The sequence below is a fragment of the Xiphias gladius genome, chromosome 22 (assembly GCF_016859285.1).
Source record: "Xiphias gladius isolate SHS-SW01 ecotype Sanya breed wild chromosome 22, ASM1685928v1, whole genome shotgun sequence".
Taxonomy (NCBI): domain Eukaryota; kingdom Metazoa; phylum Chordata; class Actinopteri; order Istiophoriformes; family Xiphiidae; genus Xiphias; species Xiphias gladius.
This window is the reverse complement of record NC_053421.1, coordinates 13,727,726-13,871,904: the sequence shown is the minus strand read 5'-3', so window position 1 is coordinate 13,871,904 and position 144,179 is coordinate 13,727,726. Positions and strand designations below refer to the sequence as shown.

Below are 144,179 nucleotides of genomic sequence, written 5' to 3'. Positions count from 1 at the left end.
TCCCAAAACTGAGCTTTGATTGTTGCAGTCTTTTCATATTCATCTTTGTCAGCAAAGAAAATAGACACAGGGTCAGTTGATATTTATATGCAAATGTACCAGCCTCGGCTCAGAAAACCTTATAATGAAAATAAAAATGTATAGGGGTACCTCATTTTAAAATGCCTTTCAATCCTTTACACTAACTGAATTGAATGAAAAGCATTTTAACTTTAGCTGAGAGTTTATCAGTCTGACATTGGATGGATGGATTTAATGTTAGTTAGGTAGCTAGTTAATTCACTCCAGTGAAACTAACCAGCCGGCATCATGATGGGCGGCCACTGTTAAATGTAGCGTGACCGCACAGGAGCTATTCGTCAGATGATGTGTGGGGATGAATGGCACTGAACCACAAGAAGTCCGCTAGTAAAATTCTCTAGTTACCTGTGTCTCACGTCGGAGGATTCAGCTGCCTGTCCGGTTTGTTGACATAATCAAAGAACCACCATGTTGAGTAAAGATTTTGTAGTAACGACAAGAGAAAGACACTGATAGAGGTGGAAGTTAGACAGAAAGAAAATTAGAAAGTAGTTAGCTATGAGTTGGCACTGACGTCTGTCAAGAGATATACTGCTGTGTTAGAGTAATGTCATTGGCAATTCTAAAAAAAAAAAAAAACCCCTTCCAATTAGGTTGGATTATCTGACTGAATATTTCATGGTAGCATAAATTCAGCAAAGACTAGACATTTTTGTGAGGACAAAAAATACTGTTATTCATAATGAATAACATGTCCACATACTTACAGAAATAACACCAGTATATTCTGGGGTTAAACTGAATTGTCAGGTTCTTTGACTGCTGTTACATCAGCATCTCTCCTTGCCTTTGCCAGGCAGAGGCTGGCCAGGCAGACAGAGAAATAAAGGTAGAAAATGAGCTAGCTGTGAATGTGGTGAGACTCCACAGCAGCAGGGATCCAGGATGCCTTTGGTTCCTTGTAAAATCCCCGTATACTTCCTCTTCTCTCTACTTTTTAGTGTCACACAAACGGAGCACCTCTGCATGACCATGCTGTATTTCCTGTTTTCCTTCAGGCCAAGTGTCTGGTTGAAGAACCTTCATGTTGGTCATCAGTTGGTTGCCGACTCCATGTGAGGAGCGTTCTTGTGTGCTGACATGAGAGGAAGTTGTTGGAGCCATTCTGCATTTCAAATTTCCGGCCATTCTGCGAAAGAACTGTCCTGCATTGATCTTCTCCACCTTTTGATTATCATGTAGGGCTACATTCTTGAAAGATTTCTCTGTCAGAACTTGAAGAACAGTTTTTTTGTAGGGGTTAAAACAATGGCCTCCAAGACCCGAATCTGTTGAGCCAAAAGCTAGTCTGCTTCAGGCAAGGTCCTGCCTCTTTTTTGGAGCATCCTTGACAGATCACTGAGTTCTGTTAGGGCATCATACATAACTCCAAGATTAAAAACAAAGGGAACAGATGTGAGAGCATCATGAAGTCCCTTGTATTTTGCTCTCTCTCTTGATTCCCTGATAACATCATTGGCAGCACTAGAAAAGTAAACCTGAGGCACGCTGTAACTCTCCCAAACAGCTCTGACAGTTCTCTCACTTAAAGCCACCCAGCAGACTGACAAAACATGTCCTATGATAAGAAGACGCTGCCCGACAATCTTGTCCTCCTTGAGAACATCCCCAACGTCCAATTCTTGATCTAGCATTGTAGCAAAAGGCTGTAGCAACCCCTGCTCATCTGCCAAGCATTACTGATACTCCATCACATCCAAAGGCCACAATACACTCAACCAAAAAGTGGGCATCAAAGCCATATTTGTGAAGACATGCCAGCAATGTGTATTTGATATCATTTGCTGTGGTCCCATCCAATGCGAGCAGCTAAAAAAATAGTGTGTCTGGCTCTGTGTCGGCAATAGCTGCCCGCAAACAGACCAGCAACACAGACTCGTGGTGGATTTGTCAATCAACCCACACAAATTTTGTCTGTTTTTGATTATGTCATCGACCATTTGTTTCTTCATCTCTGTTGCAGTATGGTTGATGATATCAGCACACGTCTTGTCTGATTGCAAAACTTGGCCCATGTTCCCTCCATTTAACTTTTGCATGCTCACATCAGTTGGCATATCTGTAAATAGACACCCATGCTTACCGATTTTGTATGCTGTTCGGAACACTCAGCTAATTGTATCATGTTCAACCCCATGCAGGTTTTGAATTTTCTCGGGAATTTCATTGTGTGATGCCATCTTTTCATCTCTGCTGCTTTTAAGTGGGATCTGGAATCTCTGTTTTCCTTGATTTTCTTAAACAATGTTATTGTTATAAACATGTTATTGTATCTAGACTTGACAATACCGATAGCAGAAATTAAACACCCACTCCACTGAGTTGACAGCTGCAGTCCCTGCTCTTTCTGAGCAGAAAGTTATGTAACTTTAGCTACTTACTTTGCACCCAAGTTCTTTTGGGAGAAAAATACATGATTTGATCATTTGACCAACAGTCGGACCATTCTTCTTGACAGGCATTATTGTTAACGTTGTAGTTGGCTGTGGTAGCAGTGGTGGTAGCTGCAGGTGTTTTTGCTGATGCTAATGTCACATCAAATGACTTTTCACTGCTAGGAGGGGTGCTTAGAGCTTGCTCCCCCCGGCTTGCATTTAGTACTAATTGTATAGGATTTGACTTGGCCAACATTACTGTAAGGTTAATGTAACATTACTTAGACTAGCTGCCGACAGAGAACAGCAGGCAGGCGACAACGGGAAAAGGTGAGCATCACGTAGTACCAACTGGGTAATGCACTTTATTTATGAATTGCCCAGAGAACCTACATCACTTCAGCACTTCTACATTTTACCCCAAAGAGTTAAATGTGGAAGTCCTGGTACTGCACACTGGTGAATACCAACCTGATTTTAGCACTGGTCCGAAGGTAAAAAAAAAACTAAATTAAAACAAAAAACACCCTCTCCAGACTCTAAAGACTCCAGTCACTGCTCCTGGCTAAGAAATGCCTTCTGTAAAACCATACTTGATGTTTTTAAACTTGAATCTTTGTGAATATATAAACAAACAAATTATAATGTGTTAACTGTATTCAATTGTTAGCTTTAAAGGTGTTGGAAGGCAAATTCTTAAATCTTTTGACAGAGGCAGGCTAGCTGTTTCCCTCTGCTTCCAGTCTTTATGCTAAGCTAAATTAACAGTCTCCTGGTTCCACCTACATATCTACTGTAAAGACACAAGAGTGGTATCAGTCTACTTACCTAACCCTCAAAAAAAAGCTAATAAGCATATTTCCCATTTTGTTCTTGTTGTCACAGTAATATGATACTTAGTTTGATGAGTATTGAGAGTAATGAGTTTACATGTTGTATCATCTGTGCATTGCAGGAATTACTTTTGTCCCTTGCTACCAAATCAGGATGGAAATCATACAAAGTCACAAACATTCCTTTTACCTTTTCTGAGACTCTGTACAAATCTTTATAGAATTATCCTCAATCATTTTGTCTTCAAATGTTACCATGAAATTCATAAAAGAAATTAAGCCAAACACGTACAGGAACCAATGTTTTATTACAATCCTCCATATACGTCTCGCTGTATACCTTTCTTTACTGTAAAGTGTAAAAGCAGAAGCTGTCTAAGTGGCATGAAAATGAGGTTTCATTATGTGGTTAGTCATTTGTTCTTGTTACTCACGGTCTGACCACTGGTGGGCTGCATAGCTGCTGGCTCAATGAAAAGCCCAATCACACCAGAACCAAATGAGGTCAAGTTCAATACGATACAAGCATGCAAGATTGGTCTATGCCAGAGTCGTACAGATGGTCCACTGTCTTAAACACTCACTGTCAATCATACATTCCTCATAACTGTTCATTCATGCTCCACTCTCACCCTCCAACACACCCACACACACACACACACACACACACACACACACACACACACACACACATTTATCTCAAGGCACCACAACAGTGTGAATATTTCCTATTGGCAGGAAAGTGTGAACATTTCCTATTGGGAGGATGCATCCTGGTAGCAAAAAGACCCCACAGACATTTATGTGTCACATATCATTAGAGCAATGTGGTGTAAACTAGTGGCTTTATGGTGCATGTATTCCAGTCCTGTTATCCATTGACAGCCTTTGTTTTACACTGGAAGGCATAACAGACTGACCAGTAAGCATGTTAAAATGCACGTCGTGAAGCTTTTCAACAGAATAAATCAGGGTTTTTTAGAAGCCAAATCTGTGCAGTGACAGAAAAATGTCAGGATCTGCAAACAAACGTGAGTCTGAGAGCAGTGTTATCAGTTTAAGTACATGGATATTGTTGCATTTCTTTGAGGCATTTCTCCAACTAATGGCATCTATTGAAAGCAAGCATATGGGCAGTGAATTAAATAGAAAATAAATCTTTGTATTATCATATTTGTATTAGTATGTCACATTTCATTTCAAAATGAAATGAAACTGACGTCTAAAATTCCACAGATGCCAACATCCATAAAAGGTGACAAAGGTATTGTTTTGTTTTGTGTTTGTTTTTGTTTTTTCAAATTCTATGTGTAGATGTAGACAGTGTGATGCTAGTTCTTTAGTAGTTCCTCCGATGAGGACGGCAGGGGGCTTGGTGGAATTTGTTGGCAGATAGGTAAAAAAAAAATGTAAACTACATTAAAAGCCTGAATCTCCAGCAACTCTGGCGAGTTTGGAATTTTCAAATCCCCATAGCTGAAAATAAAGCCTTGCCAGATGGGACTGAGAAAATGAATTATCCTTCCTTCCTATTTGTGGCACTGTTTTCCATCCTGAAGCACGGTAGGTATCAGGTATTAAAGTGAGTTTACAGAGCTAGAGAGAAGCAGTGCTCTGCTGTCTCTGCTGACACTCAAGCACATATTGCCCTGTAGAAAGAGGAAAGACGACCTCAGCACTCACAACTACTTACTCATTACGTGAATTGTGATTGTGGGGCTCGGCTAATACAAGATTCAAACTCTGATCACAGCAATACAAAACCCTCGTAAGGGTTATTTGCTTCAGTAACCAAAAACACAGTAAACAGATATCTCCTACACTAAAACCACATTTAAGGTACAAATGTGTCTTATGATCATGGGTTTTTATTTCTCATGATTTCCATATTTTACTTTATTTTCACTGTATCAGGAAACCTCCTCTCTGACTCTGTCCAATCTACCTCTGCTGCTTCCTTTATACGAGATATTAGGGATGCTCAACTATGTTCAGTGCATTAGCAGTCATGGCTTGCCTCCACCTGTGAACTGTTTTTCATGCTTGTTAAGCAAGCACACACACACACACACACACACACACACACACACACACACACACGCACACACACACACACACACACACACACACACACACACACACACACACGCACACACACACAAAAACACACACAGACAGACATTATCATCATCATCAGCAACACGGAAGCTGTGGAGTTGTCTGATTCCTCCGCTAGAGGCCAGTGCAGTGGGAACTATAAATAGGCAGTTTGGCTGCTACCAAATGGATCTCTAGTGAATGAAATGGAAAGTTTGAGGTTCCTGCCTCACTCACACATACCTGAAGTGATTTGGAACAATGCTTACTCTTTTCACTGAGGCACAGTGAGCTGAGTCCCAAATAAGAGCTAAACTTTGTTTCACAAACCTACTTTCTGAGAGTGAACATTTTTCAGTTCAGCTATTTCTGTTCTGTTTTTTTTTTTTACAACTACTATTCAGTTCTAGGGAACATGAGTTACTGCCTACACTTCAAGGAAAATTAAACATAGCCTGGAATTAGAAATAGGAGGAGGAAACTGTTTCAAACCCTTCCTTTCAGCTTGAACTTAGATTTAATAATTTACTATGTGAATTTGTCTATAATACGGTGGAAGTTTTTATCTTTTTAACTTGAGTATGTTGTTGTTTCTTATTCTAAGTTTCTGAACAAAAAGATTTTAAATCAGCATTTGCAGTGGAGAACAAAACAGAATGGAGTAGCTATAAATATTTATCCAGTGCATATTGAACACATTCACAGTTATCATTTGGCCCACTCATTGTAATCTTTGGCTCTTCTTTTGTTGGAAAATTTAAGGATTTCATCTTTGTTGCCATCTCCTTTTTTATTCCATCAGCCTGCTTTGTTATTTGTTCCATCTGTTGAAGAATTTTGCACAGAGCCAACTTTTTAATTCTGCTTTATTTCAAATTTAAATATTTATTATCATTGTACTGAGTCACTGTCCTTTTGGTGTACTGATCAAAGTCATCTGCTCAGTCTTTTATTTCTCTTGATCATGAGTCTCTTTTTTAACTTTTTTTAAAAAATAATGAATTATTATTTTGTATTAATTGTATTAATTAGCCATTCTACACTTTGTTTCTGGTCCCTGCTGACATGGGTGTTTATGTTTTTAAGTCTGGCGGCTCAAATCAGAACATCAAACTCATTCAAAATAAAAACACTGTGGATGAGATACACACTTATTGCCAAAAAGTTGCTGGAAAAAAAGTCCTCAAAATAACTCAATAATTAGAGATTCTCTCTCTTTCTTCACCAGCTACTACTACCATCCAGATGCCCCTGAACATGCACCCTCTTCACAGTTGTGGAGTTTGGGGCAAAAAAGTGGATGAGTGTGGCTGGACTGTACAGCTCTGAGGGGTGAAAGTGGAGGTAAGATGCACGATATTGCTAGAAAATGGTGAAAAATATGAGCTCTGTCAACCTTTTACAAATGATTATGGTCAAGTCTGTGACTGCAAGCATTGCCCAATTACACAAAAAAAAACTTACATCACAGTTGGTTATTCATACAATATAAAAATGATAAAACAAATGTCAGAGAAATTAAGGTAAGTAAAAGAATTTTGCATTTTGCATCTTTATATTACAGTAAGAGGTTTGATATGGTGCTGATGTCATCATCATAACCAGTTATCTTTTCCAAAATCCCTCCATCCAGGTGGTGATATAAACATGTTCTTCCTGTGGCACAGATAGCAATCTTTCCACCAACTCAAAGCACTTACATCACAAAGTCATTATTCATCATTATATTAAATTTTATCTGTACTTATGACATTAACCGTGTAGCTTTGCACATCAAAATATAGCCTGTACACTGATTATATACTGCTGCAGAAGTGAGATGAAGCTTAATGGAAAGTGTGAAAAAAAAGAGTTTCTAATGGACTGTTCTTTTTTTTTTTGTTCTTTTTTGTCACATTCCCGGATCTCTTTTGCAAGGCAGATGGACACAATTGAGCAGAAACTCTGTAAGGATTGGTTAGGGCTTCACTGCTCTAACCTTTAGGCAAATGTCAAGATTATTCACAGATGGAATCCCAGCTGAATAAATGAGTTAGGAAGATATATTTCCCTAGCCTAAAACCTGTGGAAGGCAAATAAAAATAATGTTGTAGATGGGCTAATGACAGCACTGCCCTGTCAAAGCTTCAGTCAGACATTTGTATTTCATGAGACTTGGAACCTATTGAAATATTATATTATTTAAAGGTCATGAGCTGCATCAACCTACTCTCAAAAGTTAGCAATGAAAACTCTATTTTCATGGTAGTTGTGATTTTTGAAAGTGAGTCTTCTAACAAGACTAAGATTGTATACTGCCACACTAGTAGCTCTGTGAGCCTTGTTAGGTACAGGGGTTCTTTGAGCTACATAAATGCTGATGCTAGCATGGCACAGTGTTGCCAACTATTTTCAACTGAGACTAGTTAAATCCTGCTCGAAAAGTCGCTAGATGTTGCTAGATTATGCCACAAACTAATTTGCACATCCATTACATCACCGCATAACTATTAACATATCACAACATCTCTTCAATATGCATTAAAATCTACCTCTAATTTCAAAAAAGGTTTATGAGGTTGTATAGAATTGAGCTAACATGAAAATAGAGGATCTAGACACTGGAATAAACTCTCTCTTGTCAAATAGCCCTTTAATAGTCAGATTACATCATTTAGGACAAAAACAAAGGAGAAGTTCCCAGGACAAACAAGGGGGATCAGTGACTGGTCGTTAGGTACGCACATTCACAGCTCATTGGTTTCTGTGTGGCTGATTGATTGACCTAAAATGCTGCTTTTCTGAAATAAAAAAAAAGTTGCTAAACTGCTATATTGCTTATCATGTTCACCATCTAAGTTTAGTGTGTTCACATGTGAACATTTACTAATTAGCACTGAACACAACGTACAGCTGAGGTTGATGGGAATGACATTAGCTGTGCAGGTATTTTGTCTTAAGACAAAGTAATTCCAATTTGGATCTGATGACATAAATGAAACGTTAAGGGATCACCGAAGTCATTAGGATTTATCCTCAGGGGACCATGACTGTCTGTTCAAAAGTCCATGGAAATCCATTGATCATTGTTGAGATATTTCATTCTGGACCAATTGATAGTTCCTATAGTTCCCATTCCTATAGCCTCGCCACTGGGATGGCTAAAAATGGACTCTTACAAAAAAGCAAAAAAGAAAAATCACTGCAGAAACTTTCACTCTGTGAATCGAAATTTGAACAAAGGGTTGACCACGAAATAAAGTAACTCTTGAGTTTCATTTCAGTTCTCTTTCGCTCTACTATTCGGTCAGCTGCTTCAGTCATCATAATGCTGTTTCAACTCTATTAGTGGTTATGTGCAAACCTACTGGGTGCATACTAGATAACCCAACTCGATCAGCAATCAAAAGTAAATATTTTCATCTGTTGCTCTGCCCTGGAAGGGTTTGAATTCACTGAAGTCATCCACATGTTTGTAGTCTCAAGTGGTATAGATGTGTATGAGCATTTTGATTTCTGAGGCCTGATTCTGAAGGGGATATGTGGACATATTTTATCTGCTAGGTGTTAACTGGTACTGCCGATAACACAGGAAGCACATTTGAGCATTTTCACATCACTGACATGAATCCCCAAGGGATTTCACTTTCATCATGAGTAGCTGTGCTGTCTCAGCCTCTCTCCAAATAAAGTGTACTGAGGGGGGGGGGGCTGAAACCCATATTAAAAGGCCCAGAACCTTTTGTTTTTCTGGTGAACAGATTTAGCTGTATTTAAATTCCTTTCATACACAGTGTAAAACGAGAACACCTACCCTGCTTTAATGTCTCAATGCCCTTAATCAGGCATTGCAACATTTCTACAGAACATTTCAGCCCACACTTGGTCAAATTGAGACTGAATATCCTTTAGTAATAGCAATAAATAATGACCTTACCACCCACTGACCATTACCACCAATCCACCAACACTCCATACAGAACTGACAGTGGGTCTACATTTATCAGAAGGAAAGTGCAAGTGCACCAAGTATTCAGAAAGCACTGTCTGAAGAAACCGTCAAGCGTCAATTTTCCTATCCCCTCTGTCCTTTTGGTTGAGCTTGATTGACACTGCAGCACACCATTCCCTCTTAATCCTATGCATTTTTAAAGACGTAGTGGGACACTTGCTGGGAACTCATTTCCAATGACTCTATCCATATTGTAATACGGCAGAGATAGTGCTGGCGTGGCGCTTTGTACTGATTAAAGGCGGAGGTCTCTGAATTGTGATTCATTACAAAACCCAGCAAAGCAAAACAGAGAACTTAAACACCCTCTTGTGTTGAGAAATTTGAGGGGATATTACATTATACACACACATATGCATAAACATATATATATATAAACATACATACATATATATATATATAGACACACACATATGCATATACATACATACATATGTATATATATATATATATATATAAATACATATATATATATATATATATATATATATACATACATTTATATATATATATATACATACATTTATATATATATATATATACATACATTTATATATATATATACACATACATATGTTTATATAAACGTATGTATGTGTATATATATATATATATATACATTATATATAAATGTATGTATGTGTATATATATATATATATATATATGTATGTATGTGTATGTGTGTATGTATACTCCATGTGTATACTCCATCCCTACCTATATTTGTTCTTTTAAAAAAATGGACATCTATACACACTGGTACTCACTTGTACACTATTAGACCTTAGATTCAAGTTCTTAGATTTAGCATTATGCAGCTCCTTTGCCAATATCAACTGCATATTTCAGTGCACAATAATCCAGGGAGAGGCAAAGACTGTTTGCGGGCTATGCTTAATATTTTAACACCTCTGCATATTGTTCTTGCACCAAAATTGTTGTTCGTTCCTACAATGCCTGTAGCAGCTTCAGCTTTCAAATTGTTCCTCCTGTTGAGAGGAGTGGGTTCCATGGAATAATTTACATATGGCAATCACTGAATTATTAAAAACCATGTCAGTGGAGATGCCATAAATACACACAAGAAGACAATGCACTTGGACAGAGTAACTCAGCACTTGCAGCTTAAAAACTCTGATCATTATCCGGAAAACCCACACTGCTGCTGCCTCTGAGAGATGTTTGTTTTTGAGTTTGTGATGCTCAGCGCTGCTGCATAATCTGGTTAGACGCTAAATCTATAAAAATAATTTTAAAAATCTATTAAGAAACCTACAAAAGGAAAGGCTTAAAGCAGTAAAAATACCATGTCCATACATTTATTGTGACTGTACTTAGCCATTAGTAGTATTGAGAGACAGATTATATAGTGACTTGATTAGCCCTAGCCATCTTCCCATTATAACGAAACTTTTGGCTTATTTCATATGTTAAATCTTGGGCAAGAGGGTACAACTGCCAAAAGGTCAAGTCACCAATTATTCGCATCAACATGGCCTCTCAGTGCTGTGATTAGTATCCACCAACTCCCTCACACTTTCACATACATGCCAACACACACAAATACATACTCAAATTTGTGAGAGATCAAGTGAGGCCTATGATGAGGGGAATCAAAACAGTGTGCATATGCCAGAAAACAACCCAAACACTGATGCAAAACAACAAAGCCTTTCTAAGGGTCCCTCTATCTTCATTTGGCTGACAGGCGAGTCTGAGTGTGTGACAGGCTCAGATGAAAAGTGTATCTGGGTGATCTTTCTAATGAGAGAAGGGAGTGGTCGTTAGAGCTTTAAGCTTAGGGCTCATAGCAAAGGCAACATAAAGAATTTGCAGTCCTAATGTTAAATAATGGCAGACTGAAGTAAAACAAATGGATATTACTGTCCTTGCTGATACAGTAGGGTCAGGAGGTGTACAACCTATGGACATGTTGGTTGGGGAAGCTTTTGAGAAGGGGCATATTATTGCACACAGCCCAGGCCTTCTGTACACGAACCATCCTGAAGAATTGCTTTTTCAGTTGAACAAGTTTTTTTGTTGTTTCCAGAAAAGGAGCTGTTAGCATATTCATTGTTGCAGCATTGTTAAAGCAAAAGCATTGTGCTGTCGGTGTATATAGTATGCCCTATATTGGGCTGTTAACCAACCCAATGTGTTGCCCCAGGACATGCTTGATAACAACTGTAGGAATAATGTAGAAAAAAATTGCATGGAAAGACTGTTTGACTGCAAACAGAAAAACAGATCCCTGCAGGCAGTGTCCCTCCATATCTCTCTCTCTCTATTGCTCCTGCACTTCCTTTCCTACCCTCCCCCTGCCCCATTTCGGTTTCTCTCTCTCCCCCTCTCTTTCTCTCGGCATATTTATGTATGGTCATAGACAGTTTCATATCACTTGTGTACCCACAGCTGTGTGGGTGTCTGCATGTGTTTGTTTGGTTCTTTGTGCTATTTCCTCATGTCAAAATCAAAGAAACTCAGACTCAACAAATCCTGTGACAGCTGAGCCGTGTTTTAACAGTTTCACTACTGCAAAATCACAGAGTGACCCACGCTTTAGGAAGTATTACATGCTTTTGTGGTTAGTAAAACAAATTACTGCACTATTAGCTTGGATGAAAACCTCATTTACTTTCTGACTCATGTAAGCTATATTTTTGCATAACCTTATCACAGCACTACATTTGAGCTGTTTCACTTTAATGCAGCCACTTATGTTATTTTTTCAGATAAACACTGTCTTGGGTTAAAAATCCAACTAATATTCAACATTAATCTCATTGGACAATCTGCTTATAATAATGCTGTTGTAGCAGAATCTATGGACATAATTCACTATAATGAGTGGTTTGGTGTATGTTCTACGCATGCAGTTATACTGTGTGCCTTTCTGTGTTAGGTAGACACAGTCTCTTTAAAAAAGATTGCTTTCTGGGTTAGAGGAGCTGTACATTTGTTATTGTTTTGGGAAGTGCCATCTTTTCTCACTGGCTGAGTGTGCTGAAAATAAATGACAGACAGATTTATGTAGTCAGCGAGAGAAATTGCCTGTCTCTACTTTCCTACAATTTCTACACTGGTGACCCCAATGTTTGCCTGCTGGACATCTCAAGAAACAGCTCTTCACGAATATGACAACTGATGCAGTTTCTTTCAAGCTGCCAGAGTTCTTGGAATCGTCAGCCTCGGTTTGGTTTGCCCACACAGAAAGTCTGGGCCACAGAAATACTATTATGTGGTTTTAGCCCTTGGGAGTTCAACAGCAACCAGGCTGTTGAGCCTCCTGAAAAAATCCTCCACAACAGGATAAATACGAAATACTCAAGACTGACCTGCTGAAAACTTTTGAACTTTCTGACGCTGAGAACACCAGCTGGATCTTCTCTTTACAAGACTTGGATCTCTTGGGAGAGCACAAGCCCGACTTCCTCTTCATCAACTGTTTCTGTGACAGCTGCCTTCTCAGGTACAGAACGCTTTGGCCAACACTACTATCACTGACTGCTGTGGCCCCAAGGAGGCCTAAGGCCCAAGCCTTTTCACCACTGCCTGGAGACACAACAGTTGCTGCAGCAGCAGCAGCTCATCAATGGCAGCGGGAACCTGGCCTGTGTTTTTACCACGCAAAGTTTGGACTCAAAGCCAAGTGGTGCCGATCTACATTCAGTTTCAGTGTGGCGGGAAATGCCAAAGCTCCCGCTCATGGTGGCCATGAGAGTTGGCAGAGCAGGCAGGCTGCTGTTCATCCAATACACCCTCTCCGGACGGCGGTTCGTGTGCTACACAGGCACGCAGACGAGCATTCTGCCTAAATTGAAAGTGGATATCCTGGCCAACAGACACAGTCTGATTGATGCAGTTCAAAATTGTGGAACACTTCAGCGTCATTTGCCAGTCCAGCAGCCCATGGGCTTCACCCCTCTACACTGCTTGAAGCCTGGCCGCGGATGGCACCTGGTGGCACCTGGTGGCAGATGATACCCAAATCAAAGATGCAATGATGCTGGACCGCTACTCAGTCCTGCACGTCCGGGACTTTTCTGCCTACCTACCTATCCAAGGCTCCAATCTCCATCACCACAGATGCCTTGCACGAGCAGTTGATGAGCGGTGCCTAGCAGCTGCTCACTTCCTTCAGCCGACAGTTAGGCCCAGGCGAAAGGAAGTACAGCACCTTTTTTTTGGAGCTCCTCAGCCTCCACCTTGCAATTTGACACTTCTGTTCACTGCTGGAGACCCGCCAGTACACAGATTTATGGACCACAAGCCACTGACGTTCACCATGGCCAGGGTGGCCAAGCCACAGTCCACCCGCCAGCAGAGACAGGGCCATCGCAAGGGCTGTCCATCGGAGACTTGACTACACCCAAATGGTAGCTGACCAGGGCCGCCGACCCAGCCGTGCAGGCTTTCAGGACAGCTGTTACAGGGCTGCAGTTAGTGGCAACACTGAAGTGGCTTTTAACGACACTTGCACCATACTCCTTTGTGATGTATCCACAGGTCAGCCCTGGCCCATCATTCCCACTGAATGGAGACAGCATGTTTTCAATCATGAGCAAAAATCCATCTCAAAGACTGGTGGCGTTCAAGTTTCGTCTGGCACAGGCTCAAAAAAGACGTGAGAGACTGTCCTAACACCTGCGTGCAAGCGCTCTAAGGTGCACCACCACACCAAAGCTCCCCCACTGCAGTTCCTAGTGCCTAAAAGGAGATTCAACCAGGTGAATGTGGATCAGGTGGGCCCCTAACCCCTCCCACAGTTTCAGTTACCTTTTCAACATGGTGGACTGGACCACTTAACAGCTGTAAGCCGTCCCACTGTAGCTGACGTAGTCCACCGAGGTAGCTGTTCATCGGGACCCGAGCATCCCATCAGACTTCTCCTCTGACCAGGGCTCACAGTTTCCATCTGAGCCATGGTACCCTTTCACAGAGAGCCTTCCGCACCACCTTGTAACACCTTCAGGCCAATGGGCTGTTAGCAGTTTCATCACCATATTAAGGCTACTCTCTGGGCCAGCCTGAAGGACAGCAGCTGGATCAACAGTCTCCCATGGGTTATGCTGGGCCTCAGGACCAACCCTAATGAGAAATTCCAGTCGTTGTCTGAGCTGGTTTACTGCCAACGGCTCCCTGGTCTGCAATCCATCAATGGACCACGTTCCTGGATAATGCCAGAGATTTTGCACTGGTCCCCACTTTGCAGCATGTCCTTCCACAGTCTCCTGTTCCCACAGGGCTGCAGTCAGCAGAATATGTTTTTGTCCACCATGACGGCCACCATAGATACATGCAACTTCCCTACAATGGACTGTTACATATCCTGGAGACCAGGGACAAGCCCTTTGTTGTGGATGTTGGTGGCAAGTGGAGCACATTTCCATGGATGCCTTAAAATGGCTAATGGATTTGGGCCAACCTGTTGGACCCCGTTTTTGTTCAGCGGAGTCGTTATAGCCAGCCCGTCCTCCCTCCTCTGATTTTTCTATTATGCTGAATTCTTGGGGGAAGTAGTGTACGTATCGGACTTTATGGACATAATTCACCATAATCCGTAGTTAGGTGTATGCTCTACACATGCAGTTGTACTGTGTGCCTTTTTGTGCTGGGTAGACACGGTCTCTTTAAGAAAGATTGCTTTCTGGGTTAGAGGAGTTCTACAATTGTTATTGTTTTGGATAGTGCCATCTTTTCTTGCTGGCTGTGCATGCTGAAAATAAATGACACACATGTTCATGTAGTCAATCAGATAAATTATCTGTTTCTACTTTCCTACAATTTCTACACTGTACTGTATCTAATGTATTTCCAACTTGAGATAGATCAGACTGGGAACAAATATTTTGTCCTTTTGGATTTTAGAATAAGCTTTAAATTAATAAAAGGGGTCTGGAAGACGTCAAACAATATGGTATCGTCTGTATAAAAGTGGACACTACACTATACAGTCGAAAAATACATTTTATTTTTGTATACAGTGGGCCTAATATTGAACTTTGTGGGACACTTTCATCAACGGTCTGGTGACTTGATTAGAAACCAGTTAGAACGCTGTATCAAAATCATCAAAACCAACCAGCTTACTTAACAAAATATAACAAACAGCAGTATTCAAAGCCTAGAAAGTGTTACTTTTTATCAACCACTTAAGAGGGACTTTATTCTAGTGTCTACTGTATGGTGATGATCTCCCAAGCAGCCGATGAAAAGTTCATTTGAATGTAATTACTTTCAACACCCACTGTTTAACAATAGGCATTCGTCACAATGACACTTGATTAATTTGTCATAGTTCTGTTTTCTGGCCTTGTTTCAGTGACGTCCTCAACATTAATATTCACTTGACAAGTGGCTGAACACTGGTTCCACAGCATCTCCCAGTGGGAGGCCACAAGTCAATACAAGGGGTGTGAATAACAATAACTCCTCTGTCCTTTACATTGGGCGAAAACCAAACAACACTGTGTGATGGAGGGGTTTGTAATGCCTGCTGTCATGCTCAAGGGCATTCAGAAAGATCTCTGGGTCAGCAAAATGTTAACTGTCAGAAAGAAAGTAAAGCTTTATCTGTTCATATTTGTGCATGCAGCCAGGAATTTCTGTACTTGTTTGGTTATTTTTCTAAACAAAATTCTTACCTGTATAACTTAAATTTACACAGAGATTAGGCCAGGTATATACTTCCATATGTCCTTAAAAGACTTTTATTTGTCTGTTTGGTACTCAAACCAGTATGATGTGTGAAACCTGGAAACAGGGTGGAAACATACTTATATACTCATAATCATCACCTCATTCAGAAAAAACATACACAATTAAAGGATCAGTGCTGCAACCCTTGATAAAAACCTTGCCACTACACTAAGCAATATTGAGACCTGAATGAGACAGACAAAAGTGTCCTGAAGGATTTAGTTGCCATCATCAAGTGAGCTCCTTTATTCCAGCCAAGTCTACCTCAAGGTGTGTGAGAAAATAATCATGGATAAGAAAAGTGGCTCAGTATTCTCTCCTTTTGTTCTGTTAGGGCTTGAATAACGGCCCAGGCACCTCTGGAGAATTTCCCGTAATAAATATTGCCATCTTCCCAAAGAATAAGTTATGCATTAACTTCATTTTGACTGAGAAGTCTTTAAATTGATTCCAAGGCTCACTTTGCATTTGTTGCCCTCAGTTAAGAAGTTTGATTTGAGCCTGAGTTCGAGTTAAAATTTAGGGCATATTAGCATTGTATGAGCCTGTTGCTGCAAAATAGATAATTCAAGAAGCCTTATGTATGCAGTTTATACAGTGACACATGCTTTTGCACTCATCAGAACTGTTTATGTGGAAAAATAGGCATTCATCACATAAATATCAATATAAAACCTGATTTAATGGCAAATTGTGGGTAATTCTTCCCAATGGATAAAAAAATGTTCAACAAAGCTGTAATAACAAGGAGAGAAAGAGCAGCCAGGAGAAATCAAGAAGTCTTGTGGATCTTGGGTTAAAGTAATTCCTTCCCTTTTGCTTTGTCCATTCCCTCCACAGAAGACCCCATGAGCTCAGCCTCTATTCTCCAGACGGTAAAGTGTCTCTCATTGCTTCTCACTAAGGAAAGGAAAAGAGAATAGGTCCTTTTGCCTTCATTAATCTGCTGAGTGGCATCTCCTTCCTGCCCCAGTTTAAAGCAGACAGAGCACAGATCGATTTAATGCGAAGTTAAATGATGCTGAGGCCGCAGTAGCAATCAGTGTAGAGCACTGATGTCTGCAGAGGCAGCCCAGGCTCAGCGTTAAAGAGCAGCCATTAGCCCCCTTTTTAATGAAGCACATCTCATAATGATATCTATTCTTTTCTCTTTACCTCCAATGAGAAGAAAGGAACTGGCTCATAAAGCTGCCATTCTCGGGTGTCAATAGCTGCTCAGGGATAGTTCAGCAATGGAAACCAAAGCCACTAAGGAGCATGCTGGTGCTTAAGATCCAGATGGCAAAAGCCCAGAGTGCATTATTCGCACAATGTGAGTTTAAACATCACAACTAAAATAAACTGATAATAGTAAATTAACAGTTTTTGGGGTTTTTTTTTGGTCAAACCAGGCCATATCTTCAGACTGAATAAAGCCTATTTATATCACAAATCCTTTGTGTGTCACTCCCACAGAATTGGCCAATAGGTGGTTCATTTAACACCAGTATTTATCTGAAGTGCTGTGGCTGTATGAGTTCAGTTGTTAAGGAAGGATTGTCTCCTAGAAAACATGTTAATTTGCAACAAACAGTATGTTTTCAAAGAAATGAAATGCCGCCCAGCTTCCATTTAAAAGGGCATGTCACTTAAAAGAGCTGTATAATGTCTGCTGTGGCTCAAGAAGGGGCTTTCAAAATGTAATGTCAACTGGGTTATCTCGACTCGAGAAAACAGACATTTAGGTGGCAAGAGGGGGCTAGTGAAAGAGGCACAATGCTCCTGAGTTGCATTATGGGAAATGTAGGATCCAAGATTTCTGGAGCTTGACCCAAATTAGAGACTAAAATTCTTGTAATTCTCTTGTAAGTCCCCAAACATTGTAGAAGTGTAATATTAAATCCCTGGAGTAAACCGTGAAGATCTAAAGTCATGTCAAAGGTCACTGGGCTCCACGTATAAAGTATCACATTACTGGCGTTCCATGTAGTTCAAGCCTGCCTGTTATATGTGAATGCTTACGGATATTTGACTTTCAGGATTTTTCTATACAATCATCTGAGCCTTCTATGCAGCCTCCATCTATGATAATTTAGTAATTTTGAAATTTACACTGCATTCTCTTTTTTCCAACTATTTAACATTGATCCAATGTTCCTTTAAAACGATACCTTCACAGGGACCAATTAACATATGAGGAAGCACGCAGTAAACCAAAACCTTTCACTGAACTCACTAGATTTGAACAACTTTTGATACCAGCATTCAAAGCTCGCCCAAAGACTCCTTTAGAATATTTTTAAAAGGTTCAGATTGCCCTAAACATTAAAAACACATTAGGCTACACATAATTTATAGTCGATAAGTTCTCAAGGAAAGGTCTTTGAGAAAGAGAAAAGAATGATAAACTCAGACACTTGAATGTGCAAGGCACAATGTAGAGTATATCCAGAGACAGACATCACTATTTCATGAGCACAGGTCTTTGCATTCAAGATCTGGAGAAAAGAGTGAGGAGCTGAAAGAGAGGGAGATGGAGAAAGGAGAAGAATCAAACCAAATGTGACCTCCTTGTCATAAGAGGTGCATTACTTTTGAAGCACTTATATATAATGAGAGCTACTGCACTAACCTTTAGAGAGACAAGCATGACAATAGATGACGCAAAGTCACCTCTTTTTTTGAGTCGGGTGTTTAACTTTGCTGGCGAAGTAAGGAATTTTTTTCATACTTCCAGACAGTGACTTTTTTTAAGAAATCACTCTGAAATGGACTGTTCAGCTATATTGTTCAGCTGCTGAGTTCCCAGTTTCGAGACAGCAAAGGCAGAACTGTGGCCTATTATTTGGGTTATCCCTTATGCAATGTAAAACAGGCAGTATGACACAAAATTTGTTGAGTGTACAGAGGGGTGGGCTCACTGGCAAAGCACTCCACCACACACTTTTTTTGTCAAAGTCAAAGAGAATGTGGTGGAATTGATTTTTTTCTTTCTTTTTTAATCTGTTTTTGGGTATTTTGTATGCAATGTGCGCACTTAGCAACAGAAAAAGGGAGCTGTGTTTGTGTTGTTGAGGAGCTCATACACCACATCTAAGGGGAGAAAACCCTCAGCTCCTGCTCCTGAGTTCACAAGAAACCAACTACCCAACTCTGTTTCTGGCCCACTAGCTCCCCCTGCTGCTATATAAAAAAAGAGAAATCAAAACAAAGAGACTTTACATTTACTCTGCAACTCCACACCTCTTCACATCAATCTATATCTCACCAAAGAATCCCTCTGGTGTGCAAGCTATCTCAGCAGGTGATATTACTCAGCCATGATTTGGAGAACAGCAAGATATACATATTTTTTCCTCATGTGGTGCTATGGTAAAATCACTACTAGGAGAAGTTATGTCTCCACTGACATGTAATATTCATCAAAACGTTCAGAAGAGGATTCCCTAGCTCACGAGTCATTAAAATCTGAATAAAATATAAATGACCCTGGTTCATTTGTCGGGTTTTAGTGTCTCACTCACAAGTATGAAAATGTTTGATAACCATCTACACTGGCAGTCAGGGATACTACAGGAATACAGATTATCTAGACGGCACATTATGTCCTGTGAACCTCGCCACCTTAAAATTTAAGAAATGCTATTAAAACCATGGTGATGAAAAATGGAAGAGGACGATCTGAAATATGGTCTATTGTAGATGCCTGTGACCTTGAAAGATAAGAAGCTTGATAGGCTTATTGATTAGCAAGTCTCTGCAGACTAAGGAATATCAAATAAGAACCACTATGACCATTGGGAGGATCTGTCTCTGACTCAAACAATAGAAAATGAATATTAATTTTTTTTTTTTTTCCTATGCAAGAACTCTTCCACTAAGAAATTCACACCTAGTATGAGTCCCGTTAGTGACAGCTGAGTTCTCTCCATCCTGTGTTTTTCTGCAGGCTCCAGCTGCCCACTAAAATGCAAAGAGCCACAGGGAGAGAGACAGAAAGAGAGCGAGAGAGAGAGAGAGAGAGAGAGAGAGAGGGAGGCTTAATCTGAATGTCTCTCTCTAAACTGGAATTATCAACTCTCTCTTTAATCTTTGAGGTATGAAACATTTAAATTCCATAAGAGCCGCCTACTACGGTAGATTGTACTTTACCCGCCTACTGGAATGCCAGCCTTGTGCATAGCATATTTGGCCATACAGTAGTGTGCAGCACACACAGTATAAGACATTGTTTAGTGTGTGGGAGCTCATTTTGGCAGTGTTTGACAGTTAAGCTTTTGTTTCTGTGAGCTTTATGTTTGTAAGTGTTAGTGCTAAGGCAAAGCTCCTCAGAAACAAGGCGAGGGAGCAAGAGGAGGACGTTAAGCATGACAGGGGAAAGTCATGATATAAGGTCTGTAATGGTTCATGCGGTTGATAATAGTCTCCAACTGTAAGTGCTGTTGCTTATGAATCCGCTGTTATTCCAATGTTAATGAAAGAAACATGAGTAACAATGCTGTCAGCTCATACAGAGCGGGAGCGGAGCAGAACTAAAAATAAAGAGCTAATATTGAGCACTGAAAGGATATAATTTCATATACATGAAAATACATGTATCCCTGCACACAAAGTCTGGGTAAACATGATGGTCCAATAAAGAAGTAGTATCATCTCAGAGCATCCAAAGCCTGTTTTTGTACCGGCCCCTCCCTCTAATAAACTATGACAGCTGGTTTAGGCCCTCAGTTGTTCCAGGGCAAAACAGTTTTAATCTAGTTTAGGGGCCATAATGAAATGTGCTGTTCATAAGGCCTGTAACCATATTAGGAGGAGGGAAACTTGATATTGAGGTGGCCTCCATGGCAACAGTGCCAGGGACTGTGAGTCCAATGTTTGGAGGATTTTGAAACAGATTCGTTGGGCTTGAGGGGAGATGACAATGTGGAGGGGCGGGGAATGCTGAAGGAGTTGCATTTGCACCGTGAAAATCCCTTTGGAAATAAAATCTAAATTCCTTCTGATCTTTTGGCTTTACCACACATGATCCTTGCTGTGTAGAGTCAGTGGTATCATATTAGACCTCAGATGAGTGTTTTATATTGTAGAAATACACAATATACATTAATAAATTTAGGATTTTAAAAAGATGATGAGTTGCCCAATCCAGAACAACACAGAGTGAAAATGTCAAAGCAGTGAAATTATTTGTAGACTCTTTATTTTCTCCTTCCCTTTGCCCTTGACTGAGTATCCTGTCACTTTCATAGTAATATGCCCTATCCTTGTTCACCACACTTAGGAGATGAAGGGTTGTCTCAATGTCCTGGATAAGTGTGGAAGGTCTAAAATGAATACTCCCTGTGACATTACTGAAAGAGAACTGATCCCAGCCACAGGTATCAGACTTTTAGAAAAACAACATCTCTGAGACAGGCATAACAATTACAAAATGGAGATATAATAAACTCAAACCACCCCGGTCAATCCTAACAACACAGGGGAAGACAGCCCTGCTTGCATTTGATAGAGACCCAAAAATCACCATCCTGATTTTAGACAAGGAGAAAAGAACAGCAATGATAAACATAAGACTAATGCAATAAGGTAAATTATCATCTAAATGGGGAAAGTACATAAAAAATCCTACAAAGAGATCCTACCAGTGCTACAGAGAAAGATTATCAATCATTCACAACCACTACAGAAAATAAAATTAATCAGTTTTAACATTTCATCAAAGAAAATACATTGCTTTTGGAAAATTTACAAAATAAGGCTTTGCCTCAACCAGTTGCCTGTGGTATTCATTCCACTATAGCTATGCCAAATACTGCATCTGTCCATAGTCCTAAAAGCTGTAGCTGCCACAACATAGAAAATTCTGTGGATTTTGTCCTCAATGTCTGGGAAATTAAACTGGGAGCAGACGAGGCAATAGTGTCATAAAATGACACACTGCTCTTTAAATGCATTTCAACAACAACAACAACAACAGCAACAAAAAGCAGTGGAAATGGTGACAGTTACAACATGACCAAACTCTGAATAACAATAGTACAACTCGAACATGGTAAATGCCGCACATTTTTTGAACACCACTTACTGAAAATACAGAAGTACCTCTACGGGCTCAGCACACAGGACCTAAGAAGTGAAAAGAAAGTCTTTGGATACATACAAGTGTGGGAAACTCCAAGTTACTGGTTCAGTTATGTGGATGGCACTTGGGTTCAAAACATCAAAATCTACGAATTGGTGGTACCACAAACCACATCAACACGGGGGATGAAGACAGCAATTGCAAAAAGGAGGATCTGCATAACAACAGGTTGGCCTTCGTGGACAGGACCATCTCCATGAAAGAAGGGGGAGCCTTGACGGTGAGGTGTACAGAAAACCAACCTACACAGACCAGAACCTCCTGTTTGATTCTCCCCTTCCGTTTGAGCATAAATGGCCCGGAGAGCGACCCTTGCACCACTGAGCATAGCAAATAACAAATACTGAGGTTAACATGAGGGAAGAGAGACACTTCCAACAGGCTTTGAGAGCCTGCAGTTACCCTGTTTAAGACAGCATACCTAATCATTAGGGGATCAACAGATACGAAGGTGTGCAGTGACCTGCGTTTTGCGGAGGGTTGTCTGGATTTATACAGAAGAGCCAACACATCAGGTCAGGATGCGTCTATTGTTTTTCCAACCCAGTTTAGACGAAATCATGGCCACAGGTTTTTCGCGTGTGATTTAACGCTATACAGAGACATGTCATTTAACAGGGTATTGTTTAGGCTTTTCACTTATCCTGTGGAAAATCTCAATATCTACTGGTGAGATACATATACATGGTTCACAGACAACAAATCCTTATGACTTTGATCATTCCGACTTTTCTGCTTTTTTTTCTTACAACCAAACATCTATAAACTAATGACATTCAGCCTCAGCTGTACTTCTTGTTTAGTGCTAATTAGCAAATGTTAGCATGCTAACACCCAAAACTAATGCTGTGTTCTTATTGAGTTATCGTATTTCTGTGTACTGGACATGAAAATAGCATTCACCTCAGGTTGTAATTACAATAGGGAAACTAAGATTTCTCTGAAAGCTCCAATACACCTGTCTTGGCACTCAAAAATATAAAGGTTCTAGATAACCAAACTAATATGGATGCCCCACATCAGCTAAAGACTGTAAATCAATGTAATTAAACCCAAATGTAATGAATATGCTGTTATACTGTCAATGCATAGTATTTTAATCCTCACGACACACTCTGTAATCATATAATCGTCTTGATGACATGAATGCTAACAGGTTATTAACACTAAAGTTTCCCATCTCTACCATCTGTATGAAGTGCACGTTAGCCCAAGAACATGGTAATTATTATATCTGCTAAAAATGTGCGTATGTTAGCATGCTGGTGTTAGCATTTTCAGTGGCTCACAGCACTGCTGTGTTAGTACATCCTCGCAGAGCCACTAGCACTGATGTAAACTTAGTTTTGTGTAGGCTATCAGCGACTTACAAACTATTTTGACTGCCTTTCTCAAATGGACTCACACAAATTTAAACGGTTTATTCCTATAGAGATTATCTAAAAGAAAATCATACCCACTTAGGATGCTAGTCAGGTAGAGCCTTTTTAGTTTCATTAAGATAGGCTATTATGTAATTTTCTTATTCTTGTCGTAGACAACTCATGACTCTAAGGGCTGAGATCAATCCATCTGGGTACAACAGTTTATAAAGGTTCTCCATATCCATTCAAGTCTTCAGTTTCCCAATTTTTCAAGTCCCTCTGAGATTCTTTCGGCAAAGAACTTTTTTTTCCCACTTTTAACATCACATTTTCTGCTCGTCTAGTAACAAAATGAGTTATCTATATAACTGCACATTCAAACAAATTAAGAAAAGTCCTAACTCTATCTGCAGACCTTTGCAATAATCGACATATAATTACAAATGTAATTCAATTATTTATTGTCAATTTTGGCTCCCACAAGTCCGTTGTAATACTTGGATGAATAAGATGGATCTTTAAACCCAAATGACAATGAAAACAGATTCTTGCCTTTGGCTTAATCTGGTTGTTCCATTTCCTGCAATAGAAAAACTGCTTGATAAATAATAAAACTGTTGCTTGTCACCTTTTCTTCACCTGTCCACCATCTAACCTGCAGTATTTTGAGATTCTTCTATTAAAAAAAGTCACAACAAAGTCATGTCTCTTGGAAAAAAAAATCATCAATATGAAGTCAGGCTTCCATAACGTTGCAGAGAATAGATGAAAGAGACAGTAGTTCAATTTTGGCTAAAGTCTTGTTTCTGGGACTATTAAATGGCATTGACACAGCTCAGACGTAGATCTGTAGTTATGTAAGCTTGCCTGACACTTCAACTTCACGTCACGTTGTCTTGGCAACTTGCCCGGAAACAACAGTACATCACCATGTAGCTGCGGAAAGATAATTCTACCACAAATTCAGGCTTATCACAGTCGATAAGACTCTTATGATAGAAAATACAGATACTGATATATAACATTATACTTATGGGTCACAAAGAATGGGCCGAGCAGGGAGGTGACAGGCACACTGCAAATGGTGACGATAAACTCAATCCTTGTCTGTGTGTATGCGCGTTAAAACATGTGGTAGAAGATGTACAAACACAGGAACACACACACGCAATCTGATAAATATGTATGCAGAGTGAACAAGCAATTCCTCCGTGACCTAACCTTTAATTTTTCCTGTTTGTCTGTGTTCACAACAAGTTCACAGGTAGCTGTTCAAAACTCTCTGTGCAGGAAGTTACTAAGGGCACAGTAGTGATGATCTGATCTACTACATGTTAATACTGCCCCCCTCCTCCTCATCATCTCTGACGCCTCCCCCCACATCCTCTTCAGTACCCACCTGAGTCTCGTTCATGAAAGAAAATCAAGTGTCATCATCCACAACTTGCTTTGGCTCTGCTCCTCTGGGTCCTCTGCTCCGTGACTGTCGCTGTGGAGATACGCAACAGCTCAAGTACGCACTACCTGTTTGGCTGGTGTTATATCGGTCCATGGAGGATCAGGATTGAGCCACATTTGCATTTAAATTTTATATTCCGCACCATAGCTTCCACATTTTTTAACTACTTTGTGCTTGTTTAATGGTCCTTGGTGAAATGAATGTGCAAGTTTATAATAAACAAAGGATTTCATTATGCAAATACAGACTCGAGTCAGACCCCACACTTATAAAAATGTTTGTGTGAATGTTTGCTGATATACAATCTATCGACTTGTGGATTTCCACATGAAGCAAGACTCACTGAGAAGGAATACCTATGAGTATTATAGGATTACCTACAGTCAAATCTGGATACGATACAGATGCTGCAGCACATGCAGTTCTTTCAAATCTACATTTACTCTTAGACATGCAAATCTTCTGTGCTTATGCAAGACTCTCATTACCTAGTACTGGGTTAAATGCACATGTGAGTGTATGGTAAAAAAAAAAAAGGAAACTGTCTGATCTTTTAAGTAAAATTTAAATTGCTAAATAACTCAGGTTGTTTATATATGATTAATTTTGTGCATGCCAAAAAACACCCGAAGGATCTTTCTTCGTTGAAATACCTTTCAAATAAGAATTTGATCAATTTAAGTGCAAATTAATTGAGGAACTAATGTTTTGCTGACAGCACTGTAAACATAAATTAAGTACTTAGATGGATGGAGGTAACGATGGTGCTAATGGAGGCAGCAGGTTTTATAACATATAATGAAGGATTTGTCTTAGCAAAACCCCCCTGGAGGTTAAAATTATCCTCGTAATATCCCACATCTGCTTTCTGGTAAGACTTAACAACTAATATGAATAGTGATTTGTTTTGCATTATCTTTGTTTCTTAACATTTAGTCAGTGTTTTTTGCAAAGAAGAGCATCCTGATTAAACAAAATATGTTCATTTTAGCTGCATGAATTCATGACAGTCTTCAATTTCCCATGGGCTATTTTTCATCCATACAAAAAAAAAGTCTTTTTAAAAGCTAAAGGTTATAGTGCATTGGCAGACATGTCTTTTTTATGGTCAAACACAATGAATTCCAGGAGGCAGAGGGTTGCAAAAAATGTTTAACTGAGCTCAGCCTGGCAACAGTGATCTTTGGAATGGACAGCTATTTATCTTGAGGTAATTAGACTTGGACACAGGAGGGGGACATCCACCCTCAAATGAAACATTTCACAATGCTGTATCTTCTTCAAAGCACAACTATGCTGAAACCAAAACTAACAAGATAAATGCTTTGCAAAAGCAGCTTTTAGCTGCTGAATGATGCAATAGGGTACAATGTGTTAATGTCATCTTGCTTAAAGTTCCTTTGCACAGTAAATTAAAAATGAAAAAGTTTCCTCCTCTGCACTGCAGCCCAATCAGTTTGCCATAATGACAGCTTTCTTAAGGGAAACGAGCTAAGAGCGAGGATGGTAGCACATGAATTATCCTTCAGCCTGGTGGCTAAGTAGAGTGGAGACTTCAACCTTTTCTATTCTTGACTATTCAAAGACTAATAAAGTCTAATAACTCAAGTTTCACAGCACACTGTACAGGCAACTACTGAAGATGTCTACAGCCGTGCTAGGAGTTCTGTGAGGCTGTACATTGGCACAGCCTTGCTTTCAGTTAAATACCAACGTCAGCATGGCAACATGCTCACAATTACAATACCAACATGCTAATGCAGGGTATCTGCAGTTCTTTAAAAGTCTTAAAAAACACTGGATTCAGTTTCATTAAAAATGGCCTCAAAAGGTTTTAAAACATTTTATAATTTTGTTTACAAAGATCTGAAATATTTGTTTTGGTAGACACAGCAGTATGCTGTATTTTGCTGGGGGCTGTCAGAAGACACACTTCAACTGAGACTGGTGCAATAGTGGACTGTGTTGCACAACTCCCTTTAATCCTTTTTGTAGAGTTTCAGTTGTCAACATCAGACCTATACCTGCAGACATGCTAGCCACAGTAGCTTGGAACAAGTGTCAGTTTTAGCAATGACAAAATTTTAACTTAATTATTCATTAATTCATTAATCCATCCTTCCATTTTCTGCTTATTATCTGGGTCCAGGTCATGGTAGCTGATAGGAATTATTGTTATATACAGATGGGAAATACTGAAAAATTTGATATATTGATGTCAATTTATTTATTTTATAATTATCTATTTATTAAAAAGTTCTTGAAAAGTCTTAAGATTAATTGGGTGAACACTGCAGAAACCCTAGGATGTTAAGCAGGTATACTGTTTGTTTACAGTTTGTAAATAGTCTTAAATATTTCAGTATGACCTGAAAGGACCGACTAACACTACCATTCTTAGAGCCACTCTGCAATAAAGGCTAAAACTGTGACATCATGTGCAGCTATGAGAGTAAGCCAACAGCACAGACTGTTGTTCATAGAAAATATCTCTCTATAGAAACCTAATAACGTGACCAAGTGTATTATCACAGTCTGAGCTGCGAAAAACATATTTTTCTGCAGTTAAGTGGCCCGAGAAAACAGTCGCACAAGTAGGATTCATCGGGAGAAGTAAACAAAATGAACCCTCTGTGACACTGTAATAACCCAAAATCAAAGTGTGAGGAAGGGTCTGGCATAACTTCAACTTGTCTGCCTCTAAATTTAATAATAGTCCCGAGGCTCACATTTGTTTTGGCTTTTAATCTGTTAAAAGTCATGTACAATGAGGTTTTAGCCTCCTTTCGACGGATGCACTGCCATTATTGCTCAATGAAAGCTTAACTGCCTCAGAGGAATGTCACAAACAATCATTTAAAACTCAACACCTTACACTGGAGGTGTATTGTCCCTAGATTACGTTGGTTTTTTTTTTTTGTTTTTTTTTTGAGGTGAGGGTCAGTCCTGTTAATCTGGGGTTAACGTGAGATACGGTATACCGTGGAAATTTTTTTGTTTTTGTTTTTGCAGCTCCTCTTTGATTTTTCTACCTTCAGTAGAGCACATTTAGTCCCTGCCAGCTGGCTATACATCTGTGCACACTATTTGGACAGGAAACTTTTTCTCGAACACGTGAATGCCTTAATTATTTTAACCAAGCATTTTGCCACACAGGAAATTACTGAAAATTGGAAAATGACTAGCAATTTTGTTTGTGAGAGTCTGCCGATGCCTGGAAGGAAAAAATCTTTTTCCCACTTTCCCACCCTCTACAATAACATCATCCCTGGACCTAGTTGGGTTTCAGTGCTTTGGTCAATGATGCTTCAGCAGGATGGGTATCTGCTGTCATGAGGGTTTAAACCAAGCCTTCAGTCTCAAATTCACACTCATCCAGTTAAAAGATGATGCCCCTCATCACCATGCCACTCTGCTTCCCTCTTCCTTAAAAAGCTGAATTTTCTGTTAGCTCAGTATATCAAACCATCTCTCAACATTTCTTTGAATCTGCCTCACTACTTTCTTCGCAATTTCCTCGACACATGACCCTCTTCTCTACCCCTCATCTTTTTAAGTCCCTCAGTCCTTCTTTCCTCACTACCCGAGTTAAAATTGCTTTCCTTACTGTTTGGAATAAGCAGTACTTCAGTGATTTGTGTCTGACCGGCCACCTGACTCCACTCCTGGTTGATATTAAAAAGACATGAAACCTTTGCTGCCTGTAATCTGAAGCATTTGTCCACATTTGATAGCATTTTGAACTGACATACCAGCTGGCTTTTCAAAAATAAAACCTGTAACCTGAAGATACATAATAGAGCTGTAAAGATTTCAAAGAAATCTCAGTATTGTAGAAATAGCCACATTACTTTAAATGAAGTGCACTCAATTTTAGTTATTCAAATGTTAACAAATGACAAAAAGAAACTTGAGCAGGCTTGAGACTGGGCTTGTGGACAGAAATGGCTTCATTATTATAGCTCCCGTCAATCACATAGATGTCTTTGTTGCTTAGTTTGCTTGGGCTTCTTTTCTTTTTCAATTATTTTTCTTTTGGCCATAGACAGACTCAGCTACTCAGTCACAATGTGTCCCATTAGCCTCTTAGCCAGTAAGATTCCATTGTCCTGGGCCAAAACTGGTTCATATTTCTTGGACATGTACAGTCAGGCACAGGTAGTACCTGGTATTTGGACAGTGACACAGTTTTTGTAATTTTACCTCTGTACACCACCACAATGGATTTGAAACAAAGCCATCAACATGGGATTGAAATGTAGACTTTCAAGTTTAATTCAAGGGGTTTAATAAAAATATTACATTAACCGTTTAGGAATTACAGCTATTTTTATACATCTGTGCACACTATTTGGACAGGAAACTTTTTCTCGAACACGTGAATGCCTTAATTATTTTAACCAAGCATTTTGCCACACAGGAAATTACTGAAAATTGGAAAATGACTAGCAATTTTGTTTGTGAGAGTCTGCCGATGCCTGGAAGGAAAAAATCTTTTTCCCACTTTCCCACCCTCTACAATAACATCATCCCTGGACCTAGTTGGGTTTCAGTGCTTTGGTCAATGATGCTTCAGCAGGATGGGTATCTGCTGTCATGAGGGTTTAAACCAAGCCTTCAGTCTCAAATTCACACTCATCCAGTTAAAAGATGATGCCCCTCATCACCATGCCACTCTGCTTCCCTCTTCCTTAAAAAGCTGAATTTTCTGTTAGCTCAGTATATCAAACCATCTCTCAACATTTCTTTGAATCTGCCTCACTACTTTCTTCGCAATTTCCTCGACACATGACCCTCTTCTCTACCCCTCATCTTTTAAGTCCTCAGTCCTTCTTTCCTCACTACCCGAGTTAAAATTGCTTTCCTTACTGTTTGGAATAAGCAGTACTTCAGTGATTTGTGTCTGACCGCCACCTGACTCCACTCCTGGTTGATATTAAAAAGACATGAAACCTTTGCTGCCTGTAATCTGAAGCATTTGTCCACATTTGATAGCATTTTGAACTGACATACCAGCTGGCTTTTCAAAAATAAAACCTGTAACCTGAAGATACATAATAGAGCTGTAAAGATTTCAAAGAAATCTCAGTATTGTAGAAATAGCCACATTACTTTAAATGAAGTGCACTCAATTTTAGTTATTCAAATGTTAACAAATGACAAAAAGAAACTTGAGCAGGCTTGAGACTGGGCTTGTGGACAGAAATGGCTTCATTATTATAGCTCCCGTCAATCACATAGATGTCTTTGTTGCTTAGTTTGCTTGGGCTTCTTTTCTTTTTCAATTATTTTTCTTTTGGCCATAGACAGACTCAGCTACTCAGTCACAATGTGTCCCATTAGCCTCTTAGCCAGTAAGATTCCATTGTCCTGGGCCAAAACTGGTTCATATTTCTTGGACATGTACAGTCAGGCACAGGTAGTACCTGGTATTTGGACAGTGACACAGTTTTTGTAATTTTACCTCTGTACACCACCACAATGGATTTGAAACAAAGCCATCAACATGGGATTGAAATGTAGACTTTCAAGTTTAATTCAAGGGGTTTAATAAAAATATTACATTAACCGTTTAGGAATTACAGCTATTTTTATACATAGCCCCTCATTTTCAGAGGCTCAAAAGTAATTGGACAAACCAACATAATTATATATATGAGGATTATTTTTAAAACTTGGATGAAAATTCTTTGCAGTCAATGACTGCCTGAAGTCTGGGACCCATGAACATCACCAAATGCTGAATTTACTCCCTTGAGAGGCTTTGCCAGGCCTTTACTGCAGCCGCCTTCAGTTGCTACTTGTTTATGTGTCTTCCTGCCCTCAGTTTTGTCTTCAATAAGTGAAAAGCAGGCTCAGTTGGGTTGAGGTCAGGTCTTAGCCAATAAAGAAAATTCCATTTCTTTGCCTTGAGAAGCTCTTGTGTTGCTTTTGCAGTAAGTTTTGGGTCATTATCCATCTGTACTGTGAAGCACCATCCCATCAGTTTTGCAGCATTTGGCTGAATCTGAGCAGATAATAAAGCCCCGTACACTTGAGAATTCATCCTACTACTTCTATCAGCAGCCACATTATCAATAAACACCAGTGACCCAGTTCCATTGGCAGCCATACATGCCCATGCCATAACACTGTCTCCACCATGTTTGATAGGATGATGTGGTATGCTTTGGATCAAGAGCCGTTCCTCTTTCTCCATGCTCTTCTCCTCCCATCATTCTGGTACAAGTTGGTCTTGGTTTCATCTTTTTCCAAAGAATCTTGTTGCAAAACTGGGCAGGATTTTTTTAGATGTTTTCTGGCAAAGTGTAATCTGGCCTTTCTGTTCTTGAGTTTTACCAGTGGTTTGCACCTTGTGGTAAACCATCTGTATTTATATTCATTGTAGACTTTGACAATGATACGCCTGCCTCCTTGAGTGTTCTTGACTTGACTAGATATTGTGAAAGGGTCTTTCTTCACCAAGGAAAGAATTTTGTGATCATCCACTTTAGTTGTCTTCCATGTTCTTCAGGCCTTTTGGTGTTGCTGAGCTCGCCAGTTCATTCTTTCTTTTTAAGCATGTTCCAAATTGTTGATTTGGCCAATCCTAAACTTTCTGCCATCTGTCTGATAGGTTTGCTTTGTTTTTTCAGCCTAATGATGGCCTCCTTCATTTGCATCAACACCTCTTTGTACTGCATATGGAGAGTTTCCATGAAAAGATACCAAATGCAAATTCAACACTTGGAATCAACTCCAGACCTTTTATCTACTTAATTTGTCATGAAATACTGAGGGAACAGGTCATACCTGACAATGAAACTGCTTTACAGTCAATTGTCCAATTACTGCTGAGCCTCTGAAAATGAGGAACAATGTATAAAAATGGCTGTAATTCCTAAATGGTTAATGTGAATTAAAGCTAAATGTCTACACTTCTATCACATCTTGATGGATTTGTTTCAAATCACCTGTGGCCAAATTATGAAAATTGTATCACTGTCCAAATGCATAAGTACCTTACTGTAATTACTGTACATTGTTTAACAAAAGCTTTCACTTTCTAGTACTATTAGTACAGAATATTAAGTGCTGTTAAAAGGATAATACTGGTGGTGCTTTATTTTTTTTAATCAACAAATAATCTGAAGAGACCAAAACAACAACAATTAAATTGAAACAATGAAAAATATTGAAGTATTGTCTATAGATACCGGGCCATGTAGAAACAGCCTCATCTACCGACAACAGTGAATCAGTTGCTGCTCAGTTTGACAATTATAAAGCCAAAGGACTTTCAAAGGGTCAAGAAATCCCACCCTGAGACCCTAACCTGCCCAAAAGTCCCTGTACATCTTCACTCACCAACAGTCTTTTACATTAGCCTGATACCATGTGAAAATGTAGATTTTCTTTCAATTTCAAGCTGCAAGGTACTTAATAAGCGGCTCCCAAATTCGATAGAAGTATGAGTTTGCAGACATCCTCTCTTCCAATATGTAAGAATTAGTTTTTCCTGTAATAAGGAAATAGGAAAGAAAGAGCTTCCGAGCTGAAGTAAGCTTCACTGGTGATCACCAAAATGAGCCAAGAATGATAAGTGAAATATCTGGTTCTGGATATGAGGTAAGGAATTCAAAGGCAATATCAAAAATGCTAGACCAAGATGGTTGAATTTTAGCACATATGAGAAAACTATCACTTTCTGAGAACTGGCATCTATGACATATGGAAAAAAACATCCAGACAGTTTTTATGTAGTTTTACTTTGCAACAGTGGAGTCTGGGTGGTATTCTAAATTTAATTAACCAGTGTTGCCTTGTTTGTGGTTGTGTGTATGTGCTGAAGCCCTTCCTCCCATATGTCATAGGGAGCGGGCCACCAAGTTCTTTTCATCATTTAGCTCTAAAGCAATCAGAAAAAGGAGCATCTTCTGTTAGCAGTCATATAGATAGGTTACAAGTTTTTTTTATGAGTTGGTGTAAAAGACAATCATCTACCACTGGCTGTGTCAAATTTTGTTTAGTTTTTGTACATAATCTCTTTTTTGGAGACACCTGAAACAAATATATCTTGAGAGGTCATATTTTCTTTTCATTTGTGCATAAGTAGCAAAGGTATGGTCAATGTACAGATCGCCTACCCGTCTCATTTCACATATTAAATGTTTTATCAATTGTAGATGGATTGAAACCAGGATAATGGGCTATAGGAATGGCTAAATATATTTTATTAAGATTGGAATGGGATTTGCAGAACTCATCCAAAGTATTAAAAATACATAAAACAATCCATACTGTTGCATAGCGTGACATATTCCATCGTATTCTAGAGTAGTTTATTCTCAAACACCCCTGCAAATTTACTTGCTGGAGATCAGCCGTGTGTTTTGGTGTTTTCACTGGATTTCTTGATGATGATAATGATACAATTTTAAAACAATATAAAGATAAGAGCACCAGCCTAATTGTTCCTTCCATTTTCGATATGAAGTGATACTTGATACAACTCAAATGTAGACTCTCAGGCCACTTGTGAGAAATGGATGTTCTCTGCATTACTATGGCAATGCTGTGCAATGCTAACAAGATACACAAATTCTTTGTAAGGAAATTATGCTAATGTATGCAAGTTGTTGTCAGGAGTAATTGCAGAAGAACAAAATGAGGACCTTGAAATGGAAAGTATGAAAAACAGAGTGGAGCAAAGTTAGTCTCAATGTAACATCAGCGGCAGATCTCCATGTAGCTGTGCAGAACAGATATCATGCTGTTATGAACTATTTAAAGTCAAGTGTACCAGTTGGGTGTACTTGACTGCCCTCTTCCCTCCAGCATGAGGTGGAAATGTGGTTAAAAAACCCCAGACTTCTTCAGATCAATGTAACATCGGAGTGTACAACACAATGCAATGCAAGATGTTACAAAATAATACAAAACTAAAAACCACCATAAACTTGTCATTGGGATATGATCAAAGGTCTGGACCACGGTCATGTAATAACATCTAAGCAAGTTGTATGTTGCTGAAGAAGGCCATGGAATATGGTTGAAATCTCTGGAAAAAAGATAATAAGGGAACCCGGGTTCATTATTCCACCATAGATATGTCAGCAAGGTCAAGACTAAAGCACATTTATTTCGTTTCCTTTGAATCAGCTTTCAACAAAGAAAATCTACTGCATCTCCTGAGGGAGATCACGTGATCATGTGACGCTCCAAAATAGCTACTGAATGGATCGTTTTGGTAAGACTGTCTTTGTCAACTGCTTTGTCCAGACTCAGGACAGAACTTTCGGTATCAACTTTTGAGACAACCGGGATGAGAGATCCTCAGAAAAAATGGAAATTCTAGATTTTCTTTCTTCTGAGAAAAATTGTGGTATGATCCAAAATCTCTCTGGGCCTGTTACTGCCTCTCTCTCTCAAAAAATAACTCAATAAATAAAAATAAAAAAACAGATTTAGATGTCTGCTGTTGCGGGCTAGTGTCTGTATTCAAAGACCTGTCGATCATCGAGTGATAGGGGGATCCAGTCTTCTGTGCTGAGGCAAGACTTTTGTTTAAATGTGGATCGTGCCTTTAAGGGATCCAGTAAGATTTCACATCAAGCGGCTCTGAAGGCTGTCCTTTGATAAATTCATATGGCAACTTTGGGTTCGACAACATGCTATTGCATTTCCCAAATAGCAATTCTCCCTTTCTCCTTCCTAAATATTGAGAGCTGTAGGAGGTGCTCAAACAAAATATGTGCATGCACGTCAAAGCTACTGCCTCCTCAAAGATCTCTCCTCTACATGGCATATGGGATATTTCAGATCCCTCTAAAGCAGATTTTTATACCGTTGAGCTTAAATTGGAGTGGACTCCAGGTACATATCTTCCCTGTTGTGGAGCAGAGGTAACAGCAAGCTGTTTTCTTTGGTTCACCATGCAACATCTAAACCTCCCTCTTTAATGCACATTCAATTTCAGTAATTACTGGAGAAGGTGGCAAACAGAGCCGTGAATGGGAAAAAAACTGAGTAGAAAGAAAATAATACACTCTCTTTCAGAGGAATGAACTCAGGCGTGACCTGTGCTCCCGAGGACTTGAAAAGGTTGCTCACAACATGATTAAAATGACAACAATAAGCCAAATTAACAATACATAGATAACAGCTGGTCTTTCCAATATTTGACTCAGTTGTGTGCAAGCCATTTGAAATTGTTTAATGCTGTTCACTTTACTGATATACTGTATAAATACAATGGTAATTTCATAATAAGTGGTGATAACTGTGTTTTGGCACTGTGCAGTTTTCAAACTCGTTGCACTCACACAAAATAAACACGCCTTTCTTGCTTCCTTTCTTCTTTTCTTTCGTTCTTTGTCTTAAAACTAGAATAGCTCCTCGTATTTTAATAGAGAAAAAGACATATTCATATTGTTGCCCTCCTTGTTAGTTTCCCTTTTGATTCACTACAGAGACACTAAAATCAGTGAAGCATCACTCACTAAATCATACTGATGGCTTACAACAAGTCAGCAGAGGTGTGGGAAAAACAATTTACAGAGGGAGGAAGATGATGCAGAGTGTTGCTCCTATCTGAAAGATAAAACTCAGGGAGGCTGCAGAAATCATCAAAGAGAGAAAGAGAGAGGGAGAGAGAGAGATAGAAGACCCAATGCACAAGAAAGATTGGACACTTTCTATCCTCCAACCGGGTGTCTAAAAACACAGACTCCCTAAGGAGCAGCGAGAGGATAAGAGGATGATGGAGCAGTGCAATGTAGCTTGAGAATCAGGTGGTGAGGCTTGGACTTGCGGGTGGGTTGTATTTAAGCACAACAGATGGTGTTAAGTGTTGAATGTTGAAAAACAGATGAACCGGTAAACTCATTAAGCCTGGCTCGTGGGTCAAGTGCACCATGCCAAGAATGAGAGAGAACGCTCCCAAAAACCAAGAAATCTGCGGGGGGAAAATCTTTTTAAATCAGTGTGTGTGTGTGTGTGTGTGTGTTACTGAACTTCATGCAGTTACAAGATATTTCAGGCTTTGCACTTACAAACTGTCATTCCACTTTTATAATAAATAATGAATTCAAGGGTTGTTGTATCTATGTACGCATTACTGTCAAAGTGGCTTGTTTTTACGGCCTCCCTCTATCTCTGACATTTTCACTTGGGCGTGCACAGTCATAACTATGTATTACCATATCCTAGTCCCCCACTCATCATGGAGCTTTCACCAACTCATTTGCACTTGCAGGCGTCTCCTTAGCAATGCCATTTATGCTAACCAGAACACAATACAAGCATGATCAGGGTTAATTAAGCCAGTGAAAGGCTTCATGTTGCGGGGTCTAACCATAATATTTGCGGTGAGCCATCTGTAAGCCAATGCAAAATCAAGCAGACATGTTCTTTGCACAACTAAAGCAATTCTTAATTGTATGCAAATGAAAATGACCTGGGTTTAAGATGTGAAGCAACAAATTCTGCTTATCACAGGCTCAGCATTAGAACAAAATGCAGCATGACAATGTACTTCACTAAGACCGTCTTAATGAAATGACTGATGTTTGTGGAAACTTGTTCAAACCACTAGAAAGTCTTCCGTGTGTCAGGACGCTCCAAACTGTCATTAAAGTTATATGATTCATGTTTGGAGTTAATACTGCAATCCCTCCTCTCAGCGCCCATTTTTCATCCTGAGTTCCAAAAACTCTCTACCCCCTATCCTTCTATCCCGAGTCAGGTCTGATCTGGTGATCTCCTCTATTCCCTTACCTCCCTCAGCCATCTGTCACAGTAGGGTTCTTGCTGCCAAGCATCTTCTTTGAAAAGAGTTTCAAGCTCATACTGTCTCACACTCAACATTTTCTTGGTTATACTAACTCTTTCTTTGTAGATCTAAATAAATAAGCAGTCCCCTCACTTTACATGTACTCAAACTGACAGCTCTGTTTTTTTGCTGTATTCTTTTTCCACACATAATCTTAAATTCATTGTTTTACTGCCCTCACTCAGAGACATTTGTATTGTAAAGAACGTGAAATATGGTGAAATACTGCCCAAAAAGGCAAAGTAACAGTAACTACATATTTGGTCAAAATTGAGTTAAGAGCAGAATCTGGCTTTTTGACACCTTTTTTATTTTTTAAGAATTATCGAGACATAGAAAACGTGTAATATCTGTGAAAATAGCTTTTTAAATTTGCTGTAACTACAAACCTGAGCTAAAAACCAAGCTTTGTATTGCTGCTCCTGCTAAGCGTAGAACTAGCTTTGCTGAGTATAAGTAGCTGCCATCTCAGCTTTTGACTCTAGTGGAATTCCTGCAATTCCGCATGTTACGCTACCTTTCAATCACATATTTAAATGTATTAAATTGTGACTCAATTAGCCTATATTAATTTTGATATGATTATTAATAATAGATGGATAGACAGACACCTAGCAAAACAGAGATTTAATTCCTGCCGAAAACACTTTTTTTCTCAACTTCCCTGCTTCTGTGGTTATTGCGTTCTGCCTTTGCAGGGCAGCATGTGTGTGTACTTATATGTCCAATCACAGATTTTGAAAACAGATAAATATGTTTAATACAAAGTCATTTATTTTAGTCGACATTATTCTCCGGGTTTTGAAAGGATTGTCATTTTTACATGTTTTTTTTAATGCAGGGGTCCTAATTCATGACCTTTCACTTCAATATCTTCCCCATTCACGATGAGATTCCAATTTTGCACTTAGCTATTACATTAGAAGTGAAACTAATATTTGCAGGCTTGTGCAACCCTGAAAGTGAGTGCTTGTGGACTCGTTATATGAATGAAGTATTGATTCCTGTTGCACCTTCACACCTCAGCTCTGTGTTTCCTGTCGCACCTTGTGAAGACTGAAAAATGATCGTGTGTAGAATGAAAAGAGTACTGACATGGCCTTGAACAATGATTCCGATGTTGAGCACTTCATGGTGGATGGATTGATAATGTAGATGACAGCAGTATTTAATGTACTGCGTTATAGAACAGATGTTGATCCCTAGTTTTGACGTTGACTATGTTTTATTTTTGCACACAGTGGATTTCACAGTGAGGGTTAAACTCAAAAAAAGAAAAGCAGTTGTTTTGAAGGAATAGAGAAGCGGTCATTTAGGACCAAAACATAATTTACAGCCCTGTCTTTGATATATTCGTATCAGAATATGCAGCTGCAAGTTTAGTTTTTATTTTGCATGTTGTGGGCATTCAGATAACTTTTTATTTTCAGCTGGGAGCCCTCGGTGCACCGTACACTGGGACAACAAATATGTTATGTATTTGTCTACGATTATTACAGCCCTGTGAAAATAGCCCCTAAATAGCAAGCAGCTCCAGGGTGAATAAAAGTTTGTAGAATTTCTCCTTGACCTTTGCCAGAATGCTTTAACGTAGGCCTTTAAAAGCTTTGAAATGTTTTTGTCCCAGAGATACAAACTAGTGCTTGATTAAATATTCTGTTTAAATTCCCCTGTGTTATCATGAATGGACCCCTACTCCTTATCACCTCATGCCAGTCCCCTCTATAAATATTTACCCCAGAGAGCTGTGTCTGCAGAAGAATACCAATTGTATTACAGCAGACCTTCATGCCGAGGGGAAGAAGTGTGTGGCATGCTGCTGCGTGTTGGATTAACGGTGAGTAAATTAATACAGCATCTGTTCTTCCTCTCGTTCACTTGGCTTTGATATGTTTATATTCACTCTGTATATGTGCTCCCACTGCATTCCCATCTGTGCTGATATATATTATCATTCGAGTTTTTGGGCAGTGGCCATCAGTGTGATGGACACAGTCTGACCTACACAATATTAAAAATATTTTACTACATCCAGATTTTATCCACACAGGTACAACAAGTCCTCCAATTTAAACAACCATATACAGTTAGGTACATAAATATTTGGACAGTGACACAATTTTCATAATTTTGCCTCTGTACACCACCACAATCTATTTGAAATTAAGACATCAGGATGTGACTGAAGTATAGACTTTCACCTTTAATTAAAATGGGGGGGTGACAATTACAGCCATTTTTTATACATTGTACCTCATTGTCAGAGGCTCAAAAGTAATTGGACCATTGACTTTAATCAGTTTCATGGCCAGGTGTGACCTGTTCCCTCGTTATTTCATGATAAATAAAAGATAAAAGGTCTGGAGTTGATTCCAAGTGTTGAATTTGCATTTGGTACCTGTTCATGGGAGCTCTCAATATGCGATCCAAAGAGGTGTTGATGCAAATGAAGGAGGCCATCATTAGGCTGAAAAAACAAAACACACCTATCAGACAGATGGCAGAAAGTTTAGGAGTGGCCAAATCAACAATTTAGTACATTCTTAAAAAGAAAGAATGAACTGGCGAGCTCAGCAACACCAAAAGGCCTGAAGACCATGGAAGACGACTAAAGTGGATGATCACAAAATTCTTTCCTTGGTGAAGAAAGACCCCTTCACAATATGTAGCCAGGTCAGGGAACACTCGAGGAGGCAGGCATATCATTGTCAGAGTATACAATCAAGAGACGCCTTCATGAATGTAAATACAGAGGGTTTATCACATGGTACAAACCACTGGCAACATTCAAGAACAGAAAGACCAGATTACAATTTGCCAGAAAACATCTAAAAAATCCTGCCCAGTTCTGCGACAAGACTCTTTGGAAAAAGATGAAACCAAGATCAATTTGTACCAGAATGATGGAAAGAGAAGAGTATGGAGAAGGAAAGGAACGGCTCATGATCCAAAGCATACCACATCATCCTATCAAACATGGTGGAGGCAGTGTTATAGCATGGGCATGTATGGCTGCCAATGGAACTGGGTCACTGGCGTTTATTGACTATGTGGCTGCTGATAGAAGTAGCAGCAGGGCTTTACTTTCTGCTCAGATTCAGCCAAATACCACAAAACTGATAACATGGTGTTTAACGGTACAGATGGATAATGACCCAAAACTTATTGCAAAAGCAACATAAGAGCTTCTCAAGGCAAAGAAATGGAATATTCTTTAATAGCCAAGTCAGTCACCTGACCTCAACCCAATTGAGGTCAGGTGACCTCAATTGGGGTCACCCCTGACTTCATTTATTGAAGACAAAACTGAGGGCAGAAAGACACATAAACAAGTAGCAACTGAAGGCAGCTGCAGTAAAGGCCTGGCAAAGCATCTCAAGGGAGGAAACTCAGCATTTGGTGATGTCCATGGGTTCCAGACTTCACGCTGTCATTGAATGCTACATCCATGTATCAAAAATAATCCTAATATTTATAATTATGTTGGTTTGTCCAATTACTGCTGAGCCTCTGAAAATAAGGGACTATGTATAAAAATGGCTGTAAATCCTGAACAGTTAATGTGATATTTTTGCTAAACCTCTTGAATTAAAGCTGAATGTCTACACTTTGATCACATCTTGATGGCTTCATTTCAGATCCATTGTGGTGGTGTACAGAGGTAAAATTACTAAAATTGTATCACTATCCAAATACTTATGTACCAAACCATAGGTTGCTTATCCCTGCCCTCTAATACGACCCATAGTAGCATACCAGCAGCAGACGTACTGGTAACAATAATAACAATATGGCAACATATAACAACTAGAATGGCACTCAGTTGAGCGCATACCTCTGCCAAGGTGAATAATGCCCTATCTCACAATATTCAGGAAGGTGACAAAAAAAAAATAACCCTGGATCTGCCCATTTAACTGGCTCCACAAAATTTAATGGGTTAGTCCCTGGGCCATGCCCCAGCCCTCCTCCAAGTTTGGTGCAATTTGGTTCAGTAGTTTTTTCATAATCCTGCTGACAAATAAACCAACAAACAGACATGGGTAAAAACATAACCACCTTGGTGGAGGTAATACTATGGTAATAATTTAGTTTGGGTTAAAATTAGTACTTTCTTAAGGTTAGAGGATCTTCATCATGGTTACAATAATAAACAAACGGTTAAGGTTGTGGCACAGTCATGGATAAAAGAAACAACCGTCTTGCAAGAGACAGTTTAAAAATCACAAATTGTCAAAGTTCGAGCAACAGAGGCAGAGATATCCTTAACTTTAGCTCCTACTATGGGTCAAGCTCTCTAAATACTAGGTCCTACACTTCCCACAATGCAACTTAACACTGTATTTTGTTAGACAATCCCTGCCTCAGAAACACACAAGTCTTTAAAACTGCTCACGTCCAATTTGTGACACAGGCTTTTTGGTGAAAACTTGAATTTTCAAGTCCCAATGACATGACTATGATGTTTTCAGGGTTATTTTTTTTTCAAATTTTGGAACACTCCCTACAGAATTACAGAAAATATTTAACAACTGTTTAAGACTGTTTCCAGGTGAGTAAACTGTTGATGTTCCCCTTTAAATAAATTAAAATCATAAAAGATGAGTTTTGGTCACAGTGTTTGGTTGCGTCTCCGTCAAGGTCATAAAGCAACTTCAGTTTTACTGAGCCTCTAGAATACATTTTTGTTCTGCTATGGCCCCATGGGAGAGAAGCTTGAATAGCTAAAGGATTTGTTTGCCATTTTGGGAAATACAAGCTACAATATGTTAATTAATGAGCTTTAGAGGTGTTGATGAGCAGATTTTGTTACCTTTGAACAGAGCCAGCCAGGTGTTTCACCCTACAGTATTTTCAATCTTCATGCTAAGCTAAGCTAACCAGCTGTTGGCTGTAGCCTCATAATTACTGATCGTATTTACTGATGATTACTGATGAGAGTCGTATTGATCTTCTACTGTAAGTCAGCAAGAGGGCAAACAAATAAATTTGCCAAATTATCAAATTATTCTTTAGAGTCACTTGAACACAAAGCTGAAATATTGTAAATCCTGAACAGCGCTGACATCTTTGTTGTTCACTGTCAGGTTTGGGGTATTGTATCACAAGAAGAAACAAGATGTTCGTAGTGATGCAAATGAATGTAACTTGAACATCATTTCGATAAAGATTCTTTCGTAATGTACCATATGGTCCATAAAACTGTTTTTGCTTGGTTTTTCCAAAAGAAACTTTTTAACAACTAAATTGATTTGATTTGTTATAAAAACATTTATCACATTAGATGTGATTGCATATTTAAGAATATACCTAAACATGCTGTATTATATGCGGCTATTTAGTGAGGGGTAACTAAACTTTTTTTTTTTTTTTTGGAAATAAAATATAAAGATATCAACTATTTTAAATTAAAAACTGCATTAACTCAAATATGTTGTTGCCAAGTCTGGATTTGTGACAGTGAGTTTACTTATTTGCTGCTCTATAAGTTGTTGAGCCAGCTGTCAAAAGTAGCAGAGGGAGATGACTCATGAGTGCATGTGGGTGTGCACTTCATTAAACCACAAAGAGTTGCTCTTCACACAGCATGAAATGCATTGTGGTCCCTTTCAAGGGCATATTCTTTTAGAGGACTCTTGAGTTTCCACCAAAATGCAAAACCACTGTTATCTTCATCACAGGCATTTATTTGAAGTGAGAATATCATCAATCTTTCATAAAATCTACAGCCTGATTTATCTGGACTTGAAAGTGCTGAGGGCCGTAACTAATTCTCAAATTGGCTGCAAATGGAATGCAGCCAAACTGGATTATGCTTGTGTATCAGCAATTATAACACATTTTGTTTTTCAAAGACCTTAAAAGAGATATAAATATATATTTTTGGCATATTTTTTAACAGATGGTAAATAGCCCTTCAGCAGTGGAGGCACCTGAAATTAGGTGATCATGTCTACAAAAATAATAATTATCCAAAACCAATGATGTTCTGATATGTATCTTCCCAAACACTGGGTCAAAAATCATGCACAAAATCAAGATTTATTCAGATTAAAAGCGGAAAACATTAAATGCACGACACTCCCACACTCCCACAGAACAAGTGCTCAGGTTAATTGGGATGAGAAGGAAGTTCTTCACCTCCCTCCAGCATCTCTAAAAACTCTCTCAAACCAAGTTTAAAAGTGCTGCTCTCTCACAATGTAGAGGCTAAAGGAAAACCTTAATCAGACACATTGTGACAGTCCCAGAGTTTTTATCAACCCTGCCCCTCCTCTCTGTGATTTAGTTACTGTCCTGGTACCATCAGCCTGAGTGCCATCTATCCGCCCCTGTCGATTCACAGAGCTGGGAACTCCAAACCACAGCAATTGCCTCCACCCATTTCTTGTTTTTCCCTCAGACATTTCTATTTAGATTTTGTCAAGATACACTCATCACATTCTATCTATTGTTTCAGAGTCATGGGCATGAGGGTCCTTTACTTTTTATATGTATCTTCACGCTCCTTTTGCTAGTACTCCCAACACACCCTCTCAACAGATAAGAAAAAGGATGTGTTACGTGTACACAAGGACTTCGGGGATTTGATTATTGTGAGCCAGTAAAAGAAGGCAGGTCTTGTTTTTTTTTTTAAAAAGTATTAAAGGACTTGAATTACGAAACCACCTTCTTGGAGCCAAACCACCTGTGGCTCCAAGATTTTCCCATCACTCATTGTTTATGTTTACTCATTTTACTCTCTGATACTGATAAAGGTCTTGCTACAAGTAATGACTTCATACCACAGTGATTGAAAATATGCAAAAACAAATATGCACACTTGGAAAACTCTGAAGTAGAGCAATAGCTTTAAAATAACATTGAATTGCATTATTATGGAGAATATGGTAAAGGTAAGTGGTTACAGTCCAATGAAAGGTAATCACTACAAAACTATTGTAGTTTAAAGTACAATGCTTTATTTTAGGTGTTTGTGGTTCTTTATATACTCTCTGGTTGTAGTTAGCCTAGGGCGTTTTTATTCTCCCTCTTGGACTGGATCTATGGATTAAACATTCATCTTGGTGATTTCAGCTAGTTATAGTCTTTATTATCATTCTTTTATTTATCATTATCGCAGCCACTACACACGATTGCCGGTATTTTTGTATATTGCTGCTATAGACTTTCCTCTACATTTAGGGCACATCTTCTCACACAAAATCAGCCTCTCACAGGATGCTCAACTGTTGCTGAATAAGCCGGTTTAGACTGTAGAAAAGGGATCAGAAAGGGTTGCCAGTTTCAAGCAGCTCTCAGGTCTTCTGCTCTTTGAAGAGTCGGAAGTCTATTCAGCAAGGCTGAGCCAATATACCATATAGCACCATTTCCCTTTATCATCTCTGTACCTCCCCAAAATTCAATTTAACAATTTCTCTACTAATCCTCAATGTGGATGTAATCCCTGAAAAAGTCGCAACAACTAAACCCATCCAATTGCATAATCCAAGAATTACACTCAGTTACAACTTAAAACTTAAAATAGATAACTCTAAACATCTACTGTACGAGCCCTGTCCTGTCTTACTCAAGACTTTCATCATTCACTCTAAAAATGAAGTTATTTTTAATGTCCATTATAAAACAACTCTTCAACAATGATTTCCCATATAGAACATTGTAAAGATATTAAAACTAGCGATTGCAAGGAAACTTGAAATAGTTTCTCATTTCCTATAGCAACAAGCATGAAAGGCTTGTTCATACACTTCCGTCAGAAAATTCAAACCAGTGCTGCAGGTGCATGGATAATTGAATAGTGTGTATCAAGGAACAGAGATGGGCAGAGTAAGCGTAGAGATAGGCTTTAACAAAAGGATCCCAAGCCATCTGGAGTCTTTTGAGAAAACTCATACTCTGAAGAAGGAGGAGGGGTCTTTTCACCAGGTGATAGAACATAAAGACTCGAAAGAGGATCAGGGGCTTGACATTTTGTCAAGCATAAAACCATCCTCAATACTACAATTTATTCAAATTGCCATATAGATGATTCAAACCCTGTGTCCCAATTCTATGCTACATAGTAGCTGTATACAGTATGGCAATATAATCTTTAGAGTACAGTAGGTTTTTATACATGAAATCGATGGACTTAACTGTTTGATACCAACAGCAAATGATACGATTCTTGAACCACTGGACGTTGATCAAACTGTGACTTTAGTATGTTACTGCCAAATAAACCATTCAAAGAGAAACCAAGATCTTTTTAACAAAAATGTAATTGTATCTTTTTGTTTTCTGTAATTAGCAAGCTTTAGAGTTGCTGGTAGGAGGACTTTGTTACATTGGGACAGAGACAGGTTAACCGTTTTCCCTAGCTGTTTCTATACCTTAAGCTAACCAGTCGCTTAAATACTGTACAGACACAAGAATAATATCCATCTCCGTATCTAACTATTGGCAAGAAAGCAAATATTACTATTTTGTTGTGTACACTTTTTTAAAAATCACTTTCCCTGTCTAAACACGCCACACACTCAAATCTTGCTAAGATTTATAGTGCATTCATTGTGTTGTTGGAATTTTGGGATAAATGAGTTTCCAACTGGGGAAAATTCACGTGATCGCCCCCTCAAGTCGGAAAAACAACTCAAAAAGTCAGCGAAAATTTTGGTACACGATTTGTTGAGTTGTTGACATCGTAGACAGAGACATGGCGGACGAAAATGAAAGTTTAGTTGATGTTAGCAAACTTTCGATAAATGGTGCGCATTCATGTATTATAACATTTTTTGACAACATTTAATTTGTAATATGGTATTAGGTTTTTATGATTAACATGCATATGTTTGAAACTAATGTAATGGCTCAACTGATTCGTTTCCTTTACTCAACTCGGGAAATGGGACCATCCAAGGAGAACGTGAATGCGACTTTAGTGTGTGGTATGGAACTCGGACACTAGCCAAAATCAGATGGCAAATAAATCCAAAGGTTTAGGTTACAGTTAAGCACAGTAAAGAACTGTGCGTGCTGCAGAAGCATGGAGTATCGGCTGTTATGTCTCAACTCAAAGTGAGCAAAGGGTTATTCATACAATAACAAAACAAGTCTATAGAGCTGCACTTAGCACAAGCCTGTGCGGAGAAAAACACAATGTTCAGGCTTCTTAAAGCTTCCCACTTTCTGGTTACCTGGGTATAATGTGTTGGGAGTCTCTAACCCTGTTGTATACGGAGAGGTTAAGGGACAGGAGGAGGGAATTCATTATCCTTAAGCGGCTTCAGGCTTTGGCAAGAGAGAAAGACCTTCAGGTAGGGCATACGTGCTTCCTCCTCACCTCCGACAGCCTCCAGAATCTCCTCAACCAGCTCATGATGAATAGGCCTGATCAGCGGGCGAGTTGATTGGTGAAGCAAGGAGCATAGAAGAAACTGTAAAGATGAAGATGAGGTAAGAGGTGTCTCTTTTGGACCAGACTGAATCTATTACGTTTGTAGTCAATTCTGACAGTGCGGTAGAACAAGCGCCACAGTATATATCAGTGCCAGCAAGGACAATGCAATGTTTATGAGTTTTTGAAGACAGAGTCTCTCATGCTATTTTATAAGTGGTATTAACATTAAACTATACAATGAGCCAGTGCCTCATTATTGTTCCATTACAAAGCCACACTCACTGTGTAACTTTAGAAGGATTCATTCTAAAACAACCATTGATTGGCTGGAGCCTCACAATTTACATCTCTCAACTGGCCTGCTTCCTCAACCTTGTTATCTATATTTTATGCTTCTATTTCTCTTAGCCTTTATCTGTCTACTGCAGTGTTACTCGGCTTAAAAATACACAGTATGATGACTGATGACAAACAGTGCTGGGATTTCTGGGACTGCCAGAAACCAAACACTGTAAAGTACAATACCCATTTGAGTAGCTAAATGCGACTCTAGGAAACAATGGCGTTCAGTGCAGTGCAGAAAAGCAATATAAAAGAGGAGAGTTGATTGACAAGTATAGCAGATGTAAAGTATTGTCTGTATGTTAGCTGAACAAAGTAGGCACAATGTAAATTTCTAACTTGAGACCCAATAAAGTCCCTCTACAAAACCAAGTTTAAAAATATACTTCCAGATTTTGGAAAATACCCGTATTTGCCATGAAGTTAGGTAGATTCGAAGATAGATACCACTCTGATCCTACAGCGAGTTAGCTTAGCTTAGCACAAAGACTGGCTGCAAGGGGAAACAGACAGGCTAAAGGTTAAAAAAACAAAACAAAACAAAAAACAGCACCTCAGGTTACATCTCATATGTTTTTAATCCATAAAAACGTGTAAACATGCCCCCCATAAAACCTGCAATTGTTAATTGAAAGATATGAGAGTGGCATCAGTCTTCTCTTGGAAAGAAATCCAATAAGTGTATTTCCCAAAACTATTTTTTCCAAATATATATAAGGAAAGTAAGGTTGATAACGCTTTGTTCAGTTCCTCATATGATTACATCCCTCATAACACAGTGATTTTCCCAAAGCTTTTCTCTATGAAATAACGAAAAATTGAGAGACAATACGAAAATGCCACAGTAACAAAGGATGTGGGAACAAAATACCTGGCAGCACAGAAGAGATTCATCAAAAATAAATAAATACAGAGATGGAAAAAGAAGTTGGCTGTCTGTCACCTGGCAAAAAGAGAAAGCAGTTTAATAGCTCTGAACGACGCTGTTCCCTCTAGCAATTCAAATCTTTAATTATAAAACACGATAGGAGACTAAGGCCACCCAATATTACCTTGGCAACCTTGATACAAACCATACAAAGCAAATGAAGCATTTAAAGAGGAATGGAGAGAAGCAATAGCTAAGCAGCGCAACTCGCAGAGAGAGAAACCAAGACCGAGGGAGAGGAGACAAGTGAAGCTGGGAGGAGAGAGACCATGAACTGCTCCAGAAACAGGTGTATAAAAATTGATGGAGTCTGGGGAGGCAATTGATAGTTAGAGGACAGGAAGCAGGCTGTAAGGCAATTATCACTATCGCCAGCATTTGATTTAAGACCGTCTGAGTATGTAATACTGTGAATTAATCACATCCTAGGTAGATACATCAGGAGCTCATTTCTGCCTTAAATTTCAATGATTCTTCTCCATCCTGGAAAATGTACTTTATAGATGTTCTAATTAGCGCAGCATATGAATTTCCACTCTCTCAGGGTATAAATGTTAATGTATGGGTTTGTGTGTGTGTGTTTGTTGGTAGGAGGGAGACGGAAGGCTAAGTTTGATGAGACAGTTACCTTATATGAATGCAGAGTTTATGAGCTAGTTTAATCATCAAAAGCAACGCTCCTGTCAAATATCAACAAAACGCACAAATCCACACAAACTTACACACATTTAGACCAATGTAGGAAGAAAAACAAAACTATATATATATGTAAACAAAAATAACTGTTAAACCCGAGCCACCATGCCCACACATACAAAACATTCATACATATGCATACTTTTATGTATGTATGTATGTATGTATGTATGTGCCACTCATGAGGCTGTAGAGTGAGCAAGATACCGCTCCCACTGTTGTTCCCAACGGAACATCTGTGTGAAAAAAAATTAGATTTAATTATGTAATATTACTCTTAGACTATTAAGCAAATTGTTCACAGCAATAATTGACTTTTGTTCATATACACTGAGGGTTTAATTCAAGAAAAGGAAATGGCATACGGTATGTTGTTTAGAAATCCAGGTTACAGATGGCCTATAATGAATATCCTGATGTGTAACAGCAGGGCTTCGTTATCAATAAAAATAAATAAACAATAAATAGACAATAAAACTGTCTTCGTTGACCTGCGAGTTCATTTTAAAGTGCTGTGATACATCGGTAATATATGTTTGGAAATATCTGCAGATCGTTTGTGCCCCCTAATGGAAGGTTTCACTCTCGGAAACATCAGTTTTGTGGGATGAAACAGATCTTGTGAGAGTGATTGGGCTTGTCTGTAAAGAAGAACTCCAGATAATGCAATTTTTTTTCCCCTGGCTGGTTGCCATTTAGAGCTCTTTGCCCAAGAAGAAAATACTTGCGTGCTTATCTATATTTTATTCTTGTATACTATAGAAAAGAGAGAGCCATCTGTTTTGTATCTTTGCCATTGTAACTCCAGACATTGGGATCAACACAATGGTGCATTTGTCATCTTGCAGCAGTAAATAGGCCAACGGTGTCATAATGGTTTGCTTCATCCCATTTTTGATAAACCTTTGAAACATACAGTATGAGCTACCTAATTTATTTAACATTTGCTCATTCAATGATTGATTTATGCTCATTACTGAATAAACTATGGTTTAACTTATTAGCCATTTTACTTGCAATTAAGTTAAAACTTACAGGATGTTATAAACTGTGTTTGTTTACATTTAACATTAAACCTAAGGAGACCATGCTTTTACCAAAAATTTATATGTAATATCTTTGTGATTAACTGGTTCTACATTATTAAAGGCTCTTGTGAAAAACAGCTTTGTTATGATTATATACCATTCAGGAGAGAGGATATATACATGTTATATCTTCACAGAATACCTTTTCACCTCTAAATACCTCCTCAGAGTCAGTTTTACCCACAAGGAGACAATCTTTTCAATGTGCTGTAGCATTACCTTCACTGTCGAACTGTGACTGTCTTACCAAATAACAAGGCTGCCCTCTGGTGGTGTTGGGACGATGACAAATCATATTGTATAACAGGTATGTCTGAGAAACAGCTAGATATTAGAGTAGACTTGTCATTACTGCCCATTATTTACATTTACCACCCCATAACCTGTAGTCCAGATCTGTTACTCTACTAGTACTGGGGTCTGAGAATAAAATTAACTACATGCTGTACATTTTGGTGACCATATAACATTACTATGGGTTACTTTGTTAATGGGTTAAACAAAACAAACAAACAAAAAAACAAACAAACAAACGAAAAAACTCCATTCAAGGCATTTTTAGTGTCTGCAAAGTGAAAAGACAAGCCAAATAGATCTGCAGTCCCTGGTTTTACATAAGCAAATCTTGCATCTCGACATATTCCATGTGTGTCGGGGAATACAACTTGAGACAAGATTTACAGTGAAATGCTCTTAAAATGAGCCTTTGTGAAACTTAAATCTCACCAAGATTTTAAATTAATTTTAAATCTCAGTTTGTTTCCTAATGTTGCCTGGACCTAAAGGCATAACTGTTACAGTCAGTCACTATGAAGCTCCATTTATCTGAAATATACTGACATTAATATGCATCTGTGGGAACAAAGACAGGCCATAATAATTTGAATCTTAAAGAAACTAATTGTAAAATTTAGCCACCACCGAGTACCGAATTTTGCTGAATTAAAATCATTAAAATATTTTACTCTGTAAACCATCTATCTGAATTGATGTGGTTTGAATTCCCCTCTCTGAAATTTCATTTAGAGTTTTGTAATTTTGCAAACTCTTTTTTTTCTCCCACTTCTCAAGTCGCTCATCTGAATTTCTCTGCTTGGCTCATATGACTGACCAAATATACCCTAATGGGGCAAAGGCCTAGCTGATTCTACTGATTCTCGATCCAAAATTTTCAAGTGGATTAAAGAAACTTGAAAGCAGCTTTTGTTTTAATAGTGAACACTTTCACTTTAAAACTTTTTAAAACCCAAAAAAAATATTTTCAATGAAGTTTCTGAAATTGCACAAGTTGGAATGACAGAAATTTCAACGAGGGGAATTCAAACACATCAGTTCATACCGATTGTTTTCAAAGTGAAATATTTCAATGCTTTAAACTCAGTGGTATTTAAACTTAAAGATACAATATCCAGCAGTGTGTCAATTTCACAATTACGTTTTCAGTTGCTTATAAGATTTAAATCATTATGGCTTTTCTTTGCTTCTGTGTGTTGCCTAACCAATGAAAAATGAATAGGAGAATCTCAAGTTACTGTAACACTTTATTTTTTTTATTTTTTTTAAATACCACAGAGTATTAGTACAGTCAGTCACACATATTTTAAGAGGCAGAAGATATTCTCTCTCTCACCCTGCTTTCATAAAGCGATAAAATGAAACCTTGGGTGGCATCAGAGGCTACACTCGCTCTCACACTCACACACTCTTCTATCTTTGTGGGGAAACTCATTGACATAATGCATTTCCTTGCCCCTCACCCTAACCCAAACCTAATTCAAACCAGAACCCTAAAACCAAGTCCTAATCCTCAAACAGCCCTTTGAAGTTGTGAGGACCTGCCAAAATGTCCTCAGAACAATGGTTTTAAACCAAAATTTGTCCACACAACCATAGAAGGACACGGACACGCGCACACACACGTGCACACACACACATACACACACACACACACACACACACACACCCATACACACACACACACACACACACACACACACACACACAGAGTGCTGGCCATATTCCAGTTAATATCTTAGTCAGGTTTTATTTGCATGCAACTTTGATAATCTGTGACAGAGTATCCATGTTGAGACAATCTATTTAGCAAAAAAATACTGTTCACTTTCCAGCTTCTCCCTCCCTGTTCGAACAATACTGAGTTATCTGTAACAGATGGGAAAATTATAAATTATAATCCCAGTTTTAATCGTTTTCATCTTTTTGATGATTAGGACTATAACCTCATGTCACAGGAAGGACTGGTGAGAGACTTAGAGGCTTCATTTGCCAACTGGATAAATAGCCTATTAAGAAGCCTTTCAATGCACCATTAGACTACATCTGCAAAGTGAGTCTTATGCATGAGAGTTTCAATCTTGTTCCCAACCAGTTTTTAACCCTGCACAAAAAGGGAGGTGTCTTGCACGTGTGTCCCCGAACTGGAGTAGAGGTTCACCCCGGTTACTCTGAATTATAACATTTCCAAAAGTCAACACAATACCAGAATAACCACATTAACAGCAGACACCTCAATGCATGTAAACATAGCCAGTGTTTTCAGCTACAGTATATACAGTGTTGATTCAGGCAGTGCATGATGAGACCAGGTCAGTAATGCCAAGTCAACAGTTAGAAGGTTCATATTTAGGGTCGTTGCGGTTAAATCTCACCAGTAACATGTTTACAAGTCAGGTCATTTATAATCAACTTGTCACTTCTGATATTCTGTCTCTGAATTCATCTTTTAGTAGTACCATCACTGAAGCAATAACAGATTCATTGGCACATTAAACACCATCATGAACAGAGAGTGCTGCAATGAATATAAATCATTTCTGACGATTCTGTGAGATAGAAATCTAAGCAACAATACCAGTGAGCCATATCTGTGTGATATTTCTATAACAAAAAAAGTCACCAAAAAAAAAAAAGAGCAAAAACAAAAGGATTCTTCAAGGTAACAGTGCAGCAGTATGAAGTGGTGTCTTCATAGCTATTAAAATCAGACAGGAGGACAACGAACATAAAACACACCATGAAAGGATCCAGCACAATAGGAGTGTGCTGTATTCCAAAAGGGGAAAAAAATGCATTCAGGTCTGAATGCTATTAGAGAGAGAGAAAATGGGATGCAAATGACTTTCTAGAGAAATACAGCTTATTTACAGGGTAAGAAAGAAGTGCAAGGCTAAGCTTTCAAAGACATTCACACACTTAATTTCCACAGTATATACCAAAAGACATGCGTAGAGGCACATACATATTCATCATACAAAAACAGAATATATCAAAAGCAGAACACCAGTCAGACATGGCTTTTTGTGACTCAAATCTGATCAACTGACAATGAAAACAATGCACGCCAAAGCACTGATATCATGGGATGTGAAAAGGCAAAAGCTGAAGTTCCAGCCCTTTGAATAAAAAAAGATTAACACTGTCACAACAACAAAAAGACATCAGTACTCGACCATCCATCTCTTGACCATTACTGAATGCCAACCTAAATTTCAACATAATTCAACAGAATGGTATCACCCACTCTTTTTTTTTTTTTCTTTTTTTTTTTCTTTTAAGAGGTACAATATTTGGTTTTCAAATTGGGTTCTCAACCTTCCCAGAATATGCTCAAACATTTGCATGGCACAGTGTTAGCGCCTTAATAAATTAAAAGATTAAAAAAAATCCTGCTTTGATCCCTAAAGAGAGGGGCAGAATCAGGAGCAAGAAAAACATTGAAGTGTCAGCAAGGTACTCACCTAGGTAAGAGCATCAGTTTAAATTGGATTGGAACTGGTATCTGACTGCAATATACAAAGTGTTAATGGACTGCAAACTGTAAAAATAAATGCTAGCATGATTTGAAATGCTACAGTGTGTTTAAGATAGTGAGATTATTCTAAATACAAATAGGTAAAAGGCATCTTAAGAGACCAGTCTCTTTCGTTTTCTGCTCACCTTGGCAGAACGTGTATTTTTGTATGGTAAAGTAAAACATTCCTTTAGAGTATGACTTGATAAAAACCTTGCAGAGAAATAAAAGAGCAGAGTCGAGATGCAAGGCATCATTACAGTGGTTAAGCAGTACCTGTATTGCTACCAGCAAATTACAAGATTCCCTTTTCCTCAGTGAAAGTCACAAAAACACAACTTGAATCACTTTTATAGCTCACTCTATTTTGGCAAATCACGGAGAAGAGATAATCATAAGTCACTGTCACAAACTATAACTTTCATTGACAAAAACATGTGAATTATTCTAATTAATGGTCACCACAGAATAAAATAAATTAGACTTTTTCTTTTTTTTTACTCAATTGAATTCTTACTCCCCCTTCACGTGAAGAGAGGCACGTACACGCTTGCGTACATAAAAAGCGGTAAGAGCACTGCAGCAGGCAGTGAAGATGAAGAGTGCCACAGCGTCGTGTGCAAGATCACCGTGAAGACGCTCATAGAAGGGACGGCGCTCTGTGAAGTCTGTTCGCAGTGCCTCGATCTGCGTCAGGGTGCACACCACCACAAACACGTGAAAGATCTGATGGCCCTGCCCAATGAAGTCACACTTCCCAGGGAACAAGCTCTCTGGGTGAGGGCAGCAGAAGAAATAGGCGCCAATTAGGAAAAAGAGCACATGATAGAAATGGTACACCACAGTTGGGTCGGAGCAGCCCTCCTGGTAGCAGCTGTAGATGCGGTGAACCACAGGGCTTATGTCTAAACAATAAGCCAAGGCTGAGGGCACCACTTGGAAGAGCTTGAGGACAAACCTGGGTGTCTCACAACTGGCATATTTGCCATAGCAGCAGCCGAAGCAAGTGAGCCAGGCCAGGAATGCTGCTGCAGGTAAAAAAAGTCCTTGCACCCTAGTGTGCCACTCTTTTTCTATGGCATAGTAGTAGTGTGCCAGAGCACTGCCATACTGGTAGACAGCGACCCCCACGTAGTCGAGGAAGTAGAAGGTGTAGCAGGAGAGCTCGGACTTGGCAGAGAGGAGATGAGCGAGCGCGCTGAAGGAGAGGTAGGTGAAGGCTGCCAGGAGGACAATGAAGAGGGGCTGAGCATGAGGGTCTCGCAAAAAATCAACAGTCTCTGAGATCTCCTGCCACTTCACCAAGATGATGAGAGCGGCCAGTAGATGGGTCCACACATTGAGGGTTTCATTGTGCCTTTGGAAGAGGGTGAGGAAGTAGTAGCGCCAGCTCTGGTCCGGCTGTCTGTAGCCGGTGAGAATGTGACGCTCGCGGAACACCCAGGGAACGTCAGACACCTTCACAGTGCAAGGCAGCGTGGGGAAGGCCGACTCCAGCAGCTGAGGGATCTGGCGCAGCTGCTGCGCGTTGATGAACAGGCGACCGATCTGCTCCATCACCACTGTCGCCATGGCAAACTGGAGACGAGAGAGGAGGGCGGGAAGAATGAAGGAACAGTCAGTCAGTCAGTCAGTCAATATCTGTCTGGCCTTCAGATGCTGTCGGATACTGTGTGCATGTTTGCTCCTGCAACACCATTTTTACAAAGCAAAGAAGCAGTGCATTAGTGGTTCAGTCAATGAACAGAAAACTGAACAACAACAATTTGGAAAGTCAATGACTCATTTAAAACAATTACCGAGCAAAAGGTTCAAATATTCTCAGCTTCCAGTTTTTGCTGGTTTTTCTGTTTTATATGATTGGTTGGGAAAACAAAACACGCAGTCTGAAGTTGTCACCTGGGGCTCTGTGGAATTGTAAAGGGAATTTTCACTGTTTTCTTACATTTTCTAGACCAAGTGATTCATCCAAAAATAAAAGTAAATAAATTAAGGTTATTAGGGTAAATACAAACCTCTGGTCAAATGCAAAATACATAATAGATGGGATACTTGATCAAAGACATTTTCATTAGCATTTTCCCTTAAAGCTGCAATAACTGATTTTTTTTTTTCCCTTTTTGGCCACTTGGGGGCTCTAGGACAAGTTGAAAAACACAACACTGACTGGTTTTTACCTTTATAAGTTGTTATGGTTAACATGTTCCCAAACAGTTAACACATTCATCAGACACAGAGCAATATTAACATTCATCCAGAGCTGCGTCTCTGGCCACATGAAGAGTGCAGGTCCAACATTTATTCAAGATATCGATTAATGCAGCTTTAAGTATATCCATTTGTAGAAGTGAATTACCCTCATGTTTTCATAATTAATAATGCATCATGGATTTTATGGATAAGAGTGTTGCATCCGATTGGTGCCTCTGGCTTGATCCCAAGCCTTTAATCTGCTCTACAACACGATGCATGACTTTGAAGGACTGTTGCACACCACAGGAGCTCAGGTGCAGTAAAAGGCTCTGACCTCCGCTGCCCTTATGGTCATAAATTCTGCCGATCGTGCCTTCTTTCTCAACTGTCGGTATCGATGTTTGCAAAACGGGGAATTACTTCCCTGAAATGTGTAGCACCTGACACAGAATCAATATTACCTACAGCATCTACGTTTAAGAGGTGTAGGTAAGATTTGAAAATAGGTTTTAATACAAAAGAGAGTGGAAGCAGTTTTGACAGGTGGTGCTATCGAGGTTGACTGTCTATCACAATTTATGTAATTTTATATCACACTTTCAATATGCATAATGATGTAATACGTTTTCTAAACACGCAGTGATGTTAAAGGGAGAGGTATCACAATATAAATGACAGAAGAAGAATCACAAAATGATCACAGCACTGGAAAATGACTCCCACCTGACATGGGGATGACTTGGATGTATTAAGTACAATGCATCTCCAGTTTTCTAAGGAGATGGTCATTTGTTCGTTGTTTTTTCCTTTTCAAATCTAGCTCAACTGGTTTTCTCCCCCCTAAATACAGAAACGAATTCTTGTTACTTTAGGCGACTTTACACAAGACTAGTACATCTATTGGGTAAGTTCCTGAGACACTTTGCGACATATAGACTGTGTTTTTCTGTTTGTTGCGATACTAACAGTTGTATTCAAAATTAAATATAATAAGCTTTACTCTGCACACTGTGCTGGCCTGGTCTTTTGGACTATACCTAATAGGAGCGCCATCTACAAATAGGGAGACCCGGATTTCAAATCGATTGAACGTTTCATTGATCAGATCACTTCAGATCCTCCTGGGTTCACTTCGCAGAGATGTGGTGAGCAGCCTCCGAGAGATCAGGCTGAGTGGGATGAATGCAGGCCGAGCGAGGATCGGGAGGAAAGGCGTGGAGTGGTGAATGGGAAGAGATTACGTAACATAACCCCATCCGAGTCCAGCCCTCGCTTTCCAACACGGGTTGCAATCCTTTAAAATATGTATAAGTGAAGGGAAATGCTCGACTCTAGACGTGGAGGATGTCTCAAAGTGTGGGTTTTAAACCCAGGCCTACATGGGCCTGTTGCAGTTAATTCCCATAAGCAAACTGCACCTGATCTACATGTCTGCTTAAATTTGAGGGCCAGCGTCCGAAATTAATTTGGTTTCAGCCTCCCCCCGAGCGTCGAGGCTTGCTTCAGTGCCAGATGTGCATTGCGAACATCTGCTTCGCGGTGTTTAGAGCTGAATTACAATATGAATACTGCTGCACTTTCGTGAAAAACGTTTTTTTTTTGCGTTCGAGGCGCATCTGAACCTATTTCACACGATGCCACTCTTATCATTTCACGGAAAAAAAAAAAAACCATGAAATTTCAAGAAAAAAAAATCGAATGATAAAATGGACATACCTGTAGGTAGTAGAATCAATCCAAAGGCTCAGAGGAAGCAGTCAGTGAACGATTTAGAGCCGTGCGGAACATAGATAACATTGTTTGAAGGGGTGAACAGAGAGAGGATGACCGGGACGGGAGCAGCGCCTGGCGGCTCTCACAGCGCAGCTGCTGGGCGGATACGGCACAGTTCGACGAGCAGCGCCCCTGGCCAATCGGCAGACGCGGCGCGGCCGTCTTTCCGCGGCCGCACACGTCGCCTTAACCAATGACAGCTGCCGCCTGGCCCATCAGCCCAGCCCACTCTGAACATAAATTTTTCCACTGCCAGATGAATGTATGGCACTCCCATGAGGCATTTCTATCAAATAAGGCCTTTAGGTGCCCAGTCTGCTGGTTGTTTTACAGTTAATGTCATATTTCGCAAACTGGTTACCAGTGTCTTTATGTCTTGCCTGTGTTGGCCTCTTTAAAAATCCTTTAGAAGTCATCTAATGTTAATAGCTATACTATATATTGATCTGATAACCGCTCCAACTCATGAGGGATAACCATAATATTTATCTTACCATTACAGTATTACAATATCCATACAGCAGTTCACTGGAAGTGTTATTCTGGACTCTAGCCATTTTTAAATGCCATATCCCTGCACCCAACCTTGCACATCTCCCCTTCATGTATCATGGTGTGTCTATTAGCCTGCTACATAAAAAACGAAGGTTAAAGGGACACATTCTGTGCATACTGTTCCTTGCAACGTGCACCCTTTTCCCCCAAACCAAGACGGTTAACTGGAAAGCTTGTCCCCAGGATATGGATACTGACCTGTGCAATGACCATACATATTTGAAGTTACACTCAAATAAGGTTTAGATCACACCCCCTGCTTGGAATTGTTAGAAAGCTATCTGGCGCATGATATCATGTACGTTCTGAAATTCTGTACATTCGTTATTTGGCGAATTTAAGTTGCCTTCCAAATTACTACGATAACCCTAGTGGATTTCAAAAGAAGCAATTTCCCTGCTTGAATAGTGTGGTCAAATCAGTTTTATGTCTTATGCCACAAACAAAGTTTCCATTGTTAGACCCAGTGTTTCTGAAAGATCTGCATTGTTCCCTGATTCAAACCATCCTTCTCAGTTTATATATCTCAACAGAGATGGATTCAGGGTGTGTCTACGCTAACACTGAATATGTTTTGGCCTCCTGTGTATGTATCCACGCTAGGATGATCTGTGTCTTAACCTGAATAAGGCCAACCTCTAAAAAAACATGAGCAAAAAGCTCCTCACATGATTCATATTATTGAGTAGAGCAGAGAAAAATAATGCTGCATGTACATTGGTAAAGCCAGCAAAAGTCATGATCATGAGCAAGAATCCAAAAATCCAGAGCAGGCTAAGGAAAGGGTCTCGGAGTCGAGCCAGTCTTTGTCCCCTGTGTCGTCAGACAGTGAAGAAACACTATGGGACAAGCAGTTTTGTGTTCTGAAGAGTCCAGCAGTTTCTTCTAAACACATGACAAAGATGGGATTGTGCAGCACTGTGTGTACGTGTGTGTGCATGGCAATACAGACTCAAACAAAAACAACTATGTGTACTTTCCTATACGTCACACTTCAACAAACATTATTACACTGTGACCACAAAGTATTAGCTTTGCAAGAAACTTGAAAAACAATCTAAACATGTGAGAAAGGGTTTATGATATGTAAAGACATGCGGGATAGGTCACTTCATGTACAAAATCTGGAAAAGGCAACGATTCTATTGTTGTCTCTGCAATTTAAGCGCAGTAAGAATTTTTCATTTTATGACTTATTGATGTAAGTTGAGGAAAAAGGTTTATTCATGAGTGCATCTATGTGTGACTTGCTACGTGCAAATATTTTACACTGCACTTCACGATGGAGGTTCAATTATCAGAATTTTTCAAAATAATACAGTATAAAATTCTAATACCTCTGGAGTTAAACCTCTTTAAATCTGCAAACTTTCATGATGCCATGAATGGATTATTGAATCAAATTTAATTACATTTTCTAATACATAAACAGAAAATGGTATTTCAGTGCCTATTCAAATGTGAGAGCCAATAAAAGAGATGAAAAATCCCGATTCCCAATTGAAGGAGTAAAATAAAAACAGAATGTTAAATGAAAGTAATCAGAAACACATAACTTCACATGCTTTACAATAAAAATAATCAAAGAGGTTGAGCAGCTTTTAAAAAAAAATAAATCATTGAGCAAATACAGAAAACTGCTCTGAACTTGACAGTGATGAATGAGACTTGGAACTGGGAGACATTTCCAACATGGGCAACGGGACAGACACTGACTGCAAACCTGTACAACAAACCTTAAAACGCTGAAAATTTCTGGTTACTTACACAAAACTTTGCATATCATGTGGCATGCAGGCATTGCCTCATAACTATCTGAAAATGTCTGCAATCCATGGCCTCCATCCATGGCAATTTTTGTGTATTCAACACATTTACAGATTTATGTAACTAGCTGTGAAAGAGCTGAAGAAATGTTGTGTTTGTGTTATCATGATGTCTCGGGTTCACATTTGTTACAAGGTCATTACTGTGATAGCTTGTAACACTCATTGCTGGCCCCATGAGCTGCTTATGCATGATGATATCACTGCATACAAATGTAACATTACAGCTTTGTCTACTAACACAAGAGCATATGTGTCCCTACAGTCCTAAAACATGCTGGTCAGGTGAATCTGAAACTATAGGTGCTCTGCTCATAGGTGTAAATTTGTAAATATGTATATGTGTTACCATAGTGATAGATTGGTGTTGTTGCCTTTCCGCCAGTCTATGCTGGAATATATGCTATCATAAGCCTTCTACTCTACTGCATGTTCATTTTCATATATGACAGCAGTTTCCAGACTTTTTGGCTTGGGACCCCTTGAAGTGAAGCAATGTCTACTTCTGTACTTCTCTGATGTATTGTTTACATCGGTTATGATATTGCCAGCACAGAGAATACATTTTATTATTTAATGATGGACTATAAAAGCAGCTGTCTCAAAAAGGTCTTCACTTTTCTCTCCCCTCTCTTCCACACATTTACTACTCTTGTTGCTTCAAAACTACTTCCTTCTTCGAGGACTGACAAGGGAGGGAAGTAAAATGGTGAAAATGCTTTGCCGTACTCTCATAGGCAACAAGCCATTGTTGGCCATCTACGTGAAGACAGTCAGGTTAATAGGCAGTACTGTTACTCCCCTGTTTCTCTACAAGTAAGAATATGTGTTAAGGAAACTTTTATCTTCAAGGTATATTCTTTGATTCTGAAAACTCTTGGTCCAAATGAAGGCTTAGGTGAACTGTCTATGACAAGCATCACAACCGCCGTGGAGTCAGGCAGCACCTTTTATCTTAAAGTTGTCTCTGCAAAAGCTTATACCTTTTGAAAATAATGTTTGTTTGTCAAATTCAGAGGCTACTTGTGTTGGGATTTTATATAATGGAAAGATTGTGTAGTCCACATAATGAGAAAAAGATATTAGTGTTTGCGTATTGGGTGTGAACGTTTCTCCACAAATAAAGAACAGAAATTCACTAAAAAAAAAAAAAAAAAAAAAAAAAATGTGCTAAGGTAAACACTGGTTCCCGCCCTCTTTGTTTTGTGATGCCTAAAAATAAAATACACCTAATCTCTGACCCTCATGGCCTCACCGTGGACATGAGCAGTTCAACCAGTGATTTTTTTTTTCCTTAACAAATTTGGGTTTTTTTTAAAGATTTTTTATGGGTCTGGGGAGATGTCTTCACTATTTCACAAGAAAAATAAGAAACAAATTTGAATAAGAAGAGAAGATTTATCTCAGGACCCCTTGGATATCAGAGCTCTTAATTACAAAACTATGACTTAGATTACCTCACTGCCACTAGGTGTCAGCAGTGACAAAGTATCACTAAGCGTACTGCAGCTTGTGCCACATTTGTGTAATATCTTCAATACCAACAGTCAGTCATCATCAAATGCTATAAAAATAACATTTCATCTCAGATTTTATAAGGGTAAGCACATTCAACTCTCCAGGACAGAAACTTAAAACTTCAATTGTGGATACAAACTTTAATGGTAGAATCTTGGTCTCATCAGTGCATTAAAACTTACAACATTACCAACAGTTCAGAATAGTATTCTTTCTGCATTTCAACAGTATGACGCAATACAGGACCAATTTACTGAAATGGAATGCCCACTAATGGAGAAATACCACAAAACAATGTGTAATCAGCTGCCAAAGAGAAATCTGCAAGTGAAGAACAGACAATATCCACACCAAATCTTAACAGTATAACCAAATTTGATTAAACAGCATAATTAGATTTAACACAACAATGAATAACGTGGAAGTGTCAGTTAAAAAAAATAGAGCTTATCTTTGGAGATGTAAGGACAGTTTTCCAGGTCATAAACAAATTAACTTTCACTTTCTCTAATCGCCTCCTTGTTCTTCCTGACTTCTTCAAGCTTCTTGTCCTGTTAGTGTTTAAAAGACAAAAGGATCGCTACAGTTTAATTTTTTTTTTAACATTAAACATTAAGATATGTTGATGTAACATTAGAAGCTCACCTTCTCCTTGAACTTCTCATTGAGAGCTGCCATCCGTGCAGTGCGGTTCTCCTCGTTTGCCTCCATCTTCTGGCTGAGTTTCTCTTGCGCCATCTTGCTAAAGTTGCAGTTTTCCTCTATGGCCTTCTGGATGACTTCCTTCTCGTGTTCTCGTTTCTCAGCAAAATGTTTCAGCAGTTCAGCTTCTTGGCTCTGACAAAATGACAAGACAACTTTTGTAGTAAGTTAACAGGACCTGAAACCTAACCCATGTGTTCGACTTCAAAGCTCAGTTAGTGGTCGTTTGCTCACAAACGTTCACAATGTATTTTATCTGTGCAGATACCTTGCGTCTGTCTTCTGCAGCTTCAAGTTTCCTCTTAATCTCATCCAGTGATGTTCCCTTTTTTTTAAGAGGGGACAGTGGAAATTCCCCCTTGACATCTGGGGTTGAGGGGCTCAGGATGACCTCAAAAGCCTGACCTGAAGCACGCTTGTTCAGCTCCTTCACTTGGATGTCTGTAAAACAGGATGTTATAGTACACACTAGTATAAGTGGTGGTCAATATCAGTGTATATTACTTGATGAATGACAAACATTTAACTGCCTATCAAAAATGTGTTCAATTAACTTGCTGTGGACGGACCAGTTAGCTGATCAACCATATCAGATCTCGACTGCCATCCTAAAATAGAGCCTCAATTGAGATTCATTGTCTGACTCAGGAAAATTAAAGGGAGGTTGAGTTGACCTCCTGCCACCTCTTTAAGGGTCACTGCTTGTCAGAGAGGTCAAAAGAGAACTATAATCCCTGCTATGTCGGATCATTTTTTTCAATGAAAAAAAAAAAAATGAAAACAACATTTGACAAAACAAAGACAGTTTTTAAGCACTGTGGGATTGCTGCTGTACAGATCAGTTAAATTTTGGTTAAATAATGTGTTTGAGTCTTGCATATGGTTTCAGAGGTCTTAAGGACATAGCAACTTTGCTTTGCCCTACTTTTCTAGTGCTTTCCTGGTTTAGCAATGATATACTTTCGTTTTCTTTGTCTTGTTTTTACTGTACAAACTCATGCTGGAATGAAAGTGGGATTAAATTTATTTTAAAAAGGCACTGATAAGGTCTTTAATGGTTTTTAAAATAAGTTTTTTAAGGGCTTGTTGCATCCCAAAAGACTAGCTATCCACATACAGTAATTATCTCATAGTTTACACATACCTCCACAGCTTGCCATTTCAGCAGAAATGTTGCCTTTAATGCCACTATAGGAGAAAATGGAAAAAAAAAAGGAAATTACTATCAGGCAATGTATGTCTAATTGCACACAATTGAAAAAGCATTCATTTCACTCAAATGAGAGGCTACTTTTGAAACATGTCAGTGTCCTCTCAGCAGGAGGAGCAGTGTATCAATGGAGCTGACTAACAGTTTTGACAGTTGATTGGTCAAGCATGCAACCATGGCTTTTAAAAAAACTGATTTTCCTAATTTACCCTCCTTATAGAATCAAAGCAAGCATTGTTTCGGGCACACAAAGACAAGTTGCTTAATTGATGAGGGATCACGCATGTGGGTACAATAATTCATCTTCTCAGCATAAATAAGAATTACACAGCAGCAGGTGGTGTGTATAGTTGCACTTTATACAATTATAATATTAACATAATCTGTTCAGTTACCATCAATAACATTGCATGACATGTAGCGGGCCCACCACCTCGCTGGATCCTCAGCTAAATTTACTCATAGCAACATAGTGGAAGGGTGTATAAAATGAAATGAAGACCAGGTGTAAAAGGTGATGATTCTGGATGTCTACAATTGGAGAGTGGAGACATGCATTTTCGCAAGATATTACTAAATTATTAATAAAATTCTGCACAACCCCCACTAAACATACACACAACTGAAAACTTATGCATTATTTTTGAAAAATGAATGGGGGGAGGAAAAAAAGGTAATTCGGTTTCCTGAATAGGGGCAACAAAGATGAAGCACCTGAATAAACGACTAAAGTTTGCTAGCTAAGAGTAATATGGTGGAATTACGCGGCAATCATTACATTATATACACTCAACACGTCAGTCAGCCAAACGTAGTGTGAATTGACTTATTGGCTGACAGTGTATGGAAAGATGTTAGAAACGATATGCCTATTATATGACTTTTGAAAGTATTCTCCAACGCTTATTGAATTTTATTGTATTGTAAATAACGTCTGCTGAACAGCGGCCATAACAATAAAGTCCGTTAGCTACTACAGATGACTTCAGTAATGCTGGACTGATTTTATAATGGTGCAAAAAGTGTCCAAAACGACCCTAAACTCTATCAGCACTTCGTTTGAATGGTCTGAAAGCCTGGTTAAACATTCACACAGAAGCATTGTTCTCACCGTCAAGTGCTTCAGATTGAACCGCCGACCCCAGCCAAGTTTTTTCCTGTCTCTATTCAGACCGCCAACATCTGCGCCTCGCGCAAAAAACTACTGACACCACACGTCACCGCAGATGTTCGCATTCATTGGTCCCAATCCACCAATCACAGACGGGGTAGAAACTGCGCGCGCCAGGAGCAGGTGGCCAAATTAGCAGACACAAAGCCAGCGTCGCCTCATGGCGAGAGCCCGCGTGTGCTCAAGGTTATGAAACTGTCAACATTATCTTCCACATTAGCCATATATTTGATCATAAATAAATAAATATATACTTTGGCTTTACTTCCTCCTTGTTTGAGGTCCCTTCACAGAATACACTGCCGTGTAAAATTAATAATAATCGCAAAATCAAGCATTTTTTCCCCGTTAAGTATAATTTTCTTTTCTTCTGACCTCATAAAGACTTAATATCTACAGTAGAAGTGTGAGGTGGTAACCCCTCCCTTTTTCCACAAACTGAGCGTCCACGTTTGATGACGATTGCAAACTACTGCAGAAATTACCATAAATAATTATTACACCAAAATTAGGAAATATATTCATGTTTTATGTTATATGAGCTATGTCTGAACAAATATATATTACTTTTATTTGCCAAAAAGCCATTCACAAAGAAATCTCAAGACATTACTTATGTTTGGCGTCAGTCAGAACTGTCTAACTCCCTGTTTGTTATGAAATGTCAAGGTAATAAAACACTGTTAATTATGTTTGTTGAACTGTTAAAAAGCATCCAATGATTGCACTGTATAGCACTATATTGCTATATCTCTTTTCTATCTTTCTCATTACTCACACACAAAACCAAAACCTGGCCAGCTGCTCTGTTTCAGGAATGCAATACCATGAAATTCAATATTGTAGTTCATTATGTAATGACTGTTATGGTCCATTTGAGTGTTTAACTCAACACTGACACCCATTTTTCCAGTCCCTGCCATTGGTAACTGAAAGTAAATGGAGATGTCATCATAGCACAAAAGTATTTTATAGTTCTTGGCTCATTAAGCTGGCAATGGACTCATTAATGAAATATACTCATTTAAAATCAGCTGTTTTCTGACAAACTCTAAGCATGCTAATGCTTAATATTGTGTCTTATATGCATTGAATTTAAGATATAATACTGTAGATCCATCACTTGGCTTTTGTCAGTTATTCCAGACTAGGTGTAAAGTGTTCTCTAGATTTATTGTTGCATGTATTTGCATCGCACCTTTTACATTATCCAGCAAAAAACTCTTTGGAAGAATCTTTTTTCTTCCTAACATTTTAACCTTTGTTGTAGCTCTTGCATAAGGTGAAAGCTACAAGAATGTCCATGGAGTGAGTGAAGAGAGAGTATTGATGGATGAGAGTGAAGTTTTAATCCTTGCAGCTGCGTCCTACTAACAACAATATAGAGAGGCAGACATCATCTGCCAACTGCTGCCAGCCAAGTGAGCCTGCCAGTGCCAGAACAAAGAGGTGATTATAGGACGCTCAAAAAGATGAGTGGCTAAAAGAGCCAGTGGATGACAGAGGTTGGTTTTACAGAGTTTTACTTCCAGGTGAAAAAAACAAAACAAAAACAAAACTACAGCATCACTTGCATTTTCACAAACTGAAAAAAAAAAAACAAGAAACTTTTGATCCCTGAAGAGAAAGTAGGTCCCTGAAAACAGATAAGAGTTATGTGTTAAATATGAGAAAACATCTGATTAAAGGTGGATTCATCTTAACATTATATATGTGTACAAAATATCCTTTATTCAGTATATTACAGTTACTATAATATACAGTATTGGTACTTGTATCATAGCAAGGTAGTGTATGAAGTTTTCCTTTTACCCGAGCTTTAGAGCAGTTTATGCAGGCCAGATGTAATGGGTTAACATATAGATTCATTAACTGGTTGCAAATGTGTGAAATAAATTTTTGTTTGTTGTTTTGAACTACTAATAAGTTGCGTTTTTAGTCATTTTACTGACTGTGGGTAGGGTCTCATAGCTGATCCCAAACCAGAACAGTTTCAATAAAGCTGGTTACAGCCAGCCAAAAGCAATTTTGCTTATTACAGCAATCTTAAACTTTGAAGCCCACAAATTAGTACTGCTACTACTGAAATCTTACCTTATTTTTCTGGAAACCAATTTTCCCATTATCCTCAAGGAATCTTGGGTCCCTCAACCTTCCTTTGACTATACTCAATATACATCAAATCTAATATTAAAACTTAATACCAGAGTTCTACCAAATATCAGGCTAATTACGGTACATGGTCTTTCCTCACTACCAGAACGTCCCTACTCTTACTTGAGGTGAGAAGCGTTAATAAAATACATTCTATTTAGAGAGTGTGATACAGTTCTGTGTTTCAAATGTTAATCAATGTCTGTCTTTTAGATCAGTTCAGAAGAAAATCTTTGGATGCATGTGTTGTACAGAAGTGATGCATCCTCTAAAACTGTCATATTTTTAGAGCTACAGAAGCACGAAGCTGTCATTGGCTGATGCTCATGTCTCCTTTCCTTCATGCTTCACTGGCCATCTCCGACTTTGGCTCAGACACCATGTCAGCTGCATGCCAGGACCTGAATACCCACACCTTCGCCAGTACAGTACATTAATCTTAGTGTGGAGTTTAACAAAATGCATTGAATGTATTAACTTAAAGGCCCCCTGTCTTCATTCATCCTAAACTAATAATTGAGAATGGCACAGATGGATTGACATTACAGAGGATCTTATTTTAATTTAATTTCCCTCCTGTGTATCCAGCAACCAGATGCTTCTGTTGAATCAACATACTCTTTAGTAGTGAGAATAACTCATAAAACAGCTCTCCTATATTCTGACAGATTAGATGTAACTGTTGCTGCTGCTGGTGTGGTACAAAGTGGCATGTTGAAGCATGCGACATTAACCACAGAGAAACTTTGTCTTAATATGTTCCATGTAACTGCAGTCCCTCCAACTTACCATGTGTTATATTTTATTGTAGTTTAAAGTTAGTTATAAGTTCAGAAGTGTTTACAATATATCTCCTGCACAGAAAAATGTAGGGAATAGGTTATAGTAGTAAGCTCTAAATTTTTTTGTGAGGCCAATGTATCAGAACCATCTTAAGGACTGTCTTCTAATTTTACTGTAAAATTGTTATTGACTGATTAATCATTCAAAATGTGAAATATAGTTTATTAAGGCTCATTGGATTGAGTGGCAGTAATGTAAAATGCTGTTCAAATGCTGCTACCTAGTGTTTGATAGAGGAATTAACCTGACAAAAAGTGAAATGCACATAAAACTACTGTATGTCTGTAATCCCCATAACATGTAGCAATTAAAAAGCATTTAAAAGTAAATGTTATGTTAAAGTTAAGTATTTCACTGACAATATCATAGAAATAGTCTAGTATTATAGTTTCTAGGAACTTGTTAATTTTTTTATTGTAATATTTTAACACAATTCAAATTCAATTCATTCATTATGATATCTTTAGTTTTTATTTATAATCCATTAGATCACTTGTGACCAATGTGAATTACAGAATTATACAATCAAGCATTTAATTTACTCTAGTACCAGTGTATAATAAAACATGTTTCTACATTACCACTAGTTTAATAATGGAATATACCAGAATCATACCTCTTGATCTGGGAGGACAAAAAGTACTTTCTTGTAGGCACAGGACAGTGGATTCACTTACTGAGTTGAAGATTCAGTAAAGAGGACGAAAAACTTCTTTTCCATTCAGGTACATCTCATAACCCCAGGTATAAATAAAAAAAAAGTGCAGTGTATATTTCATAGACAAAAACTACGGTTTACTTATCCTCAATGCAAGAGTTGAGATCCATGGTAGCATCAAATGATTCTCATTGTACACTGTACATTGCATACATTAAAAATGAGCAGCAAAGCCCACTCATGTTGAAAATATTCATGGTATTTAGCAATGGTCACTTTGTGTTTTATGGCTATATACCTTGTGGGTTTATTTTCAACTATAAACTCAATTAAAATATAAACATTATGTTTCCTTTCAGTGTTTGGTGAATTGAGAAATGTCCAAGCCTATTAATTTTACTCAGCCTACGAGCACTCAATACTCCTACTTGTTATTAAATCAACTGAGTATTTTGCATTGAAATATTCCTTGTTGCTTCCATGTTAGGCATTACAGGGACTATTAATAACCCAATCACTGTTGGCTCCCCACAGCGCTGGTGCACTAGCAACAGCAGGGACTTTGTAGAGGTTTCTGTCAGCACCTGACAGGCTCTCTTTTGCTATCTGTGTAGTTTAAAACAACAGACACTCAGCTCCTGGGATGCTAAGCAAGAGAACAGATGGTAGGTTTCAAAGTCCTCACATTTACTGTCATGTTATCCACTTTATCCGGCAGACACTCTTAGACTAAATCTCGGATTGGCGGAAATCAATTGTGCCACCACACAAATTTAATCCATTAACCAAACAAAGATGTGCTACCATTCTTAAAAATGCATAATAATTTTATAAAGAAATTTTATAATGGAATTGCTCTGGTTAAACAATTCCCCTTTCATCTAGCTCACATTAACAACTACCGATGGGCCCGGCATGCTACATTTTAGTTCTTGCATGTTGGAAAGTTTATTACTAGTTTATTATTAGTTAATTGTGTAGACCTTTATTTTGAAAAAAAAAAAAAAAAATTCCGAGCAGTTTCCGTCTGCTTGTGTATCCGGGTAATTATTTACAGGAAAACTAAAGGCAGCGGTACACTACCATTAATTTCAGCCCTTTAATGTCAAAATGGGGGCTTGTCTGGCCTTGTGCTCTTTAGCCAGCTGTGTAAGTACCATATTCCAATATGAGTATTATCTTAGATATCAACGGAAGGCTTTTGTTCCCTCTTGTCGTCTTAACGTTAGCTCTTAGCTAGATGAGAAAAAAGGTTAACGTTAGCTAGCTGAGTAAATAGTTTAAGTACCAACTACGTGATAGTTAACCTAAAGCGCTCTTATTATAATTAGTTATTAAGGTAACGCCAGATACTAGAAGTAATGGGCATTTATAACGCTAGAAATCTCAAGAAAGGTAGTTTAGCAAGCTAGTGAATCGCCAAGGAAAATAAAGATTGAGGAAGTGTCAGAACAGACCATTGGCACTAATGTAAACACATTTACCTATCTAGTTAGATAGTTACGCTAACGCTACCGAGTTATTAGCTCAAATTTAACCTATATGTTTTGGCTAATCTCTAGGACAACAACTCCTGGTCAGGCCGATACAACAGTAGTTAGCGTCAAATGGGCTAGCAAGGTCACTCTCAATATTTATAGATTAAAAAGGTGGAGTCTGTCTGTTTTTCATTCTGCGGACTATCTAGTTAACTGTGGCCATCGTAAAAGCCAGAGGGTAGCTATGCCCTAGATTTACTTACTGGGACAACAATAGGCCCGTGATTGTGTTTTGTATTTGAGAAGTGGGTGACGCGTATCCAATTGAATCCAGTTTTGGAAATCCACTATCACAATTAATAATTTACAAGCCCAATATTTCCAGTGGAACAAAAGCTATTTGTGACTGGCATTCTGCCAAAGGAGTTGCCTACATCCCTTTGGCCGTTGACTGATTTTTAAAAGCCTGTCCTGTCCAAAGCTTTAACTGTGTGTCGTTTTTCCTCCCACTCCCATCACCACCCTGTCCACTCCTATAGGCTTCCTGTCTGTGTGGCTCAGCACCATGCCTTCTCTGTGGCTGCTGTCCCTCCTCCAATAACTCCACCATCACACGGCTGGTTTTCTCCTTCTTTTTGCTGCTGGGGACCATGGTGTCTGTCATTATGATCCTCCCTGGAATGGAAACACAGCTCCGCAAAGTGAGATCAGTGTGCTACTGGTTACACAGTTTGTACACAGTAAATGGCTAAAATGTGTTGCTAGATGCTGTTACTGCAGTCACTTTACAATTTAATATTTGCACAGAAAATTCTCAGTGATGTACCTTGAAATATTGTCAGTATTTTTTCACATTCTCTCTAATAAATAAGTTCTAGATAAGCTTAATTACAAGTCATTTTCATCTGACTTTCTGGTATTTCATAGATCCCAGGATTTTGCCAAGGAGGAACTTCTATACCTGGTATTGAAAACAAGGCTAACTGTGATGTCCTTGTGGGCTACAAATCTGTGTACCGTATGTGCTTCGCCATGACCTGCTTCTTCTTTCTGTTTTCCGCCATCATGATTCGTGTCCGTAGCAGCAAAGACCCACGTGCCGCTATTCAAAATGGGTAAGTGCTTTATTGGGCTTAAATAGAACGTACTGTTTCAGGGATGGAGGCAGGTGCATGTGCTACCTACATCTGTCAACTGTACTGATGGTGGGTTTGTAACTATTTATTTTCCAGGTTCTGGTTCTTTAAGTTTCTGATCCTGGTTGGGATAACAGTGGGAGCTTTTTTCATCCCTGACGGAACATTTCATACTGGTACTAACATGCTCTGTTGAATTACAATAAATGTAAACATACTTTATCTTTTTCATGAGTAGACACAAAGCTGGGATTTATCAGTGACTCAGGCAGTATAGAGATATCTATTCCTGATCAACAGTATTAGAAATCTGTATGAGCTTTATCTATTTCCTTTTCACTTTTCAGTGTGGTTTTACTTTGGAGTGGTGGGATCCTTCATCTTCATTATCATCCAACTTATTCTCCTCATTGACTTTGCCCACTCCTGGAACAAGGTGTGGGTTGAAAATGCTGAAAGTAGTGACAACAAATGCTGGTTTGCAGGTAAAGCATTCATTGACAAAGAAGCATTCCTTGCCATGTTAAGCTACCTATTTGTTGAATAATAAATGATACACATGACAAAATATTTGACTAGTAGACAGATCTTTTCTGCCATCCAAGTCAGTAACTCACTTTTAATATACTTGTGATTTTAAGCCATTCATGTCAATGTATGGTTATGTACATTGCAGGCCTGCTGTCTTTCACTTTCCTCTACTACGCCCTGGCTATCACTGCTGTGGTGCTTTTCTACATTTACTACACACAGCCTGATGACTGCACAGAGCACAAGGTCTTCATCAGCCTCAACCTTATCTTCTGCGTCATCATCTCAATTGTCTCCATCCTACCCAAGATACAGGTACAGCATGGACCAGTCTCAGGCCATGGCCACAATAATGCAAATACATTTGAAAACACGTTTTTTCTCTCTGTTTGTGGCTTTCAATCCATTCTTATCCCCCCCCTTTTTTGTGAAAAGTACCCCAAAAATGGCGCTTTAAATGCTCTCCAGAGTTGATCCAGTATATCCAACAACAATAAGAAGCAAACTTCAAGAGATCAACTTTCTGTTATCTACGACTCACTCAAGCCACTGTCATTTCGAATAATTATTCCAATCAAACAAGACAGATAGTATCATCAATTTATATTTGTACTGTCAGACAACTTTGAAAACATACAGTGGCATAAAATACAAAAATTTTACATTGTTTTTGCATTCAACTGTGGACTGTTAAAATTTTAGAAAAAAATCTTGAAACTGTTGTGGATGGAGGCCTGTTGAGAGGAAAATGTTGTTTTCACATTTGTTGTTACTAGTGATGGACATTCCCTTATGTTTGTCCTTGCTATTCAGTCCTTTGAAGAAAAAGGTTTTGTACTTTGTAACAGCTTGAACTTATTTACAGCCAGTAGAAGGTCATATGGAAAATTAAAATGAATTATATGTTTCCACTGCTTTATAAATTATTTTTTATAGTCTCAGTTGATCTTTAATAGAAATACTTTAATAGAAATACTGCAACAACAGTTAGTTACTTCTAGATTTTTTGATCACAGCAAAGCATTAGTTTATATTTTGCTGTTTGTAAATACTGTCACAGGTCTCTCCAACTCACCAGGTTATACATTTTTTATAACGAATTGAATTAAGTCAAACGATAAATTATTAACATGCATCAATTCCATCTGAAATAAAGATTTTGTATTTTATGATGTTTTGGTGCAGTTTTACGGAGTGAAACACTGTTATGTGAGTACAGTAAGTCTGTAATTTTATATGTTTGTCCTGTTTGCTACAGGAAGCTCAGCCACACTCCGGTTTGCTCCAGGCTTCACTCATCTCCCTCTACACTATGTATGTCACTTGGTCTGCAATGACCAACAATCCAAGTGAGTCTCCTGTTCTTTTACTCCAAAGTTGCAGCTCTCCTCTGTAGCTTTTGGTTGCATGCTCAGTTGTGATTAGGCATTGTTTTCTTTAAATATATGTACTTGCTGTTTATCTGCTGCAGCATTTTGATCAGACTGGTGAGTTTTCCCTTGCATGCTATGGGAACAAAGAGGTCCCTTTTTTGCTACTAGTTAGGACACCTTCCTTTTCTCATGTCGTGTGATCTGCCTTTCCCAAGTGAATGGCAACAATGGGCAAGCTTGTGGTGACTATAGGCTTAGTGCCTTTTGGTACACTTCATAATTGCTGTCATGGATTAGCTTCAGTTTTTCCTACACATGTAGGCATCTGAGATCTATTCACACATGACATTGAAAATACATCTCAACCACCCAAGTAGAACTGGATTTGACTTTTCTTTGAAAAATACAAAATTTCCTTGTCCTATTGGAGATCGGTCTCTCGTTTCACGGATGTTGTAACACTGCACACACTTTTTACCTTTGCTAGATGTCATAGGCAACAGCATTTTATTTGAAAACACAATAGTTAAAAACATTGGTTAGTGTACAATGGGGAACTAGACAAAATGGGCATTTATTTCAGTGTTGGGGAGAGTAACGTGTCCATGAACTGGAAAACATTTACATTTTGGAATTAATATATTAACACTGCCAAATGCATCTTTTAGTGCCTTCTAAGGTGTTTGTGGCATCATCACTGCCAAAATTTGAGTTAATTTACATAAAAGTTTTTTTTTTTCTGTATTGCCATTACAGTCATGATGGAATTCAAATGCTCAGGGATACAAGTTTATGTCGTGTAAACAGGCTCACTGTATAATAATGTATTTTTCGCAACCTATTTTAGTTTAACAAAATGTCTAATGCAGTGTGTGTATACGTGATGTCTTAGATCGGAAGTGTAACCCCAGCCTATTAAGTCTAGTGTCGAATGCCAGCACCACTGAACCATCTGGTGACAGCACTCCAGGACAAGTACAGTGGTGGGATGCTCAGGGCATTGTTGGTTTGGTCATCTTTCTCTTCTGCACTCTCTATGCTAGGTAGGTTCTTAGCAGTGCCGAAAACTGTCACAAATTATAGTCTCTGTTCTGTTTTGTATTATTTGTATTTTTGTGAAACGGGCTCTCTCTGTCTCTCCCCTAGTATCCGTTCGTCCAGTAACACCCAGGTAAATAAGTTAATGCAGACAGAGGAGGGTGGAGGGTCAGGTGGAGAAGGTGTGGTAGGAGAGGATGGTGTATGCAGAGCCTTGGACAATGAGGAAGAGGGAGTCACCTACAGCTACTCCTTTTTCCACTTCCACCTCTGTCTGGCCTCTCTGTACATCATGATGACTCTCACCAACTGGTACCAGTAAGTGTCTCTTCAACATGTTCGACATACAACATAAAGGGCCTACAGGTTAGACTGTTAGGCTTTTGACTGGAGGGATGAATCCTAAAGGGGGAGTAAAAGTGCATAAAAACACAAAATTGTTGGTTATAAAATAAGCTCTAAAACAGAAACAGCAAAAAATAAATGTGTCTGTTTGATGCTTCTGAGATGACCAGTTGTTTTGAAATCAGTAGGTTCCAGGCATTGTAGACCTCCACTATGGCCACCAGAGGGCACATTACTTTACCTCACAGATCTCTAATTCTGTGAGCACAGCTTGAATGTTTCAAAAATCACCTAATTTTAGAAAAGACCAAAAAAAAAAAAGTATCGACCACAGTCCCTTCATTAATGGTCCTTAGATGAAAAATATGTGTAGATAAATTTCAATACATACGTTATGTTGAGTTTGTTCCTCTAAATTGTGCTTGTCCCTCTGCGTCCTCCCTCAGACCAGACATCACCACCCAGGCCATGCAGAGCAGTATGCCAGCTGTGTGGGTGAAGATGAGCTCCAGCTGGCTTGGCCTTGGGCTCTACCTCTGGACCCTCATCGCCCCTCTCATCTTCCCTGACAGGGACTTCAGCTAAGCATGCCTTGTCTTTTGGCTGTATTTGGGGTTTTTTTTGTTTTTGACCTTTTTTGCCTTGCCTACTTTATTAAGCAGTGTGAAGAATGTTATTAAGGAAATAGGAAGGATATTATAAAGAAAATACTTAAAATTTCTTTTTAATCCTTTTTCAAGTAATTGCTTGTGCTGTTATGTTTCTATTGTTTTACTCCTTTCAGTATATTTATTGAGTGTTATAATCACTACATATGTATGAAAATGTAAGTGGATTTTTTTAGTTAGCCTGTTGGGTGACGGTTTTATACACAAGAAGTTATTTTCTTTGCCAGTGACCCACCTTGATAGGCTACTTCTTTCCTTCTGCCTGATGTGGTATGATTGAATGAGCTCCATTATATTTTTGCTGAATTTCAGTTACTGGACTTTCACGAAGACTCAGCAACAAGGCACTTTCTCAATACCTCAGACATTTCAGTAACAGATTCCCTTCTAAAGGCCTGTGAGATCAGACTTCTCTGATTGGCCAGGTCCGGAGTCCCCCGATTATCTGGACTCTTAAAAGTGCTAGGGAAACCAGGGCATCCCTCCTTAGGAGCCCCAGAGTGAGATGAGTGTGAGAGCTAGATAAGGCTAATATGACACACCCCACAGATCATAACGGCACTTCCCCTTTGCTGCGAGGCTGTATGCAAATCAATGTTGTTGCACCTTGAACCACAGAGTCCTAATAGACAACCAGTTTCATATCAGCTCTTCCTCACCTTATTCAGCCTAAGGTAATTTATCTTCGGTGCTATGCCTTTCCATGTCTGACTTGTTGGCCTTGTACAGCCACGGACAACAATCTGTACCTGTATAGCAGTCTGTTTGCAGCAGGGAGACATGTATTGATCCATAGCAGTCAGCATCATGCAATGTGCAATGTGCAGTGGTACTGTTCAGGAGGTGATGGCATGAACTCCAAGCTACCTGTGCTCTCACAAATACCATTATTCCCAGACTGTTGCAGAGCACGTTACTGAGTTCAGAGGAAGGGGATTTTTAAGTGTTGCAGTATACAAGATATTAACAAAGCATTTCAGAAATGATAAATTACTGTTAAATGGTATTGACTATGTTGATGGTTGTAATTGTGGTACAGTGATTTTATGCATTATATAGTAGTTACCTCAATTTCAACATGAATGGAATGAGTTAAAATAAGCTCAGTATATTTTGTACTTGTGAAAAAAGGATTTTGTTACAATCCTGAAAATGTTATCCTTTGTCTATGTTATGTTCTTTTCCAACACTTCAACACCCACACACACGAATCAGATTACCCTGTTTCTCTGGCTGCATGTGAATATTGTGAATGGAGGTTTTGAAAGTTTTTTTATTATTATTATTATTATTATTATTAATTTTGTTTATCTAACATGTCAAATGCTGGTTACGTTTTACCATTATCGCCATAATAAGGAGATTATTTAGGCAGATTTGCCAGTGGTCAATCATAACGTAATATTAAAAAAAAAACTATTAAGTGCCTTTTTGTAGTCCTGGGTTTCAAAAAAGGTTTATCACTAATGCTGACGTGTGTTTATTATGCCTTGCCTTACACTGTGGTGGGCAGTCATTGCATACCATAAGGCATAGGCCTATGACATGAATAAATATTGTAATTAATGTATAAACATTGTTTTTAATGAAGATGGAAAACTTTCACTCATTCTTTGTCTTGATGGAGCTTCAATGGAAGCTTTACAGTTGTGTTCCATGAAGAATGTCTAATAGATGAAGATGGAGTGTAAAACCTACAAAATAATTTAATAAAAGTGAGACAGAAGCCAGTTTTTTTTTTCTTCTCCTTTGTTTACATTTGATGAGGTTTTACTGTTGATATACTGAGGAACATTAATTACTGGTAAAGTAATTAATATGTATTTAGGGTACTTTAAGTGCCCCATTGATATTATTGATTGTACTTAACATCTCCTTATCTGTAGTGGGTTACTAGGGTTCAGGTAGTGTGATGGCACTTCCTCTCATTTCTGTACATCAGTCCATAGATTTAGGTCATGAGGTACCAGATCGGGGGACTGAGATGGGGCTGACAGATGCATCACAGCATGTATTGCACTCTGAAGCAACATGTGGGGATGACACTCTAAGACAAGTAAACCATATGCTTGACATGTTGCGTCAGTGCAAGCACTTTATGTCAGATGGTTTGTCTTAGTATACCAAAATGGATGGATGTGCACCCCAAATGGCTCCTATTAAAAGATTTTAATTTATCTCGTGATGTTTCGAGAACAAGGAGTCTCTGTATGCAGAGGTGACTCTTTGTCACACCTCCTAGTTTGAGTGAGAGCCTTGTTCTCGAAACGTCGCAAGAGCAAATAAAATTCTTTAACGGGAGCTATTTGGTGTGTAGATCTATCCATTATCATTTATTGCAACCTGTCTTTCGATCCAGCACCCATCCTGTCGGATACTGGGATGTGCGTGTCTTTATTATTGTTTTTTTGTTTGTCTAAGTATTCGGCCTTCCACTGCCATCCCCCCTGCTGTGTTTCCCTGTTTGCTGCTTAAACTCTAACACCATTTCTCTCGTCAGCTTTTGTGTGACTGGGGCCACACTCAAATCTTGACCCTTTGCTGAGTGTTTGCTCTGCCACTTAGCTTCCTGTGACACAGGTCCAAAGCTAAATGGAAAATACATGACTTGAGTAATCAGTAGACAAAAAAAGTCTAGCTCTGACCAGAGTTCACCCCTTTACCTGACTGTAAATTGAAGCAGTAAATGTACGTGACCTGTCCCTTGTGCTGGTACAGCAACAGAGCAGTGAGTGCCAGTGCTTACAGGCTTGACTGTGTTATTTCCTTCTTGCTTGGCTGGCAGACGGGACATGTTGGTTTTGGCTGTTACAGTCACTCAATCCAGTTGGCACCGTCTGAAACCGTTCAGGGCACACTACCTCGTGTCGACTTCCACCCTCCCACAACACCACCCCTTGCTCAGCCTGTCTGTGACAGTACTCAGCTGATGGATTGTGTCGCAGTGTAGCTGTGAGACTGAATTCTCGTTTTCATCACGTGTATTGGATAAAACAAAAGGCTTTCCCAAAAACTGTGGGGAGGACAACAGCACACAACTGTAAAACCATAGAAGAAAAAAATATGAAACGGTAAAAAAAAATAAAGACTTCAGGGGCAGGAATACAGATTGTATCAAAAGGGAGGGTACACAGTATGAGTGCAAATACATGTTCATTTGCATGTAAGCCCTTCCATGTTGCGCATATCAGTGGATATTGATATAAACAAAATATGAGTTGTAAAAAGATTTGAATTGGAACCAAACAACAGATTTCAAACGTGTGCCAGTATTGCATGATGTAATGAATATGCAGCTCTTCACCAAGGCTTCATTGAAAGAAAAAAGCACTGATGCAAATTATGCAAAACTACAGCAATGAATGTAATGAAACTATGGTTTACATTATAACACGCCTAAAGTTGGGGACTGAGTCTTTTTTGTATAAACTCTCTGCTCCTCTCAGTGTTCCTCCACTGGACTTGCCGTGAAGTTGGAACACTCAACATCGCGTGAAATGTTTTGAGGAGTGGAAGTCCTCACCTGTCTCTTTGCAGCGGTGCACTGCACACTGGTCTGACACATGGTTTCACTTCAAGGGTCAGACGCACAGAGGAGGTGGGAGGCGGGACGTCCGTCAAGTATGGTGCAATCATCGTCGTCAAACCACAGACATTGTAGTAAACTCACTACCAAACTAAAAGACGTGATGGAAAAGGAATGGACAGGCAGCATCTCCTCCAGATTTCTGGTGTTTTTGATTTTAATTGTGTCAGTTTTATTGCCAGGCTAAACATAATCTCAGTCTTTACTTTAAAAAAAAAACCTCTTACTCCATTTCTCTTTGAGCGATTGAAGCATAAAAGTAGCAGACTGAGACTAAAGAACTCTTCGCACTGTACTCTGCTTCCATTAGTCCCATCTGAAATTTAACAGCATCTGAACACAGCCGACAGCATCTGAGAACAAATTAGCTAAGCGTCGTAAATCATACTTTTATTTCCCCCTGTTATCATCAGGTGTACGAATGTGAACTCAATTTTTCTCCTAGGATAGATTTAAGACACTCTTGGTCTGTGGCCATTGGCTCCAGTGTCATAAATCCCACCCTTCATTTCCTCTGTTATCATCAGATGCAATTTGTCGCTGTAATAAGAGATCAGGGACTGTAATGTCCTGGTTATGAACTGCTTAGTGCAGCTCTGCAGTCATGCTTGGTTAGGCATCCTGGGATTTTTAATTGCAGATTGACTGAAACAATAGTTAGCACTTGCATGTAATCTCTGACCTTAATCTCCACTTCACTTTTCCCACATTAGCTGGGAAATGTCAGCGTTTAGCTGCATTTTGCATTCATTTGTCAAGAATAAGGTCATTCCCTACATAGGACATTACAATATTTCAACTTTGTTTCACTTTTAAACATTACAATAAATGAACTGTGAACTGCTCCTGATGTTAGTTTGGATAAGCATTGTTCTGCGAGAGGATTGCGCATCCCTGACCATCTCTTTGACAGAGTGACTGGAAATGCCTGTCTGAGGTGTAATTGGGTTTTAAGAGTGGATTCCAGGCCCATTAAATTATGTGCTGCATGCAGGGTAGCTAATTGAGTTTGGGCCCTGCTGGCATACTGCATGTGCAATGAAAACATTTACCCAACATTAAGCTCAAATTAGGCTTTTCGGGATGGGAAACCTGTTGCTGGAGGATGAGAAGAGAAGACGCTGATGCCTGTCAGACTCATTACATAGTTTGTCTCCAGCAAGTAAAATGGGGGCACTAATAGACCTGTTTGTTTCTAATAAACCAATGAACTTCCACTGGACTGAGTTTTTCCTCATTTTGTTCAATCACTTCCATCCTCTCAGTCTGGCTGCAGTACAATGCAGTCCCTCCTAAGCCTGAAGTGTAAAAGTCTGAAAGTCTGAGTGTGTGTGTGTGTGTGTGTGTGTGTGTGCAGGGCTCTCCTGTGCGCATGCTCTCCCCCAGCTCAGAGGAGCAGCTAATGCAGTTACATAACAGTCAGTGCAGCCGGCGTCTGCTGTGAGCCAAATGCCAGGCCGGTCTGGTTACATAAGCCTGTCAGAGTCATATTGTAGCAGTACGGAGCGCTCACACCACAGCATGTCCCTGCACTCCTTCCACCATCTCCTGCTCTATCTCTCGCTTCCTCCTGCTCTCACTCTTTGCTCTCCTAATCCTCTCCTATTTCTCTACACCTCTCCCCACCTTCCTCCCCCCTCCCACTTTTCCTTTCCTTCCCTTTCTTCTTTGACGCGGTGGTGTTCTCAACGACTGGGAACAAAGAGTCAGCGTGCTGGATGAAGATGCACAGACAGGTCTGAAAATATGAGAGACAAAAGAGTGGGACTCACCGTAAGCTCATATGCGGAGAAGACCAAATGTTACTTATTCTACGTCGGGTTTTCCTCTGCTAGACGTAATGAGACGTGTAATTCCGTTGTTTGTTGTTGCTGGATGTTTCATTGTCCTAAGAGCAGCTTCATTCCTTCATGGGCTTACCTGTGCACCGTGACAGTGATGTGAGCTGAAAAGACGAGGTGTGCTGCCAGTCATCACCACCTGTGAGCTCTGATGTCCACTGGCCTTTTAGAGCACCATTTGATCTCCACGGTACCTAGGCACGCTACAGTCAGGCCTGTTTCTCTCTCCGACCTTTACTGCATCTGACCCTCATTGCTCAGGTATGGCGAGGTCAGACAAGACAGGGTCATCTGATCAGCAGGAAATGCACTCCAAGCACCGAGATGTGTGCATAAAAAAAAAAAAAGTGCAAAACATTTCCTGGGACCCTGCAACAGTTGACACAGTCATCCGGGAGAAGTTACTTGATTTGTGGCCTCATACCCTGACCTCCATTATATCTCTCCTGTGTCTGTTGCTATGTCAGCACCGCTTTAGGTTGGGTACTCGCTCCTGGGGTGCAGCTGGAAAGTGCGTGTGGTGGTACAAGTCTGTGGAGATTCAAATATTGCTGCTGAATGAGCGAGAACTTAGGAGTAACCCGGCTCAGATCCGGGGGGTTCACGATCACCCACAACAGTCTCCGAAACTCATATTCCCATTTAGGCGACTGCATGAGGTTGCCTGGCTAATTGGAATTAACAGCATTACCCAGGAACTGCTCGTGTCAACCAATCGCTGGCTCCGCCACCTCATGACTATTCACGAGGCGGGCTCAGCGCGCCACCCCACTGGTGGAGGCCGAGAGGGGGGCGGTGCCCGCCGAACCTGCCGTGCGGGGTGGTGCGGAGCAGCTGAGTGTGCTTTGCGTAGGGCGAGATGTTGTTTTGTTGTGGCGATCAGCTGAATGTGGCATCGCTGTCCGGTCTGACTCAACAGTGGGAAGCACCCCGAGCCCCTCCGGTTCTCCCTCCCCAGGAACGAGGGCGCCGAGAGCAGCTCTATCCAGCGACTTACATTCCAGGAAATGCGGACTTCTGGCCCTTTCGCTACGAGATAAATGGCTGCAGTGCTCGTAGTGTAGCCAGCTGGTAAATACGATCCTTAATATTACTGCCTGTTTATGACTTAGTCTCGTGTGTGTTGCAGCGGCTGTCACGGGGAGGGGGTGTTAGGCTGTTGGTGTGAAGTTGAGGGCAGGATCCCGCCCGTGTTGTCACGGTAGTGTAGTGTGTCACGAAGTTGAGTTGCCTCGTTGTGTGTTGTAATGATAAATGTATTGGAAACGGGCGAAGATGGTGATTGTATGCAGCGCGCCACAGCAGCAGTCGGTTCAGAGGGATTTTTTTTTTTTTTTTTTTTTTTGGGAGGGAGGGGGGGACGGGGATGGGGACGACTGACTGTCGCGGTCCAAACTACAGTACGTGCAGCACTGCAAGCTGAAGTGGCGGCGGGGGCGCTGCACGCACGGCCGGCAGCGTATGCTTCATCATGTACCTCCATTCACCCCGTTTGCCCTTTAATGCCGCGCGAGTCGAGGAGAGCAACAGTGCGGACTCACGCACGCGCCGAGGTTATAGGCCACGCACGGTTTCGGGACTCGCGATCCGGCCTGTTAACTTCTTCCTAATGGGCTACACCTACACTTGCCAGGTTTTTAGAGGATGACATCATGCTCGTGTACTCAGTCGATCCGCTGTTATGCGATGGACGGGTTTAGTTGAGCAAAACAGGTTTATATTGGCGGCTGCTCAGTCAGTAACACCTACTCTTTTTCAAGTTAAGGCCCCTCTATTATTTAAGCTGTTTCATTGTCAGATTTCCCACACAGGGTTCACCTTTACAACACAGCAACGTAATGACAGTGTTATTGTATCGTGAAATTTGCATAGGGACACAATGAATGACTGTATGACTGTTTCCTGGCATGTTAATTATGCAAAATTGAAAACCTTTTATTCCCCATCTATGTGCTAAACAGCAGTGGCAGAAAGTCACCTTGAGTAAGTAACTGCAGTTTTGACTTAATTTACTTACTCACTGTCTATCTAGCTATCTATCTATCTTTATATGTATCTATCTATGTCTTTATCTGAGATCTTTAAACTGTCTCTAAACTGTCTAGCATACTCATAACATGTACGCATACTGATATAAAATAAATATTATATCAAGTGAAGAAATTAGAAAAAAATAAGAAGTGATATGAGGCATTGTCATTGCACTCTTCGCAGCTCTTATGCCAGTTTGGCAGGAAGTGAGGTCGGGATAGCACTGGAAATGTGTCTCTCTATGTAGATGAAGACCACAGTGGTTGCACAGCTGTCTGCTGGGCGCTGCTTTGGAATTGTTTATACATATGTGTTTATAAATATATAAATATATATATATATATATGTATATATGTATGTATGTATATATGTATGTACATGTATGTATGTATATATGTGTACATATATATGTATATATCTGTGTGTATATATGTATATATGTGTGTGTATCTATATATCTATCTATCTATCTATATATATATATATATATATATATGTGTGTGTACATGTATATGTATATATTCATATATACGTGTATATATGTATATGTGTGTGTGTGTGTGTGTGTGTGTGTGTGTGTGTGTGTGTGTGTGTATGTATATATATATACACACATAAATGTATCAGCGGAGGTTCAACACGCTGGTAAATGCAACTCCCAATCCAATCCAGGGGAATGTGGATGTTAAAAAAGCAAACAATAGCAGCAATGCTGCAGTCTCCTTCGCCAGTTCTGGGTCCGTAGTGTAACTTACAGCACAGAAATACAGTTAAGTGTCAGATCATGGTGGTAAAGGAGGATGAGTGGAGAGAGGCCAATATGCAATTATTTCTTATTGAATCAGCACAAAGTGGCAGCCTTACAGTGCTCCACTCTGGCCTGGATCAAGACCACTTGTAGTGCTGGCTGAAGAAAGGCGCTAGCTCAGCAGGCACCCAAGGAGAGCGCCGCTCCATTTCCTTGCAAATTTCCAAGATTGTTTGACATCCTGACGCATTTGATCGTAGAAAAAAATCTAGGGTTTAGGGATTATTGCCATTTATGGTTTCAATGTGGATTGGGATAAAAGCTCCTAGTCAGACTTACTTTGATATTTTCATACCATTGTAACTTGGCAGAAATGTTAGAAGGTGGCTTGTTAAGAATAATAACTATTTTTAAAGCTGAAAGTGCATGTGCTATTATTTGTATAGCTGTATAACCTGTTTTCATACCAGTCAACAGTTTAGCAATTCTAGTTCGTTAAAAAAATCTTTGTTGTACGATTTTGCAGACGTAGACTTGCACAATGAGTTTGTTCAGGTACAATAAAAGTGAAACATACAGTGATTACTGAAGACCACACTCAGTTAGTCAGGCAGGTTTGTGTGTGTCCATATCTCTCACTGGCGCAAGCAACACTCCAGATGGAAAAGGGCAGAATCTGCCAATTAACACAGAAGCACTCAACACCTTAAACACTGCTCCCATCATTCACAACATTAAAACCAGTTAACGGTTTTAATGTTGTGGCTGAATCGTGTATATATACAGTAATATATATATTTTATGGTTGAAATTATTGGCAACCCTGAATTTTAAGCACAGAATTTAGAATACATTCAGAAATAAATGCAAATTAATTAATTTTGTATAACCAGAATATTTAATAAAATGTCCAAAGTTAGTGAACAACAAAAACAAAAAAATGCTTTCATTTATTGAGATAAAAAATACAGACATAAAATGTATGCTTGACACAATTATCGGGACCCTTTTGATGAATTTAAATTAGTTCCTCAAACAAAATAAAAAACAAATAAAACTTACTCTTTCTGGGATAATGTTCTATGGACAGATGAAACCAAAGCAGAGCTCTTTGGGGATGCAGTGGATCGATTTGTTAATAGGCGACGAAATGAAACCCATAAGGAAAAGAACACCCCACCTACAGTAAAACATGGTGGGGGTTCTGTCATGCTGTGGGCCTCCTTTGCTGTCTCTGCCACTGGAGGCTTTGAATGTCTCAAAGGAATGATGAAATCCAAAGATTACCAAGGCATTTTAGAGCAAAATGTATTACCCAGTGTCAGAAAACTAGGTTTGAGGTGAAGGTCTTTGGTCTTTCAACAGTACGACCCAAAGCACACATTCAGCAGCCCAAAAGAATGGTTGAAAAGGAAAAGATGGACCGTTTTAAACTGACCAGCAATGAGTGCTGACCTAAATCCCACTGAAAACCTTTGGAGAGAGCTAAGATCTGCCATTGCAAAAAGGACTCCTGCAAACTTAAAACAGCTTGAACGCATTGCAATGGAAGAGTGGCAGAAACTACCAGCGGACAGGTTCAAGAAGCTTCTAGATGGCTACAAGAAAAGTTTAGAGGCTGTAACCAATAATTGTGTCTGGGGTACGTTTTGTTTTTGTATTATTTTTCTATTATGCAAGTTTTGTTTTTTTATTTTCTTTTGTTCAGTAACCTTGGACATTATATTAAAATTTTTTGATTATACAAAATTGGTTAATTTTTATTTATTTCTGAGGATTATTTGAAATTCTGTACTTAAAATTTAGGGGTGCCAATAATTTCAGCCATTTATACACACACACACACACACACACACACACACACACACACACACACCACCTGGTTGATCAGTGTATATCCCTACTTTCGCATACACACACACTCACCTGGCTTACCCCATCCACTTCCACTTATCCATCCATCACACACTAAGTCAGCCTTGCAGGTGGCAAGGTGTTGATTTAAATGCATAAAATGCCATTGGCAGCAAGAGGGTCATGTGGAATTCCTGCTAAGACCCTCAGACATACTTTACCTCCTACAGATAACAATGTTTGATAACCACGGCAACACTGGAGCGAAGGATCAGGAGATGGTCTGCAGTTTTTCCTCCAGTAAGACAGTTTCGTCTGAACCGCTGATGTGAAATTCTTGGGTTTTTCGTTGATGGTGTGGTGCCTGTAGCACTGTTGTAAAAGCGAACAAGCGTGTCGGTCTGTTCAGCTTCATGCATTACCTTTGGCTCAACAGATGACACAAGTATTAAATGGCATGTATGAGCATGTTTAAGTTTTGTTTTCTTTGAGAGAGCATGTTAGAAGGATGGCATTATCAGTCTCCTGCAAGAAAAATAACCACGCACAGTTACACACACCCAGGCTGTAAAATCCTGGTGGCTGGTGGACACAACCTTTTCATGTCTCTGCTGTTGGTCGTTAATCCTGTTCTCTGGAGCACCAGAGAAGAATAGACCCACTGTAGTGCTGGGAGACCAGAGTGAACCAGGAACAAGACCTTGGATACACATTCGCACAAACACACACAGAAGGCAAAATGGAGGCCAGGAGTGCCAGTCTGGCAACTTCACAAATGCCCCACTAGCCTAATAACTTTATTGCATGCATTCAGTCTCATTGTAATGTATTCTGAAAAGCTCTTTTATTAAGAAGAGTTTTCTGCTATTTAGTCTTGCGCGGATGGGGTGGGGGTGTGTGTGTGTGTGTGTGTCTGTCGTCTATCAGTTTCTGGCCTCGACTCAAACTCTCACCCAGGCCAGTGTGTTGGCTGCCCCTTCAAATGGAGCTACAGTTTCCTTGTGTTTGCCAGAGAGCAAGGGTCTGTACTGTGTGTGTGTGTGTGTGTGTGTGTGTGTTACTCTGGCTGATTCGCCCACTGCCATGTGTGCCAGCCCAGGTTATGTAACAATATACAGTATGTGGACGACGTAAAGCCGGACAGGTTCTGCAGGCAGAGGATGCATAACAGAGGGTTTACTCATTCAAACACTCCCTTCATAAGAGTTAATCATTACCCACTTCAGCACAGTTGGTGGCCAAGTGGAATGTCGAGGGGGTTTTGCTGTTTGTAATGGCAATCCTCCCTCAAAATAGGACACAAGGTTATTATTACATCACTCCAGCTTTTCACCAGGCCATAATATGTAATTTTGACCAGATTTACATTTTCTGTTGTTCTCTTCTGCATATGTTATAATCTATCGGTTTTCTCCTTGTATCAACATTGAGGGCATTTTTGTGCATGTTTTCACTTTCCACAGTGGCCACTGTTCTGTAATAGGGATTGTTGTAGTGTGATTGTAAGCTTCTGTGCTGCTTACCACAGGTATGTCTTGAAAGGGTTTGGCTAGAATTTCACTGGTGAGATTTGTGTTAATTCGTGGGGAGATACTGATGACTGCTTGAAAAAATGATTAACACTCATAGCCCAGTAGCTTATCAATGACTGGATATTTGGATTACAACGATCAAATTCAACCTCACCCTCTGGATGTTGGGCACATAACTCTCTGTTGAGGATTCTTTGTTGCCTTGAAAGATTAGCTATGGATGCATGCCTAGTGTGTGTATTGATCGGTGATGCAGGCGAGGTGTTATATTTCAAAACTAGATACCTCCACCTCTTCCAGATTTCTCGCTTTCTCTCTCTGGGTCCCGAGATACCCCTCTGACCACACCCCACAGCCCTCAGCACACACACAGCATCTGCACAGATCTCAGTGTGTGTGTGTGTGTGTGTGTTTGTGTGTGAGAGAGAAAGAGAGGATTAAGGAGAACAAGAGAGACGGTACAATATACTTTTATAATTAATCAACATTTCTAATGATATATACTGGATTCGTTCTTAATTTTTCTTCTCTTAAAACCGATTCCTCTTGTTTCCTTTCCTCTAGCTTCCTCTCCTCGTTTCTCATGTTCTCTCCTCTTTTCTCCTCTCCTCTTCTTTCCTTTTGTTTCTTCTCCCCTCCTCTTGTTTCCTCTCCTTGTTCCTCCTCTCCTTTTCGCTACTTTTCTTTCGTCTTCTCTCGTTTCCTCTCCACTCAGTTTCTCTCTTCTCCTCTAGTCCTCTCCTCTTTTCTCCTCTCCTGTCCTCCCCTCTTATTTCCCCTCATTTCTCCTGTCTTTTTCCTTTCCTTTTGTTTTCTTCTTCTCTTGTTTCCTCTCCTCCTTAGTCCTCTCTTCTCCTCTTGTTTCCTTTCCTCTTGTTTTCGCTCCCTCTCTCCTCTCTTTTTTCCTTTTTTGATCTCTCCTCCCTCCCTGTCCTCTCATTTCCTCTCCTCTCTTCTCGTTTTCTTTCCTCTCCTCTCATTTCCTCACCTCCTTTCTCCTCCCCTCTCCTTTCCTCTCCTCTCCTCTCCACTTCTCTCCTCTCCTTTACTCCTTCTCTGGAGTCCTTTGTCTCAGCATGTAAAGCATCCCTGCAGTAACTGCGAGTGAGGATTGGAGGGGATTTCTGCTCTGCGGGAGGGTAAGAGGGCTTTGGGGGAAAATCCTTCCAACCCTGCTGCGGATCTGCTGAGCAAATCAAGGCAGCAGGCGATGCTCCAGCAAAATCTTCCCCAGCCATGTCAGTGTCACTGAAGCAGAGCGGTTGAACTAACCCCTGGACGCCCTCCTTTAGCTGCACTCTTTAAAAACCTTGTGAAATCTTTGGAACAGTCTTCGGTAGAATCCAGATGTGTTTTGTCTCTCTCATGGTGCTGTCAGTCTGCGGTGTACCATGTTCAGCCTTGAGGAACGCTCTCTTACCTGGCATGTTTTCATGCCATGAAGTGTTCTGCCTCACAGAGAGTTCTGGGGTATGCTTTTTTTTTTTTTTTCTTTTTAATCTTTTAGGTTTTTTCCTGCAATATCGTCCAGTAAATCATGGCTACCATTCAATAATCTGACATGTAAAAAATAAAATAAATAGTTGGTGTGTATGTGTGCTGTGGGTTGCACAGATTTGTTATTTACCACTGAGTTTCTGCAGGCAAGCTGTGCCCTGACATCGTCAGGTAAGGTCATATAAAGAACACCTCATTTTAGACTCTGTTAATTATGCAGGAGTGTGGTCGACTGCCGTCACTTGGGAAGGTCATTTGTTCCTCACCCTATTAAAGGGCACAAAACTCCCAAGATTTTGGTGTGTGTTATGTTAGGATAGAACTGTTCATTACCTCTGGCAAGGAGGTTATGTGAGCACCCCATGTCCGTTTATTTTTTCCTTTTTTTGGTTTCTTGGTCGGTCGGTTGGTTTGTCAACACAAAAAGTACTGAACAAAATTTGTACCAAACTTGGTGGAGGGATGGGGCATGGGCCAGGGAAGAACCCATTAAATTTGGGAGAATATTCAGATCCAGATCCTTTACTATGAATTTGAATTCTTTCCTCTGAAGTCTGGTGTATGTTGTTTGACATTGGCCTTGGTGGATGTCTGCAATCTATTGATTGCATTTTCTAGGTGGTTGGTTTATTTCTTTGTTTGTCATCAGGATTACGCAAAAAGTGTTGAACCGATTTGCACCAAACTTGGTGGTGGGATGTGGCACGGGCCAGGGACGAACCCATTATATTTGGGTATGGATTCGGTTAAAGTGGCGGATCCAGGAATTTTTTATCAGTTTCCTTAACATTGAGAGATGGAGCATTTTTCGGCATTTTCGTCAATATATGGCCTTGGTGGAGCTATGCGCTCCACTCATTGCCATTCTAGTTTTTGTTGTGGTTTTGCTACTGATGCTTTGCTGACATCCTGTTTGAAGTTAAAACTACCTTTAAAAGGCTTCAGGTTTTGCAGTTGTCCTTCATTTAATGTCAGTTCACACTGCAAACGAAGGTGTATTTATACAAGATGTGTTTGTGTACACTTTGTTGGTATGTCTCTACATGTTTATGTATATTCTGTGAATGTTTATGTGTACAATGTTTTTGCTGATGCCTCCATATTGCAGCCCCTAAGCGAGGGCGTCTGTTTCACCTAATTGAAGGTCAATATTTGCATGAGCATTCCTACAGACAGCTTTACTAGCTCGGTCTAGACAGAACACAGGCTACCACTGTACTTCAATAAAATCAGAGTGCCTATCATATTCTAGTCCAGCACTGCCAGACCTATCTCTCTACACTACTTTTGTACTGTGCCAAAGCAGTGGAAAGGTATTTCATAGAATGGAATTATTCTGCAAGAGATGGAAAAAAACTCCCTGGTTGTTTGATTTTGTTAAACCAATCAGAACTTTGCAAAGCTCACAAACTCTTGCTAAATACTGCTAGGGTATGGTTCTGAGAAACATTTTGCACATGGCTAATTAAAGTCAGCAAATGTGGGAATTTCCCTATTGGATAGTAAACTTTCAGATTTTACTACAGAGACAAGGACTTTGAAAACAGCAACTGTGACTGGAAGACAGACAGGAGAGAAGGACAAAAGCTGCCTTGAACTGTAGAACACATAAACCCAACAATCCAAAACTGTATAGCTCGCATTAAGAAATGGTCAGTAAAAAATGTTTGCATGATTTTTACTCAGGGGAAAACTAAGGTTTGTTACCACTTTGTGTCATTTTCGTAGCTCTTACAGCAAATTTGCTAAACGTCGGTCCAGCTGGGCAACAAACATGAGCTGTCAGACAATCAGACTCATTGAAAAAAAACCCACAGGTTTTTCAAATGTATTTGAAAGAGAAAACAAACAGTAAAAAAATCACCCAAACTCACCACAGTTACAATTCACAGACCAAAAAAAATTTACAGACAAATGTCCTGATTCAACCTTGACTGTAGCAACCATAGCTGTACACACTCACTTGTTCTGTGAGGTAAAACATTTGTATTTACCTCCAAAAGAAGTGGGTGATAATCTTGTAAAACTTGGCCTGTCACTTATGTTTGTTGTCTCATTGGACGTGTTTTTAACAATAGAACGCTTGTCCGTTGCTGCATTTTGAAATCTCAACAATTATTTTGGTAGATACAGTGTTCTCATAACTAAACATAGCCACTAAAACCTGCAAACACACAGGAATAGTCCTTTTAAATGGGCTGAGACCAAAAATTGGTTGCACTCCTTCTGTGCTGCTGATTTTAGTGTCAGTCTAAGATTATGTTTTGGTGACTCTATGTTCAAGGACAAAACCCCGTTTGCTTATTTGGGTGTCTGTCTGAAAACCCTAATAATCCTTGATGAGACAGACTGTTGAGTTCATCCACCAGCCTCACAGTCAAACACAAAGCATGACAGTCGGTGAATCAATTTAGGCAGGCTTAACCTCCACAATGCACTGCAGCCTTAGTGAAGTAATCTCATGTCACATTTGTCACACTGTCATGGTGGATTAACAGCTGAAGATGAATGGTCAGGTGACGGTGCTGCTCAGCATGAATCGCACTGTGGCAGAAGTTGTGGATGGAAGGAAAACTGTTTGATATTGTAGATGCTCCGTCACGCAGTAGCCTCAAAATGTCTCTCTCCCCCCGCTGTGCTGCACTTATCACAATGATCACACAGGGTGGCATTCAGACAGACGTCTTCTGTGCTGGGCTTCCTCCAGAAACTTCAGAACCCCGGGAAAGGACCCCCCCCCCCTTCTCTTGCCAGAGCAAAACCCCAAAGCTGCTGACACAGACTCACCCAGTGTAATTGAGAAAATAAACAGACGATGAAAAAAAAACGTGTGCCGCTTGTTCATAGGGCTGCTGGATGTCTAAGCCAAGGTTTTCATCACCCTTTGGGCAGCAAGGATGGATGAGATGGGATGGATTGCGGGCTGAAGCCGAGGAAAGCGGCAGAACGAAGGTAAATAGTTGATGATAACACGTGAAAATCTTGCACCTTGGGACCATCACATTAATCCATTTTCTATACTGTACCCACTTGTCCTGTGCAGGGTCATGGCATCTGCACCATATCCCAGAACACATTGGGCTAGTTAAAATCGATTGGATATATTGTACATGTACACGTGGAATTCGATTTGCAGCGAATACCAAGACTATAGGTTTGAATGTGGATGCATATGTTTTTGGGAAGAGGTCCGAGAATGCTCTTCTTCAGTCAGAGGTGTTACAGTGTTTTCTATTATGTAAGCCTACTGTCCTAAACAACAAACAGTCAGCAGTCCCAGTGTTTGCACCCAGGTAGTCCTCCACCTCTCCCCCTTTTTTTTCCCAGCTTGACACTGTCAGCACAGTGCTAGGGAGCTACCCCAGCTGATTTGATTTTTCATCAACACTCTGCATCTCTAATGTGCTTAATAATGCACTGCACTCATCCTCTGAGGATCCCCTGTCTTGCTCCGCTGTCAGCTGATTGACAGGTTGCCGCAGACAGTGTCGGGGCTAGGGGTGGGGAGAAAGGAAAATTAGGGGTGGTGGGCAAATGCTGCATCCCCGGCGCAAGGCAGGATGCTGTATTTCACCCTGACACCTAACGTCCATAGGGAGACCAGGAGCTGCACAGCTGGTATCATGTGACCATCTGAGGAGAATGAGGGATCACCTTCCCAAACTGCTCCTTTCCTTGTTCTCGCGGAACCTCTTCCTTTTTCTCTGCCTCACCACCAAAAAGCGCCTCCAAGCTGTAGCTGTAGTTTGTGGTTAGCTATCTGAAAGGCTAATTTTTTGTGAGTACCGTAACTGGAGCAGCGGGGTTGGGTTCCCACTCACTGCCCCTCAGTAGGGTGTCCATTACTGTGGGAGTGCCTAAATTACACAGAAGAGGGAGATCAGGAGGAACCCTAGTGAGAGTTTTGGAGAGACGGCGGGGGTGTAGTGTGGAGAAATCAGTTTGTCTCTGAGTGAAAGCGCATGAGACAATGACAAACTCATTGTTCGAGGGGTAAAAAAAAGAAGATGCCCTGTGTGTGATTATTGTCTTTATGACAAACAATGTAACAATATTGTAAATCTTGCATTAACATCTTGAGCTGGATTCCATGGCAGATTTTTTGTCAGTGTGAGGGAATAAATGTTTCTTTGTCAGCCTGTGAGATGGATGGTCCCTCCGGTCTTGTGAGAGCGAGCTGTCCCTGTTGCTAGGGCCAGCGACAGTCTGTCTATCATTGGTCATAGTTGTGTTTTATTACATGAATCAGTGGTCAAGTTGTTATCGGCATAACAGAAACACAAGTCATAGGCTGGTTGTTGTTTATTATCGACCAGGTCGAGAGCTTGCAAGGATGGAAAGATAGCATGCTTTTCCTGGACATTTTGATCGAAAATTGATTTCTCTTCTTGCTCAAGTGCCGCCACAAAACTCAGAAGCTGCAGCTTGCTTTGCAGAGAGTATCAGTGTTTCATCCCATCAATCTATGTAATGCACTGTTTATTGCTTTTCTGTGTAACTACACTGTTATCAGAATATCGTCAGTGCAGTTTTTCATGGTGAACAGTGTGTTATATTGTATTCTGCCTCTCATTTGCCAAGTCTTTACTACTCTAGTCTGTGTGACTTCAAATAAGCCCGTATAAAGATTTCTAAAAATGTTATCCTTCTTGACCCAGACTAGGCCTTTAGTCTCAGGGGGATATTTATCAATGGGTTTTTTTTAATCCTCTATTTAATGTCAGTCATTTTTAGCCATGGCAGTGTGATTCTGTTTGCCCATCGCTTTGGTGCAGACTGAAATATCTATGTACGATGTATTGCCATTATATTCTGTACATCCAAATGATGAGTCCTACTGACTTTTTGTCTAGCTCCATCATGAGGTTGACATTTTAGATTTTGAGTAACATCTTGACAAATATCGAATGGATAACTGTGAAATTTGCTTCAGAGAATCATGGTCCCTGGAGGTTGGACTCTAAAGACTTTGGTGCTCCCATGATTTTTCATCTAGCGCCATCATCATGTCAAAATTTCAGGTTGTTGAATACTTGGGTTTATGACCAAATACTTGCCAAACTGTGCCAATGACACCCTAATCAACACCAGCCTCACTTTGTGTTAAGTGCTAATTAGCAAATATTACCACACTAACAGGCTAAACTAAGGTGGGGATCCGCATGTACTGCTCTCCATCTTCTTAATCATAGACCTCAGCTGTGGAGCTCGCTCTTTTTCATACCTCTTTCACTTTGTTGCATTCGTTCAGATGCTGTTTAAGTTTGATGGTATGCACAGTTTGAGGTTTTACACAATTTGCAGTCAGACTGCTTCAACAACGAAAGTTATCCTACTTGCCAGTCCCCAGATTAGATTTTCTTGGTCTTCTTGGTCTTTAGATTAGATTTCTCCTCTCAGTTTAGCAGCTCACTAGAGCGCATGTCTTGCCATTTTCTTTATATTTTTTGGGTTCAGGCTTATGACTTTCTCCTCTGCTATTTAAATGGTCTATAAACACATTTCTATTCTTCCAGAAAAGTGATAATGTTAGTAGTCCTGTTGTAGGTTTTGCTTAAGTACTTGACCTGCCATATACTAGATCCCATCAATTCCATGGATTTGAACAAGAAACTCATACTGTACATTGTTTTTTTCCCTCATTTTCATAATGTTACATCTTATTTAGGTTAATATGGCTATATTGAAAGCAATAATTAGCTCTTAATAATTAAACATGAACTGAAGACCAATCATTTTCAATCATAGCATGTCAGCCCCCACTTTGAATGCAGCTGTTCTTCAAGCATTATTTTCTCAAAAATGTGGCAGAGAACTGAAAAGTTTTTATAGACTGTCATCAACCTTATTTTGAACTTGCTTCAAGAAACTGAATAACTGAACAAGTCTGAATCTGTGGCTGTTGACCACAAAAAGTCAGCTGACAAGCTTGTTAACCACAAGTGCCATCCAGGTTTCTCTTATTGTTCAACTCTCTAGGAAATGAATTCACTTTAATGACTTGGTCATCATATTCCTTGCAATGTGAATCTATAATCAGAATGTAGAGCCTGTTTTTCATTGTGAAGGGAATTTAGAAGATTTTGACTCCTGAAGAAAACACATTGGTATTTTTTTTCATGAACCACCGTTTTTTCCATGTTCTCCTACCTCAAAATATTATTACTTGGGCAAACACCAGTGTGGTTTCAGTACCCCTCATTTATTTTTACATTAGCAAAGCAAAAAATCAGGCCTGATGTCTAAACACTTGACTCAAGAGGTTGTATAAAAGTGAAGTTACTCACATCACACATTAAGCTGTAAAGTTGTACAGGCTTTTTGGTGAATAAAATATATATGTTTTAATATGGTAATATGAAAGCCAGCCATTGTGATAACTCTTGTCAATTTGGAGATGTTCTGTTGTGTCTTGACTGAGATCTTTACAAGAGGTGCACTCTCCAGACACAGCTGAATCGACTGGTGCAGGGCGAACTGGACCCTGCTGACCACAGAGGCAGTGAATTCAAAGCATGAAAACTATTGCAATGACATAAAAAAATGAAACTGTGTCAGAAAACGTGCCCTGGGATTCATAAAATGGGTGCTCCTGTCCTGAGTATCTCCATGTTACAAATGCTTACCCACAGAGAAGTAAAAGAACATATCAACACATAAAAACCAGATTGATGTTACATATATTCTGGCTATGTGCACCTTTCCAGTTTTAGTTTCACCTTCCATAAAAGATTCTGCAATTAATTTGATTGTTCAACAGCACCTTGTTTTGTGAAACCAAATGGTGTTAAACTATTGGTATCTCCCTTCAGTGTAGTTATCCACAGAATCTCAGTTGCCTATCTTTCTGTGTTATGGTGTGTTTAGAGGCTGGGCTTTGCGTCATGCATAATGATTTTACTTTTCTAAAACCAGGGCAAAGTACTACAGTATGTGGGGTATCTCATTCAGTTAGAAAACATCATCATGAAATAATCATGAAAAGTTCTGTTCTTTAGCCAGTAACCCTGGTTTATAAGCAGCCTCTAGTGCCTCTTTGAGATTCAGGTGAGATGAGGTAACCTGCGTCAGTGTAATAGTAAATTGATAGGCATGTGTTTTCAGGTGTGCATTTTATTGGATAGCTTTCTCCTCTTCAACTGCTTGATACCCAATCTCCAGTCCAGAGGTGAGCAAATCGCGTACCTTTGGTCATACTGAGATTGCAGTGTCATCTAGTAACCTGGCATGACAGAAAGCTCTTACAGTATACATTCCCAGCGGGGTAGCATAATGATCCAATGTGTATGTACCCATACAGAGAAGACAGTGAATCCCAGCTTAGGGCATGTTCAGGGACAGTGCTTCGACCTTTGATAGATGACAGGTCAGCTGTACATAACCGAGCAAGAACTAACAGGAAATCACTGCATCCAGCCACCTATCGCACATCAATACGGTGCCTCAGTTTCTTGCCATAAGCCCGCTCATCGTGCTGTCTTTCTCCGTCTTGCTCTGTCTCTCTCCTTTTTCTCTCTCTGTTTTCTCGCCCTGTCTCTGCATCGAGCTTCTTTGAAAGCCACAGCATCTCTATTTTAAGGACGTCTTTTGTCTCTCAGCTTTGTATTCAAATGATCAGGCTCACAGGGAGGAGGATGCGGCTAGGAAGACGGGTGGGATGGATTGAGGAGGGATGAGAGGTGGCGAGCCGGCTTTTGGAGTCGGGTTTCTCCCTAACCAGATCTTTGCAAGGTGCTGACAGCTGTAGGAATACACCGCTAATTCCCCTAACACGGTTCACGTGACCTTGGGGCACGGTTACCTTCTAGAGCTATTTGAACGGTCTGGGTGGTCAGGGGAGAGAAAAATGTGCATCTATAGCGTGTGTGCCATATACTGTATATACACGGTATGATTTGATCTCATTCAAAAGCAGTGTGTGTTTGCAGGAATATGGTTTCTTTTTTACTGTACCCTGGAACGAGACGGTGTGGCTGTGTGTGGCCTTCCCTAGTGCCCAGAGTAGACTGTACCTGCTAACAACAATGAGTACAGTCTGTGAAACACTTCCGTCTGTCTTGTAACGCAAAGTGGGCCAGATGGTTTGCAGTAGAGTGGGCCATGTTTGACTTAAAGGACTTGTCATAGTAAATAGCTTCTTCTTACAGCAACTCCTTTTTCCTTGCAGTAGGAGTTTTGGTAAAGAAACTGGACGCCAGCATATGTTTGCTTGTCCCTGTCGCTTTGTTACTAAGCAGCATGCAGGTAGTGACACTCGGCTTGACATTTTAATCCTTCTTGACCTTGTGTTTACAGTACAGTAAGGCTCAGTTTCTTTAGCTCTCTGCTGCTGACAACTGTTACTGTAAAAATAAGATGAGCTGACTGAACAATAAGATGACTGAAAGCAGCGTGAGGATTTAACACCTTATTAAACCTTCTGTGGATCCATTGTTACCACTCTGTGTTGTGCAGAACCGACACTACTTTATTTTGAATTCTGGTGAAAATCCTAAGCTTTACAAATAAATAATTATGTCAGAACAAATTAATCAGAAAAAACTTCAAGAATTTTTCATTTAATGTAATAGTTCAGCCATTTACAACATGGCATTGTGGATTTTAATACTTCCCCGATAAAGAATATATATGTGTCAATTGTAGACTGTGGAAAAACTCTGAAACTACTTAAAGGGTCGATTCACCCAAATAATGTTAAAACTATTTTCTCTTTTGGTATCTACCTATGCAGAAAGTTCTGGTTTTATTTGCCCAATTCTACAGGCACTTTCTTTTTCAGAAACAGTGTGTTCACTATTCTGGATAATTGACAGAACACACTGTCAGCAGTTTTCATAGGGATTTTGTCTTTTCTAGAAAGTACTTCTATGGATTATGAAGAGTAACTAGGACCCCGACTCTGGAAATAGATTTTGATGTTAAGTATTTTATTACTGTTTTTCATAGGAATACCATTGACCTCCATTAATTTGGGGTGGAGGCAAAGTCTCAGACGGATATCCCAAAACCTGGGGCAGTTAAGCCAAAACTATCAGCAGGACCAGACACTGCTACAGATCAGTGATAAAATATGTTAGGAACATAAGGGCTCAGGGGGCTGAGGAATTCTGTTCGGAAGTGTAGCAACAAAAATCAAGAACCAGATCCCTCTTTAGTCATCTTGTCCATAATCATTTTAGAGAAAACCAAAAACCTACAGTATACAGTATGGATGCAGTGCAAGTTATTGTTGACGGGTTCATGCATTCTGTAGATTTAGCATTTCTCACATCCACACACACACACACACACGCACGCACAGATTTACAGAGAGACTGTTTTAGCTGCACTTGATTGTCGTGTGTGATTGATGAGCTGTCTCATCCAGCCCTGGAGCTGCAGTCTCGAGATATAGAGGCTGCACACTGCACACACATTTGATAGCCTTTTATAAAATTGTCTCAGATGGCAGATAGAGTCACTTCCGTTGGAAGCTGTGTACTGAGGACACAAAATAACCTTATACAAGAGCTCTCTCTCTCTCTATGTCTCTGTCTCTCTCCTACACATTTACAAACACTGCTTTTCTCCTCTATGTTGTTATTCTCTTTTGGGTTATGTCACATGGCGTTTGTATACATGCACTGGGTTTTGAAGGGTGGCTGACGAGGCGTTGATGGAGAGGAGAGTCACGCCACTAAGGCAGTGTGGCACCAGGCAGAATGGGCAGCGGGGGCTCACAGCAGAGGAGGGAGAGTAAACTGTAGACTGACATTTAGGCTGAATGGAGTTGTTTGTCACTGCAGGTAGCAATTACTTGGACTGGCCTGGCTTTGAGTAAACTCCCTGATCAGAAGGGTGCCCCTCTGCCAGGCCGGGAGAGGAAGGGGGGGGCGGAGGCCATGTTGATACATTCTGCGGCCTGGTCCTCGTGTTTGAACACACTCAGGCTGAGCTTCCACCTGTTGACTCTTCGCCGTGTCTGTGTTTGTGCAGGCAGCACTAAAAGCACCAGCAGCTCCAACTTTGCAGCTCAGATTAACATAGTCACAGGGTAGTGAGATGTGCAGATAAGGCATGGCACCGGGTCGTGTATAGTGCTACAGCAGTGCTCATTGTACCTGCTGCAGCTACACACAGGATGCAGTACAGCAACTGCAGAAAGAGGAACTAGCACAAGCTTTCCTATCTCTGGGCAGGAATCCACATGGGTGACTTCATAGAAAAATAGATAACTTCAGCAAAAACAGAAATAACTGCACTAAGATGATTGCTGTTGGAAAATGATAGTTGTTATTGCCCAGAACGTAGAAGCAGCTTTCTAACGCTGTAGTAAAGAAAATTGAAGAAAATATCATGTTTTCTTTGTTTGATGTAACATACCTTTATAATCTTTTTAACTGTAACTACCAAAAATAAGATAAAACTTAGGTCCTAGCATTCGTTTCCCTGATTAAGGTACAAACCCCAGGTGGATAATTTTCACATGATAATGAGTATTTTCATCATGTGGATTTATTACCAGTGAGCTGTGTACTTGTCCACTCTCCAGTCAATTGACTGAAGACGTTCATCTTATCACAGGTTTGCCTCCAGCCCTTTCTTTTCAGTTGCACCATGACTGAAGAGAGCAAATATAAAGCAGTCGACTGTGAACGACGGGTACAGTAAGCTGCGTGGGAGAATTTGCACTGTGATCTTGACATCCACGCATCAGTGAAACTTGTGGGCGCAGGGAGGACAGGTTTTGAAAATGTCAGTTCCTCTTTCTATATTTATAACCCCCCCCCCCCGTATGCTTTGTCACTCTTTTCTTTCATTTGCACACCACTTGTGCGCTGTTTTGATTTTTGGTTTTGAGCTGTCCAAAGGCAGCTGAAATTTCTTTGACAGACACTTGGTATCTGTTTCACTTCTGTTACAGTAACTCTTTACAAGGCCTCAGAGTCTTTGTTCACTGCTGCTGTCCCTAATGTATTTGTTTAATGTCACAAGAGCATTTTACCTTTGAGGCAGTGAATCAAACCTAATTCTTAAAATTCAGAAAATACCAATGCTGTATAACTTTAATAGATGGGTTTACACTACCATCACAAATTGCTAATGATACATCAGCTCCATATATGGCATCACTTACTTCCAATCAGACTTTACTCAGGGCCAGGTTACTTTCCATAATCACTACCCAGAGCAACCCTGGAGACATGATTTCCTGGTAGCCTTCCTCATAATATACATGATGTTTACTTTGCCGTATATGAAGACAGTGGCTCTTATTAATGCTTAAGTACCACCGAAATGAAAAGATAATGAGAGTGTGTTGCGAGGCTGAAATTGAGAACTAAATGGAGAGTGAGTGGCTGCAAAGAAGGAATTGTCCATTTCTGTGTGTGTCAGAGAAATAGAGAGAAATAGAAAGAAGAGGCAGAGAAACCCCTCAAGATTAAAAAAAAGAGATGCTGAGTGAAAAAGAGGTTGGTCAGTCTTTCAGCGTTTCACAGGATCAGATATCACGTGCTGAGGATACATATCGATTGGCATTAACAAAAGACTAGCATGCTCGACTCTATTAGCTGGGTAAAAAAATTAGTTTTTCTGTCTAATATAATACACATATAATATACTAGCTGTATTATATCTGAATGTGTGGAAATAGATGTACATATGTATACTTGAATTCTTAAGCCAAGATCTTAGCCTATTTTGCTTCATTGGGTATATATTTTTATTCTAAGCCACTTCTAGACCTGGTTGTTGAACCTCAATAATTTTGAGTACCAACCAAATTGTATTTGATCAGATTTTTCCTGATTTAAACCATCATGTTGGTCACTTTAAACTTTATTATATCCAGGCAAAGTTCTTGAATGTTCTATTCAGCCCAGTTTGAAAAAGTTGTATAAAATACTTCTGTGAATCCAGAGGGAGCTTTGCAAAATCTTATCACTGCAAGTGATGTCACCTGAGTCGGCGCTGACTGGGGCTGAAGACTGAGAGTCTGAAAATGAAAATTATCTGGGGGTGTGAAATTACAAAGAGCTGAGGACACCTACCAGACCTCTGTAGCCTGCTCCTCATTTCTGCTTGAGGCTACAGCAGCTCAAACCGACATTAGCCTGAGGCTACATTAGTGGCTACTAGCATAACACACAAGGATCTCCCAAAAACCTGTTGGCTGTCAGTTTGTATTGTGGTTGATGTAGGTGCCAGATTTTGACACGGAAGAAGAATGAGTGTAATAAAAAAGATGATAGCTCTGGTTCTGCTGCATGCTGATATTAAGCAGGTATAATCTTTAGCATGCTAACATTTGCTAATCAGCACTAAACACAATGTGCAGCTGAGGATAGAGGGAATGTCATTTTGGATCATTTTCAAGTGTTTACCGTCATCAACCAAAGTATTGGACAATTTGAAATGCTGACCTGATGATGGAGCTAGATGAAAAGATAGGGGATCACCAACTTATTACATTTAATCCTGAAAAACAACATGAATGTGTGTACCGAATTTCATGCAATATTTCAGTTGGGATGAAAGGTAGGAACACCCAACCGACATTTCCATCCCTAGACCTAGACTGCTACCGTGACTAAAAACACAGTTTTTGTACCAAAGTTTACAACCAGCAAAGTCTTCCAAAACTGTTGTTGTATCAGTATTTGGAAGACAGCTATCATATTGGGGCCAGTATCAAAAAATTCCTTAGCTCTACAGTATACGGTATTTGACATTAGCCGCGTAATGATCACTTGCTTGCCCAATAACATACACTCATTAGTGTCTGAACTGGTGCCACCCAGTCAAAACTATCAACAGATGTTCCACTTCTCATGGTCTTTCATCAAAAAAATGTTGTAGCTCTACCCTGGGAGGGGTTCAACTTTATGTCACATGATAAGATGTGTTTAAGCTTTATGTAAGTTTTATTTGGAGGTGGAGGGTGAGAATGGAGTGATAACACAGTTACATTTACCAAAGTAAAGACTGGATTTAGTGGTTTGACATGCAGGTCCCAGAAGACTCAGCCCACTTGTGTAGATGGACGTCTTCTTTGCACCCAGTTTTCTTTTCCAAATAAATGCAAACAAGTAGAGCAACACTGAGCCACAGTGGCATTTATACAGTAGGTGGCCTCCCCATTTTAAAGGGATCTTGTTTCTATCATAACACCACAGTCACGTGGACAGAGGGGGTCAGTTTAGAAGACAACATGTCTGAAATAATCTGCCCTAAGAGCAGAGAGCCTTTCTGAAAACTCCCATGTTTGCCCATTTTACTGCCTATGTCTGCAGTTTAAGGGGTGAAAGTCCAAAAATATGTCATCTGTATGGTTGTCTGTAAATGACCGCTCATTTGGTCTAAATTATAGTCTGTGGCTGCTCTAAGACAACATGAAGTTTCTTATAAAGCATGATGTTTGCATTTTAGGTGCTCCTTGCTTCTGCATTATATTGTATAGGTAAGCGTGTATGTGAAATTGTCTCATGTGACCATACCACAGGGGAGCCCTTGTTTCCATTTACTGTAAATGAGAAAAGCTTTTATGTGATGTGAGCCTGACATGCTTGGGGCCGTTGAGTAGCATATGGTTAACATTTATTATAGAATCATGAAAGCTTGCTTTCACACTTTCACAATCATTGCACCTCCCATTTTGATCCCAGTCTTCTGTTGTTGCTTGCAAGGTGGTTCAACTTAACAACTTCCAGCTCTCTCTAGCTTCTAACCAGACGGTGTGCCTGCAGCCCGGTCCCCTGCCTTGCTAATTGTTACGTCTGTGTAGAGCAGCTCTCCTGTCAATCATCGCCACAGTGGCAGTTTTGTTCCCGGGCCTCTGCTCCCCCCACCACCTTCCCGTCAGAACCCCTCAGTCTGAAGAACAGAGGACAAAGGGATGACGGATGGGTGAAGGTCCCTCACAGGGAAGTACAGTATAGAAGGTGTGTGCTGTAAAGGGTGACAATGAGCACATTCAGGCAGACACAATACAGTGCCTCGGCCAGTGAAGCCAGCAGCCTATGAGAGTAGCCTAGCATCAGGCCGGCACAGTCCCCTACAGCAGTCAGGCAGCAGCCACACGGAGCCAGGGGTAATAACCAAGTCCTGAACAACACTCCTATTGACTGGAACCAAATAAAATAAGCGAGGAAACACAGAGCAGAGGCGAAGGAACGGGGACATGTGGACAATACAGGAACAACACACGGGAAGAGGAGAGGAAAACAAAAATGAGATTTGATTAGGAGAGAAAAAAAGCAGGTGTACGATAGATGAGTTTAAAAAGAAAAACAAAAATATATATATAATGGAGCAATTAGAGAAGGACAGAACCATCTTTTCCTTTTGACTCATCCCGTCATCTGGCTGTGAGTCCCACCAGGCCACCACGTGTCGCTGGCCTGTGAGGATCCATGTTCCCTCTGCCTGCCTTCTGATCAGTAGCCCAGCCATCCACTCGTTCTGCGTGCCGGCTCGTCACTCTGTGAGTGTGTTTATTTTAGAGTGTGTGACTCACACTTCCTGTGCTCTGCCAGTGAGGCAAAGCTCTATGGAACAGCAGGACCTCCGTTCATTCTCAATTCTCTCTTTCTCTTTCTGTTTCCCTCTCTCTCGTGTTGCACTGCTGATAGGCCTAGCCTGAGTTCTGCGTAATGCGGGGGCTTGCTTGAATGGATGCCACTGGAATTCATTTACAGATGCAGCACAGTGGCACTCTGGCTGGAACTGGAAGATTTATGTAAACAAGACATGTACATGAAGGAAGAGGGTTTGTCTCTTTGGAGGAAGGCTGCTGGGTTTTTTATTCCCTTCGCCCAACAATACAATGAGATAACTTTGCTGATAAGGAGGTGATAATTGCAAGGAATCGCCTCCAGGGTTCTGTGTTGCAGGGGAAAACCCCGTGTAAGACCTGTTTGTAATCCTGTCTACCGGCAGTGTGCCACTGCTGCTGAGTGTGTGTGAGTTAAAGAAACAGCAGCAGACATTCCTGTTCTGAATGTGTAGGTGCATGTCTTTGGTTTCACTGACCTGGTTTGTCATGCACTTTGGCTGCATTGGCCATAGGAAACATGGTAATTGATGGTATTACTGCGGTTTTAGAGACGATCATGTGATTTTTGTAGATGTTACTCATGCTACAAGGTTATGAGTCGCTTTTAGTTTCTTCTTGCTACCACATCTTCCTCCTCCCCTTGCATTGGTACAGTGGAAACATTCATTTAGTGTCTTCCTCTCTCTCTATCGTTTTTTTTTTTTTTGCCTCACCCCCAGCCTCTCTCTCCATCTCTCTCTCTCTCTCTCTCTGCAACACACCCACTCAAACAGTCATATCCGCTCTCACTCTCTGGCTCTCCCTGCTTGTCTCGCAGTGCCTGTGAAGCGTCTCTGAGGGGGAAGACCAGACTGCTCTGTCAGGTAATCTAAACTCCGTCTGTTTCTCTCTCCCGGTGCGCCTCCCTCCCCTAACTCTCTGTCTTTCTCTCTCTGTCTTCCTCTCTCCCCTCAATCTTTTCTCCCTTCTCTTTCTTTCCCTCTTTATTATTACTTCACTTGTCAGGTACAGCAAATTAGTCATTTAGTTATTGCAGCTGTGTCCCAATTGTCGGGAACTGTGTATACATTAGACAGTTTATTTATTGCAAACTTTTCGTTTGGTACGTTATAATCTAGCACTTTAGCACCCAATGGAGTATTTTGTTAGTTGAATGGTTTAAGTTTGTCTTATATTGTCAGTGTTAAAGAGTCTGTCACTGGTTTAAGAAAAACTTACTGTACCTGAGATGTTTTAGCATGTCAGAGGGTATCACTGAACTGTATAAACATTTCAAATTCACAGATTTGATTTTGGCTGGAAGGAGTCTCCTTTGCAGTTCAAGACTCTGTGTATATGACACCTATTGCATATCTGTCCTGGAATTTGGATCCCTCAAAATTGATGGAAATTTAGTGGAAGTGGTCCTTTATCGGACTAGAGGGTAGAGTTCCTCTCCAATCAGAGGTAAAGTCTTGGGCTGTATATTTAAAATTGACAAACTAAGTGACTACAAAAAAGATAATTTCCATCTGTGAAATCCCAGGCCACAAATAAAACGACAGAAAATCTGGCAACCTGCAATTTAGTCCAAGTTCTGGTCAGTTTGTTTTTTCAGTTGATTATGTCACCGAAGGAGCAGATTTTCCACCACCAGGGGTATTATTAAAACTCTGAGTGCAATCTCCTCCTGTCGTCGAGGTGTGCATTACCTGGCTCTGCCATGCCACTCGTGTTTGATTTAAAGGCCTGTATTGACCTGGAGTTCACTGGCTTGTGTTTAATCAAAGTGAACACCGCGAAGGTTGTGAACTGCCAATCTTATCAAAGCCCTGTGAAATCCTTCTCTACACCCTCTCGCCTCAGAGGTACAGCGATCCCGATGCATCCCGCACAGAGCTGAGAGAGAGAGAGAGAGAGAGAGTGAGTGAGAGCTCCAGTATGTGGTGTTATTTCAGATGGCATCCTCCTTAGCGCGCGGCTCCCACTGACAGCAGTGATATTCCTGGGTGAGTGTGACTCTTGGCCTCTGAGGTTTTATGCTCTATCTAGCATCTTACTCTGTCGTCCGGGTTTCGTTTATCAGTCATTTACCAAACTAAAGTGTTTCTTCCCTTTGTTTCTGTGGTTGGCTAGTGTTACTGTGTAGGATTTGGGACCTGAGTTTGATTGACAGCCCTGATTTTTGGTGGTGGTGGCAGGGGAAAGACTGTGAGTTAACTTTCCATTTACCTTTTACTTGGAGAATGGGGCAGAGCCTCTTCTACAGTATCAAATGTTTTATTGCTTCATTGTGATTATGAGTGTTGTGGTTCAAGCCACCACAGGCGGCACCGTATGTATTCATCTGCAGTGACATCAACCCGTCGTCACTCAAAGGGGGTTACATGTCAAGGGTCATGCCAGCTTGTCAATGTATTTCCCCTCCTCACTTCCTGCTGCCAGAGTGTGACTGTAGTCAGAGAGGATGCTGGGAGATAAATTTAGACCTCCAGTTCCCTCTCCATCTGCCGTTGCTCAGAGTAGGCTGGTTTCCATGGGAACCTGCACCAGGCTACCGCCAGTAAGAGAGAATGGGTAGAGAGAGAGACGTGTGTGTATGTGTTTTTGGCAGGGGGGGTTACACTGTGACAGCAGATTTTTTAAAAAGCACTAAGGGGTTTATCTGTTCTCAGGGCACAAGGTAATTTAATGTTTAGCCCATATATTTATCCGATATTAACAGCTGCATTAATACATCTGGGTATTGATGAAGAAATGAACACTAACTCTGCTAGCCATACTCTCCTGTGCATGATAATGAAGGTTTAACTGTAAAACTGCTGCAAATCTCCTGCGCTACCTATTGAAAAGGAGTTGAGCTAAATGTTTGTTTTATGGGATTTAGACTTTTAGAAGTATAACTGCTGGGCTTAACAGACACAGCAGAGATGATGGAAGGAGACATTGTGTGACGGTGTGTGTGTGTGACTGTGTGTGTTTTTTTTGTGTGCGTGTATGTGTGTGTCTGTGTGTGTGTGTGTGTGTGTGTGTGTGTGTGTGTGTGTGTGTCTGTGTGTGTGTGTGTGTGTGTGTGTCTGTGTGTGTGTGTGTGTGTGTGTGTGTGTGTGTGTGTGTGTGTGTGTGTGTGTGTGTGTGTGTGTGTGTGTGTGTGTGAAGGAGATGGAGTGTGAGCTCTTCCGTGTGTCGGGGCTCCCTTGGGTACTGGCATCAGTGCCTGTTTCTGCTGACAAAGCCCCTTTGCATGTTCACACACACTCGTGTCTCTGCACACATTCCTCACTCACCCCGTCTTCTTCTCTCAGTGGAACAGTTGTTAATCACATTTTAGGCAAAGAGACCAGAAAGTAGTTCACACAACAAATTACTGTGTACACCATGAGACTGTTGTGTGAACTATCATAGAGTGGTTCAAGACGGACTGGCGGAGGATCTGACACCTCCTAGCTTTGTGGTTTTGATTTTTCACCTCCCATCAAAAGAACATAACACTGCATAACAGCTGCATCAGTGGCTTCTTCGCACCTTAGCCTAAAAATAGAGCAGAGTCTAGCACGTCCTTGCCCCATCCTCATCGATAAGGTTAAGCAAATTAACATAACCTGTGTGTTTTACCCGAGATCTTATCAAAGTCACATAGTATTCCCCTATAAGCAACTGATTTCTGATGGTGTGTATATAAACCCCTAGTGCATTAAAGTATTGTGTGTAACAGGCCTTGCTGATAACAAGTCATCCCTGTGGAATGAGGATGATGAGAAAGGAAAACTCCTCCGGCTGAGTGGAACCAGGGTAGGTCACCTCAGGGCGCTGCAGCTGATTGGCTGGTCAGAGCTGTCAGAGTGGATTTGGCTGCTGTGTGTTATGGGCATTGCTCTGTGGAGAGTAGTACTGTACACTGTATGTGTGCTATAAGGTGTACGTGTGTGTGTTTTGGCTTAATGCAAGCAAGACTCTGGCAGTCCTTTCCCTCATCTTGCTGGCAAGGCCCTGACTGTGTGTTTCCCCGCTCAGAGCTGGCAGTCTAGACTGCCATGAATAATGTAAGCAGTGCTCTCCCTCAACCTTAAAACCTTCTAATCGCCCTGTTTAAGAGCTGCATCAACAGCTGTGCCAGAGATCATTAAACCTACACTGATAACCAACTACATGGACGAAGACATTTATTACAGATGGGGCTGTGGAAGACAATTTGTATTGCTCCTTGTGCTTTCCTTCCTGCTCAATCCTACTGTTTCTTATGCACAGCATCATCCTTCTTCACTTCCAGACCCACTCGCTTTTAACCCACCTTTACTCACACCTACCCCTCTTTTATCTACAGGTTTTATTGTCATGTCACTTTTCCCTCTAAAATTCAAGCGTGTGAGGAACAACACTCTTCAGAAAGGATCTGATATTTCACCTCTGTAAGCTCTATTTCCTCCCGATCTAATTTCTCTACATGTAACTCTAGAGACTAATGTGTCTGTCTGGCTTAACAGCTCAGGACAGAAAAATCTTTAGCTGCCACCACATACAAAAGTCTTCCTGTACAGCTAAAAAGGTGGAAGACAGGCTTCTGAAAACAGAACTGAATTTCAGTGGTGTTGATTTGGTTTGTTATCCTGCCTAATTGCTGAGTGGTGATGGTATAAGTCTGCTGTAATCAAAGCGCTGGTCTGCTTGGAGAAACACACACGAAACAGATGATCGGCCCTTAACAGATGTGGGGTAACATGTAGATGGAGCCGAGAATCTGTCAGGTTTTTTCCAACAGGAAAAGTGATTCTCTTTCCTTTTTTTTCCCTCTGTAAACTGGCTCTAATGCAGCCTGACTGTGCAGTGTGTGTTTTTAGACATATGGAGAGGGCAAGTGTGGCTCATTAAAAAAAACTGTCACTGCTGCCTTGCCACCACTGGCACCTTAAGCTGCAGTCGTCTGCTGGGCCTGTCTATTCAGCCACCCGATCCCTACTTGAGTCTGTTCTCTCTTCCCCACCTTTTCTAACTTCATCTTGCATTCTTTCTCACTCTTACTTTTTTTCACATTTTGTTATGTTGCAGCCTTATGCAAAAATTGTTTAAATTGATTTTTTTTTCCTCATCAGTCTACATTCACTACCCCATAATGACAAAGCAAAAACTGAATTTTAGAAATTCTTGCAAATTGTGATTTTAAAAAAAGTGAAGGGCTCTGAATACTTTCTGAATGCCATGTATCTAATATTATAGAAGATCTATGCATTTTCTCTCTCAATTACAAGCCAGTTTCTGGATTTGCTTTGCATCAGTGCAAAGCATTTGAGGCCCCCCAACTCCTTTTCCTCTCTCCTGTTATGTTCTTAGAGCTGTCAGAGTCGGTGCATAGTATCTATACCAACACAGAGATCTGTAACTGTGAAGTGAACATACACAGTGTCCTCCTTCAGTGACAGAATCGGAGGGTTGCGAGTAGTGTCCACGTCTTAGACGATGATTGATACTCTGGATGAGCCTGCGCTGGGGCTGTCAGCGGTTGGGCATGGCTGCACAATGAAAATGTTATGATTGGCCCCATCTATTCCCAGAATGTGTTTTGATTGGCTGCGGTACAAGAATCCCGTGTCTCGAGTTGAGATAGAGTGCAGGATTTGTAGTGAGTGGGAAATATTACAGAACATACATCTTGATAAGAGAAGAGATTTCATTGTAGCCTCATCTCTAAGTCTTTCTGATCAGCTATACTCATGAACACAGCTTTTTAGTAATGTGTGAGTCGGCAATATTACAACAGAGCCATTTTGATAAAAGGTTTCACAGTACCCTTTCACAACAGACAAGCAACCCCTCTCGTCTTGGCCCCTCATGAACACTGCACTCTGGTGGCTGTATAAGAGCGTGAGAGGTGTAGACTGAAACCTAGTTGCTGTCAAGTCCTCTTATCCACTAGAAAACAGCCCCCCTCCATTTACCCCCTTTAGCTTTAGTGCCAGATCAGATAAGCATAGGCCATATTTCCAACATTTTTTTTGACTCCTTTCCCTGACACTGTGGTCTCCTCTGTTGGTGCCTGTGCTGTGGATGTTGACTGGCTGGCCCTGAGCTGCTCTGAGTCCTGCAGAGTAGGCCAGTCATGGGTCAGAATTGAATCATATTTGTCTGTTTTCTGAGTGGAAGTCTTGATTTGAATTGTGTTTTTAATTTCATCAACATTTTAAGGAGATTGACAAATGTTTAAACAGTATGTGGAGATGCACATACTAGATGATTATTATGCCTTTTGAAAGTGTTACAAGAACAAGAACATCTGTACCTCAAATTTCTTTATAGAGTTACAGTAGGTTGCCCCTGTCTCCTGAATCACTGCAAACTATCTGCTTGTAATGAGTTGAAGTCAAGACAGATGAGAGCGATAACATGTTGCTGATGCAAGTACTGTGCTAATGTTCTCATTACAACACTGACCCCATTCAACACTACACCAAGAAATGTAACCCTATCTGTCATAGTAAGATATGTGGGAGCAATTTTTAATAGAGAGTTTGATAATAGGACACTAATGGTTTTGGCTTTCTATTCTACCAATTAAACTATTTTCCAGACTGTATGGCGGGCTTATTGGAAACCCTTAGGATGTCAAAAAGTCTAAGTCATCTTCACGAGGTCCTGTGTGTTTTCTGCGTCTGAGTATGTAGTAATAAACCCTGACGTTGACTGAAGTCAGCAGACCAGGGCTTTTCTATATTACATTGCTTTGTTTTGTTGCTTTTTTTTAGTAAAACTTTGTGTCTCTGTTTTTAGTGCAAAGTGAAGAGGAAAAAATGATAACTTGGGGTTATTTTTCTAGCACTTTTCCAGAGCTCTTTGTGACATGGATTCCTTTTTTGGAGAATCTAGTACATGTATAAATATGTTTCCACTTTTATGACTCAGTGCTTCCTTGTTTTTTCTGTGTTCCTTTAGACCCATTCAGAAGCTGAACAGCTAACACTCTTGACAACCAACAAATGAGATGCGGAGAAGACCTTGGAAGGGCTGTTAGAATGGCTGAGGCTGGACAGAAGCAGAGCTGCTTTGTACAGAGAAATGATCCATGTTTACCTGCATCCATGCAGCTCCAGGACACCTTTTAATGATGCCTCATTTGGTCCTTTTGAATAACCTTTGGCCCGCACTGAGAAAGGCCCTCCGTTTTGATATACAACTCAGTCTGTCGATGTTCCCCTGCCTCTGACCTCTCTGCTGCCATGCGGTTAGCCCCATGAGGCTCCAAGAGCCCTTCCTTGCGTGTGTGTGAGGCCTCCTCCCCACTCTATGGAGGCTGAGCCCAGCCATCCGGCTGATGGGGAGCGCTCTGGAAGGCAAGAGCAGCAGCATGTGACAGCTGAATCCTCATTAGGATCTTGTCCACCTCAGCAGCCCCAGCAGCCTCCTAATCCTCGTCCTGTACACAGATCCTTGGGCCGCCTGCAAAATCGCCAACCCAAACGCTCCGACCTTCTGCTCCGGTTACAGCAGCAGCAAGCAGTAGCATGGCAGCATTCAGACAACCCAGGTCCCTCAGGAGGCAGCTTCTTCTCTCCAGCTTCCACGTCAACCTCATCCCTCCGCTCTATTTCCTCTACACGGGGTGAGCATAGTCATGGGGTCCCATCTCAGTCAAGCCAAGAGGGCCTAGAAGGGGTCAGCTCACCTAGAAAAGGGGAGAAAAAACCCCCAAAACCAGGGAAATATGTATGCACTTACTGTGGCCGTCCATGTGCCAAGCCCAGCGTTCTTCAGAAACATATTCGCTCCCATACAGGAGAAAGACCCTACCCTTGTGCCCCCTGTGGCTTTTCTTTCAAGACCAAGAGCAACCTGTACAAGCACCGCAAGTCCCATGCCCATCGCATTAAAGCAGGCCTAGCATCCAGTCGTGATGAACCCAGTTTGAGTGGACCAGAGGGCAGTGGCGTTGGAGAAGACCCTGAGGAACACACAGAGGGAGAAAGCACTGAGTCTGAAGAAGAGACGGGCCAACACAGAAAGTCTTCCTCTAAGGAGATGTTGTGCCACCAAGGCAAAGGTGGTAAGGAGGTGCTGGGAGGCCCAGAGGAGAGCCAGAGGCCTGAAGACTCTCAGGCTGTCAAGCAAAGGCTGGCAATGAGGCTTAGTGAAAGAAAACGTGGACCCATGGCTTCTCCAGATGACCCTCCTTCCTCCCTCTCAACTTCATCCTCTTCTCTAGGCCCTGGCAGTAAAGGCAGCACAGAGTCTGGCTACTTCTCTGGATCAGGCAGCACCGACCTATCCCAAGTTAGCCCTCCCAGTGCTAGTGCTAAAACCTACGCAGAAATTATTTTAGGGAAATATGGAAGGCTGGGAGGGCAGCAGCGCAGTCCCCATCAGCAGCAGCCTCATTCTTCACTACCTTCATCCTCAGGAGTGGAGGAAAAGGGCATTCCCTTCACCGTACCCAAAACCCAAGTAATAGAGCACATTACGAAGCTCATCACTATCAATGAAGCAGTAGTAGACACCAGTGAGATTGACAGTGTAAAGCCCCGACGCTCCTCTCTGTCCAGGAAGAGCAGCATGGAGTCACCTAAATTTAGTGCCCCTAAAGATCCCTACACATTCGATCCCAAAGGAGAAACCCCTGGCCCCAGTGGTTTGAGGCATCTTCACAATCCTGAGGCAGATCCCCCAGGTACCCAGGAGCTGTCATCAGTGCCTCTGCTTAGAAGCCATTCAATGCCATCATCTACCAGCCAAGGAGAGCCCTCCACCTCTGGCACCATGTCTCCCAGAGGTTATCGTCTCTGCCAGTCATTCGATGAGCAGCAAGCAGTGGCAGCAGAGATGAGGGTTGGCCATGCCCAGCGTACGCTGAGGCGCCAACCTGCCATAGAGGTTCCCCTGGGAGCTGAGGTAATGCTGGAGGAGGCTGGTCCCACCTCCTCCTCCTCCTCAGCCAAAGGAACTGAACTAGCCAGGCAGCAACAGCAACAGCAAAAGAGTTCTGGTGTGTTTGAATGTGAAGCATGCAGGGCTCACTTCCAACATAGTGAAGGCTACGAGGTCCACAGAGGCATCTGCCCAGGACAGCAGACACAGGAACAAGAGAGCAGGGATCTGAGTAGAACATGCAGGGAGGATCGCCCCCAGATGATGATGCACTATAAGTTCCGGGCGCTTGCCATGGCTGTGAGGAAGAGGAGGAAAGAGGAGAGCCTGGAGGAGGACCCTCCCAGCCCTGGGTCTGTCGCCCTGTCAGGCTCTGCAGGCCTCATTCCAGTGCCAAGCAGACCGGAGCAGAGCCAGGCCCTCTCAGGTTTGTTTATGTATCCCTGCAGTAGAAGATAAAATTAAAACATTTTCCTGTGTAAGCAAGAAGTTTCTTTTCTTATCTAACTTTTTATCCTCTTTTAACAGTGAGAAACCTGAATAACTTAGGAAACGATATACATAACGAATCAATATCTACATCATTGATGTAAAGCAAAAAAAACAAAGGAAAAATTACTGTGTTAAATAATACTACATTACATATTATGGAATGAAATCCATAAACAACTAAATGTCATCGTTCAAAAGCAGTATATCAATAATATAATGATAGATTTGTTGTTTGTGCTGTATGTTTCTAGGTGTTTCTTTACAGACTGAGCCAAAACAACAACAGCAGCAAGACAGGAAGGGTGTGTCTGTCATCCAACACACAAGCTCTTTTGAGAAGCAGGAGAATATATCCATGGAAAGTCAGGAACCAGACCTCAGAGAGAGTCAACAAACCCAACAACCGAAGCCAAAACCATCACCCTCTACATCTCGCCTCATCCGCCAGCCAAACATCCAAGTGCCAGAGATTCTTGTTACTGTGGAGCCTGATGCTGACATGCCATCTGTGTCACCACCAGTGACAGCATCCTCATCCAAGGTACATGATTATTTAAAGGACATTTTGAGTGTATATTTTTGTGCATTTTTGTACAATTGACTCCCAGGCTTGCCGTTCAACATGCACTGATTAGAGGTTGTTTTCCTTTTTGACTTAAATTCTTTTTTAACTTCAACCTCCTAAGAAAATGTTTGTGCATGTGAGAAGTCAATGTCCCTTCATTTTACACAGGATGTAATTTATACATTTATACCCTATATATATATACAGGATAAACTAGTAAACTATTTATGCATCCTAGGAGGCAGAGAGAGTGGAGGAGTTCCAGTGGCCCCAGCGTAGCCAGACTCTGGCCCAGCTCCCTGCAGAGAAGCTGCCACCAAAGAAGAAGAGACTCCGCCTGGCAGAAGCAGCCCAGTCCTCTGGGGAGTCTAGCTTTGAGTCTGTGTCAATGTCTCACAGCCCAAGTCAAGAGAGCAACATCTCCCACACTTCAACCCTGTCTGCTTCTTTTGAGGACCCTGCAAGATCAGAACCTGCCATCTGGGCCGTCAGTAGTCAAAGCTCCCAGATGTTGATGGTGCCACCCGCTTCCCACCAACACCACCAAAGCAACAAGGAGATGAGGCGCTCAGCCTCAGAGCAGGCCCCAGCCAGCTCCCAGCAAACAGAGCAGATCTCAGAGACCAGAAGTAAGTCCTTTGACTATGGGTCCCTGACCCCTCAGCAGTCTGCAGCCTCCTGGAAAGAAAGGAGAAAGTGTCTCCTTGTGAAGCATGCCACCTTAGGGGAGCCTGAGCAGGAGGAAGGGGCCGGCATGAGTCAGTTGTCTAGAGCAGAGAGTCCAAAGCCTGGGCCTTCCCGTTCCATCCTTCCTCCTCTCTATTCAACTGAGGCAAGCCCCCGGTTCAGCCTGGAAACCACAGTGAAAGCCTTGCAGCCGTTACAGACACAAATCTTCCCGCCCCCTCATGATGTTGTCCCTTTGCAGCCCAGAGGCCAGCAAGCATTCCCCCCAGGATCAATATCCCAGCTGCTACCTGTTACTACAGCCATCTCTGAACTGTCCACCCAGATCATCCACAGCACCTTCTTACAGTCACAGTCAGGAACTCCACATATACAAATACACCCAGCGCAGATCCACATGGCAGAACAGTTGGGTATACCACTCCATCAGCTTCCAGCTTTAGTTCCTCTCCAGTTCTCTTCCAGGACTAGACCTAGTCAGGCTCTATTCTTGCCTGTTCCTCCAAGACTTACCACACATGTTCCTTCCCCTCCCACTACCGAGAGCAGAGCCTCCATCTCTTCCATGTCCTCGAACCTTACCCCTCAGTCCCTGGTAACAGTTTCCTACCACCACCCACGGCCAGTCATTGCTACATGCCTGGCACAGCTTACACCAGTAGTGTCCCTTGTGGTGCCAGTGCGCCTCCAGACACATATACCTACCTATGCCAGTGCAATGTATACCACCCTGTCCCAGATCCTGGCCTCCACCCACTCACAGGAACCCATTTCTTGCACAACTATGGTCATCATGGGCCAGGTGGAGCGGGAAAAGCTGCAAAGGTCCTACTTGAAGGTCCCTTCTCCAGACATCGTTCTTCCCCTGTCTCTGCCTGCCGAGCTGGCCTCAGGATCTGGGGAGGGATATGGTCCACTGGGGGCTGGAGGAAGTAAGCGGATGCTTTCTCCTGCAGCCAGTCTGGAACTCAGCACAGAGGCTCAGCGTCACCAAAAAAGGGTAAAAGAGGAAGAGGAGGGGGAGCAACATAAGGCTGGAGAGGAGGAGGAGGATGTAGAACAGAAGGTAAGAGAGGATGAAGAAAGTAAGGCCACTGGGAGAAAACTGGAAGAGGGAGAGAAGAAACAGCCAGAGAGGGTAGAGGAGACATCTGTGAAAGTGGAGGGGGAGCAGGAGCAAGTACCAAGGAAACATAACAGGGAGGAGAAGGAGGAGGTGGAGAAGGAGTCGACTGAGAGGACAAGTCAAAAAAAAGAAGAGGTGCCAGTTGTGGAAGAGGGGGTCGAGAGACCAAGCACCCCTTCATACCCAAGCCTCCACACCTCCACCTCAGTCAACTGGTGCTACCTGAACTATGTCAAACCTAACCCGTCTGCCCAGAGGGACCCCTGCACCTCAGTTTATTCTACCTGGAGCGTCAGTGCTCACAACCCCAACTTGCCGGGCCTCAGCACTAAAGTGGTCTTGTCTCTACTGTGCTCCAAACAAAAGCACAGCAGAGAGACATACACCATAGCCACAGCCCCAACCCCAGCCAAAAGCAAATTGGTCCCTGCCACGAGCAGGACCCCACGTGTGTCAGAGGTAAACATAACCACAATACGCCCTCACTGAATTTATAAGTTAATGTATACCACTCTGATAAAGAGATACTAAACTTCTCCAAAATGTTATACTATTATCTTTTTTTAACTAATATGTGGGTTTACATATAACCCCATTATTGTGCTTAAAGGGGAACTCCACCTGTTTAACGCTGTTTACAGGTCTGGATATGTTCCAGAGAGAGCTGCGCAAAATCTGATAAACTGCATCACTTGAGGCAGCCTTGGTTGGGGCTCAAAATTACAAGTTTGAAAATGAAAAAAATCTGGGGGTGTGGATTTAGAAAGAACTGAGCTTACCAGACCTCTGTAGCCTGCTAATCATCTCTGCTTGAGGCTACAGGCTCCAGGCTACATTAGTCCCTACTAGCATAATACACCTGAATTTCATTGTGGGAAACAACAATGACTATATCTCTGGCTCTGCTGCATTGATTTTGATTTTTTTTATTTTAAACTGTTCATCATGAGTGCAACAATGTTACAGGAGTGCACTGCTAAATCTTTTGAGTACTCTTATAAAAGGAAAACAGTTAAGATTGTATTTTAAGTTGTTTTGAATATTTTTGTGTGTGTCTTGAGTGTAGGTACATGCCACCCAACCCAGCACCCTCACTGAAGTAAAGGATCAGCAGCAGCATGAAAAGGAGGAGAATAAAGAGATGAAAGAGGAGGAAAGACCCTCCACCTCCAAACAGGGCGAGCCAGCTCGTGTTCGCATCTTTGAAGGCGGGTAAGAACTATAAGTGTGACACTGTTAAAACATACATCTTTTAATTGAAAATTCAATATTTTGGAACAATGGCAGTGGCTCATTACACATGTAATCTGTTTTTCTGTCACAAACCAATGCCTGATGACAGCAAAACAGCAACTATGGAGAGCTGACAAGAGTGCACAGAGAATTACAGTAACAAATGGGAGGCAGTGGAGCCTGCAGGGACTTCATTTGTACCTGCAGCCAAGCTTTTTTCCTCATACTGTTGGCATGAATGTCTGTGTTTTAGAAGTGCTAATTTGGAGATAGAAGAGTGTGTGTGCGTGTGTGTGTGCGTGTGTGTGTGTGTGTGTGTGTGTGTGTGTGTGTGTGTGTGTGTGTGTGTGTGTGTGTGTGTTATGACACACACATGACCTTACAGAGTTAGGACGTTTTGGGAAAATGAGGACATTTTGCGAAAATTAGGACATTTTGGCCGGTCCTCACTTTCTGATACACCATCAAAAGGCTGTTAGCTGTTTTAAGGTTCAGGTTACAATTAGGTTTAGGTTACGGCTAGGGTAAGGGTTGGGGTTAGGCATTTAGTTGTGATGGTTGAAGTTAGGGTAAGGGACTAGGGAATCTATTGTGTGAATGAGTGTCCTTACAAAGATAGAAGTACAAGTATATGCGTGTGTTTGGGTGTGTGAAGGGGAGATGGCTGTCTCCAATTTCACTTAGTGAGACTCTCATTAATACATGTTTTTACAGTTACATAAGTTACTGAGGAGACACAGGCACGGTATGGAACAATCTGCAGGCAATCACAATCATAGTCCTGACTGTCATGGTTGTGTGTAGTGTGTGCATGTGTTTTTCTTCAAACCTGTGCACGTTTGTACTTGTCAATGTTCACGTATTTGTGCTTTCCATAAATGTCTGCGGGATCTTTTCCAGTGCAGCCTGTCTTCTTTTCCAGGTTTACTGTGTTTAGAGCTGAGAGATTTCCCAGCAGCTGAGTCTGTATAGATCTTTTCATACTGAAAAATGGTAGAAATAGATAAGAACAAAAAGGAGAGGATGGAAATATGGAAATGGTAAAGTTGTGGAGATGTAAAATGTTCCCAATTAATGAGAATTAATTAGAAAAACACACTGGTTTTCCTTTTGATGGACATGGAAAATATTTTATAAAGTTATTAGGGAGGTGATTTTGGAGATTTTTAGGGAACATTTTTGCTGGCATGTGTTTATGTTGTTTTGCATGTGTGTCAACAGTTGCACATTAAGGCCTGTGTTTTGTGTTTATGTGCACACGGATTGAGTGTGAATGAGTTGTCTTCTTAACAGTAGATAAGCCACTAATTACCAGTTTTTATCATTTGCAGACATACATTACACACATTGAGAAAGTGCATTTTCATCACAGCCTACAGCTTTCTCCCTTCTACCCCTCGTCTGTCTCCATCATACAACCCTTCTCCCTCTATTTGTTCTGCCTGTTTCACTCTGGCAGCCTTCCAGTTTTACTTACCCATGTATTATTTTCTCCTCATTCCCCTCTCAACCTCCCCTGTGTCCTCTCTTTGTGTACCTTCGCTCCTTGATGTCCTGCTGTATTGTCTCTATGCATGCAAATAAGTGCAGCTACTCACTCGACAACACAGCTGAATGTTTTCTACCCTGACTCTGTAAGGACTCATTATTCCTAACTCCCTTTTGTCAACACTTTGAAATCATGACTGTGTGCTAGTCATTTTATTCTGGAGAACAAGTAACACCTTTTTTATGAATATGCAGCATTCAGCTTTGTTTTTGTTCCAATGACTTGCACAATTTCATCCTGATCCAATTTCAGATATCCCTTTAAGAAAGAGGGGGTGCAGGGGCCTCTAGAGTTTATTAGTATCACACAGCTAAAGAAACAGATATGGGATCAAGGCAGCTTTTTTCTCAATAACACGTCTCAGCAATTAAGTAAGCATAGCTGTTCCTGCTTGGTGGCAGCAAAAGTCCCTGGAACATGAGCTTTACTCCCTGTTAGTGAGCACAAGCTGAATTGTGTCCTTATGGATTCTGTTAAAACATGCAGATTGATTTCCATGTTGGAAGTGGTCAACACTGCCGATTTGTCATAACACTTAAACCATACTGGTAAAATGGGTATTTTCATTCCTGTGAGCAGAGTTTCTGTTATGTCAAACTCCTTTCTGTCCAAATTGTGACTGAAGTATGTTTCAATACTAGCAGTATTGTCTTTTACTGTTATTCAGTTGTTGCTGCTTTCAAATTCAATGGCCTAATCAATCAATCACAGTCTGGTTGGAAGTGGTATTCTCTCCACCAATAAAAAAATAAAACTGCAATACAATCGGGGACAGATTGACAGCCGAGTTTACCAAGAGACATGCTGCTGATTTAATGCTCAATGTGTGAAGTGCAACTTCTGCCTTGTTTTTTCCTGAGATGTGGGTGGATATTTTTAGCTGTAGCAAGAAATACATGCCAGTAAACAGTAGCCAGACCCTGAATGAATACAATATAATGCCACTGTTGAGACTATTTTACAGCTGTGTAACAATTTGTTATGATTTGCTGTTGCTGGTTCGGTTATACAAGAGGGAGCATTCACAGCCTGGGTTCTTGTAGATGTGGTGCATATCCTGTAATTAAACACAGTCAGCACACACTGGATATTTATGATTCAAAATGGATTGTACATCTCTTCATGAGTAGTGAGAGAAGATGGAAGTTTTTCATAGAGGACAGTTCATTCAGATATAAAACGTCTGCGGTCCACGCTATCCACAAATAGCCTTCTGGTAAACATCAAGATTGTGTATAAACAATGTTTTTATAGACTAGAACTAAATGTGTTGCTTGATTTTTATATATATATATAGTATCTATTTTAGGTTGTTGGCCATAGCCAGGCTTCCCTTCCCCCTCTTTAGCTGCTGCTGTTGTTGGCAGGGCCACCAGATCCCAGCAGAATAGCTGGTATTCTCTGTGTGCCCAGGGTGTAGTGGAGGGAACAGCCCAGAGACTCAGTGCTGCTGGGGTTTTGGTGGGGCTTCCCCAACCCGCCTCCATAAAGAAAGCCTTGTTTTCCGGTTTCTTGTGTGTGTGTATGTTAGTGTGTATGTGTGTGTGCGTGCGTGTGCGTGTTCTACGTGCATGTGTACGCATATATTTGTGCTGCTCACAAACCCACTCACATTCACCATTTTTATTAAACCTGGACTAATCAATATTTTTTTATAAGATCAATAGGTCAAATGACTATGTAATGTGAAAGGGGTCGCTTGTAGCGATGATACCACAGAGGTTTATCACACAACTGTGCAATTACCGACAGCTCCTCAGAGTGTTTAATGTCTTTTAGCGCTTTGTTTTGGTTCTTCATGTCACAAAGTCCAGTCTCATCAACCTTGTTCCCACCAGCTGCATGCAGTTATTTTTGGGGAAAAAGCTCTGTAAAAACCACTGTATGCCACCCACCCACCACCAAACAGCAGACAGTAAAAGTTTGCATCTAGTTGGTAAACATAGTGGAAAATTTAGCAGCTAAAGATTCTAACACTTTTGGTTGTGGAGACCAAGAAACTTGGCATTTGTCTTTCAGCTCCTAAATTCTAGCACACAATAAAATCAGTGCTCTATATTATAGTAATTCTAAATTGTGTTTTTGTGGCAACCAAGCCTCTTATCTTTCTGTTTCTTTCTCCTCCCTCTTAGGTATAAGTCCAATGAAGAGTATGTTTATGTGCGAGGTCGTGGCAGGGGAAAGTACATATGTGGAGAGTGTGGCATCCGCTGTAAGAAGCCCAGCATGCTGAAAAAGCACATCCGAACGCACACCGATGTCCGTCCGTACATTTGCAAACACTGCAACTTTGCCTTCAAAACCAAAGGTAAGGGGATGACTTGAAAGTTATTTAAAACATGAACTGTGTTGCTATTCTTTCCATTGTGTTATAGGCATCTATGTTATGCCCAGTGATCACATTTTACATCTGTTGTTGAAATATCATAATTTTCCTTGCCCTGTGTAAGTAGAGGGCAATTTTAATGTGCTTTTCTTGTTCCGTCTTAGGAAACCTTACTAAACACATGAAGTCAAAGGCTCATGGGAAAAAATGCCAGGCAATGGGAGTATCTGAGTCATCACTGGACGAGCCGGAGAGCGAGGAAACAGGTACTTAAGAGGGGATGGGGAGGCATCTCGCATATTTCCCTACCACCGTAGAAAAGTACTGGTGCAAAGCTGGAAGAACTTCTGCCTATGAAGAATTGTAGTTGCTCCGCACTGAAAGCTTATGCAACACCATGTTCTATTCTCCTCCCTTTGGCCTTGCCTAAGACATAGTATGAAAAAGGATAAGATAAATAAATGAAGAATGCAGAGCAAGCCACCGTAGTTGCAGCAGTTTGGCAAGTATACCTATTTCTCAGGTATATATTGCTGGCATATGATAATCCGCATTCCAACACTTACGTCTGCCCCCACGTCAGAGCCAGAAAGGAGCCTCAAAGCCAGCCACCTCACGATCTCCTCTCTAACCTTCCTCTACTACTCCTTCACTTGCCGTCTCTTCCTTGCTGACAGACTATACTCATCACTGCCAAGGACGCCCCATTTAAAACGTCTTTCCATTCACGAGACTGTTGAGATAGTGTGTAGAGGCACGGTGCTATTCAATTAAATTCCGGGATTTTCGTCCTCAGTCTATTTATAACATTGGTTCGATGCGTGGTGGGTGAGTTTTATCAGAAAGATACAGTATGCTGCCCTAACAATTGGTGTCTGGTCCTGAAAATTGTTCTGTTAATGTGTTTTCGTCTCTCTTAATGTGACAATTGTTGTCACAACTTTGTACATTCAGTAGAGTGTTTAAGTTCAAAATATGGATGTAAACAGATATAAAGTAAAGGATGTGTATGTTTGTCTATGTCTGCACGAGCAGCAGGAAGTGATGAACGTGTGTGTGGCTCGGAGGAACAGGAGGAACATCAGTTTTCCGATGTGGAGGAGTCTGAGGATGATGATGACAACGATGATGATGATGAGGAGGAAGAGGAGTCCACATCCCACGACGAACCCCCATCCTCCTGTTCGTCAGACACCCACCTATCCACAGGAGGACGTTCCAGCTGCAGTAGACACTCTCAGCAGGGCACCCCTGACCCCGAGGCCCCCCTGGGCCCCAGTCCCAGCCCCAATCAGGAGCGCTCCCCGAGGGGAGTTTGGCCCAGCAGACGAGCCACCTCTCCAGGCAGCAGGAGAGCACTGTTCTCCCGGCGGGGCTGGAAGGCATCAGCAAGAGCCTTCTCCCCCAGCAGTGAGAGCTGCTCCCCCAGCCGCAGCCTCTCCCCCCGTCTGGAGCTCTCCTCACCCATCCACAGCCTTTCCCCCAGGACTGAGCTCTCCTCACCCAGCCTACACATCTCACCCTCCCCTGAAAGAGGACCATCTCCCATCAGACAGCTTTCTCCTCTTCGTCCCATTTCGCCCAGCTGCTACCGGTCATCACAAGCTTGGACCCCTCCCTCGCCACTCGGGTTACAGCACAGGACCACTGGATACCTGCCATGGGAGAGTCCCAGTACAAAGGCTAGTCATGTCAAACTGGTGAGACTTTTTTTATTATAGGTCTGCGTAGAACTGTGCCTAGAAATTTGAATTGAGAAATAGACAGGAACCACAAAGTATTTCCTCTGCACTTTAGTCCTAGGAAGATACTAGTGTACAGTACCTTGTGTAATGGCAGAGCAAGTCCGTAAAATGTAATGATGAAGTCTTTGCTCTCCCTGCAGGAGAAAAGTGGTACAGCAGGCGAAGGGCCAACATTGCCAGAAGCCAGCTTGTTTCCACCTGCTTTTCGTCTTTTTACCTGTGAGGGTTATCCTGGTCACCAAGCAGCAGACAACATCTTCAGCCATCTTCCCATGCACTCCCAACAAGCCAAGGTCCCCTATCTGATGATCCCCATCGGAGGAATCCAAATGGTACAGGCCAGACCCAGGTCCCACCCTACCAGCCCCTTGTCCCCAACATCTCCCCCCATGGAAGGGCCATCACCGGCCAGGTTTGAATCATACTGGGGCGGGACCCCCAGAACTCAAGGGCTTAGGACTCCTGGAGACCACTGGTCAGAGCACCAGACAGCAGGAACCAGCCAGTCCGGACGATGCGGTCTTAGCACGGCACTAACATGTTCCAAACCGGAGTTGGAGCCCACAGACTCAAAGCAATATGGCAGCTCACATAGCTCCACCCACACCCGCAGGTCTGCTACGGAAAGCACCGCACGTGGCGTCAGAGACAGTCGTTCGAGAGCACCCCACAGCCGAGTGGCCCCCGCAGCCACGCGTGTCATTGGACAGCAGTCAGAGGGGGAGGAGCCACCATCTGGTAGTGATCTGGTGGAGGGAGGAGCTAAAGCAGACTCAGCCGGAACAGACCAGAGCACTTAACAGTGTCTACACCTTGATGCATCATGCATCCCATTTTGCTTTATTGGTTGCTACACTAGTCTTGTTTTTTATTGCTTTGTTTTTATACAGTTTTCAATACTATTGTTAACTTAAATGTTTGTTCCTTGGCAACATTCAGGTTTGTTATAAAAATGCACTTTTTTCTTTGTGAAAATAATGTTTCTGTAAATCTATATATATATAAATTGTGTATATATATACATATATATATATATATATATATATATATATATATATATATATATATATATGTATATATATATATATATATATATATATATATATATATATATATATATGTATATACACATATACATATCCCTCCTGTATCTCTATTGATACTGGTAATCTTAATGTCTGTTTAAATATATGTAAAAGGAATATGAATAAATTTGTAAATGACCAAAATCTTTAATGAAAAATAATTCCATTTTTGTTTGTCCAGATTTTGTCCAGTATTACTCAAACTATAGTTACTTGTGCCTTTTTCTGTCCAGGTTTGCTTTTGGAGATGTACAGTACAGAAAGACAAAGAGAAGGCTGTGAAATTTTCTATCTGCTTTTTTGTTGTTGTTCAGGAGGGTTAATATTTGGTGTTTTAATTGTTTCTGTTCTAAAGGCCATTGCTTTAATGCCAGGGTAACCGAGAGTTGCATCGTGGATATATTGAAGGAGCAGCAGAAACGTGTCAGAGGAAATGCACTGAAGATCTATTTTTTATTACAAAAGATTTTAGATTAGAATATATCTCTGTACAGGGAAGAGTGCTCCTTATTTATTGTTATTTGATGACAATGATCATTTAATTCAAGGTTGTTGTTTTTTTTGTTTTGTTTTTTTTTTACTGTTTGTTATTGGGAAAATGATTTTTTGTTACATCTGTGTGTCTTTTTCATGATGTTCTTGTGACTTGAATTGGTGACAAAGATGAGGGATTGAGTTTGGCTGGTACCGGAGGATCAAGTGCCCTGCAGATTTCACACACAGCAAAATTTGTAGTCACTGAAGAAATAAAAAATGCACCAGACTCCCCTTCACGTTTTGCCTTTCTTTCATTTTGCCATAGCACCAGAGTTTGAACCACAATTTTCTTTAAATAAAGTGTGGGGGAGGTTTAGGACAAATTATTTCATTTGTGTTTCCTCATTTCCTTGTGTTATCAACCGCATTGTATTGGTGTTGGAAGTTAGAACGCGGACAAAGAAAACATCAAAACTACATCATAAACATCTATGATGGGGTCCAACTGATTGGAAGTGTTTACATCCTATTAGAAGAACAACAGCAGTTGTTGCCAGGAATGTGGCTGAGGTTAGAGACAGAAACAATAAAACACATTTTTGAAGCTGTCCCACTAAGTGTACGGTGTTGTTTGTGGTATTTGTTCTGTGAGGTGGGACTTTTTGTGATATTTAGTTCTACTGTGTATTACACCTTTGGTTCTTTTTGGTACCTTATAGTCTCAGTTTGTAGTTTGTGATATATTTGGTTTTGCAGTGGAGCCCCATGTGCTAGAATGAAGTTATTAGTAGCTACAGCCCTTTTATATGTGTGTTCTCTCTTTAGGAAAGTTGTGATTTTACAAGTTTGTTCTTTTCAAAAACAAGTACTTTTGTGTCAGAATGTTAAATGTGTCTTATGTGTAATATTTCTAAAGTTCTATTTGCTTTTGCAGATTTTTAAAGAAATATACTTACATGTCAAATCTTTGTGGAGAGATAGCAAAGAGAATTAGGACAGAGATGCATTTAAAGGTGTATGACTAAAACAACTTCAAGTTTCTTAGAAAGGTGTTGGGCCAACACTAGTTGCCAGACAATAGATATTCCCCCAATTTATCTTTTGATGATAGTGGTGGAGAGCAATGTTGAACATGTCGCTATGAAATCTCCCATGGGTGTTCAGTTGAGATCTGGTGAGCATTATAGCCATAGCATATGATTCACATCTCACCAAATTATCCTCTGACCCCTCATGCCCTGTATGGAATCATCTGCATTCCTAATCTATTCAAATTTTTTCCCCTTTAATTTGTCACCTGTCTGTAAGCATGTATACAGTATAAACCCACGCTAATCGCAGTCTTACTGTACTAAACGTAGTTTTCAGGACTTCCTTGTGGGAGCAACCATCTGTATGCCTTTAGTACTACCACTAGATGTCCTTACTAAGTCACCAAACCTCCGGTGTTGATCAAAAGTATTTTTCTCATCTACACAGCTGAGATGTTAGAAATAGGAGATGCTCTTAGACAGGACTGTAGAGGTTCATTGGGTTTTAGTTTTGATTTGAGTCAACAGGGGACACGCACCTTTTCTTAAAGAAATTCACCTTATCCTCTCTGAACCACCATGAACTAAAATGACACGCCTCTATATTGCAGGAGCTATGGTTGGGAATATGGGCCGACTGTGGATTCATTCTGTAAGTCAGTTCCCTGAAAATGCCCACTCTAATTATGTACACAGACATTTATCACTTCCAAATACTTACATCCTCTATCACTGTCATATCTCACATCTTGATACCTCAGATGTGTCATGGATTTCCAAGGCTCCAGTCATGCTGGCATATGCGACTCTTCGTGTGTGTCATGGACTCTAAAACAATAGCAACATATGAAACAATTTCCACATAAAGTGTATCACTCCCATCCCAGCAGTGTTACTGATTCAGTCTCACTTGTCCTTTGCATGACGGTGTTTAACAGCACAGCAAGACAGGGATTATGTAAAGCCTACTCAACCATAGCAGGCAAGTGTGATGACAAGAAGCAAAAGGTTGATAGTTGCAGTGACTCGACCTTCCATAAAAAATGTTGCAAAGGACGCAGGGAGGCACTTGTATTTTTAGACACCTGGGCTACTGTATCTCAAAAATAGATTGAAGTGAATGACTCTTCCTCCTCCAAAGCCCACAACATGCTGACAACAACAGAGCCAGAAGGGTTAGTAAGAGACTTTTTTTTAAGGAGTCAACTGAGGAGGTAGTGCTGCTAATTAAAAATAAACACCTGTTTGTAGGTCAGAAGTCAGCAGAGACATAGGGGTGTGGCTGAATAAAAGATTCTCTAGCTTTTCCGTTCACTTGCATCCTTCACTGTTACTTTCCATTAAACGTTTCAGAGACGGGGCTGCCTAATGTCAAGCGATGTCTGTGGAGAGGGGCACATCTGGGCTCCCAAGGGAGTTGAACTTATAACCTCTGGTGAAAGAATGTTTTGAAAAATCCACGCTATCATGATGCAGTGTGTGTGGCATCTCATCACCATGTCACACATTCCACACATCCTTATGTGAGAGAAAAATGTTGTCGCCTCCCCAACGGACGTCTGGCAGATGATGTGTTAGACACTGGAAAATCCTGAGAGACTGAATGATGATAGCTAACTCTTATTCTGAGAGCCGGGGAGGGAAAGATCTAGAAACAGACTGAAGTGGTGTGGATTTAAGGTCCCAAAATTAAAGTTTTTAAAGTCAAAGTGTGAAAGTGTTTTAAAAGTATTATACATGATAGTGCTGTATCAGAAAAACATTTTATTCACTGCATTGTGTCATATGTCCTTTCTCTTGTCCTCTTCTCACTGGCACATGTGCTTTTGTGAGCCCTGGACATAGCCACTGCACGGAGGGAAAGCACTGTCTGCTCTGTACTGTTTTTTATATGTTCAGGTGTCAGGTTTCATGGAAAATGCATGAGAGGCCCCTTTAAGTCAAAACTCTCCATTGAAATGTTTATGACGAATGAATAGGTAGAATAATGTATTTTTATCTGCCCTTATAGTAATAACTACTGGACAAATAAAAAATGGCTATGTTAGAGGGTCAAACATCCATCTTTCATTCTATATTCGTCCCAGAAACATTGCCTGTTTCACACACTCGTATGTTTCACTTTGACACAAAATAATCAAAGTTTACAGAGACAAAAAAACTGACAGGATCTGCTCCACGTTTTCTTTTTCAGTAGTCTATTTTGCCATCAGATAACGCTGACACTGTCAGCTCATGGGGAATTACGACGGCAGTGAAGATAATATGCATGCTGCTAATCTGAATGAACTGTATTTACATGAGTAAAGGCTGCCATTTGGCTATCAGCATGACTCTGGCATGGCTGACCTGCAACTAAGCACCATGTGGGTGGGATATGACTATAGGAGCCCTGCTGCCAGTGGGCAGGGAAGAGCTGCTTATCTGTGTGTGGGCCTTCACCAGCCATCATCAGTCAACTCTGGATTTTCATTAATGACAACTGTCAAACAGCAGCAAAACTACAAAAATATTTTAATGGAAAATGCAATAACTGACTTTTTTTTTTTTTTTTTTGGCCAGCACAGGATTAGTATCACCATTTAAGTTTATATGGAAAACTTGTTAGCAAAGAGTTTCTTATTTACTCATACATCACTATGAGTAACACCTTTCACACTGTCACATTGTTTACATATTGTCATGGTTATTATGAAATATCGATTATAGCCCCTTTAAATATTTTGAGTCCAAAATGGATTAATAAATTATTGCATGTGTGCATCTTACTTATAACCAAATTATTTCGAAAATAATTATTATTTTCCAAATGTCACAAAGTAAAGCAACATTTTTATCGGTACAGTGCATCAAAGATTAAAACTTAATTAATCTATTATCACTCAAAAGAAGGGCTTTTTCATTCCTTAAAAAATGTTGATAGTGTGTCACAATAAATTAAAAGGTCACGATCATCTCTGACATAGTGTCAGTCTTTGTATCACAAGTGTGATTTGCAGATCTGGGTCTGGATATCAGTGATTAACCTTTATTTTGTTTTGTGTATATTCATAAATTATTTTGTTCCAAATGAGAAACTGGCCTTGGAAAATCCCCAGTCAAAATATCTCCATTGCATACAGCATATCACTGAATCTCCCCTCTTATCTCGTCCCACGTGTGTTCCCAGTGATCATCGCAGGGATCCATTGTCTTCCTCCTCCTCCATTACTTTTTAGAACATATTCATATCAGGATTCATCAGCCTCCATCTCCCTACTCTGAGATATTACGTAATCCCCCTAACCCTTCTTCAGACCTCATGTCTTCCTCCACCTCTCCTCCACCCCTCAAACCTCATGCATTGCCAGAGGAAAGAGACAATTGCTTATTCAAAGGCAAACTTCAGACATAAATGTCACTCGGCAGGTGACAGTGGTGTCACGGAGGCTGCAAAGCAGCAGATAGTCCTGGAATGTGTTATGGGTTTGAACACCCTGGGGTTGTGCAGTGTGGCTCCACTGGCAAGCAGCCATGGGTGGGGCTTTTACCATGACATCATGGGAGAGAGAGGAGAGGAGAAGTATAAGAGTGGCAGAGCTCAGACACCTGCAGACAAGCAGCAGCAGCACGTTAAAAATTAGCTGTAACTGTAAAGATAACAGTCTCTCTGGAGAGCTCCATCCATCTGCTATCAGCCATGACTACTCACACCAGTGTTCTTCTCTTCATCACTCTCTGGGCTGCCGTGCAGGATGGTGAGTCTATTTTTTAAGACATATTCAGTTTTAGAGGAATGTGCATGACTCGTGTAAGTTCATCACCCTTAAATCTACCTCAGAATTTTCCTAGTTATGCCTAGTTAAGAGAATTTAAAGAAATACTTTTGGTTTCTGTTAGACAAATTTTAGTCTGTGGCTCACATACTGTATGTAAAATTGCAACAATCTGAGTCAGACTGCACAAAGCAACATGATCATGACTGTATGTTGGCGCACAGACATGTTTTGGAAATCCCTGAAGCACAGGAAACATAATAGGTTCTGTTTATCACACAACAGCTTCTCATTGAAAACTGTGAAACCTTGAGTACTGCTCACTGTAAAAGACAAAATAGTCATGATTTTTAGTAAAAAGAGACATTTGTGAAGAATAGTTGGTAAGTTTTTCAATGTTCTCATTTACGTTTTTTTGGTTTTTAAAAAAAAAAAAAAAAAGAAGTGGACATGAGTAAAAGGAGGCAGGGACACTGACAGGTTGGTTTGGCTTGGCTGGAGTTGATGTTCATTGAGTGAGTGGCTCTTCATCTTGAACTAGGTTTGGGTCTTCCGGTCATGAGTCATCTGAAAGTGGAGGCTGGCGATGGTTTCCCAATGCAAAGAACGAGGACCAAGCGCTGTGCCTGCAGCAGCCTGCTGGACTCTGAATGCCACTACTTTTGCCACCTGGATATCATCTGGGTCAATACGCCCAGGTGAGCATGAGAAAACACACACAATGGAGGATGTGGGTCAGAATAATTGAAATCGCAGCACAACAGTCAGTGCATTGTACACTCCCAGTCCAGTATCTGCAGAATAAACATGTGTTATCGTTATAAATTATATTACTGCATGAGGTATCAAAGAGCAAAGTCTGCATTGTCTTTGTGTCACTAGGGTGGCACTGAGTCTCTTTCTCCCTGCAGTAAGACAACAGTTTATGGTCTAGGCAGTCCTCTGGCTCGAAGAAGAAGGTCCACTGGCCGCTGCACCTGTGACAAAGCTGATGATCAATCCTGTACCAACTTCTGCCATCACAGGTGAGTCGGGGAGAACCAAAGCCACACTGTGAAGCATCATTCAAAGGCCCTTGTGAGCTAAGAAACTATGTTTGTGACGGCAGGTATTAGTGCCCTTTGAGGAGGACGATAGTGGTGCATCCTGAGGGAACATCTCATTTCACTGCAATGTTATTATTAGCCTAAAAGTTCTACTTGTCTGAGGGTGTGATAATCAAAACAATATAGCCAAGGCCTGAGGCAGTAGAATAATCTAAGGCTGGCATGCAAAGTGCACAAAGCTTGTTTCTGATTGGCTTTGAAGCCCAAGGAGTGGTCCTCACAGCCAAGATAAAGTTTATAGGGTCTGGAGGGAATGAAAGGCCAAGTAGAGCATTGACGTTTCCCAGCAATGACAAACGAATAATGTCACTGCCTAAAAACAGTGGAGACAGTGACAAGAGGCAGAATAGCTGCTAATTGGGTGCACTGTTTTCTTGTAACATTAAACATTTAGTGAGCTTGTAAAGATAAAAGTTTTTTTGGGTTACTGAGTGTAAAAAAAACTAAATGTGTTGGATGCTTTCATGCAAGTGGGGTGTTCTTTAGCTACAGAAATGCCAATAAGACATTTAAAGTGACTGCAATGTCAGGCCAACTTTATTTCAAAGATACCGGTCATTTCCGATAACAATACTGTCTCCTTGTGTGCAGCCCTGAAATCAAATCTGTGAAGAAACGTCAACTCAACATCATCCTAAGGTGAACTTTGAATTACAAAAAAAACCCATTAACGCGTACAACTTCACTTACAGTTTGATCGTGTTTTTTAATAATGTGACTGGCTTCTTGTTCCACAGAGCTTTGGCCAGCAGGCCCAAGAAAGCTCAGAACGCAGCTAATCCATACAGAGACGGATCTTCTGAGGCTCAGAGGAAGAACACTCGCTAAACGAGGTGGCTGTCGAAGCAGCAGGAGTGAGAGAGAAAGAGAGCAGCGAGCACCTGAACAAATGACACTCCTTTGATAGAGAGGAGGGGAAAAAAATGCCTGCTGAAAGATGTGTCCGACGCAGGAAGGCCAAAGTGCCACAAAGTTGTCTGTTTGTATCCGGAAATAGAGGGTGGAAAACAGTTCACGCGGAGTTCTGCAGACACATTATGGAAACCACATGTGGTGGATGAGCACTGAGAGGAGCTACTACTGTATCACGACATGAGAATGCTGTACCTGTGGTCATGTTTGACTTTGGACTATCAGGTCGGTAAGAGGTGTACTGACAGGCCAGGCCAGCACTGACATAGCAGGATTTAACAGAGAGAGAAGGACATGAATACTATACATACAATTACAGGAATTTCTCACATACGTGGCATGATTTTACTCATTCTTTTGTGAAATGCATTTGTATTCTTTGTTTTATGGATAAGCAGATTTACTATTTTACAATTTAAAAGATTACATTTTTTTCCTTTGAGACTTTGTAGATTTAGATGAAAAACATTTTGTGGACTTGTGGAAATCATGTTAGACATCTCATCAAGAATGGCAAATATGAATTACAACTGCTCTGTATCAAGCATTTATTGTGTGCTAAAGTGTCAAATGCATAAATTAAATTTGAATCATGACAATATTTGCCTGTTTCATTCTTTAGTATCTGTTTGTCAATTAAACATTTTTGGTTGTAAATATAAATGAAAACTTTCATGTGATAGTTTTAGTCTATAAAACTAAAACAAAACTCTGACCCCTATATTGTTTTTGTCTCATACTTCAAATGCATGGTATTCACTGTTTGCTTTAAAAAAATAAAGTGTAAAAAAGTGCACAGTGTAAATAGTGATTACTGCAAAGAAACCATACATTAAGCATAATTTGAGGGAATAAATCCTCTTAGGCGGCATGTGTGATTCAATTGTGTGACAAGCAAACACATTTCTGAGTTCAAAAGGAGGCCTGAGATGGATGAATGGTCCAGGAATTCAAGGCTCACAATAATAGTAAATTTACCTGGTATTCAAAGGCAGCATGGCCTGTGTTATCATTAGGATCTGTGGAAAGAATGCAGCGTTTCGCAACTTTGCTCAGGGGGTGAGAGAGAGAGGTGCAAAATGCCGTGTCACCCCGTGTTCCCTTCTCAATGCTTGTACAGTACATGCCGGCCATGCACACCTGAATATGCAAGAAGGCAGACGAGGGCTGGAGCCGAAGGAAACATTTGCAAAAGATGATTCATTGTCATCTAATGAATAAAGCGGCAGCGAACTGACCTGCTTTTTCCCTCCGATCAAATAGCTTTGATGAATGATAACACTGAAGTGTTAATGTGGCTCTAATTTCAGCCGTAGGTTTCCCTGCCTCATTGCATTTTGTTTCATTCCTGTCATACTTCTCCTTCAGCCTTTTTTTTTTTTTCCTGGAGAGACCCCCTGCAGCCATCTTTTCCAAACAGGCCTGAGCATAGTCAGATGCCCAGAAATTGGCAGAGAGAACTGGTCTCAGCCACAGGGTTATACAGGTAAAGCAACTGTTACTGCCTGTACGGGAGGAAAACTGATTGAGAAATTGACTTAGATATTGGGTCTGGATAAATTCTAACGATAGAGAAAGAATAATAGCTTTGAAGCTGTATGACTCTGAGTCCAGTAATTAGGTTCGATAGGATGAGCCACTGATATTTCGTCCATCAGGGCACTAAAAACATGTTCATACTAAATCAATTCACATGCCACTGTTGAACTATTTCGCGGAGTGACATCTTTACTGCCTTAATGACTGTCCTACAGATTGTACAATTAATACAATTCAATTATATTTGAATTATTTTGAATTATATTTTTTCAGAAATGGTCAAATGCTTCTAAAATTTAAACATTATAATGCCATCGGGGTTCTTCCTTTTGTAATATGTTAATGTCATTATTGGCAATTTTGACAATTTAGATATTGAAACTTAAGCTGGTAACAATGTACTTTAAATCCCCATATTTAGCATTTATAAACAGTCTATACATATTTAATAAATGTTTATAACACACTAAAATGTAGTTATATGCAGACATAAGGACATCTTTGGTGTTACAACTAGATTATAGTGTTATAAACTATTTTTTAAACATTTATATGCTGTTTATAAATGATAAAAAGGGATTCAAAGTAAAGTGTTGACATTAATCTATTTGTGGCAAGTCAAAAGTCTAGGATCATGTAAAATTAATGAGTTCCTATGCATGGATCATAGTGAAAGTATAGAATTATGATTTCCCTTCATGTTGTTTTTTGACAGTGCAGACTGGTGACGTGGCTCTAATAGTGTAGGGAATGTTTTCTTGGCACACTCTGGACCCTAAAATACCAGTCAATCATGATTTGAATACCAGAGCCTATCTGAGTATTACTGATTTATGGCTACAATTTTCCATCTAATAATGGCTACTTCCAGCATAATAATGCACCATGTCACAAGGCTAAAGTCGTCCCAAACTGGTTTCATGAACATGACAATGAGTTCAGGTACTTCGGTGGCCTCCCCAGTCACCAGATCTGAATCCAACAGAACACCTTTGGGCTCTGGTAGAACGGGAGACTGGAAGCATGAATGTGCAGCTGAAAAATCTGCAGAAATGATGTGAAGCAGTCACATCAACATGGACCAGAAACTCAAAGGAGTGTTTCCAGCATCTTGTGGAGTCCATGCTACGAAGAATTTGAGCTGTTTTGAGCGTTAATGGAGGCCCTACCCAGTATTATTAGGGTGTTCCTAATAAAGTGCTCCGCAAGTGTATATGGATGGTAGGAAACACATATACACATCTCTATATTGACCAAGATTTTACAACAGACAAAATAAACCTCCACCTCACCTCCGCCGTCCATACACAACTAGCATACAGTGCTAACGATATAAATCAGTTATAGAAAAAGCTTTGTATAGCCTGTATGGCTATAAATTTTAGTTTTGTTTAATAAATTCCAACTTTTTTAAAAACCTGCCCACTCCAAACTCCACACCTAGTTTTGCTTCAGCCACTCTTAACTGATTAATAGACCAGACTGCCAGGCAGCCATGCTTGAGCTACACACCGCCTCCTGAAAACGGAAGTTGATGATTGGTTAATGGAAAGATGAAGAGCAAATCATTACTCTGAAAAAAGTCCCGCAAAGTGTGTGAGCAGACATTTTAAATCCGACTTGTCAAGTCACTGAAGTAATTTTCAGTCAATCATACAGAGATACACAGGTGAGAATACGTTTTGATATGTGTATATGTGAGATGAAACTTCTGTGTTCTTTGTATTGAATTTATTTGGAGAATTTGATGAAATGAGGCACTTTGTTGGAAAACTGGGTGAAACTGAGTGAAGATATGATTTACATTTAGATGTAATTTAAAGATGTGTGTGAGCCTGATAGAAATGTCAGTTTTGGCACTTTGAAGAGAGAGTCGGATGGTTTCTCTCCAACTACTATGGAAATTTCAGCTTGTGTTCATATTTGTTTATAATATATAGGCATCTAATTCAGACCTTCCTTTGTGTTTTCCGCTAACAGTGCACATGTCTGTTGTTCTTAACACATCCACGTCTAAATTTGGATAAAAGTTTTTTTAATGAAGGTAAAGTTACACAGTATATCCCAAATTTTAACATCTTCTCATTGACTTTCACTTGATCTGGGAATAGATTTTAAAATGTTTGATTACTTCAACCCTCTTTAGATCAAAGAACACTAAACTCGTGTTCCTACTGACAGACCTTTAATTTCAGATCCTGCCTAAATACAAATGATAACTGTTTTTTTTTTTTAATTTTCTGTCTTCTATCCTTGTTCAGTCCAAGGAATCAGCAAAAAGGAGATTCAGTGGCAGACTGCCCGGACAGAGAAATGCTCCAGGCCACCCGAGCCCTGAAATTCATTCAGCTCCAGCTGGTTGAACTGGCCGGGGACTGTGACAACATGGTCCAGAACGGCCTGGTCAGCTCTCACTACTTTGTGGAGCTTCATAATAAATTAGAGAAGCTTGTCCACGACGTAGGTAGAATCGCACATCACTCATTGGACTGTTTTATTCAGTGTTGAAAGTTCAGCAAATAGAAAAAGATTTTTGAACTGATGGAGCAAAAAATTCCGACTGAAGTCAACCTTTTTTTAAACTTTATTAGCAGTGCTCTATGATGCCGACTACAACTAAAACACAGAGGTGTAAGAATAACCAGTATAATAAATAATATTGATTTTGTCATTTGTAGTTTTTTCTCCAAAAAACAAAAACTCAAAACCACAATCACTGACATAATAGGTCAATTTATCCTATAATAGGTAATCAGTTAAAACTGCCATATGAGAGATAGACATCGGCCTGATAAAGCCAGGTCCAGGTCAAGTCGCTGGTTTTGGTCTGATTGAGTGGAATATTTTTAAGAGGTACAGGTTAGCAATCCTAATTCCCTGTCATTTCTTATAATTCTAAAAGGGCACAAATTTTTCATTAACCACACTGCAATTATTTTTTTAACTTATATTTTTATGGACTGCAAAATAATACAGAGTTTGTAACTAAAGGTGGTTCCTAAAATTAGATTCAATGTTTTAGACAGTCCTCTATGATGACCGGGCTAAAAACGGGGCTGCTTTTTTTCACTTCACTCACACCATATATGCTCCTACCTTATATACTCTTCTGTATTCATTTATTACATAACATGCTTTCTGTCTTTCATGTGTCTGATTTAGACCCGCGCATCCTGCAGTCCTCCTCTGAGGAAACCAGAGAGGAGTGACACAGTGAAGACTGTTGGCAGTGGTGCCTTTGGGTGAGTAAGACAGACTTCTTTCTTTGCGTCCAAACTGATTCTTTGGATAGTGCCAAGAGTCCAGTCAAAGTACAAACGGAGATGAAACGAGAATGTGATGTTGTTGTAGAAATTCTTTTTTGCTCACCATATGAATTTGTCTGGACATTTACTTTTTAAATCAGAGCTGATGTTTCCAGTATTTTGTCTAGGACTGTAAACCTTGTGCGCCACAGGGAGACTGGTCAGTTTTATGCCATGAAAATGATCAAACAGCAGAGACTGACAACAATTGCTTGTGGAGTGCGACATCCTCACCTTTACTGACAACCCCTTCGTTGTCTCGATGTTTTGTTCGCTTGAGATGATGACTGACCTTTGCGTGGTGATGGAGTATGTAGGAGGTAAGGATGGTTTCTTTGTGTTATATTTGTTTAATTAACCAGGGTTAGTGCACACGATTAGTGTATGAAGCACAGTATTAAAGTTACTGTCCCCTATTTCTTTTTTGACTCAGACCCACTGTACACATCTGGCACACACTAAGAAGACCTGAACATAAAATCTGACTCTATCTGTCCTTATGTCTCCCTCTGACCTTGTAGGTGGGGATTGTGCCACAATGCTTCAACGCTACAAGCGTTTTCCATTGGACATGGCATGCGTGCTCATCGCAGAAACTGTCCTGGCTGTGGAGTACATCCACAGCTATGGCATTCTGCACCGTGAAACTGTGAAAACAATATTTAGCACACTTTTTATTTTTCAATTTCTGGTTTCAGGCATCATTTTAAAAAACTGTTTGCTAAGCAACCATTGATTTTTGCCAGCTAAAGTGCTAAGATTGTAATGATTTGACAGTTGCTGTTCAGGGGCGTGGCTTGCAAACTGTTGATTACAGTGCAGATTCCTTAATTTTTAGACTGGCTATATTTTTTAAGATGGAGCTCTTAATGAATAAATCTAATGAATAAATCTTCAGGTTTCAGGTTGATGTTTCATCTAACATGAGACATTTTTCTGCTTCCTTCCTTTTATAGTCTATTGATCAGCACCACAGGCCACATTAAGGTGTCTGATTTTGGACTGTCCAAGATCGGTCCAGTGAATATGACAACAAACAAACAAACAAAGAATGCACTGAGAATATCATCAAAGAGTTCACGGACACAGAGGTTAGTCTCTTCTCTTCTCCATTTCTTTAAACCTGTGTTGATCCAGTTTTATATGTGTTGTAGTGCTTGTTAATCATTTTCTGTTTCCTCTCCATTTCCTCCTACAGATGTCAGGTACTCCACTGTTCCTAGCACCAGAAGTGATCACCACCTAGTCTATAGAAGCCTATAGACTGGTGGCCTGTGGGGATAATTCTGCATCAGTTCCTGCTCGGCTCAGCCCCTTTTAGTGGACGAACAGTAGACAAGCTCTTCTATCGAGTGGTCAAAAGTAAGGATCTTTAGTTCAATTCATTGTCCTCTCGTCAGATGCAACCATTCTATGCATTTATCATTCTAGCAGTTCTGAATGAACCTGTCTGTATTTTAAAGACAATTGAAAAACATTTTCCCACTACATTTAATTTATCCCTAAAACAGAAATGTAGCTTTCATTACTTATTTCTTTTATATTTGGGATATTGATCTTTATACTATAATACGATAAGGATGTTTTTCTAAAGGCATTCTGCCAGTCCCTTTGATGGCGTAGATATTTTTTTAAATTTCTTGATCAGGATGACTGATATGTATTTCTTTTCCAGAAAAATCATCTGCCCACAAGATGAAGTTACTGTGCCAGCAAATGCCCAGGACCTCACCACCCGTCTCCTGAAGAAGGACGCGGTGAAGCGCCGGGGTACAGGTAAGTTGCAGCTTTGCAAATGATGGACACATGGATGAATACAGTTTGACACATAAACTACATAAACACGTGTGGAGTAATAGGCCGGTGAATTCCAGGTTGTTTGCACACAAACAGTACATAAGAGCACTAATGCCACCACTGTGACTAAGTGCAGGCCCAGATTTGGGATGTGTGCGCCTCATGATTGTCTACCGCTAAAATGACTGTAGGCCTGTGCCTGTTACAGAGAAGGCTTGAGTACCAACCGGGCACGTCGGTAAACTGCCCCTGGGGTCCCTGATATGCAGGGGCCACCAGTGTCAAAAAATATTTATTCACGGTTTGTTGCATATTCCCAAAGTAATCCCGAACCCAGGTATTATAGCATCTATAAAAAAAAAAAAAACTGCATAAATTGCACAGAGACTGTGAGTAAGGGGAGGTTAAACGACCACAGCAGCTCAGTTTTTGCTCTGGGCCCCTTAATCAGTTAATCTGCCCATGATAACAGGTGGAGCTGTTCCATTCAGTTCCACTGAATGGAATTACTTCAGCCAACTAACGAAATGACTGACTTACACAGTACATCATTAAAGTGCCATTTTTCTGCTTTCGCTGTTTGGTATCATTTGAATTTTTGCTCTCCAACATTAAATTGAGGTAGCATACAGTATATTACCAGCTTGAGACTCTGCATGTCCTGAACAGGGAGTTTTCCTGTTGCTTTTTGTCGCACCTGCTCTCTCCATATTTATTATAGTACTAACATGTGTCATGGTAAGGGAGACTTGCTTGATACACCTTAATGAAAAGGTCGTCCACAGAGTGACTAGGTCCTGATAACTGCTGAGAGCACCAGAGACCTTTGAATGATAGTTCACATTTACTGAGTGTTTTTGTAACGAGGGACGATATGAGAGGGGCCGGGGGGGCGGTGTGGAGAGACTGGGTCAGGTGCAGCTCTTACACCCCAAGAAGTGTAGATGTACAAACTAAATGTTTGAGTGTCGTACTTCTTATCTAGGAGGAGCCAGGGAGGTGAACAAATATCCCTTCTTTGAGGATGTGGACTGGAGCATCCTCCCGAATCAGGACTGAGTATTTGTCCCTGAGCTGCAGAATGATGAGGACACCCACAACTTTAAAAGTAGGTGCCTACAACAATTTCTACTTTGATAACAGGCTGTCGTCTTTAATTTAAATGTTGTTTGGTATTTAAGCAGGCAGTTGGATTTGTCATCATCGTAGTCCTCATGTATAGACACTATATCTGTTTTTTCCAGTAATGTCTGGTGGTAATTTCAGTTAGGATAAATATACCGTCAGCCTTTCTTTTCATGACTTAATGCATGATGGTTGTTGATGCGTTGTCTACAGACCAGTCAGACACAAAGAGCCTACTGTCCACAAAGTTGAGATACTGGAACGTGAAAGAAGAAGAGGAGGAGGTTGATGAAGGCTATGAGGAGAAAGACTCAAAGGACCTTCATCATGACAGAGAAGAAGATATGAGAGCCCTCACCTCCAGTGACACAACTAAGCACAGCCGAAGCACACAGAGGAGGAGCAGAGGGAGGAGAAAGAGGGGAAAGGGGAGTAAGAAAAGAAGGATTGGAAAGAGGAGAGGAAAGAAAAGAAGAACATGTAAGGGAAGAAGGAAGAGAAGAAAGGAGAAGAAAAGGAGGAAGAAGAGAAACTGGAGGAGGAGGAGAGGAAGAAGACAAGGAGGACAGAAATAAAGACGAGTTGGAGGAACAGCAGGATGTGATGCTATCGCTCCACCATCGCTCCACCACCCACTTCTTCCTAATTAAGAGAAAACCAACAAGGGATTTTTATATGAGCAGAAATATAGGTATATGTGTCGCTAGAAACCAAATTTGAATCATTTATATTTGAAGTTGAGTTGCTCAACTCGAATAATTGCATTAATAAACTGAAATTGAATCACATAATTTGAATTTGTATTCCTGTCAGTTCTCTGGACAAGATACTCTGAGCTGAGCGCCATCGGCTTCAGCATGTCGAAGCATGACCATGTGACTACAACCGGATTGAAAAACCTTTTCAATGCAATTATTCAAGTGAAGCAATTCAAATTCAAATATGAATTATTCAAATTCAAATTTTTCTCAACCCAATCGGTCGAGGCAGATGGCCACCCACCCAGAGCCTGGTTCTGTTCAAGGTTTCTACCTGTTAAAGGGAGTTTTTCCTTGCCGCTGTTGCCAAGTGCTTGCTCATGAGAGAATGTTGGGTCTCTGTCAATAATATTGTAAAGAGCATGATCCAGACCTGCTCTATTTGAAAAGTGCGCCAAGATAACTTGTGTTATGATTTGTGTTTCAGTTCAGTGACTGGAAGAGACTGGGAGTCGGAGCTACTGTCGATCACTGAACAGTTCGGTGAACAAATCTTTTGAACGAATGTTTTTAATGAACTGATTCTAATGATTCAGTACACCGAAAAGAACTGCTTTGCCCATCGCTAGTCACAGCCTGTCTTCAGACAGTATCACATACAATGCATAGTGGGTGCAGGCGGTACAGTTATGCAATACTCCTTCCTGTCAGTTTTCATACCTCATCTTTAAACATATCTCTTTAAATTGATGTGTAAGACAAATTCCATCTTCAAAAGTGTTATACTGTTTTAAGTGTTTTAATGCAATTTGCAGCCTTTTTACTTGGGTCTTATTTAAACAAAATTCTCACATCTTCAAGATGTGGCAAAGCCAGCTGCCAAGAATGTAACTGCCAATGCCTTTGTGCCAGGGTAGCTGTTGCCCCCTCTCTCCAGGCTTTATGCTAAGCTAAGCTAACCGGCTGCTGGCTGTAGCTTCATATTTACCGTACGGTCACGAGAGAGTTCCCAAAATCTTGAACTATTCCTTTGAGGCTTCTTTATCTCCACTCACCTCTCTACTCGTTACTATTCTTTATTGTTGAACTCTGTGTTTAAATTTACATCTGTATCCGACACAACAAAACAGGAAACATTTTCAGCATTTACATCAGTCCAAAGACGAGAGGGGAGAAATGGTAGGAGGTTGCAGGCCGGTCGCAGCTAATTCACCAGAATTTCGCATGCAGCCACCGGGGAACGGTGATATGGTGATTCATTTTAAATTTTCATTTCTACAACCCAGTTGCCGAGTTGTGCCAACAGCAGCAATAAACAACACTGTTGTTGTATCTTACAAACGTGGTTTAACAATGTTGTTTATTGCTCATTCTTTTTAATGATTAACTGATATGAGGTAATGAGGAAATATGACTTACTCTGTCAGCTGGGCTTTGAGAAACCACAGGCAGCTTCAGGGACAGACCTCTGTCCATGGTGCTGGAACAGCACAAACCCTAGTGAACCACTTTACTGTTGCCACCATACACACAATAAAATCACTGGTATCCAGCAAAGCTTTGAGCGCAACCTTTTCTACTGTAGTTATTTTAATAAACAAAGCAAATCACGTGTAGGCAAATACTCAGCTTGCATCTTTGTTTCTAAATTGCTGATTTGACCGACAAACCAACTTTAACAATATCTCTGTCAAAACATAACAACAAAATAGTACAGAAAAAAGGGGAGCGGGGCCTGAATGAATGATACGTCAAATCATTACACAGAATGATCCCAATGAATAAAGGTCAAACTCATTGATCACAGTCGAAAAATAAAAGGCCAATAAATTTTACATTGAAATGACGATGCTTTACAATGTAGCCCAATTTCTTCCAAATTAACACTGGAGATGTGTCTGGACTGAGTTTTTCTAGTTAAAAAACAAATCAGTCTCACAAACGTAAAGCTGCATTGTAGTCTATGCATATCCCCATTAGTAAAAATTAGTAATACTGCAGCTATGACATTTCCATAATGCATCTTCATCGTGTGAATCATAAATATTGCACATTAGGTATCTTACAAACTTAGTTCTAGCTGTCCTCTTCCTCCTTCAGTTAAATTTCCTGCTGCAAAAAAAAGGCACCTCTTCTTTATTTTAGATAGCAGTGGGAAAAAATGTCGTCTACATGTCATTAAGGACTAAACAAGTGAAACAAAGTCCTGTAATTGAAAGTTTACTGAGCTGGCTTTATGCATCTCTCTTTCCAGAAACTACAGGGTTCATAGTTCTTTCTGGTACAAGGCAAAAAAAACTTTATTAACTCAGGAACTGTGTAACAATGGTGAGCATGTAAATTGTCTTTTTAATAACACGTGATCTTTCTTTTTTTTTTTTTTTTTTAATTTTGAGTCCCAGGTTATAATGTGCATACAATAGGCTTCACAGGCCTTCCGACAGAGCTATTGTATCCACTCCAGCTCCAGCTCCAGCTCCAAAACAGGAAGTTCCTCTTACCCAAACACACAAACAAACTCTCACCTTTTCTCCTGCTTGTTTTTTCCTCATTAAACCCCCCTCTCTGCCATTGTCCAACGAACTCTGTCACCCCTTAACTCCCTTGGAGCTTCTTGTTTTGTGTCTGGCATTGTGTTGTTTGGCTCCTTGAGTGGCTTTATGTGTCTGTGGACTTGATCTATGGTGTCTGAAAGTTCTAGTTGCTGATAAAGGAAAAATAAATGATCTGATAAGAGACACCAGTCACTATAAAAGAAACAGGTTACGTACACCAAGATGTTACTGTCTTTAAAATGTTTAAATGTAAAGACTCAGTGTCTTAGATTGTTTTCCGACCGTCTGCTAGAAGTCCACAATAAAATGAAATGATCTAGCATAAGAATGATATCCTGTACACTACAACATAAAATGATACGTGTCTGAGGCTGGATATATTAGACACTGGAGAAGATGTAAACATTTATAGAGTATGTCCACAACCAAAACATGAAAGTTCCTTCATCTAGTTTCATAAGCTACTAGTTTATGAGGAAGACCAAAAATTTGATTATTTTTTCATTTAAATTCTTAAAAGTGTTGCTGCAAAAACTGAAGAAAACCACTTTTCAATTCGTCAAGCACATACATGTTTCTACCGTAGATGAGAAATTGGCCAGGGAAGAGCTCCTTAAATTTTGGTATGGATTCGGTTAAAGCAACGGATCCAGGAATTTTTTATCACTTTCTTTAGCATTACGAGATAGGTAATTTTTCGACATTTTCGTCAATATTTGGCCTTGGCGTAGGTATGCGCTCTACTCAATGCCATTCTAGTTGATGAGGTGAGTGCTGATAGAAGTAGCAGGATGAATTCTCAAGTGTACAGGGCTAAACTATCTGCTCAGACTCCGCCAAACACTGCAAAACTGACAGGACGGTGCTTCACAGTACAGATGGATAATGACCTAAAACATACAGCGTGAGCAACCCAAGAGCTTCTCATGTCAAAGAAATGGAATATTCTTTAATTTCACTTAGTGAAGACAAAACTGAGGGCAGAAAGACACACAAACAAGCAGCAACTGAAGGCGGCTGCAGTAAAGGCCTGGCAAAGCCTCTCAAGGGAGGAAACTCAGCATTTGGTGATGTTCATGGGTCCCAGACTTCAGGCAGTCATTGACTGCAAAGAATTTTCATCCAAGTATTAAAAATAATCCTGAAATCTATAACTATGTTGGTTTGACCATTACTTTTGAAAATGAGTGACTATGTATAAAAATGGCTGTAATTCCTAAACGGTTAATGTAACATTTTTGTTGAACCCCTTGAATTAAAGCTGAAAGTCTACACTTCAATCATATCTTGATGGCTTTGTTTCAAATCCATTATGGTGGTGTACAGAGGTAAAAAAAAAAGTTTAATATTGTGTCACTGTCCAAATACTTATGTACCTAACTGTAGGGCACATTTTCCAGTGCAGGTACATCATGTACCAGGTGAAAATATGTACTCTTTAAAGTTTGGTTTTGAGTTCTCTACTACTAGCAGTATCAGACATGTGGTTCCTAATATTAACACCTGGAGGTTTCGCCTGAAAGCCTTCCAAATATCAAGTTATCTAACTGACAGATTTGTAGCATACACTTTGTGGTTGGGAGTTCATGCACATGAAACTTGAGAGATGTGTTTTTCAGTGACCCTAAAATGCAGACACTGGCCTAAAAGATCCAGATCAGGTAGGATCAGCAAAATCTGGTGCTGATGTGAAATATCTCATGTCTGTATTCATGTTTTTCATGGAGGGGAAGTCACCATGCTCTAATTGGCATCTGCTCCCCAAAACCCCAGTGGAGTGTGACTGAGTAATGCTCTTATGTTTTGGTATGCATAATCTCATTTATTCACATTGTGAGCGTGATACAATTGAATAGCACTGAATTCTCTAAATGACTCATATACCGTACTAGTACTGACCCCTGTGGTATATTTAGCTTCAAATGGTCACATCACATTAGATACAACCCATAATGTTTCAACACACTCAGTAAACATTCCTTGAATGCTTTAGTGCTCTGTGTACTCATTTACTCAAAAGGGACTTTTTTTTTTTTTGATCAGGATTGGTAACAGCATGTTCCCAGTCTTTAAATATCCCTCTGTAGCATATATCTTTTCACCTGAACTGAGAGCTCAGCGGTAAATCAAGAAAATGATGCTCATATGTTAAGACAATAAAATAACTCCATTATAATTCTAAAAGGTTTTTAGCCATAAGGAACATTTTTTCCTCCTCCTGGTCATCAGGTAACCTGCCTCTGCATTAATGAGTGTTTGTTTTAATAAAGGAGTGGAACCTATGACGAATACATACAAATGTATAAACGCCCAATCAACAGCAGCTGAGCAAATGAGAAACTTGTCTAAGCAGAGGCTGTTAAACAGCCCTGAAGCAGGCAATGGTCAAATATTCCACAGCTGTTCCCCTAGAATGTGCAGTGCAGCAATAGCCCAGTGTCTCAGCCACCTACACACACACACACACACACACACACACACACACACACACACACACACACACACACACACACACACACACACACACACAGAAACAGACACAGACACACACAAGCACACACTTACAACTGTTGCTGTGGGGGGTGTTTTCCAATAGGACTGTACAGTATCATGCAAAGACAAGCGGATCTTACAGTCAAAAAAATAAACTAACCCTTACAGCAGAACAAGTGTGTGTTTTACCCTCTACTGTGCATTGCAATGATTCTTTACCACCAAGGCACAAGATGATGTTTCTTTATGTAGGCTGAGACAGCTGCCTGTCCTGTTCATGTCAACATCCAAGCCACTAAACCCATGCCGAAACAATCCATATTGCGCAACACTGTGTGGGAACTTGCTGTTTGTCAGAACTGGCTAAAGAAGGATGACTAACAAAGTATGGGGCAAAGAACAATGGCTCACTTTGAGGGAGGGATAATCTAACCCTTGGAACTATCACTGCGATAAAAATATATATTCAAAATAGACTGTCACTCCCTGGAGGAAGTGTCAGGAAAGGTCTCCAAAATGCGATTCCAAGGAAAGTGCGTAATCTATTTATTTATGGTCAGTTTATCAATAGTTATTAATTTTTGTCAGACATACCATCTAAGCTTTCGCAATTTCAGTTGATAAGGCTGGAACATAAAAGATAAACATAATTCAGTAGTCAAACATCTGCTTCGTTACCCTCATTTCTTATGATAAGCTAAATTTTGGAGATATACAGTACAGTAACCATACAAAACTGAAAAGGAAAAAACCTAAATCAAATCAGTATTTGGTGTGACCTTCCTTTGCCTTTAACACAGCACCAGTTCTCCTCGGTACACATGCACACGGTTTTTCAAGGTTGCTCGGCAAGTAGGTTGTTTGAAGCATCTCGGAGAACTTGCACTACTCACAGTTCTTCTGTGTGTCTAGTCTGTCTCAGTGTCTTCTGTCTCTTCATGTAATGTTGAGAGCAGGACTCTGTGGGGGCCAGACCACCTGTTGCGGGACTCCCTGTTCTTCTTGTGGCTGAAGATTGTTCTCTAACAGTCCTGCCTGTATGTTTGGGCTCATTGTCACACTGCAGAATTGAAAATTGTCAGTCCATCTTACAGGAACGCAATAAGATAGAAGTTATTAATAACAGTGACTTAAACATAAGGAATTAACCACAGATAAATAATGCATTCTCCTCTATATTTATACTAAATATAAATGCTGACTTGCAGTTTCATTTCAGTGTCAGAATTGCTCGTTCTGAGCCTTTCATTCTGCTCATCTCAGTTATTTAATCTTTATGTTTTTCCTTTTCAGATTTTTGGTGTTATAGTATGGTCTGTTTCATCCATTTCCCATAGAATATGGTAAATTGTTATACCACAAATGTCTTTATGTTTTCTTTTTCAAAGTGAAAATGGAAAAAATATCATAAAACAAGCTTTAAAAGTTTACCCAGCACCATCCCAGATAAACGGTTTCATGAAGTGCCAACACCTTATCTGATACAGTTTCGAATCTCAAACATTAACGAAATTATTGGTTATAGGTACCAGCTAAACTATTGAACCAGGAAGATTTCAGATAAGGTGCTGTCAGCTTCCTCAGCTGGAATTTGTTACATCAACCCCCCCCCCAAAAAAAAAAACCCACACACACACACAAGCACACACACACACACACACAAAAGAGAGATTTATTTGGTTTAGGGTCTTTTCCCGGTGGATCAAAATGCTTCCTCGTGTTAAGGTTGTGAAATCCACAAAAGCTTTGAATTGTTCAGTTATTGGTCTTATAAAGTCATAGTACACATTTATGATATAGTCCTTAAAAAAACTTTTCTATTTGTACTGATAGACACGTTTTGTTTTGTTTTGTTTTGTTTTGTTTTGTTTT

General features: G+C 40.5%; 5 protein-coding genes across 9 annotated transcripts; 3 read left to right on the top strand and 2 right to left on the bottom strand.

Moving 5' to 3' along the window:
* Window positions 1-51,248: 51,248 nt before the first annotated feature.
* Window positions 51,249-54,670, bottom strand: paqr7b (progestin and adipoQ receptor family member VII, b). Its single transcript, XM_040118132.1, has one exon. It carries the CDS (start codon window positions 54,650-54,652, stop codon window positions 53,594-53,596), a length of 1,059 nt encoding a protein of 352 aa, XP_039974066.1. The 5' UTR covers window positions 54,653-54,670; the 3' UTR covers window positions 51,249-53,593.
* A 6,395-nt stretch (window positions 54,671-61,065) lies between these two features.
* Window positions 61,066-64,092, bottom strand: stmn1b (stathmin 1b). The gene is made up of 5 exons (XM_040118029.1): window positions 63,969-64,092; window positions 62,792-62,835; window positions 61,916-62,088; window positions 61,591-61,782; window positions 61,066-61,496 (listed from the first exon to the last, which is right to left on the bottom strand). The coding sequence occupies exons 2-5, from the start codon at window positions 62,805-62,807 to the stop codon at window positions 61,437-61,439; spliced, it is 441 nt and encodes a 146-aa protein (XP_039973963.1). The 5' UTR covers window positions 62,808-62,835; window positions 63,969-64,092; the 3' UTR covers window positions 61,066-61,436.
* A 4,630-nt stretch (window positions 64,093-68,722) lies between these two features.
* serinc2l (serine incorporator 2, like) lies at window positions 68,723-75,973 on the top strand. The gene is made up of 10 exons (XM_040118578.1): window positions 68,723-68,832; window positions 69,701-69,862; window positions 70,089-70,276; window positions 70,394-70,473; window positions 70,645-70,782; window positions 70,974-71,143; window positions 72,087-72,177; window positions 73,094-73,244; window positions 73,348-73,557; window positions 74,031-75,973. Exons 1-10 carry the CDS (start codon window positions 68,794-68,796, stop codon window positions 74,167-74,169), a joined length of 1,368 nt encoding a protein of 455 aa, XP_039974512.1. The 5' UTR covers window positions 68,723-68,793; the 3' UTR covers window positions 74,170-75,973.
* Window positions 75,974-79,504: 3,531 nt separating this feature from the next.
* LOC120784306 (transcription factor HIVEP3) lies at window positions 79,505-121,380 on the top strand. 5 transcript variants are annotated; one of them, XM_040118002.1, is made up of 11 exons: window positions 80,541-80,750; window positions 90,189-90,293; window positions 102,695-102,740; window positions 108,781-111,133; window positions 111,450-111,739; window positions 112,002-114,035; window positions 114,643-114,788; window positions 118,491-118,666; window positions 118,849-118,950; window positions 119,720-120,384; window positions 120,570-121,380. In XM_040118002.1, the coding sequence occupies exons 4-11, from the start codon at window positions 109,132-109,134 to the stop codon at window positions 121,227-121,229; spliced, it is 6,075 nt and encodes a 2,024-aa protein (XP_039973936.1). In that variant the 5' UTR covers window positions 80,541-80,750; window positions 90,189-90,293; window positions 102,695-102,740; window positions 108,781-109,131; the 3' UTR covers window positions 121,230-121,380. The 5 variants fall into 5 exon arrangements, with proteins under 5 accessions (XP_039973939.1, XP_039973936.1, XP_039973935.1 ...); XM_040118005.1 differs by lacking the exons at window positions 80,541-80,750; window positions 90,189-90,293; window positions 102,695-102,740 and adding an exon at window positions 79,505-79,574; XM_040118001.1 differs by lacking the exons at window positions 90,189-90,293; window positions 102,695-102,740.
* A 5,265-nt stretch (window positions 121,381-126,645) lies between these two features.
* LOC120784308 (endothelin-2) lies at window positions 126,646-129,348 on the top strand. Its single transcript, XM_040118007.1, has 5 exons — window positions 126,646-126,759; window positions 127,319-127,475; window positions 127,689-127,802; window positions 128,475-128,522; window positions 128,621-129,348. The coding sequence occupies exons 1-5, from the start codon at window positions 126,702-126,704 to the stop codon at window positions 128,709-128,711; spliced, it is 468 nt and encodes a 155-aa protein (XP_039973941.1). The 5' UTR covers window positions 126,646-126,701; the 3' UTR covers window positions 128,712-129,348.
* Window positions 129,349-144,179: the final 14,831 nt, after the last annotated feature.

Excerpts from the sequence above, each read along its gene's own strand:
- serinc2l (XM_040118578.1), top strand. The coding sequence starts at position 68,794 with ATGGGGGCTTGTCTGGCCTTGTGCTCTTTAGCCAGCTGT. Across the intron at positions 69,863-70,088 it reads TGGAAACACAGCTCCGCAAA|ATCCCAGGATTTTGCCAAGG; the intron begins GTGAGATCAGTG and ends GGTATTTCATAG. Across the intron at positions 73,558-74,030 it reads ACTCTCACCAACTGGTACCA|ACCAGACATCACCACCCAGG; the intron begins GTAAGTGTCTCT and ends GTCCTCCCTCAG.
- paqr7b (XM_040118132.1), bottom strand. The coding sequence starts at position 54,652 with ATGGCGACAGTGGTGATGGAGCAGATCGGTCGCCTGTTCATCAACGCG.
- LOC120784308 (XM_040118007.1), top strand. The coding sequence starts at position 126,702 with ATGACTACTCACACCAGTGTTCTTCTCTTCATCACTCTCTGGGCTGCC. Across the intron at positions 127,476-127,688 it reads ATCTGGGTCAATACGCCCAG|TAAGACAACAGTTTATGGTC; the intron begins GTGAGCATGAGA and ends TTCTCCCTGCAG. Across the intron at positions 127,803-128,474 it reads ACCAACTTCTGCCATCACAG|CCCTGAAATCAAATCTGTGA; the intron begins GTGAGTCGGGGA and ends CCTTGTGTGCAG.
- stmn1b (XM_040118029.1), bottom strand. Across the intron at positions 61,783-61,915 it reads CTGCAGAAGACAGACGCAAG|AGCCAAGAAGCTGAACTGCT; the intron begins GTATCTGCACAG and ends TCATTTTGTCAG. Across the intron at positions 61,497-61,590 it reads ATGAGAAGTTCAAGGAGAAG|GACAAGAAGCTTGAAGAAGT; the intron begins GTGAGCTTCTAA and ends AAACACTAACAG.
- LOC120784306 (XM_040118005.1), top strand. The coding sequence starts at position 109,132 with ATGGAGGCTGAGCCCAGCCATCCGGCTGATGGGGAGCGCTCTGGAAGG. Across the intron at positions 111,134-111,449 it reads GCAGAGCCAGGCCCTCTCAG|GTGTTTCTTTACAGACTGAG; the intron begins GTTTGTTTATGT and ends GTATGTTTCTAG. Across the intron at positions 114,789-118,490 it reads GTTCGCATCTTTGAAGGCGG|GTATAAGTCCAATGAAGAGT; the intron begins GTAAGAACTATA and ends CCTCCCTCTTAG.